The sequence below is a fragment of the Myotis nattereri genome (assembly GCF_964212035.1).
Source record: "Myotis nattereri genome assembly, chromosome: 11".
Taxonomy (NCBI): domain Eukaryota; kingdom Metazoa; phylum Chordata; class Mammalia; order Chiroptera; family Vespertilionidae; genus Myotis; species Myotis nattereri.
The window spans coordinates 28,357,849-28,493,472 of record NC_138086.1 but is presented as its reverse complement, the minus strand read 5'-3'; the positions used below and the strand labels follow the sequence as shown (position 1 = coordinate 28,493,472).

Genomic DNA, 135,624 nt, shown 5'->3' with positions numbered 1-135,624 from the left:
TCCTCTTCTTAAAAGATACCTTTCAGCATTTCATTTAATACTGGTTTGGTGGTGATGAACTCCTTTAGCTTGTTCTTACCTGTGAAGCTCTTTATCTGACCTTCAATTCTGAATGATAGCTTTGCTGGGTAAAGTAATCTTGGTTGTAGGTTCTTGCTGTTCATCACTTTGAATATTTCTTGCCACTCCCTTCTGGCCTGCATAGTTTCTGTTGAGAAATCTGCTGACAGTCGTATGGGTACTCCCTTGTAGGTAACTGACTGTCTTTCTCTTGCTGCTTTTAAGATTCTCTCTTTGTCTTTTGATCTTGGCATTTTAATTATGATGTGTCTTGGTTTGGTCCTCTTTGGATTCCTTTTCTTTGGGGTTCTCTGTGCTTCTGGACTTGTCAGTCTATTTCTTTCACCAGGTAGGGGAAGTTTTCTGTCATTATTTCTTCAAATAGGTTTTCAATATCTTGCTTTCTCTCTTCTGGCACCCCTATAATTTGGATGTTGGTTTGCTTGAAGTTGTCCCAGAGGCTCCTTACACTATCTTCATATTTTTGGATTCTTTTTTCTTTTTGCTTTTCCGGTTGGGTGTTTTTTGCTTCTTCGTATTTCAAATCTTTGACTTGATTCTTGCGATCCTCTAGTCTGCTTTTGGATCTCTGTATAATATTCTTTATTTCAGTCAGTGTATGCTTAATTTCTATTTGATCCTTTTTCATATCCTTGAGGGTCTCACTAGATTTATTGAGAGTCTCACTAAATTTATCGGTGGTTTCTAGAAAATTCTTGAAAAACCTTATAACCGTGGTTTTGAACTCTATATCCAGTAGTTTGCTTTCCTCTATTTCTGTCATTTGTGACCTGTTTCTTTGTCTCCGCATTTTGTCTGCTTCCCTGTGTTGATAGGGTGGCTTTCTGTGCTAGGTGTCCTATAGGGCCCAGTAGCTCAGCCTCCCTAATTACCTGAGGTGGACACTCTTGGTGCACCTCTTTGTGGCCTGTGTGCACAGTCTTGTTGTAGTTAAGCCTTGATTGTAGTTGGTATCACTGGGAGGAATTGACCTCCAGGCCAATTGGCTGTGAGAATCAGCTGTGTCTATGGTGGGAGGACTTCTGTGCTGGAGACACCCTTCTGGGGCCAGACTTGCTTCAGTGGGGCTTTGTTGCTCACTTAGTCTTCCCCCTGAGTGTGTTCCTTATGGATCTGAGGAGTTGTAATCTGGATGGTCCCACTCTGACCCCTGGGTACACTGGCACTTGGATCTCTAAGGAGGTGCTAATTTAGCCTCTGCCTAAGGCTACCCAGCAGGAGCTATGGAGAGATCTGCAGATTCCTCTTCTTTGTTTGGGATTTGGAGGTGCCCAGCTGAGGCCCAGCTGTGAAGTAATGCAAGGTGCTGTGGGGCCTGGGCCTTCTTTTGGATGTTCTGGGTCTCTCTGACCCAGCTGCAGTTTGATAGGACACCTAGCTGCAGTTTGTTACATTGCAAAGGGCCAGGTCATTCATATGCAAAAGCCTCTGCGCACAGCTTGGGTGGGGCGGGGTCTCAGGGAATCAACAGGGCGGAGCAAACAGCTATGGCTGATCCTCAGCCCTGCCCTAAGAGGCCCTGGGTCTCAGTGTCCTGATAATCACTGAAAGCACCTCTGAGAGAAAGCCACCCTTGAGTTCCGCCTGCTACCAGACAGTCCAGTTTCTCCCCGTATGAGTCTGGGTCCCCAGAGACTCGCCCGGAACTGGAGTTCAGAGTGGGAGCATGTGTCTCCCTCCTGATTGAAAAAGACAACTGCATCCTCAGTTGCCAGCCCTTTCCGTGTGCGCCTCCGTACCTCTGCACTTTACTTCTGTACCTCCTCTGAGTCTCAGTGTGCTTTTCTCTTTCCTTCTAGTTGTAGAATTTCCACTCCCAGCCTTCCTGTGGTTCTGGATGATGTCCCTTTTGTCTTTTAGTTGTATTTTTTTTAATATATTTTTTATTGATTAAGATATTACATATGTGTCTTTGTCCCCACGTTACCCTCTACTCTCCCCCCCCCCCCCGCTCATGCCCTCACCCCCCCGTTGTCCGTGTCCATTGGTTAGGCCTATATGCTTGCATATAAGTCCTTTGGTTGATCTTTCCCCCTTACCCCTACCCTCCCCTACCTTCCCTCCAAGGCCCGACAGTCCAATCAATGCCTCTCCGTCTCTGGATCAGTCCTTGTTCATCAGTTTATGTTGTTCATTATATTCCACAAATGAGTGAGATCCTGTGGTATTTATCCGCTCTCCAGTTCCATCCATGCTGTGGCAAATGATAAGAGTTCCTTTTTCTTCTTCCTCTTCTTAAAGAATACCTTTCAGCATTTCATTTAATACTGGTTTGGTGGTGATGAACTCCTTTAGCTTTTTCTTATCCGTGAAGCTCTTTATCTGACCTTCTATTCTGAATGATAGCTTTGCTGGATAAAGTAATCTTGGTTGCAGGTTCTTGCTATTCATCACTTTGAATATTTCTTGCCACTCTCTTCCGGCCTGCATAGTTTCTGTTGAGAAATCAGCTGACAGTCGTATGGGTACTCCCTTGTAGGTAACTGACTGTCTTTCTCTTGCTGCTTTTAAGATTCTCTCTTTATCTTTTGCTCTTGGCATTTTAATTATGATGTGTCTTGGTGTGGTCCTCTTTGGATTCCTTTTGTTTGGGGTTCTCTGCGCTTCCTGGACTTGTAAGTCCATTTCTTTCACCAGGTAGGGAGTTTTCTGTCATTATTTCTTCAAAAAGGTTTTCAATATCTTGCCCTCTCTCTCCTTCTGGTACCCCTATAATTCTGATGTTGGTACGCTTGAAGTTGTCCCAGAGGTTCCTTACACTATCTTCATATTTTTGGAATCTCTTTTCTTTTTTCTCTTTCGGTTGGGTATTTTTTGTTTCTTTGTATTTCAAATCTTTGACTTGATTCTTGGGATCCTCTTGTCTGCTGTTGGATCTCTGTAAATTATTCTTTATTTCAGTCAGTGTATGCTTAATTTCTAGTTGGTCCTTTTTCATGTCCTCCATGGTCTCACTATACTTATTGAGGGATTCATTAAATTTATCAGCGGTTTCCATAAAATTCTTGAAAAACCTTATAAACGTGGCCTTGAACTCTATATCCAGTCGTTTGCTTTCCTCCATTTCTGCCATTTGTGACCTGTTTCTTTGTCTCTGCATTTTGGCTGTTTCCCTGTGTTGATAGAGTGGCCCTGCGCTCCAGGTGTCCTGTAGGGCCCAGTGGCTCAGTCTCCCCAGTTACCTGAGGTGGACACTCTTGGTGCACTCTTGGTGCCTTGGTTGTTGTAGGATCACTGGGAGGAATTGACCTCCAGGCCAATTGACTGTGAGAATCAGCTGTGTGTGAAGTGGGAGAACTTCTGTGCTGAAGACACCCTTCTGGGGCAAGACTTGCTTCAGTGGGGCTTTGGTGCTCACTGAGTCTGCTCCCTGAGTGTGTCCCTTATGGATCTGAGGAGTTGCAATCTGGATGGTCCCCCTCTGACCACTGGGTACAGTGGCTCCTGGATCTAAGGAGGTGCTAATTCAGCCTCTGCCTGAGGCCACACAGCAGGAGCCACGAAGAGGCTCAGCTGTGAAGCAATGCAAGCTGCTGCGAGGCCTTGGGCCTTCTCTTGGAAGTTCCGGGTCTGCCTGGCTCGGCTGCAGTTAGGTACATTCACATGCAAAAGCCTCTGCCGCAGCCTGGGTGAGACGGGGTCTCAGGGAGTCAAAGGGCGGAGAAAGCAGCTATGGCTGATTCTCCTAAGGAGTCGCACGTCTCAGTGACCTGGTAATTGCTGCAAGCACCTCTGAGGGAAAGCCGCACTCAAGTTCGCCTGCTGCCAGACAGTCCAGCCTCTCCCCGCATGAGTCCTGGGTCCCCAGAGACTTCCCGGAACTGGAGTTCAGAGCAGTCAGGAGCTTGTGATTCAAAAAAAAACAGCCGCGTCCTCAGGTGCCACCCCCTTTCCGCGCGCGCGTGCGAGCCGCCATACCTCTGCACTTCACCTCTGCAGCTCCTCTGGCTCTCAGCATGCTTTTCTTTCCTTCTAGTTGTAGAATTTACACTCAGCCAGGCTTCCTGTTGTTCTGGATGATGTTTGCTCTGTCCTTTGCAGTATTTTTCAATTGTTGTGGGAGGCGTCAATTTCTCGGTGTTTATCTATGCCACCATCTTAGTTTCTCCTTTTAGTTGTATTTTTGAAGTGGTTGTGCAAAGCAGCAATTTCAGGTGTTTACCTATGCCGCCATCTTGGTTTCTCCCTAGACTACCTTTTATGTCTTTAGGGTTTTCTATGTACAATATCATGTCATCTGTGAATAATGACAGTTTTACTCTTCTTTTCCAATTTGGATGCCTTTTATTTCTTCTTGCTGATTGCTATGGCTAGCACTTTCAATACTGTGTTGAACAGGAGTGGTGAAAGTGGGCATCCATGTCTTGTTCCTGTTCTTAGGGGAAATGGTTTTAGTTTTCGCCCATTGAGTATGATGTTGGTTGTAGGTTTGTCATATAAGGCTTTTATTATGTTGAGATATGATCCCTCTATTCTGACTTTGCTGGGAGTTTTTAATCAAGAAAAGGTGTTTCATTTTGTCAAATGCTTTTTCTGCATCAATTGATATAATTATGTGATTTTTGTCTCTCAATTTGTTTATGTGATATATCATGTTTATTGATTTTTGGATATTGTACCATCCTTGCATCCCCAGAATAAATCCCACACTTGGTCATGATGTATGATCTTTCTAATGTAATGCTGGATTTGATTTGCTAGACTTTTGTTGAGGTTTTTATTTTTATTTATTTATTTTTTAAAATATATTTTTTATTGATTTCAGAAAGGAATGGAGATAGAGAGATAGAAACATCAATGATGAGAGAGAATCATTGATTGGCTGCCTCCTGCACATTCCCTACTGGGTGGTGGGTGGGGAGGGGATTGAGCCTGCAACCCAGGCATGTGCCCTTGGCTGGAATTGAACCAGGGACCCTTTAGTCTGCAGGCTGATGCTCTATCCACTCAGCCAAACCGGCTAGGGCTTTTGTTGAGGTTTTAGCATCTATGTTCATCAGGGATATTGGCCTGAAGTTCTCTTTCTTTGTAATGTCTTTATCTGGTTTTGGGATTAGCGTAATGCTGGCTTCGTAGAAAGAGCTTGGAAATGTTCCTTCCTCTTGAATTTTTTGGAATAGTCTAAGGAAGATAGGTTTCAGGTTTTTTTGAATGTTTGGTAAAACTCCCCTTTGAAGCTGTCTGGCCCAGGGCTTTTGTTTGCTGGAAGTTTTTTGATTACTGCTTCAATTTCCTCTACAGTTATCAGCCTATTCAGGTTTTTTCATTTTTCCTGATTGAGTTTTGGAAGGTCGTATTTTTCTAGGAACATGTCCATTTCTTCTAGGTTGACCAGTTTGTTAGAATAGAGTTGTTCATAGTATTATTTTTACAATCCTTTGTATTTCTGTGGGGTCTGTTGTTATTTCGCCTCTTTCATTTATGATTTTGTTTATTTGGGGAGCCTAGCTAAGAGCTTCATCAATCTTGTTTATCCTTTTAAAGAACCAGCTCTTGGTTTTATTGATCTTTTGTATTGTTTTCTTTTGGTCTCTATGTCATTTATTTCCGCCCTGATCTTTATTATTTCCTTCCTTCTGCTCACTCTGGGCTTTTCTTGTTGCTCTCGGTGCATGTATTGAACCGTGACCTTCTGGTTCATAAGTCGACTCTAAACCACTGAGCAACACCAGCCATGTTGGATACCAGTTCTTTTTTAAAAAATACATTTTATTGATTTTTTACAGAGAGGAAGGGAGAGAGATAGAGAGTTAGAAACATTGATGAGAGAGAAACATCGATCAGCTGCCTCCTGCACACCCCCTACTGGGGATGTGCCCGCAACCAAGGTGCATGCCCTTGACCGGAATCGAACCTGGGACCCTTAAGTCTGCAGGCCAAAGCTCTATCCACTGAGCCAAACCGGTTAGGGCGGATACCAGTTCCTTACAGTATCTTTCTTGCAGCAAAAGTTTTTAATTTTAATGAAGTCTCACATATCAATTTTTTCTTTCATGGATCTTGCTGTTGGTATTGAATAAAAAAACTCATTGCCAAACCCAAGGTCACCTAGATTTTCTCCTATGTTGTAATCTAGAGGTTTCATAGTTTTGCATTTTATATTTAGGTCTATGATTTGTTTTGAGTTAATTTTTATGACATTTCTAGGGTCTGTGGTAGATTCCTTTTGTAAAATTGATTTTGATAGAGAGAGAAACAGCTATGTGTTGCCCACCGGCAACATGCCCAGACCAGGGATTGAATCCGCAGCTTGGGTATGCGTCCTGATTGGCAATCGAACCTGTGACCTTTTGGTGTACAGGAGGATGCTCTAATCAACTGAGCCCCACTGGCCAGAGCAAGATTCTTCTTTTTTTATTTTTATTTTTCCATGTAGCTGCTCAGCTGTTACAGCATTATTTGTTGAAAAAAGTATTCTTTTTCTATTGAATTGTCGTTGCTACTTTCTCAAAAATTATTTGAATATGTTTGTGCAGGTATATTTCTGGACTCTCTATTCTGCTCCATTGATCTGTTTGTCTAATCTTTTGCCAATACCATACTGTAATCATTATTATAGCTTTACAGTAAGTCCAGTATTATCAGTCTTCTGACTTTATTATTCTATTTTAATATGGTGTTGACTATACTGGTGCTTTTGTCTTTCCATATAAACTTTAGAATCAATGTATGTTATTCACAAAGTAACTTGCTGAGGTTTTGATTGGGATTGTGTTGAATCTATAGATCAAGTTGCAAAGAATTCACATTTTTGAAATATTGAGTTTATATACATGGAATATCTTTCCATTTATTCAGATCTTTTTTTATTTTATTATCAGAGTTTTATAGTTTTCTTGGTCATATTTTGTTATTTATATTCTTGAGTATTTCATATTTTTGCATGCTAATGTTAATGCTCTTGTGTGTTTTTTAAATCAAATTTCAATTGTTCAGCCCTGGCTAGGTTGCTCAGTTGGTTACAACATGTCCAGATATACCAAATTAGTGGGTTCGATCCCCAGTCAGGGCACATACAAAAAGCAACAATTGTCTGAATAAAATAAGTGGAACAACAAAACTGATATTTCACTGTCTCTCTCTCTCTCAAAAATCAATTTAAAAGTTTCAATTGTTCATTGTTGGTGTATAAGAAAGCAGTTGACTACTGTGTACTCACAGCCTATCCTGCAGCCTTAATTGCCATAATTACTTGTTAAGTCCAGACTTTTTTATTTTTTCCGTGTGGGGAGATTTTCTACACAGTGAGTCATGGAATTTGAAAACAAAGAAAGTTTTATTTCTTCCTTCATAATCTGTATCTTTTACTTCCTTTCCTTGTGTTATTGCTTTACCTAGGGCTTTCAGTAAAATGTTGAATCATAGTGGTGAGAGGGAACAGCTTTGCTTGTTCTCACTGATCTAAGCAGGGAAGCATCTAGATTCTCACTATTAAATATTTGTTGGCTGTAGGTTTTTGTAGAAGTTCATTATTATGTTAGGAATTGCCTCTATTTCTAGTTTGCTGGTAGTTTGTTGTTGTTGTTTTGTTTTTTGGGTTTTTTTTTGTTTTTACCATAAAGAGCTGTAGAGTCCCAGACTACTCTCCTCTCTCTTCTACATTCAAGAAAGAATAACGACTATGAAATATAGAGAGACACTTTCTGGTTAAGCAATGGTAATTGAAAGAAATTCCTCAAAGTTAGAAAATTTCTTTGTTATATTAAAGTCAGAGCAGAATGGATGAAAAGAAAGAACGTTAAAGGTAGTACAAGTTTGCTCCCATTTCAAACTAGAATTAAGGGGTAGAACATGTTAAAATAGAAAGAAGAAAAAAAAAACTCTCAAAGGGTGGTAGAGCCACATGTTATAGAACAAAATAGATACTCATGTCTTCAGAATCCAGAACAATAATGTTCAGAGATGAGATGGGTGAGATTGCATGGTTTGATGTAATAAAAGTCAAAGCTTCTGAAAAGGAACCAGAAGTTTTTAAGAATACAAACCCAATTACCTTATCATAAATGGCTTCAACACAGAAGGTAAGGTGGCTCTATTTGGAGAACTCAGTATTTGTTGAAAAGTACTAGATTGAGCTCTTGAATGGACATGTACAAAGGGAAGACAGGAGCGCGTGAGGCATGGAATACACCTTGAGAAGTAATGACAGGGATGCTAAATCCAAAATGTAATGAGGCCTGCCTTTTTTTTTAAAGCCTATGGTGGCTGCCTGATGGGGTGGCTATGTGCAGGAGGATGTCTGTCCCTTTCTGGAGGGTTGGGGAGTGGCTGTGGGGATGAGGACATGGTGGCATAGGTGACAGCTGCAAGTCACAATGTGGCAGGGGTGGGAGGGAGGTGCTTGTGGTTCGGACCCAGGCAGAGGCTTGGTTGAGGATGTGCAGGTCTTAATATAAGACAGACATGGGCAGCAACATGACGCTATGGCAGGGCGGTGCCCAGAGAAGCCATGTGCTACAGGTTTGACAGCTCCACGGGGAAGCTGCTGCAGTGGCTTTGCAAGGGCAACTTTGCCACGTTCACGTGCATTCCCATATTTGAGAGCAACTTCATCCAGATGAGCAAAAGAGAAGTGAGCGATGTGCACAACAGTGTGCAAATGGTCACCGTGGGCATTGCATACCCCAGCCCCGACCTCACGATGCCTGTTGTTACGCTGCTGGCACGACCAGGAACGGGGACTCGAGTCAGAGAAGAGCTGCCTCCTTTGAAATTTGTAAAGCTCGGTCTACAGTCATGAGAAAAAACAGCTCACTTGAAGCTTGCCACTGACTGCTCTTTTTACCTACATTTATGTCCCCTTCAGATGCAAAGGAAGATCTGTTTGCACCCTGGGAAGACCTGAGGCCTCCAGTGGAGGCTTATAGTGGCAACAGCGTGGGACATGCTGGACATGCCGTGTAGGAGGCAGAGGCAGGAAGAGCCCAGCAGTAAGCTTTGGCAGAGACTCTCAAAGGGGAGCCCGAGTGCTTCAGGGGAACAACGAAGGCTCTCGGGCTGCTCTCCTAGGCTGCCTGGGAAACACTGCCCGTGGAAGGGCTCAGGCCGGATGAGCCACTGTGTGGAGGCCTTGCCACACTGGGGAGGCTCTGATCGTGTCTGAATATGCGAGGCCCCTTAGAGGTCTGCTCCCCTGACCCCACACCTCATGTTGTAATGCTGTCAGCAGCATCCTGACTGTCCAGTCGGTTCTGGAACACGTAGGTACTGCTGTGGACTCAGGCAGTCTGATCTGCCACGGGACACTTTTAATTATGAGAAAGCCTTTTATTTGTGCCATGAACTGACTTTTGCATAAATCTGTGGCATTGCAGCACACTTTGCACAGATGCACAATTTGTTAGTAGCTACCAGGATGTAAAATGGGGATAGCTTTTGACCAGCAGTCTCCCATGAGGAATCTGTTTTGCAGACAAGTGTATAAAATAAAAGTGTAAAGATGCTTAAAAAAAAGAAGATTATGGTGGTGTTATCAAAGAATCAAAGGTCTGTTTAGGTGCAGTAAAATAAGAAAGGGGTGTGCTTACACGAGGAACTCATGGGGTAATGTTGACAGTGACTTAATAGGGGGTATGGGTTGAGTTATGTTCCACAAAAGGATACACTGAGGTCCTAAACTCCAGTACTTGAGGGAGGACTAGAAATGGGCATTTCTGTAGCTTCCTCTGCACTAAGCGCTGGTGTGAAGACCAATTAAGAACTGTTACTTTGTTTGCTACTGTCCCATTGAACTTGTGGCTATTAAACTAAGGATGTTATCAAGGGATGTGTCCTCTAGGTGGCAGCCACGGAAGCCACTGAGCCAGCCATGCCTAAGCCACATAAGCTCCTTACATAGAGGCACCGTGACCTGTGATGGAGCAGAGGAAAAGCACGGAGATGATGCCCACTGGCCTCCTCAGTCTCTGGAGAGGATTGTAGTCAGCCCCTAGATATGTGTTTCATTAGAAGCCTGCGACTCAGGATGCAGCTGTGAAGGTAAGTAGTAAGCCTCTTTCACAGAAAGATGGGGTATGTGTTTTAGTCTGTTGTCCGCACTGTGCTGGAGGCAGGAGAGGGGAGTGTGGCTGGTTAGGGACTCTTTCTCCATTTAGTACCATCCTGTGGTACCCACGGACATAAGCCCCATGGGCCACCAGAGCCAGGTGCTCATGAGGTATCTCTGGGTGGCAGCCACAAAAATTTGAGTTAAGTTCACAACCGCCTTTCCGGAAGATACTGGAGTGAAGCAGAGGGAGAGTGTGAAGATAGCACCTGCTGGTGTCTGTCTGTCAGTGAATTTCAGCAGGATCCTAGATGTGTGTTAGTTGCCCGCCTCTCACTTCAAAGCTTTAAGAGAAGCAAACAGACCTATTTCACAGAATGACTGAATTCATTTCATGGACTGCCTCTTCACTGGGCTGGGGCAAAGCCAGATGAGTCCATATGAGTCCTTTAAGAATGGTTTTTTAGTTGAATGTAGCCTTGTGGGTGTTTTGAACACAAGCCCCATTGGCTTTCAAAGCTAGATGTTTTGGGTTTCATTTCTCAGGTTTAGCTCTTAAGAACTGGGGTTCAGGTATGGGATTCAATCCCTTTGTTCCTCAGGAAAAAGCATGATATTATGAGTTCCCTCCTGACTGTGGGTCACTATCCCAGGTATGGTGAGATTGTGTGTCAACCTCTCCTACCCGTTTTGATGTGGATTTTTTGTTGTTCACCCAATGCACAGTGTCACTCAGCTAGTTTATGGGTTTCCTTCAGAAGAGGTTGTTCTGTATGTAGCTGTAGATTTGGTCTGTTGATAGAAGGTCAGTTCAGGGTTCTCCTTTGTTGACATCTTAAGCCAGAACCTCCCCTGCCTGCTCTTCATTTAAAAAAAAATGGCATATGCATGATTTCAAGTCATATTTTCTCATGAAACAAAAAGATATTTGCCTGGCCTGTGTGGCTCAGTGGTTGAAGGTCGACTCATGAACCAAGGTCAACAGTTCCATTCGTGGTCAGGGCACATGCCCGGGTTGTGGGCTCGATCCCCAGTAGGGGGTGTGCAGGAGGCAGCTGATCCCTGTTCTATCCTTCCCCCTTCCTCTCTCTTTAAAAAAATCAATAGAAACACATTTTAAAAATGTTAAAAAGATATTTTTCGGATTTTTTGGGTAATATTCTATTTTTCCATGTGCCAATCTATTTACAAATCTGCTCTAATGTTTTCTAAAACTTTATCATAATGATAGAGACAAATTATATCCAGAATTTAGATATAATTGATAGATTCCCACACCATAAAAACATAATCCACCTTTCAAAATGGCATGACACATATGTCTGCATGCTTTCAATTTGACTATAAATATTCAATAAATATTAACCTATTGAATTTTCCCTTTTTATGTCCTATAATTTATCTGTAAGGATGTGTTAAGTACCTGGTGAATTCCAGACATACTGTATCCACATTTTTCAGGTCTGAAACTCTGAAAGAAAGAAGTAGTCTTGCCACTCACCTTTTTCCTAGGACAGTGATGGCAAACCTATGACACGCGTGTCAGAGGTGACACGCGAACTCATTTTTTTGGTTGATTTTTCTTTGTTAAATGGCATTTAAGTATATAAATAAATATCAAAAATATAAATCTTTGTTTTACTATGGTTGCAAATATCAAAAAATTTCTATATGTGACACAGCACCAGAGTTAAGTTAGGGTTTTTCAAAATGCTGACACGCCGAGCTCAAAAGGTTCGCCATCACTGTCCTAGGAGGAAAAGGCCACCTTCAGTTCAAGTATGAAGATGCGGAACCCAGCGGTGGAAAGTCAGATGCATTCCACTCGGGTTCTTTGTCAGGCTTTCCTGGAGTTGGAGATTAACTTTAACCTCAAAGCCTAGCCAGTGAATATCACAGCAGCCAAGGCAACTGAAGTTGGTGGTAGAAAGATATGATCATCTTGGTTCTCCTCTCTCAACTGGAATCTTTCTTGGGGAGTCAGTCCAATAAACTGAAGAAAGTAGCAAGCTTATCGCCTTTGTTGCTGAAAGGAAAAATCTGCCTAAGCCACTGTGAAAAATAGTAAGCAAAAGCATGCTTAGAGCTGTATCCTGACACCAATATATGACAGAAGCCTCAAAGACTTGGTCTTCCCAAGTGAAATTGTGGGGAAGAGAATATGTGTGACACTGGACAGCAGTCAGTTCACTACTGAATGGTGAGAATTATGTGAAGAGGAGGGCTTGTCTGTTCTTGCCTCCCGGCAGTGACTGTCCATACTGAATTTCCTTGGATTACAGCTACATCTCTCTTATCTCCGCCTCCATCATCACATGGCTTCCTCCTCTCAGGAGCTTTTATGTCTTCATATGGCATTCTCCTCTCTTTTTATGGACACTAATCACAGATCAGGCTTACAAGAAATACTAAAGGGACTTCTTTAAGCTGAAATGGGAGAGAAAAATTAGTAACAGAAAAATCTGAAATATAAACCTCATTGGTAAAGGTAAATATATAGTAAAATTCAGAGTAATCTACTGTTTTATAAACATAGTATGAAGTGTAAAAGTCAAAGTAGTAAGACAAACTATCACCAAAATAATTTGTTAGTGGATACCCTAGGGCTTTAATATCCTACTTCTATCAATGGATAGACCATCCAGACAGAAAACCGATAAGGAAATGCTGACCTTAGACTGCACATTGGATCAGAGAGATTTAACAGACATATACAAAGCATTCCACCCAAAAGCACACATGAAACATTCTCCAGGAGAGACCATATGTTAGACCACACAGTCTTAATATCCTTAAGAAGTTTGAAATCATCATCAAGCATCTTTTATGACCACAATGTTATGAAACTAGAAATTAATTATAAATGGAAAACTGGAAAATTCAGATATATGTGGAGATTAAACAACATGCTACTGAACTAACAGTCAAAGAATAAATCAAAAGAGAAATAAAAAAAAATACCTTGAGTCAAATGAAAATGGAACTAAAACATACCAAAATTTACGGAATGCAGCAAAAGCAGGTATAAAAGGGAAGTTCATGGTGATAAATGCCTACCAACAAACAAAGATTTCTATTAAATAAGCTAACTTTGCACCTTAAGGGAAAGGAAAAACAATAACAAACAAAACCCAAAGTTAGTAGGAAGAAGGAAATAAAAAAGATCAGAACAGAAATAAATAAAATAAAGATTAAAAGACAATAGAAAAAAAATCAAGGAAACTAAGAGCTGGGGTTTTTTTGTTTGTTTGTTTTTGTTTTTAAATAAGCAAAATTGTTAGGCCTCTATCTAGACTCACCAAGAAAGTGAGGGCTAACTAAATAGAATCAGAAATGAAAGCAGAGATGTTACAGCTGATACCACAGAAATACAAAAGATCATAAGAGACTACTGTAAATAATTATATGCCAATAAACTGGACAACCTAGAAGAAATAAATATCTAGAAACACACAACCTACCAAGATTGAATCATGACAAAGAAAATCTGAAAGGACTGATCACTAATGAGGAGATTGAATCAGTAATTAAAAATCTCCTAATAAAAGTCAAGGACTAGATGGCTTCACAGGTGAATTCTACCAAACATTTAAATAAGAATTAGTACCAAATTCTTCTCAAACTCTTCCAAACTACAGGAAAGGAGGGAACTCTTCCAAAATCATTTTATCAGGCCAGCATTACCCTGATACTAAAACCAAACAAGGAAACCACAAGAAAAGAAAATAAGCCCTGGCCAGGTGGCTCAGTTGGTTAGCACATCATCCTGATACATCACAGTTGTGGGGTTTGATGCCCCGTCAGGGCACATAGGACAACCAACCAATGAATGCATAATTATATAAGTGGAACAACAAATTGACCTCTCTCTCTCTCTCTCTCTCTCTCTCTCTCTCTCTCTCTCTCTCTCCAAAAAGAGAGAAAATAAAATAAAAATAAAAGGACAGGCCAATATCCCTTATGTATAGATGCAAAAATCCTCAACAAAATTTTAGCAAACTAAATTCATCAATAGATTAAAAGGCTCATACACCATGATCAAATGGGATTTATTCCAGGGATGCAACATTGGTTCCACATCCACAAATCAATCAGTATGATGCATCACATTAACAAAAGGAAGATAGCAATCATATGCTCATTGTAGATGACTTGAACAAAAATAATTTGACAAAATTAAACATACATTTATAATAAAAACTGTCAGCAAAGTGAGCACAGAGGAAACATACCTCAATATAATAAAGGCCATATATGACAAGCCCATGGCTAACATACTCAGTGAAATGTTGAAAGCTTTTCCTTTAAGATCAGGAATAAGACAAGGATGCCTATTCTCATCACTTCTATTCAACACAGTCTTGAAAGCCCTAGCCAGAGCAAAACGTACATGGAAAAGAAATAAAAGACATCCAGATAAGCAAGGAAGATATAAAACATTTGCTATTTGCAGATGAGGTGATATTATATATAGAAAACCCTAAAAACTCCATGAAAGGCTGTTAGAAATTGTAATGAACTCAGTACAGTTGCAGAATTCAAAATCAATATACAAAAATCTGTTGCTTTTCTATACACTAATAAAATATTTTCAAATAGAGAAATTAAGGTCCTGGCAGGTATGGCTCAGTTGGTTGGATGTCTTCTGGTGCACTGAAAGGTTGCCAGTTTGATTCTAGGTTAGGGCATGTGCCTGGGTTGCAGGCTTGATCCCGGTAGGGGACACGCAGGAGACAACCAATCCATGTTTCCCTCTCACATTGATATTTCTCTTTCTCCCTCTTCCTTTCTCTCTCTAAAAAACTCCCTTTCCAGCTTCTCTAACATCCTTTTGCTAAGTCCCAAAAATTAGAGGGAAAGGGACAAACTCTTAACTCAAGATGTAGAATAGGACATGAGCTAGTGAGATAAGTCTTGTATACAGTGAATGGGAGCAGGACATATGAAACAAAGGAGGTTGAAAAAAACTCACCGTTAGGGTATGTGACATTATTATTAGAGTACAGATAAATTTAATTAAACATTTAGGGTACCAATTATTACAGTATTTATTTTATGAAGGAAAGATTTAGTAGCTTAAATCAACATACATTTATTATCTTTAGTTTTTATAGGTCAGAAATCTGGGTGACTTCGCTGAGTTCTCTGGTTCAGTTTCACTTAGAAGGTTGCAGTGATCTGGGGCTGGTCTGCTCCCATATGCGGTTATTAGTAAGAATCAGGTGCTTCTGGGTTGTTGGACTGAGGGCCTCAGTTCCTTGCTGGCTATTGGCTGGACACCTTCCTTAGTTTCTTGCTATGTAGGCCTCTCTGTGGGGTCACTCACAGCAGGCAGCCTGCTTCCCTCTGAGCAAGCAACGAAGAGAGGAAGACAATAAGCAAGTCAGGAGTGTAACTGCACAGAAACCTTATTTTCTTTAATGTGACCTTTTATTTTGATTTTTTGTTCCCTTTGAGTCAAACTGGCCTCACCTAGTTCCCTGACTCACCAACTCCCTCTCCCTTGCTTAGTCATTAAGCCCTCAGGACAATGAGGTTCTGGTCAGCATACAATAGTTGACCACAGAGAAAGAGATTCAGTCAAATCAGAGATAACACCTAAGCCTCAGTTGTGTTTCAGCTCCAGATTGACCCCACTGACCACATCCTTTTTTAAAAAAATTTATTGTCTAAAGTTTTATATATGTCTCCTTTTTCCCCAATGACCTCCAGCCCCCAGCCATTCCCACCCCGGGCAAGCCCCCAGCGCCCCAGTCCAACCACATCCTTATGAAACCAGATGAAGCAACCTGATGTCAGGACCAGACGCAATGATCAACTACTCCCTACTCTAGTACTGACCAATCAGTGAAGACCACAGTCCTGACCTTGACCCCTAACTCTCTTAGTCACTGGGATTAATAATTTTTCCCCTATGTAACCCATCTTCTTGAGGCCATCCCAGACCCAGGTCTTTGAGGATGAGCTACCTGTGACTCTGGGCATGGTGCCATCTTTTAATAAATCCTTACTTTCTTGATTACAAACTCCTGTTTGTGTCTTATTGGGCTTTGATGTGCCCAGGCAAATGGTTCCCTTTATTCTAGTAACAGGAGCCAGAATTCTTTTGACAACCCATCATTTCTGCCATATTCTGTCTGGTAGAAGGAAGAACCCAGGTCCAGCCCACATTCAAGGTGAGTATTAACAGGGCACAAACACCAGGGGGCAGGATCATTGGTGCCATCTTAGAAGCTGCCTACCACGTGGAGGAGCATAACCAGGGTCCAACTTTCAAAATCAGAAAAGTGTGGCAGATAAATGTTTATATCCAATATTAAGGAGGGTGTACATTTTCTTACCTCACCAGCACATATTTAGTGTTTTTTTTTAATTAAATTTATTGGGGTAACATTGGTCAACATGAACATACAGGTTTCAGGTGTGGGTTTCTTTGTTATAAGATCTGTATATTGCACTGTGTGTCCACCACCCAACGTTTGTATTGTGCTATGCTAGCTACAAAAAGTGGAAAAGGTCTTTAAAAATTGACAGGATGATCTATGAAAAGAATATGATGCAGGAGGGCGAAGATTATAAAATAAAAACCAAGGACAAAGAAGAGGATGAGGAAAATATCATACAAGGAAGGTGAATGACCATAGAGTGGAATTTCCACTTAAGCATTACAATGTTCTCAAAAGACCCAGGAGATAGGACGAGACAAATGAAATAGTTGCCATGATAAATGGCTTATTGAAAACAACAGTTCCAATACATTTGACTGACCCATCTACCAAACAACACTTGCTAAGGGGACAAAGTAGTATCTAATACCTGGGTGTGCCATTGTAAGGAACTTCTAGAGGCAATTGGCCAAAGCTCCTTTATATTTCAAAGGAGCAAACTGTATATTCAAGGACTTTATTTTCTTAAAAGAAGGAGTCTAAATGGGGGAAGAAAAATTAGAACCTTGGGGTAAATACTTTAGAAAAGGCTCTTTCCTAATCTAGGCAGGACTTGTGGTCTGGCTTCAACCTGTCTCTCAGGTCTCCTCTCTCATCACTCACTGCTGGGCACATACCGCTGCAGCCACACTGGCTCCAGGTCAGCAGAACACCAGTTCCTCCCCAAACCTCATTTCATTCAGTCCTCTGTTCCAATGGACTTGACTGCTATCTATCATAGCATAGACCTGCCCCTTCCTCTTACCTTGCTTTTATTTTTCTTCATGGTAGTTACCACTTTCTGAAATTATATTATGCCTTTTCTTTTTCTTTTTTAATCCTCACCTGAGGATATTTTTTCACTTTGATAATTATTTACTTATTTTTAAATATATTTTTACTGACAAGAGAGAATCATTGAGTCCCCTAATGGGGACAGAGCCTGCAACCCAGGCATGTACCCTGACCGGATAGGCAATCAAACCGTGACCTCCTGGTTCACAGGTAGATGCTCAACCATTAGAGAGAGTGGAAGGGAGGGAATAAGAAAGGAAGAGAGAGAGAGAGAGAGAGAGAGAGAGATACATCGAGGTGAGAGAGACCCATTGATTGGTTGCCTCCCACAAAGGCCTGACCAGGGCAGGGGAGGTAAGTGCCCTTGACCAGGAATGGGACCTGCCATGCTCTAACCACTGAGCACTCGGCCAGGCTATTTAAAAAATCTGTTTATTGCCTGATTCCTCCACTGAGACAAAAGCTCTATGAATTAAAGGCCTTTAGCTCACTGCTCTAGGACCTGGAAAAGCAATCCATTGCCTCTGGTCAATAGTATCTTGAGTGAATGAAAGAGAAAATATAGTAAGTGAAGCCCATAAAAACATGTCAGCAGCAATGCATAACAAAAAGGGCGAAATGTGAAGAATAAGCAATGACAATTTGGTAGAATTGTGTTAATACGAATTCATGTGTAAGTGAAGAATTTTTATACTTACGTATAATACGTAATTCATTTTTTAAAAATCCTGAAACACTCAAATGAGCGAATTTACTTGAAAATAGGACAATATACAAATCTTCCCACAGAGCACTCCCTTTTCCTCTAGATGCGGTGTGCTAAATTCTTGGGGAGTATCCACCGGGAGCCTGAGCTCATCCTCCTCCTTTTATAAAAAGGTATTCTTGTCGCTATTCGATTGGCTGGCCCTCCGAGAAGCCCTATTTTCATTGGCCCCAACACCAGGCCATCACCGACTCGAGCACTCCATTGGTTCGCTCCGCAGACAGCTGCTGCCGCCTGCTTTCCGGCGGGCGGGGTTTCCCCGATGACGTCCATGGCACCGCCCGCCCACATTCCGAAGCCGGGGCCTAGACTGTCTGCGGCCCCAGCCTTTGGGGGCGGCGCGGACGGAGAAGAAGACTTCTGATTGGGTAGGGAAGGCGAGATGCGTATCTTATTGGTCACTGCCCTGGACGGAGGTGGAGTCGTGGGTGGGTCCGGGAGTCGGGCTGAGGAGCTCCGGGGAGACTCAAAGTTTGCGTCTGGAGCGGTAGTGGGAAGTGGGCTCACCGAGGAGGGGTTTTTCTCGCGGCGAGAGCCGTTCTCCTACCTTCACTGTGGATGTACACGCAGCTTTAACCCCTGCAGCCTTCGGCCCGATCCCTCGACTGCCTGTCTGCCCCGGGGGTTCTCAGGTCTCCGAGCACCCGGGACGGGAGCCCTGGGCCGATCCCTCCGGCGGGGGAGCGAACGTTTCCTTCCTCAGTGCACAAGCTCCACGCACACGCGCGCACACGCACTCACGCGCGGAGCCGGATCGCCCTTCGCGGCGCCGCAGCTAGCGCCCTCCTGCGCTCAGCATCCCCGGCCCCGCGCGCCTCGGACCACCATGGAGGTGCTGGAAAGCGGGGAGCAGAGCGCCCTGCAGTGGGACCGCAAGCTGAGCGAGCTGTCAGAGCCGGGGGACCCCGAGGCTCTCACGTACCCCACGGTGAGGACGCGGCGGGGCCGGGCGGGAGGCCGAGGAGGGGGAGTGTTGGCATCGGAGGAACAGCTGGGGACAGGGCGCTGGGCTGGACATATTTGGGAAGAGGCTTGCCCAGAACGGAGAGATCTGGGGAGAGGCGTGGTTGTTGTTTTTTATCTGAACAGATAAAGGTGGGCAGCCGGAGCTTTTAAACTTTCAATAGTAGCAATGACCCTGTTGCCTTAGCAATTTGTACCACTCCCGCGGGCCTTTTCGCATCTGCAGGATTATTTCCTATTATCGTCAGTATTGTAAAGCCGGAGAAGGGTAAGGCGTTTTGAGGATAATGTGCCTCTGTTTTAGTTAGATTTTTGTGGGAAGGCTTTTAAAATCTAGACAAAATAAAGTAGTGTTTTCTTTCCTTGAGTGTCGTATTCTCTCTTTTCTTTACTTATTAATATTTCAACAAGTGCACGTGTGTGTGTGTGTGTGTGTGTGTGTGTGTGTGTGTGTGTGTTGGAAAGGCCCCTGGCATTGGAGGAAGATTGCTTTATTTGGCTCCTTTCACGGGACAGCCAAGAACTCTGCTTCCTCCCTCTTCAGAGGAGAGATCGGCGGAGGAGTGTGGAAAGTCTGAGGCAGTGGCATATTTCAGAAAGGCTTTGGAGAAGCTGGGACAGCGCACCAGTTCCTGCCTCAGAGACCCCTTTGGGGAGTACGCTGTCTCAGAACAAAGACATTTCTTTGAAAGTTTTCAATCTCAATTTCTTGGTATTAAATTTGAAAAATGAAATTTTGTTTTTAGCAGCCGACACTGGGACTTTTTGTGAGATCTTTGTTTTTTTATAAACACAGAAGTTTGTAGTAGACGGGGGAGAGGTAAAAGGAGGGAAAGAGAGGGAGGAAGGGAGAGAAAACAACACTAATGAGAAAAGGAGAGGCTTGGTTATTTCCCCTTCGTGATTCTTTTAATGGGGTCAGCGCCAGGATATTTGAAACTTTTGCAAAATGGCCTGCAGGCTCCACCTCTTTGGCCTTTGCCTCTGCCTGACATTATTTTGGGAAAAGGGACGAGGACTCCCTATGATTCCCACCAAAGCATCAGTGGTGGCTGAGGATGACTTGTTTAAAAAATGCAGAGTGCAGGCTGAGAAGGAATGGTCGCTCACAAGCCAGATGTGTGGTGTGGTCTGCCTAGCCTGTCCCTAGGAGACAGCGTGGGTGCATTTGGATTGGGGGCCCAGATGTGCTTCCTGTTATCAGTACAGAACTTCGAGCACGTTAGCCCTCAAAAATCTCCTGATGATTGGATGCTCCAGATGTTTCTCCTGACATGGGCCGCATTTTAACCATTTGCGGAGGGCAGCTCTTCTCTTTTGTTCTTACACTGAAAAATGTCTCATCCAGCAGCTGTAATGTCACAGCTTCGAGATTGCCTCGAGCTGGTGGGATGAATTATGCACGGGCCTCCATATTTCCTTTCTTGGGCCCTGTGGCTTGCAAGTGTGAGATCACAGGCCAGGTTTTGAGATGCTCCCTGTGACTGTAACATTCACTCCTGACAGCTTAGACTGGCGCTAACATCTTCATGCACTATTTCAGGGACAGAGGCCCTTACATTCCTTTTGGTATTAAGGGTTCAGTTTTCCTATTCATTGTTATGAAGCAGTGATGTGTGATTATTTCTCTTCTGATTTTATTTTTTAAATGACTTGATGTTCACCACTTGAGGACACATCTCTCTTCTGGGGAGCTCACTCATATAAAATGCCTCCCATGATTGCCTCAAGTCGTTGGCAACAAACCATGTATATGAATTAGTGTTGAAAGAGGTGTTGGATTTACTAGCACAGAGGACTGATTTATATTCCTTCTAAACTAAGGGGACTTTGGCAGAGATTTGAAAATAGATAACTCCCCATCTGTTTCTTGAACTCTGTTGGGTATCCAGTTGCAGAGCTGGTTATTACGGCCATTTGTCTGTAATGTGGAATGGACTTACCTCCAGGTAGAAAAAGGATGGCCTGATTATGCATTCATTCAAAGGTTTACTTGTGTGTTTTTTTAATGAACAGTTATTGAATGTCTTCTGCATGCCAACACTGTTCTAAACAGTTTTGGATACATCAGTGAATAAAAGGAGGCAAAAATGTCCTGATCTTGAAAAGCTAACATTCCTGTGTGTGTGTGGTGTGGGGTGTGTGTGTGTGTGTGTGTGTGTGTGTGTGTGTGTAGGGGAAGATAAACAAGTGGAGGTCAGTGAAATAGCATATTAGACAATATACATGCTATGGAAAAAGTAGAACAGGGGTGGGAGATGGAGGAAGGGCAAAATATGATATTGAATTGAGCAATCAGAATAAGTTTCAGATACAAGGGGATCTGAACAAAGGCTTGAAGGGGGAGAAAGTTATTTCAGTAGGATGAAAAGCAGAGCAAAGGCCCTACGGTGGGAGTGCATCTGGCATGCGCTTCTGGTAGCATCATTTTCTATTTTAGATTCCCCCCATTTTGGTCAATTATTTTCCCTGTTACGTGCAGGCTACTTATGAGGCACAGTGCCTGTGTTTGGAATGACCCAGTAAACTCTTCAAGTTGAGTGGATTGGGCATTATATAGGGATAGGAGAGCCTGTAGGGAGGGTAAGACACAGATATAAATTAGGGAAGTGGCAAGATATGACAATGGCTACCATCTATTGAGTATTTATTACCTGAAAGGGAGGGCTGGCTTCATGAGCCTTCCGCCTGTGCAGCCCCACAGGCCCCTGCACTTGGTTTATGCTCTGCTGTCACTGTCTTGCAATCCTTAATAGTTTCTGAATAACTTTCCATTTTGCATTGGGTCCTACGGATCATGAAGCTGGTTCTACTGAAAGGCATTGTACGCAATGCTTTTCAACCATTATACCATTGAACCCTCTTCATGACCCAATGAAAGAGTCATTTTTGTTATTTTCATTCTACAATAAAGAAAATTGAGGCTTAGTGAGCTTAAGCGACTTGGTGAAAGGTGCCACAGCTAATTATTGACAGAACCAGAATTTCAATTCAAGTCTGCCTGCCTTCAAAGCCCAAGTTCTTGCTTACCATTTCAGATGAATGAAGGGTGCAGAGTTAAACAGAAAGAACAGAGCCGGAGGCTGGGAGAAGATGCTGAGCCCGAACACTGCTAATATTTAACTGAGGTGATGGTGCCAGTCACCAAGCCTTCCTAGCGTGATCGCTCTATTTGCTCTAAATGGGGATTTAGTTACCACATGCATGATTGCTAATGCCCTGTTGTAGCAAACCCATGACCAATCTGATTTTAAAAACATAGAAGGTTTAAGTTGCCTGAGGCTGGGATTTTAAGGTCTCTCAGGCCTTCTGTGAGCCACCAGAAACAATGCTTTTCTCAATCATTTAGTCATGAAGAAGACTCCTGGTCCAGGAAGAACAAAGGCCCAAAGTCTACAAAATAATGAAGCACGAATAGAGTGAAAATGGGCTTGCTTGTTAGATCCTGAATTACTAGGGATTTGGCCTTCCTCTTGGAGCTTAAAAAATAGTTCCTATACAGATGATGAAATGTAGTACTTTTATGAACGTGACTTGGGGGACCAGAGGTCAAGAGAAGGCGGGAGGGAGAAGGAGTTATTTACACTCTACCCCTTTGTACTGTTCAGATTTTTAACCCCTGAATGTATTTAGAAAATGACAAATGATAATTTAAAGGCACTACATAAAACTGGACTAGAGGTTATTTTAGCCTGAATTTCCTTGAAGGCAGAGGGAGATCTGGTGTGGTATTAACACTCAACACCACTCCAGTTGAGGGAGGCCTTTGGGTGAAGAATAGAGAAGCAGGAGTGCTTTCTGGGCAGGTGGAGGATTAACAGTGGGTTTGTAGGATAAACTTCCTGATCTTGATAACTTTCTTATATCTAAGTTTAATGATCTGGAAACAGGAATTTTTGTCAATTATTTTATTTTTTAAAGTATACAACAGGAACTACCAAGTCTTTCTAAAGATAATGATAAGTTCTGCTTGTTTTAAGTGCAAAATTCCTATAAATCCAGTTCTTTGTAAAGTGATTTAGTTGTTATACTACTTGAATTTTGCATCCAATTGGATCTTAAAGGGAAATGACTGATCCCAGACAGTGCTAGGTGGGGAGCTGAGGGGATGGTCAGCCTCACTGGTGTCCGGATGTGAAGGTCATCTGGTTTCCACATCTGTCACTGATTGCCAGGATGGAGGTGGCTCACCTCACAGGCTGATGGTTTCCTCTTCCTCTCCGCTGGTCCAGAGACGGGTAAGGCTCTAGTCTAGTGGGATACTGAAGCTTGCTGTTTGTTGTTTGTCTCCTGTTTTTGGCCCTTGGCTAGGTTCTGGGGGAAACCTGGGTCCTTGTGGCTTGAGAATATCATCACTTCTGGTCACCTGACCTCCACAAACTGAATAGAGGTAACAGTTTCCAGAAGGAGACAAAACTCTGAAGTATAATTTGTCTTCAAGGCCCTCCTTTCACCTTTTTTCACCTTCATCTCTTTTGTGTTTCCTTTGTTTCTTGGACCCCAAGTGCTTACTGTAATAATGTTCTCTTTCCAACATTTCCTCTTAATTTTGCTCTCAGGAAAGATTTGATAAGCTTACACTATTTAACAATAATTACTTCAAATCGAAAAGTTGAATCTCTAAATGGAGAGTTTAAGGCACTAGTTAGGTAACAGGGGAGAAATATTTGAGGAGTTGGTGATGAACCCTCACTACCCCTCTTCTATTCCATACATGTGGCTGTTATCCATAAAGTAGCCTTGCACATGTGTCGCTTATTTATCGATGTTCTAAAGGATTTTTATTGGCTTGGTGAAAAACCTTTGACCTATTATATTATTGTCTCTGAAATTGTTCTTACGCTGTTAACACGAGTTGGGGAAAGGTGGACTTGGGCATAGTCCTGAAAGATGAGAGTATGGTACTTGCCTTCTTTCTTGAAATATCCTGAGTGATAATATTCTATGCAGCTCTGATATGAAGTTGTTCTTGCAAGAGATAAAAGACATTGCATATTGATTAATGATTGAATTAAATTACAATGCTTGTAGCTGCAAGTAACTGAATACTGATTGAGATTGCTTATATAATAAGTAAATTATTATGTCATATTGCAAGAGGCCTAGAAGTATATCTACTTGTTTGGCCCATTCAGCAACTCCTTAGTGTCATCATGAACCCAGATTCCATCCATCTATATGCGAATGCCATTTGGGGGGCAACCTGAAGGCATCCCATATCCATGTGCGTTACAGGTGTTCAATTCAAAATGACAATATCCAGAGGAAAAGAGGTTGTATCTTCCTTGTGTTCCTTCTTATGATAGAAGAAACATTTTTCAGAAGCCCACCAGCTGATTTCTCTTTGAGCTTTATTGTTAAGGATTGGATCATATGACCATTCCTTCATCAATGACTGGAAAGAGATTTACATGATTGACTTAGTCACATGGGGATGGAGGAGATATTGGAGGCTCAATTACTGTGACCATTTATTATGACTGTTAGTAAAATAAGTCTGAGTTGGCAGTTTTTTTGTTTTTTTTGTTTTTTATTAAACTAAAAGATAGTTTTTGTTTAACCAATGGCTTTTTTATCATAAAGATGGACTAGCAAATAGAAAATATTTTAAAATCCACAGTTAGCCTTAGGAGCAAATACTGTGCCACTACAAAGCTTTAAGAACATTATTTAGCCATACCGGTTTGGCTCAGTGGATAGAGCTTCGGGCTGCGGACTGAAGGGTCCCAGGTTCGATTCTGGTCAAGGGCATGTACCTTGGTTGTGGGCACATCCCCAGTGGGGAGTGTGCAGGAGGCAGCTGATCGATGTTTCTCTCTCATTGATGTTTCTAACTCTCTATCCCTCTCCCTTCCTCTCTGTAAAAAATCAATAAAATATATATATTTTAAAAAAGAACATTATTTAGCTGTACTAATAGTATCCAATGAAGGAAGACTATAGAGATGGCAATAGTCTCTGAAATGTATGCAAAGGTTATCATGGAGGGTGTACTGCTGTGTCCCAATTCACTCACTAGGAAATCTAGAATTAACAATATTATCTGAACTCTCTGCGCCAGAGTTAAGTATCAGGGCTGGAGTTAACTAGCCGAGCCTGGGAACGCGCTCACCAGGCAAGACAAGAGTGACTTGTACTGTTCCAGGTTCACACAAGCTCACATCAGCGGGTGGGAAGCTGAATGTCATTTTTCAAAGAAGCTGTTTTTCCAGTTGCTTATGGCTATTCAAATATTGATAAGGGTGTGCCTATTTGCAGGATGGCTCTGAGCTGTCTGCTGATTGTCTTGGGAAGAAGGCCTGAGGCCTTCCTGGGCAGTTGGTAGGCGAAAGGGTATGTGTGAATGATTTTATAAATGATGGAGTAGTGTCCACATTCCCTACCCCTGTAGAGTTACAGTTGAAATGATGAGACCCACCATGGTTGTGTCAACCTTGAACCTATTGCTCCATCTCCCCGCTCACCACATGCTCACAGGCTCTTTCAAGTGAAATTCCAAGTGACCTCAAGTTTCCCCTCAATGGAATTGTCTAGGTTATCCATGAGGTACGTAGGAGGTGAACCGTTTTATCTATGGAAAATCTGAAGCCCAGAGCAATAAAGAGGTTTGCTCAGCTGAAACACAAGGTCTTCTAGGACAGCAGACATGACCTTTCTTTTCTGTGTTCCCACAATGCTTAACCAAGCACAGGATGCTCAGAGATACATCATAACTGCTCGATGCACTTGAAGTTGAGTGAGGCAGTCTTGGAGAATGGATAAGCTCGGTGGCCTCTGTTATTAATATAGTTTTTAAACTGCATTCTTGTAACTGCTTCTGCAAATCTGAAATTTTAGTGACTTGGGTAATTCCATGTCAGAATATTCCCTTGTTTAGTTGAGAGAACAAGTCCTCTGATGACCTTGGGCATATTGCCTCACCACTGTCTGGCCCATACTAGACACACTTTTCTACCCTCTCCCCGAAGTCAAGTGTCTTCTCTCTGGGACCTCAGGAGTCTGACATCATTCAGAAAGCACAGGGACCTATGATTATTCTCTCTCACATTCTTTATTTCCTCTCCGCCCCATCCTCTACCTTCTGCTATAAACACCGGTCTCTGCCTTGAACACATGTTTACCAGATGCCATTACTCCTTCTTGCTCATTTTTTCCCTCTTGTTTACTGCTAGCTTTCCTCAAACAAGTGGTCAGTAGCTACAGTCTTCATTTCCTTACTTTCTACTTACTCCTGCATCCTGTTTACTGGTTTCTACTGCTGCCAGAGGTGCTCCAACTTCTCCCTAACTGCTACATCCAGTCTTTTCTCTGTCCTTGCCTGCTAGGCCTCATGGAAATATTTGGCAATGTTGACCACCAGGTCACCTTGTAACTCATTCTTTGGCTTCCATGACAATCCGGTGGGTTTAATTTTTCCTCCTTCACTGGCTTCCTTACCACCTGTTAAAATGTGAGCACTTGGTACTTGGCCTTCTGTAATCTCTGTACAGTCCCCTGGGCTCCTCTATCAACTTTAATACAGGTGGATCTCAGATCTTTATATCTATTATTTTCAACTGATGGACAGTGGGAGATCTTTGGATCCAAGATTGTATGACCCAAGATTCTTCTGAGCCCTAATTAGCTGCAGAAAAGCTCTGGTTGGGTAACCCTTGAAACTTCGTGCTGCCTTACTCAGACTAAGAAGGGCTGTGGTACACTTTGATCCTCCTTATCACTGCACCCCGTTTATCTCAGGGAATGTTTAATGACTCAGCTTTCCTGCAGTGTGAACCTGTGAGAAGCTCACGGGTCATTACTGGGACACAGCTGTTCTAGAGGTAGTGTCACCCATCACCTGCAGACGTGTTTTGTCTGGCCTGTGCTTATGCTTTGGCAGGGGAAGCCCATTGTGCTGTGCCCCAGTGGTATGTCTCATTTTTTTCCAGGACTATGAAGGTCAATGCAAAAGTCAGACATAACTTCTTAGATCATGGACCATATATTCCTCCTGCGCATTAACTGCTGGAGAGCTCAGTTACAGTTACCTCACTCTGAACTGCATGCATTTGAATTGCTCTATTCTGGAGTAATGTATTAATCCAAACTTTACTGACATTACTTTCAAACTTTTTTTTTAAGAATTGAGATGGGTTCCTCGGAGCTACCCAAGTTTCTATGCCTGCTTCTTGTTAGTGGCTCTCGGAAGAGAGTTTTTCTTTGGAGAATAAAGCATTTTGATGTGTGGGCTCATTACAGTACAAGTTACTTCATGTCCCTGGCCTCAGTGTCTCCATCTGTAAAATGCAGCATTTGTATTACACAGTCCCAAAGCTTCCTCTCACTCCCAGTTCCTGGCTGAGTTGTCATGCTCCTCTCCTGGAAAGTCTCTCATCTTAAAAAAAAAAAAAAAAAAGAGGGCGATTTCAGACAACAGGATTCTGTTGATTGCCTAGTAACTAGGCCCTAGATCAGCCGTGGGCAAACTACGGCCCGTGGGCCGGATCCAGCCCGTGTGAAATGAATAAAACTAAAAAAAAAAAGGACCGTACCCTTTTATGTAATGATGTTTACTTTGAATTTATATTAGTTCACACAAACACTCCATCCATGCTTTTGTTCCGGCCCTCCGGTCCAGTTTAAGAACCCATTGTGGCCCTCGAGTCAAAAAGTTTGCCCACCCCTGCCCTAGTTCATTGGGCAACTAATTGGCAGCTGTAGTTTTGCATTTTGCAGCTTCTGTTTTCTGACTTAAAACCTTGCCTCAGTAAAACCCAGACAAAATAAAGAATGGAAAAACAGAGAGGCACAGAGGTAGGAAACATATTTTTAACATCAGAAAAAAAATATCCCTCCTCAGACTTCTTGGCAAATAGGAGGAGTCTAGGGGGGAGCGGGGAAGGGAAGTCCACAAACAGTTTCCTAGTTGTCTGAGTGGAAAATCCTGGTTTTGAACATTTCATATCTTGGAAATGTCTGAATAGTTTTTGTTTAAAGGGAAATTCCTTTTGGCTGAGAAAGAGCCTGCAGGATTCAAACTGATAGGGCGATGTTTTTAGAAAGCGTGGAGGAAATAAGGCTTTGTGGTGAAGGCTTCTCCCTGGCCAGTTGTATTAAACAGAAATGTAAGTCCCTGTTTACCAATCACAGTGTTTTAATGGTTCAGCCTTTAACTCCGTCGTTCTCGCTTCCTGTCTGTGCATCCTGGGGAAGCATCTCCCACCGCTGGTCTTTCCTCCAATTTGACAAACTTAATGAACTGCTTTTTCAAGCCTATCCATGGTCAAGGCAGGCAGATATACATTCTTGACCTTGTTGCTCTCCCAGTGGAGTGGGAAGGAAGATATGTAAACAAGCCATTAAATTATAATCATTAAATACCTGGTATACATTTTGCATTAGAGCGGTATTCAGAGTATTTCTGGAGCACAGAGAATGGAATAACAATTCTGAAGGAGATGGAGAATTGGGGAATACTTCACAAAGGAGGTGATATTTGCAGTGGGTCCTGAAGTTTAAATAGGAGTTCTCTAGGAAGTGGGAACAACGGGTATTGAGTAGGAATGTGTAAAACATCTTGGTTGAGTCTGGAAAAATCCAAGGTAGAGAGTAGTGTGCTCTGTGGGGAGTTTTGGGAGATAGGACAAGATCATAAAAAGTTTGCATGCTTTGTTAACCATTTGGACAATCTTTTGTGAGAAGTAGGGTGGAAGGCTTTTAAGGAGAGAGGGCTGGGAGAAGAAATATGTTTTAGAAAGGAAACCCTAGTGGTTATGAAGGATGGATTGGAGGGCAGAATTAATGGCAGCAAGATTATCTGCTGGTTGTTTCATATGTGAAGTAGATACCAAGAAGGCCCGAACAGGGAGGAGCACCGGAGCCTTAGAGACCCCAGGGGATGATCCAGAGATGTGGGAGACTTCCTGTTTTCTGACTTGCTAACTGAGCTGATGGTGCTGCCATAGACCTAGAGGGGGGATATTTAGAGGAGGAATGGGTTTGATGGGGAAGATAATGAGTTCAGTTTTGGACATGGGGATTCTGATGTGCTCATCGAACATTCCGGTACCCAAAAGGCATTTGGAAATTTGGGTCTGGAGTTCTGGAGAAAGATGTGAACTGGAGATGTAGATTTGGGTGTTGCGAAGCTCATGTCTCATACTAGATGCCCAGAGCACAAAATTTGTGCGCGAGGAGGTGGGGGGTCCCCTCAGCCCAGCCTGCACCCTTTCCAATGCAGGACCCCTTGGGGGATGTTCGACTGCCAGGATTGGGCCTAAACCAGCAGTCAGACATCTCTCTCACAATCTGAGACCACTGGCTCTTAACTGCTCGCCTGCCTGCCTGCCTGGTCACCGCTAACTGCCTACCCCGCTGGCCTGGTCACCCCTTACTGCCCCCTTCCCCCCCCCCCCCCCGCCAGCCTGGTCTCCCTTAACAGCCCCCTCCCCCCCACACCAGCCTGGTCATTCCTCACTGCCCCCCTCTGCTGGCCTGGTCGCCACTCACTGCCCCCCCTGCCAGCCTGGTTGCCCCAAACTGCCCCCACTCCCCATGGGCCTGATTGCCCCATGCAGCCTGTTTGGTCGTCCATTCAGTTGCAATGGTCACTTAGGCTTTTATATATATAGATAAGATGGACCTGGGAGCTCAGGCTGAGAGTGAGGAGTGTGACAGAAAGGCTGAGGGTGGAGCCCTGGGGGACACTAGAGGGGTTAGCTGGGGAATTGGAATCTGCAGATGGAACTCAGAAAGAAAAGGCAGGGAAGTGTGGAGAAAGTCCAAGCTAGTCCCATCACAGGCCCCAGAGCAGGAAGAGTTGCTGCAGGCTGGTCAAGATCAGGGCTGAGTGTGCTCTCCAGCTGCCCTCTAAGCACTCCAAGCCCAGTGTGCGAGGTCGCGCAGGCCAGTGCCTGCGTTTTGGCCACAGAGGCCTCCCTGTGCTCTGTACCCATGGGCATGCTGTGTGACATTGTGCCTAGGCAGTGGAGACCTTGCTTCCAGGTGAGATTAGAAGCTGCATAAGGGCAGGGACTGAGGAACATGCCTGGTGAATAAAGTGCAACACTGCCTCTTTCCTTCATTTTTCTCTTGTGCAAGATTAAAAGCAATGCTCCAAATTGCCCTTGGAAGCCGTCACTGGTACCTGTGCAGTTTTATGAGGGTCCTTCCTTCATTCTTCTCTCCAGGCCGAGTCCATCTATCTCTGATGTCCTTGTCATCGGTGAGGAGAACTTTGTGCCTTGTGCATGTCATTTATGGTTCACAGGCTCGGGGGTATGCAAAAGAGTGGTCTCTGGACTCAAACCTGTGAAAGAGTGGTCGGATTTATAAATGACCGTAAGGTTTAAACCTTTTCCTCTATTTCTTCTGATTCTCCCACTGAGATAGCATCAGGTGGATCCACTGGCTGCCAAAGATGAGTTTGATCACAGAGCCATCAGCAATATTCAAATGACAGAAAAACAGGAAAAAACTCATTGGCTCTGTTTTTGTAGGACATACTAATGGGGGCAGGAAAGGACAAATGGTTGTGTAATAAGAATATGAGTCTGAGGACGTTCCAATGGAAGGAGCATTCAAATAAATAGTGCAGCTTCAAAGAAAATGTGTAGCTACCAGCAGGACTTACAAAGGGGCCTCTGGTCAAGCCCCCTGCAGCCCTCCCCATGCCCCCTGCGTGCTGGGGCTGGCTTCTACCTTTGCTCTCTGCTGCCCTGTCTCTGGGATGTTGCTTTTATCTCCAGTTTGCTCTGGCCCTGGGAGGTCAGGGACAGGATTAGGAGGAGGAGCTCTGCAGCCAGGGCTGAAGTGAGGGCCTAGGAAAGGGAGCTGGAGCGGAAGGAGAATGCTGCTTCCCGCCTGCCCAGGGAGGAGGCAGCTTCACCCTGCAGTTCAGCTGTCATGTTGGTTTTGTGATCTCTTGGCTGCCTGGAAATCAGGTTAGTTCTTATTGCATTATCCTATATAATAAAAGCCTAATATGCAAATTGTTCCTTAGGGTGGTTGTTCTACCTGGAGTTCGACAGCTCGCTGTGACGTGCGCTGACCACCAGGGGGTGGCCCAGAACATGGCGGGTGTCGGCGACACACTGTGACTCCCCGGCTACCTGGGGGTGGGGGTGATGGGGATGGAAGTGTGGTGAGAATGCGGGTTGTCTGCCCGAGCTTGCTCTAACCCACCCCCCTCCCCCGGGATGTGAGGGCTCATGTGCTGGGGAAGCCCCTGTGCTCAGGTGCCAGGCATCCACAAGGAGCCCGCCCCGCACCTACGCGGCCTCTTTTGGGTGATCCAGGCTGTAGCCACAGGGACCGCATTGGCCGGTTGGGCTCCCAGTGGGTTTGTGCAGGAGCTGGTCTGCAAGGGCGGCTGGGAGAGAGTGCACTGCCCGCCTGGCTTCCATGTGGTGCCACTGGGCGGCCAGAGACCCATGCTGCACCCCGGCCCGTGGTGTCTGTCCATGCTCACTGCATCTCTGTGTGGGTACTCAGGCGCTGTGACTCACGCGGAGGTGCTGCCCGGGACCCAGAGGTCAGCTGGGACCTGCCCTTCCACACCAGATGTTAGCTCTTCAATTGCTGACCAGGCCTAGGGACTGCACCCATGCACCAAATTTGTGCACTTGGCCTCTAGTTTCAGTAATAAAATGTCTTGGGAGGTTGAAGCACCTATGTTACAAGCTATAAAGAAATAGACTTAATTTTTAGAACAGTGTTAAGTTCACAGCGTTAGGTTAGAGCAGAACGGATAGAAAGTGTTCCTATGCACTCCTTATTCTCTCCCCGCCATGCACAACCTCCTCCACAAGCAAACATGCCACTGTTATAAACTTTTGGGTTGTGGATTCAACAGGGGTTACCTGTGGCAGCTTTTGTTTTAACTGTGTTTTTAAAAATTAGTCACAGACAAACTTCCTTTTGTAGTCCAGGAAGACAAATTGGCCCACAAGAGTCTTAAATGTGTGTGTGTGTGTGTGTGTGTGTGTGTGTGTGTGTAGGATTTTTTTTTTGTCTTGTTTTAATAAAAACTTATTTAAAACAATTTAGGAGCAGACCTATAGATTTCAGTAGAATACCATTAAAATGTTGAGATTTGGTGTAACTACCCCTCTCCCTTACTTTCCATTTACAAATGGCTTAGGCACTGGGCACTGTCCTTGGAAAGGAATGGATCAAGTGAGGGAAACGCTATATTTTTTGTAACCAAAGAGCCCGAAGCCCATCTCTGTAGCTAGGACTTTTAACTTCCTAGCCTGAGCTGGTATTCATTTCTGAGGCACTGCCAGGAGTTGTTTTTCTGGTTCTGCTCTGGATTTGCAAGTTTTCTTTCCAGGGCTCTCCTGCAGCCGTGACCTACATTTGGGAGCAGCTGGAAAGCCTGGAGCTACTTCGGGGCTGAGGGGGTCCCCCTGAGGAAACCACAGCCATACCCAGAGGGAGGCAAACCCACAGGACCTGGGCTCCAGGACATGGTGTCCTAACCTGAGGCCCCCGAGAATCTTCATTTTCATGTGTGATGGGGAAGAGAGGCAGAAAATAAGCAGTAACCATTTGGCCTTTCAGTGTTTGCACAAGAGAAACTTGAGGTGGGTTGAGACCAGTGTTTGCTTTTGATTTAAATACAGACTTATCGGAGGAAACTGAAATTAAGCCAGGCCCAGCCGAGAGGTGGGTTGGTTGAGTGGATTGAGCATGATAAGTGTTTAGCTTTCTGATTCCGAACCTTCCTATTTCTGGTGTGGGAACCTGAATGTCCTGTGGTCTGCTGATGGCTCACTCACTGGGGGAGAGGGCTGGTAGTGAAAAGGGATTTTAGAGACAAAATAGGCAGCTTTAGGGAGTCTTAGAAATAAAGAAGGTCCATGGGAAAGAACAGGTTTTTCCTATTTGGAGGCCCCTTTCCAGGGGTCCTCTTTGGGGACACCCCTGCCCAGATGGAGTTTGTATATGCTTCCCATAAACATCTACATTTTTATTAAATAAATCTGTTAGCCCACAAATTTATTCTTCATCTTCATTGGATAAGGACCCACGAGAAGAGGTCTGCACCCCCAAACCCTACGTTTCAGTAGGAAAGGCAGGCATTTTGGCATCAGCACAAACTTCATAGGCCTTATTACTACTGGCAGATTATTTGTCCAGTGCTTTCCCAGCTCTGTCAGCATGGCAGTCTTAGCAAATAATGGTGTCTGCCTGGTGCATTGAAGTAACGGATGAGGCTGATCACAGTTCAGGGGCCCTGTCAGCTCCAGCTTCCACAGGGAGAACTCCATAGGCACATAGGAAAGCTACCAGAAAAGTGCCACGCACATCATAAGTATCCAATAAAATATTTGATGTATGGCCCAGCCTGTGTGGCTCAGTGGTTGAGCACTTACCTATGAACCAGGAGGTCACAGTTCGATTCCGTGATCAAGGCACATGCCTGGGTTACAGGCTCGATCTCCAATGTGGGGCCTGCAGGATGCAGCTGATCAATGATTCTCATCATTGATATTTCTACCTCTCTCTCCTTCTCCCTTCTCTGAAATCAATAAAAAAATGTATATATATTTTTAAAACTTAATGGATGAATGGACTCTGGGTTTACAATATGGTTCGGGCACTCCCTACTCTGGGTACCTTCCTGAGACTATTTTATAAGGCTGTGATAGAGGACGAGTGACATGATGTAAATAGAGTGTCTCCATGCCTTGTCTATGGTCACTGCCCTTCGTTTTCCGACATCAGTAATTTCAGGGAAGCATATGAAGAAAATCCTTGCTGGATTCTAAACTTCAAGAAAAAAATTAACGTTAGAATGAAACCTCTTCAATGTGGCCTAATTGTTTGTATTTATTTATTTATTTATTTATTTTTTCCTGTTTTATTGAGATATAATTGACATATAACACAAATGGACAACATAATGATTCAATATATATATGTATATTGTAAAATGATCACCACAATAAGTTTAGTTAATATCCACCACCTCACATAGTTCTAATTTTTTCCTTATGATGAGAATTTTTAAGATCTACTGTCTTAGAAGCTTCCAAATATGCAACACAGTGTTGTTAACCATAGTCATCATGTTATACATTTCATCCCCAGGACTGATTTATCTCATCACTGGAAGTTTGTACCTTTTGACCACTCTAATTGTGACCAGACATCTAGGAGGGAAAATACCCCAAAAGTTCCCTTAGTTCCTCCCTGAATCTTTTTAGGTTTAAGGCCTGGTATTGATTTGCATGACCGGATTCACACTTCCATGTTTCAGGCACCTGCTTCTGCAGAATTGACATTCTCTATAGGTTTTGGCAGGGTGGGTGGGTGGCAGGTGTCACCAAGTCACAAGAGGGAAGGCAAAAAGAGGCAGCCCTTACCCTGACCCTGTCATTCCCTGAAATAACCATGCATGACTGAACATGGAGATCATTTACAGTGTTGTTCTAATACAAATAGCGTTTCTGGGGATGACTGTGATAGGACTCCATTAACACAGGGGAGTGGGGAAGGAACTGTAAGTGAGGCCTGGACCAGCCCCAGGGGGGCCCTACACACAGCATCCAGGAGAAGCGTGGAGGGCTCACCCTCATCTGCTGTGACACTCCCATCCCCTGGCCTTCCCAGCAGAGTAGCTTTCAGTGCTTTTGATAGGCTGAAGCAAAAGGCACTTAACCCACAACACCCTCTCCTTCTGACCCATTCCCTGAACTACATTCAACTTTTGACTTTCCAGAGTAGTCAATGTAAGTAGAGTTCAGTGAGACAACTACTGAGTCTGCTTTCTTGGGAGGCAGGGTTCTAAGTTGGTCTTCTCTGCCTTCCTTTTATCTTGGACCAACCAGCATTCTATCTGCGGAAATTCCACGGAGTTCTGGCATGAGAACGGACCCCCTCCCATAATGCCTTCTGATTATTTTGGCAATTTCAGTTGGGGTTTGGGAGGGCACTGTTAGAAACCTGTGCCCAAATCTCCATCCTCTCCGGAAGTTGTGCATTTTGTTTCAAACAACAACAACAACAAATCATTGCTGATAATAGGATTGATTGTGAAGGAGACCTCCTTAGTGATAGAGGCTAACATATTTGAATGTGTTACCTGGTCCCTCTCTATTAGCTACATTACTGCAAAACAGCTGGCACCTCGGGGGACTGGTTAGCCCTTCATTGGTTTTTCATGAAATGCAGACGACTTCCCATGAAGTTTGTTCTATGATATTTGCCAACCAAAATAAAAATATCCTGGTGGGTAGATTTGTTTCCCCCCCCCCCCCAGTGTCCCTTTGAGAAACTGTTACCTGAACCAAATATGCTATTAGAGAAAAAGCAAAAATCAAAACGAAACCAAGAACGAGAGTTTCAAGGTTGAAAGTGTCTATGTCATTTAACTCGAAGTACAGCAATGGAAACTATGGACCTCCCTGTCTTCTGAACCAAGAAGTCCTGAGCTGGGCCTCCCAAGACTGGTGTAGCGGTTGAACAGTGCCAGTGGGGCCCGGGATTGTCCCGCCTTTTCATTCTGCCATCTTTAGCAGTCAGACCTTTGTCCTCATGAGCATTGCCTCATGACTGCAAAATCACTGCTTCCCCTCCAGCATAACATCCAACTCCCCGGGACAAAGAAAGTGGGAGGGCAAAGCAGAGGGAGGTGGTACCTGTATTAGAAAAGCCAAGGCTTGCTCTGAGGTCCCCGGCAGAATTCCCCGTAGGTTTCACTGCTCACTTCTTGCTCTAAGAGAGGCCAGGAAGGCAGGTGTTTTAGCTGGATACTTTGCCACCCTGAACAAGATTGGCATATCTGAGAGTGAGAGGGAGGGCAAGATGCGTATGGAGTGGTCAAGCAGCAGTGTCTGCCGCATGACAGAAACCCAAACAGGGAGAGTCATAGGTCAGGTAGGGACCTCAGAGATGCCAAGCACAACCCATTTATATCACAGATAAGGAAACTATTTATTTCTTTTTACTTCTGCCCAGTGTGCCAAAAATCCAGTTGTACTTTTCAGCACTCGGGGGCTGGGCTGCTCATCCCCTGTGCCTGGAATGTGAGTGGGTTATAAGGAAGTCCCTTTCATTGGAGAGGAGAGTGGCAGGGACACAGGTGCTGTGTGTATGGGAATCAAAAGGTCTGATTATGCTTTCTCAGGAAAAGCAGCTGGCCAACAATAATTACTGGGCCGCCTCTGAGTTCAGAACCTGGAATCCAGCCTCCTGGAATGATCACAAAAGCTCTAGAAGGAAAACAGCTCTGCCCTGGAGGAGCCAAGCCTGGCAGGGCTGCCAGGACGATCGCATGCGCGAGACAAAGCCGAGCCGCACGCAAATGGTAAAGAACGTCCAGGGCAGGCCCAGGAGCCAGGCTTGGAGGAACTGGCTTTGAGCGGGGATTTGCGAAGGTCTGTTATTTGGTGGAGAGCAATGGTGTTTAAAAGTTTGAGAGTAAGCAGCTTTGCCTGGTTGGAGCCATTTAATAATACTGCCCTGAGACCTGGTGTGTTTTCTTTAGAAGAGCAGCCTGGAGCCGACCGTGTTTATGGACTCCTTGCTGGGTGCAGTGGAGGTATTACGTGAGTTGGCGTTACTGGAACGTGCCTGGAAGACCACCAGCTCTGCCCCAGCTTTTCCTTTGACCTTTTGATTTCAATCCTCTTATCCCCTTCCCACATTCTAGGGCTGCCTGGAGTCTCCTCAGTGCTGGACCAGTGTGCCCGATAGCACTCTGGAGGGCATTCTCCATCCTTGCCTCCGGGCCATGTGGTAAAAGAGGCAAAATTAAGGGGACCCTTGTCTCAGAGGCTCTTATACCTCACAGCGGACCAGGTGGAGGTGTTTGATGGGGACAGTATCTAGGTGTTTTAGTTGGCTTGGGCTGCTTTCACAAAATATCATAAATTGGGTGGCCTAACAACAGACTTTTATTCCTCAGAGTCTGGAGACTGGGAAGTCCAAGATCAAAGTGTGGCAAATTCTGTTCCTGGTGAGAGCGCTCTTCCTGGCTTCTTGCTGTGTCCTCACAATGTGGGAAGAGAGAGAATGAGAGCGAGAGAGAACAAGCAAGCTCTGGTCTCTCTTCCTCTTCCATTAAGGGCACTAATCCTATCATGAGGGTCCCACCCTTGTGACCTCATCTAATCCTAATTACCTCCCAAAGGTCCCATCTTTAAATACCATCCCATTGGGGATTAGGGTATTAACATATGAATTTTGGGGTGACACAATTCAGTCCATATCACCCTCTAGAATGGTTGCTCTTAAGCTGGGTCCATGGATTCATGGGGGTCTGGGAACCTCCTGAAATGCTCTCCAGGAGACTGACATGCAGAGCATGTGTGCATTTTCATTACATTTCCAAAAGGGATTCATGGCCTTGAAGTGTCCTGGATGTTGTACTTGTAACATGGAGGCTGAGAGGGATCAGGTCTGTGCACAGCCATGTCCACTGTGCGCATGAACAAGAACCCCCAGAGCATTCCAGAGAAGGCCTGCTCCCTCCTGCCACTCGGCTCTAACTACACTCTGACCACCGACGGGTGAGCTTACCACCTCCAACTACAGGGAGCGCTTCACTGGGATGCTGCACCGTGTGTCACATAAAACTAACCGTTTATGTGTGTGTGTGTGTGTGTGTGTGTGTGTGTGTGTGTGTGTGTGTGTTAAACAAACCGCTATTTTTGGAGAATGTATAAAAAGTGAGTGGCTTACATCATAAGTCAAGAAACCATCTTGCTTATTAAAGACATTTCACAGTATTCTCAAGATTCTTGTTCAAAGTAGGAAAAAGTTAAAGCTGTCTTTTCTTATCATTAATGGAGGGCTTTGGTCCTCATGTTCATTCATAATAACAACCAGGGCTAAAGGGAAGCTCTTGCCCTGATTTTTCTACTACCTGCTCTTCCCACTTCAAGCATTTTGCTCTCCGTCCATTTTGAATTTTATTTGACCTTTAAATCATTTTTGAAACATAGAAAATATAAATTTTAAAAACATTGCCCCTCCTAGAATCTGGTCTTAGCCTAGAGCTAGCCCACTCCTGATCCAGACCCAGTCCCTAAGGGACCCCAGAGCCATTTGCCAGGGTTCCATTCCACTTTCCCACCGGGCCTTCCTTCTTGTCTTTTTCCTTCCCCTCCTTTTCCCTTCTCCTGTCTTTTCACTCTCCATCCTTCTTCTCACCTGGGCCTTTCCCTTCCTCTCTGGCTGTGCTCTGACTCTGCCACTGTTTCTAGAGCTTTGCTTAGCCCTCAGTGTGAAGACCCAAACTCAGGGTTTGGAATCTGTTCTTAGATTCTCCTGCCTCTTTGCAAGGACTTGAGGTCCCCAGCCAATGATGCCATCCTGGAGGATGTCATATTAGTAGTGTGTGTTGCTGAGGGTCTTGGGTTGGGGAGAGGGAGTGTTGGAAACTGCAGAATTTACTTTCCAAATGTAGGGAGTAGCTGGGGACTGAGGAACATTCACATTGGGCCAGCATGAAACACTGAGGACTTCTAGCCTCTTGTTTTACCAGTTTTGGAGTCTACGTGAGCCTGGTCCACTGGTTGGGGAAATCTCGATCTAGGTTTGTATTTACAGGTGTCTGTAATGCTTGGGGTAAGCCCTAGGCTCTAGCAACCCTTCCCACCCCCTTTCTGCAGTCATGTTTCTCCAGGACTAGGGGTGTGGCCCACTAGCCTGAGACCTTAACTGTGCCTCTGGTCACCTTCTTGGCTGACTCCACCCTCGAGTTGCTTTGGGCCAGATGAAACCCCTGGTACTCTGAAGGCACCTCTTGTGACCATCCCCAGTGCCAAGAGCAATGGTTCTTAATCTTGGCTGCACCTTATAATTACCTGGGAGCATAAGAAATATTGCTGCCTGGGTCTTAGCCCAAGAGGTTCTGATCTAATTGGTTCTGGGATGAGGGGTGGGCTGCAGGAATTTTTAAAAGCTCCCCTAGTAACTCTAAAATGAAAACAAGCTTGAAAACTACTGGCTTGGAGCTTTGCTACTCAAAGTGTGGTCCATGGACCAGCAACATCAGCATGCCTGGGAGTTGGTCACCAATGCAGGATCTCAGGCCCTACTCTCTCCAGACTATCTGAATAACAATCTGAAGATTAATAGCTGCCCCGCTGATTCCCGGGCACATTAAAGTTTGAGAAGCACTCCCATGCTCACCATCCTGTTCGACATAGTACTGGAAGTATTAGCCATTGCGATTAGACAAGAAGAAGAAATAAAAGGCATCCAAATTGGAAAAGAAGAAGTAAAACTGTCCTTATTTGCAGATGACATGATATTGTACATAAAAAATCCTAAAGACTCCATCAAAAAATTATTAGACTTATTAAATGAATTCAGCAATGTAGCAGGATACAAAATTAACGCCAAGAAATCTATGGCATTTCTATACACCAATAGTGAACTTATAGAAAGAGAGACTAGAAAAGCAATCCCATTTACCATCACACCAAAAAAATTAAGATACCTAGGAATAAACTTAACTAAAGAGGTAAAAGACCTCTACTCAGAAAACTACAGGATGTTGAAAAAAGAGATAGAGGAAGACATAAACAGATGGAAGAACATACCATGTTCATGGATTGGTAGAACCAAAATCATTAAAATGTCCATACTACCCAAAGCAATCTATAAATTCAATGCACTCCCCATTAAAATACCAATGGCATATTTCACAGACCTAGTACGAACTCTCCAAAAATTCATCTGGAATAAAAAAAGACCCCGAATAGCTGCAGCGATCCTGAGAAAGAAGAACAAAGTAGGTGGGATCTCAATACCAGATATCGAGATGTATTACAAAGCCACTGTTCTCAAAACTGCCTGGTAATGGCACAAGAACAGACATATAGATCAATGGGATAGAATAGAGAACCCAGAAATCAACCAGAATCACTATGCTCAATATTTGACAAAGGAGGCAAGAACATAAAATGGAGTCAAAATAGTCTCTTCAATAAATGGTGTTGGGAAAATTGGACAGATACAATGAAACTAGACCACCAACTTACACCATACACCCAAAGAAACTCAAAATGGGTAAAGGACTTAAAATAAGACGGGAAACCATAAAAATACTAGAGGAATCCAAAGGCAACAAAATCTCAGACATAATGCCGAAGCAATTTCTTCACCGATACAGCTCCTAGGGCATTGGAAACTAAAGAGAAAATAAACAAATGGGACTACATCAAAATAAAAAGCTTCTGCACAGCAAACGAAACCATCAACAAAACAACAAGAAAGCCCACTGCATGGGAGAACATATTTGCCAATGTTATCACTGATAAGGGTTTAATCTCCAACATTTATAGGGAACACATACAACTTAATAAAAGGAAGATAAACAATCCAATCAAAAAATAGGCAATGGACCTAAATAGACACTTTTCAAAAGAGGACATTCAGAAAGCCAAGAGACATATGAAAATATGCTGAAAGTCACTAATCATCCAAGAGATGAAAATCAAAACAACAATGAGGTACCATCTCACACCTGTCAGACTGGCTATCATCAACAAATCAACAAACGACAAGTGCTGGAGAGGATGTGGAGAAAAAGGAACACTTGTGCACTGCTGGTGGGAATGCAGACTGGTGCAGCCACTGTGGAGAACAGTATGGAGTTTCCTCAAAAAACTAAAAATGGAACTCCCATTTGACCCAGTGATCCCACTTCTAGGAATATATCCCAAGAAAACAGAAACACCAATCAGAAAGGATATATGCATCCCTATGTTCACAGCAGCACAATATACCATAGTTTAGATTTGGAAACAGCCTGAGTGCCCATCAACAGATGAATGGATTAGAAAACTGTAGTACATCTACACGATGGAATTCTATGCTGCTGTAAAAAAGAAGGAATTCTTACCATTTGCAACAGCATGGATGGAACTGGAAAGCATTATGCTGAGTGAAATAAGCCAGTCAATGAAAGAAAAATACCGCATGATCTCACTCATTTATGGATAATAAAGACCATTATAAACTGATGAACAAAAATAGATACAGAGGCAGAGCAGCATCGAGCAGACTGTCAAACTACAGCAGAAAGGCCGGAGAGGGTTAGGGAGTGGGGGGGACGGTAAGAGATCAACCAAAGGACTTGTATGCATGCATATAAGCATAACCAATGGACACAAGACACTGGGGGGTAGGGGAGGCTGGGGGAAGATCAAGGGGGAAAATAAAAAGGAGACATATGTACTACTCTTTGTAATATTTTAAGCAATAAAACAAAGTGAAAAAAGAATAAGTAATAAAAAAAAGTTTGAGAAGCACTGGTTGGGTGTCCTAGTGCCCATCCCATGAGGCTGATTGGACCCAATCCTGTCACACCTCACCAAGCACTGATGCCAGGTCAAGCTAGATGGAGCCCAAGAATCTGACTTAGCCCATGAATCCTTCTTGGAGGTCAGTTCTAAATCTGATTAGGCTCCCAGCTCTCTCCCATTTTGAATTAATACCTGTCTACTTGGAAGTCCCATCATGTTTCGATGCCAGGGATGCAAGGATCTGGGCAACCATCCTATTCTGTAAGCAGTGGCACTGGCTACAACTTGTGCTTTGGGATATCTTGGCCTGATGGCCTGACCTTGTAGTGCTTTGCCTAATCTTAACCCTACAGTGTGGAAGTAGGAAAATCAGCTTATATACATCAGTGTCATGAAAGATAATTAATAAAACATGCTAGAGCTGGAATACCTGGACAACAGATGACAGGTGCAGAGCATGGTGGTGTTCCTCCCTGCAGCAGACACCTCGCTTTGAACCCAGCTCTCTCACCTTCTGAGCTCACACTGGACCCTACTTCCTCTCCCAATAGGGCACTCCAGGCAGACATTGCCAATTTGCTCAGCCTTTGTGCTTAAAATACAACTTTTTTGAATTTTCTTTTTTCTAGAGTAGCTTCAGTTACTACTCATATTGTGATTCTAGAGTTTTGTCGCAGAATTTCTGAGCTATCAGATAACCTCTGAGATGCCATCAGTGACATTGACCTCATTTTCCACTCTTGTCTCTTTAGGCCCTCACAGGCAACTGGTGAAATGAGCACACATGTCGCTGAGATTGTTATGCATTCTCCATTCCACAGGGAGTTCTCCAGCAACTTTAGGGGTCACAAACTGAGTGGGTCCAGCCCCCTGCCCCCACTGATTCACCCCAGCTGCCATCACTCAATGGCAATTATACTGGAATAATTCAGCTTCCTGTTCCCCAGTGTCACTGCCTGACCAGTGTCCAACACTCTTTTCCACTCTCCATTATTTGAAAACAATGTGACCTGATTTATTATCTTAATGTAGCATCATGGCTGACCACTACCACCTTCCTAGACCACCTGCCTGCATGGTGACTTGAGCTCAGGAGTCAGGCAGGTAAACCATAGGCAGGAGGAGGGACTGGAGAGACCGGAGAGGTCAGGACCTGATTAGAAGAAGCAGCAGCCACTTGCTCAGCTGCAACAGACTCACCAGACAGGGATCTGACCCAGTGTTGGCAGATGATCTGTCTTTGAAAGAAGCAAGAAATACAGATTTTGGTGTAAATCTCTTGCTTTTAAAAGTTGCCTCTTCATGCCACACCAATAAATTAAAGAATTAAAACATAAAGTTAGGTATCTTTATTTATAGATAAATTGTGCTGCCCCCAAATTCACAGAAATCCAACAAATGCTCCAACCCGCATAAGCTGTGCTGAGATTGTCCAGACTGAGGCATGGCTTTTCCAGGTTATAGTTCATCTGTTTCATAAAAACAGTGCTGCTTCTCCACCCGTCTGAAATGCTTCTGGAATTAGAACCAGAAATGGCACCAGGACATTTTTTTTTTTTTGCTTTGTCCTGACTGCTTTACAAGCTCATCTTTCCCATTGTTTAGTCAGTGTGAAGAGAGATTCTTCTCCCCAGCTTTGATTCCAGCTGTGAGGTGCTGCCCGATTATAAAAATGTGGCCAGAACATAGGTCATTTACATTCTTGGGGTTCCTTGAGCACAATGGTCTCTGATTTAATTTTACATTTAAGCAAATGTACTCTGGCCACATTTACTTCATTTGTAAAGTGGAATGATAATACTCGTTGATTTCGCAGAGTTAGTATGAGGATCAAATGAGGTTATTTATGTGGAATCACTTTAGAGAAAGTCAAGGGTCCTCCCTAATTATGAAGTGTTACCTTCATCAACCAAAGGCCTTGTATGCATGCATATAAGCATAAGCGATGGATGCAGACAGCTGGGTGAGGGTGAGGGCAGGACTGGGGGGATGCGGGGACAATGGGGGGATAAAGACACACTTGGAATACCTTAATCAATAATAAAAAAAAAGGCACTGCTGGCCACTGCTTCTACATTTCTTAAAGAAAACAAAACAAAGTTTATTAGTGTTGTTTCATGTTATCTATCATTTATCTATCATCTATCATCTTCAGCAAGAAATTAACACGCAGGCTTTTCTAATACTGCTCCTAATTATTTGATTAGATGCCCAGTGAGTCATTCCAAGGTTCTTCTTATAGTCACTATTTGCCATTCTTTTCCTGAACTGTAGGTGTTATCTGTCCCCACAAGTTTATCTTGAAATTGTTGTGTTGTTGCATAACCATGTCATGTGTGTGCTCTGGGTCTCTGTGGGAACAGAAATGGCATGCTGCTGCCACTGACACATTCTGCTTCTGGATCTTCTGCCTTGCAAAACCTAGCCCGGATGTTTTGCTAGAGTTTGAGAAGACCTGCAGGGCCATTTCTGTGCAATGTTCCACAGGAGATTGGAGGCAGTGTCATGGGGAGAAGGGAACTGATGAGGATGGAGGGAGGCAGCCAGGCAGGGCGATGGACCAGTATGCAAGCTCAGGGAGTGTCTAGATCTGAATCTCCCCTGCTGCAGCCTCAGTTCTGAAGGAATGAAGATAAATCTTTCCAAGACCCGCCCCTCATCCTTTGCCCTTTGTGTTTGTGGGTGGTTGGTTGTGTGTTGGTATGCCTGCTGCATAGCTGTGGCATTCTTCCGTCTCCACCCTCTGACCTCTCCCACTCCCATTGGTCAGGGCTCTGGGAAGGAGGTGTATTCTCACCTATCCCTTTGCCTACACATTTGAATTACCTGCAGAGGCTTTTTTAAAAGTACTGATGCCTGAGTCCCAGTCAAGACTGATTAAATCAAGATTTCTGGAGGGAGGGCAGAAGAATTTTTAAAATAGTCACCAGATCAGATTTGTACTTATAGACTAGGTCTGGAATTTACTATTGTAACACCTAAAAATTAACACGGAGTAATGGATGGTTCGACAGATGGATGGCTTTGTGACAAGAACAGTAGAATGTTAATGGTAGAATCGAGATGGTTGGCATATAGTATTCATTATACTGTTCACCTTTGCTTTGATTTATATTTTTCAAATTAGAATGTTGGCCAGAAAACCCACCCACACTTCTCCAGATGATTAATTTGGGGCTGACGCCATCTAAGGCTTGATGGTAGAGATGAATGGAGAGAGATGGCATCTGTACGGGAAAAGAGTGTCAGGTCGGCAGGTTTTAGCACATGCCTGGTGGCTGGGTGGCCATTGTATATTTAGGAAAAGGGGCCCCAAGAAGCCCCAGAGAGAATGTGGGTGAGAGCAAACTCCTGGCTGATGACATACCCATGTTGAACCCCAAATGTGATTAATTGGAATTTTGGAGTGCCATTGCTTTACATACTAGCACAGAAAAAAACATGTTTTTGAAAGACTGATCCTTTTAGAGAACCATCTGGTTATTACACACGGGAGCAGAATCTTGGGGCTGGAGAAACCACCGAGGGTCATCTAGGCCAGCCCCCCCTCATTGTCTTTCCCAGGGGCCTGCGCTAGGCTGTGTTTGATTTGTGCAGCTGGACGGAATGAGTCTAAGGTCACTGTTTTGAGGGTGACATCACTTCTCATTCCAGCACATGAAGGGGTTTCCTAAGAGCAAAATAAAAGCTTGTCTGTGCAAGGCTCGATTGCCTTTCTCTTTCCTGCTATTTTAGAACTGGGTGTTGAGGCGATGGGAGATGAGGAGCGAGTGCCTCAAGAAATGTGTTGTGTAGTCCTTATGCTTTCACTTCTCACTGAGCCACGGGTGTTGGTCCTGCCCAAAATGTGCAGAATGAAGTCTCTTTCTAACTTTCCTGCTCCCCAAAGTCTGTCTTGCTTTTAAGGAGTACAGAAGTAAAGAGCCTTCTGTCCTGCTTGCAGCTCTGGGGAACAAGTGACAAAGGCCCTTTAAGGGAGGAAGAAGGGTCAAGAGTCCTGCAGATGTGAGGTTCCAGTGTGTCCGCCAGGCCCCTGGGAGCTGCAGCCAGCTTGTTGCAGAGGCCTCGGCACAGGACTCATTTGTGGGTTTTCAAAAAGAAATACCCTGATTATGAGTAACTCTAAGCCCACTTCCTGGAGCCTCTTGGGCTCACAGAGAACTTAGACAGTCTGTTCTCCTGAGTTTTTGGAGCTTTGATATAGATTACACTTCTGCCCATTCTCTTCTCTTACAACTAATGCCCTTGTTGACCTTGATCTGCAACTTTTCTTTCAGTTTCTACATCTATAAAATGTGGAGAACTATCTCTAAGCCATTTCAGCTCTTATAATAACTGATTTATATAGTACTTTGCAGTTAGCAAATTCCTCTCATATTCATTATCTCCTTTGAGTTATACAATCTGAAAGGGTTTGAGAATCTCAGGGCTGGATGCTGAAATGTCATCTCTTCTCATTCTGTACCCTTTCCTTGGGCAACTTCAATTACCATCTGTCTTATGATAGGCCTATAATTTTTATCTTTAGCCTGCATCCCTCTCAAAAACCTGATTATCCAGTTGCCATCTTGCTATCTCAATGAAATATATCAATGACTGAGCTTGTGATGGTTCTCTCACCCAGGATCCACCCCAAACCTGTTCCCTCTCTCAGCAAATGGTGTAGTCATCCATCTACCTGGGCAGGTCAGGCACCTAGGAGCCATCCTTGACATCATCTTCTCCTTAAACTGTCATGTCTAATAAGTCACTCAGTCTTATGGACCTTTCTGCCTAAATATCTTGATTCTACCTACCTCTTTCCATCTTCTTGGCTGCCTCATTAGGACAAAGCTACCTCCATCTTTTGCCAGGACTGTAGTACCTCCATCTCTTTTGTCCTCTTTCTCCTTACCATCATTCTCAAATTTGGGAGAAATCTTTTCAAAGTGCCAATCTGATTAGGTAACTGTCCTTTAAATATCTCAATGGCTTTATATTGTTGTACGAGAAAAATAGTCTGTGACGAGACCTACAGCTTCCCCTCTAGTTTGACCTCTGTATTTGCTTCATCCATAAGAACTCCTTTCCCCTTTTATAAGGTCTTTAAATATATTCCTTCCTGCCACAGGGCCTTTGCATATGCTATTCCCTCTGTCTGGAACTCATTTCCTCCCCTCTCTCCTTTGTTGCTTACCCTTTAGATTGACTCAAGCCTTAAGGAAACTCTTCTTGCTCTTAGAGATCTGGGTACCTTTATTTCAGAGGGGTTATAACATTTTATATTCTATGTTTATTATTTTGTTTGATGGACATTTTCTTTCTCTGTTAGTGTAAGTTCCAACTGAGCAAGGATCTGTTTGCTTTTTACTACCATTGTACCCCAGTACCCAGCACTCAGAAAAATTTGTTCCATGAATTAACCCAATGGGGTTTGGCAGGACTAGTCTTTTTATTCACATTATTTTTACACAAGGATGTTTTTATTTTATGAAGGCAGATACTTGGCATGATTTATTCATAATTTTGTACTGCATGTATTTCCCCCTTTAATTAGTTCCTTCTTCCACCATTTCTCATTCCCAGTTGATTCCAACTTTGCAGCCAGAGTTAATAGCAGATGTTCTATAGTCAAGAAAGTAGTAGCATAGGCCCATCTGGCATCAGATATGTTACTATGTCCAGAGGCTCAATATGATATACCTGAGACACCAGAATGGACAGGTTATTTTTCCTAATGCCATGCAGACGAAAAGTGAGAATGGCAAGACCCACTTTCATTTTTAATCAATTATTCATACAGAGCTTCCAATTAATGACTCTTCTATCCATATACACAGTTAAACTCTCCAGTAGTTAACTGTGCACGTTTTCACAAGATTTCTAGCAATATAAAAACATTTGATGAGTTGGCATTGTATGTTTGAAGGAGCACATCCAAACCATTGACTGTGCTGTCTAAAACTATTTATACAGGAGATACACACACACACACACACACACACACACACACGCACACACACACGCGCGCGCGCACCAACAGAAAACTGAAGAAACAGGCTAGTATGAAAGACTAAGATGGTTTGAAATCCCTCACCTAGTGAGGGACTTAGTCATAGAGATCCCTATTCTCATTCATTTGTGTGTGTAAGACTTGGGTTTTAAGGGGTGGAGACCCTGCTATTTGAATCCACAAGCCCCCAGTGGGTGTGTGCTCAAAGTTGATAAGCTTTGACTAATCAGTTAGTACTACCGCCAGGGACAGACAACAGTTTCCTAGACAGTGACCCACAGATGCCTGTTCTCTTTTACACAGTGGATCACACAGTGGATATCCACGCGTCCCTTGGCAGCTAGAAGGAAGCACAGCTAGACGAAGTTAGTTGACTGCATTCCCCAGAGCAAGTAAGCAGCCAGAGGTCCTGGAGCCAACCTCTATCCTTGTGTGGGTATTTGGGGTCCTTCCCCAAATCAAACAGGAGGGCTCTGTTGCCAGAGTATCCATATGGGAACCAGGTGGTGTAAAAACACTCCCTGCGTTGGCTGAGCCACAATGTATTTATTGATGAATGTTACGATACCTGGTTTTTAGTTCCCTTATATGACTATGGAATTCAAAACCAGAAATCTGCTCTTATCCCAGATTCATTGTTTGTTTTCTTATTAAGAAAAAGCTGTTTTTCCAGTATTGTTCATTACAAGAAGAATATTACTCTATTGCAGAAACTGGAAAACTCACTATCACTGTTGTTAATTCCTGTTGCATTAGCATACACTTGAACATTTCTTTTATTGACCACAATTCATAGTTTTTATATAACTTTCATGATAGACATTTTTCTTACTTTAATACTTATCTATTACTCTTTAATGCCTATATATTATTCATTTTGTGTATGTTTTATATGTCTTAACTAATATCCAAGTGTTAGAATTTTAGGTTATACTCCTTTTCTTTTTTAAATTGGTTGGCTTAATTTTTAATTAATAATTTTAGAAAGGTAAAAAGAGCCAGAAGATGCATAATAAGCATTCTATGGCTCTTTGTGACTATCCAGAGAAGTCTGGAGCAGAGGAACATATGCTAAGCTGGTCTGCAGTGGGAAGGAAGGAGACCCCAAGCAAGGTATTCTTATCAGAGAGGCAGGACTTGAACATCCACTCGTGACAGCATTGCCACAGAGAGCGAGCTCCACGTGTCCACCGTCCCCTTACGTTCCCTGTAACAACTTACATGTCTCCCTTTAATGTTTTTTATCTGTAAGTCAAATTCTGGGAATAAGTGGGCAACTTTGGGCTGTGTGGACTTGATTATTTCCGTTTAAATTTGTGTGCATCACAGTGTTCCTGTGAATGTAATTCAGGAGCCACGATCATCCTGATATGAGAAGCATGCCATCCACGAGGCTTTTGAAAGAGTATAAAGTAAGGGCAGTATAGGTAAGTGCATAACAGGTCTCCTAGAAGCTGGAGAAAGAGCCGGAGGAGAAATCCGTTCTTAGAACAAGGCACATGCTGCTGCTTCCAGACATTCTTTCTTGCTGGAGGATACAAAAGTGGTGTTTAACGGCCGCTGGCCCCACGCCTGCTCTCCAGCCTGTGGAATGTGCTCTGTCTGGGCCACACTCCCAGTCATCAAGGCCCTTACTGTGGGGAGGGGAGAAGCCAGCCCTCCAGGTCCTTGGCCGGAGCTTTTCCTGCCAGAAGAAGGAGCCTGTTTTGACTTTGGACTTCTTGCCGAGCCCGACCCAGCTCCATGACTGTCCTGCTTACAGAAGGAGGCTCATTTTTCTTTCTTACAGTTGCTGTATCTTCTTTGCAAGTGCTTCAGCCTGAGTGTGAAGTTAAGAAAACAGCGTTTATAAGAAACTTTGTTTGATGGAGGGGCATCACCCTGTTCTCCTGTTAAAGATGTGATGTGTATGGATTGGTTCCAATTTCTGTGGTTTCTGGCACATGCCAGCTGAGGTTGCTTCTCTGTGTTTTACATAAGAAGAAGAGAGAGAAAAAATTTCAGAACAAAATATCTTATACTTTGGGATTCTATTTGGGCAATTTAAGTGGGAATGTGTTATTCTGTCCTCTCTCATATCAATACTAATAATAATCTATACTAATAAAAGAGTAATATGCTAATTAGACCAGGAGACTTTCCGGACAAAGCCATGGTGGCGGGGCCAAGGCAGAGGCAGTTAGGGGGCAATCAGGCCAGGATGGGAGGGCGGTTGGGGGCAAGCAGGTCGGCAGTGGGGGGCAGATGGGGGCGATCAGGCTGTTGGGGGCGAGAAGGCTGGCAGTCAGAGTGGTTAGGGGCAATCAGTCAGGCAGGCAAGTGAGCAGTTAGGAGCCAGCAGTCCCTGCTTGTGAGAGGGATGTCCGACTGCCGGTTTAGGCCTGATCCGACTGCCAGGATTGGGCCTAAACCGGCAGTCGGACATCTCCCAAGGGGTCCCAGGTTGGAGAGGGTGCAGGTTGGGCTGAAGGGAACCCCCCCTCTGTGCACGAATTTTGTGCACCAGGCCACTAGTAATAATAATAATAATAATAATAATAATAATAATAATAAACAACTTGTGAATTGTTCCCCTTAACTCTCTGAGTTAGGTACCGTGCTATCTTTGGCCCATTTTGCAGGTAAGGAAACTGAACTTGAAGGTGTTAAGTAACTTGTTCTGTTCATCAGTGATAGACGGCATCCCAGCGCAGGCAGCCTGAATCCAGAGCTGGATGACAGTGCCACATAACAGTGCCTTCAGGGGCAGGTGGAGGAACGTATTGGGTAAATGGGGCTGTCCAAAGGTTTATGGACATTTTACTTCTTAGGTTGTGGCTAGTTTGTAATTTTCCCCCTTAACCTTTTTCTTTTGAAAAATTTCAGACCCGAAAGAAGTTGTAAAAATAGTATAATGAAGACACATCCTTCATCTAAATTCACCAGTTGTTAGTATTTTACCATTTTAGCTTGTTTCTCTCTTTCTGTGTGTGTTGTTTTGCTGACCCTTTAAAAGTTAGTCGATGTATGACATTTAAATTCTGAATACTTCAGCTGGTACCCGTGAAGAATAAAGACACAATCCTGAACGACCTCAGTAAAAGTTATATTGCTCAAAAATATTTAACATTGAAGCACTGCTATTTTCAAATATGTCCTTGTTCAGATTGCCCCAGTTGTTCCTAAAATGTCCTTTGTAGCCGTATTTTTAAAAACCCAGTGTCCGGTGAAAGAGCAAACATTGTTTTTATGATTTGGGATCATGATATCATGCACATTCTCTCTCAGACTGAAACAGTTTGCTTTGGCTTAACAAGGAAGACCAGGGATCTTGCTGTGGTTCCAGATTTTCCTTTCCCTCCTCACTAAGCAGCCCCACAAATGTCCTTATTTGACACATTGTTTTACCGGGCACCATATATTTTTTCTTCCTTCTCACTCTTCCACTCTACTTTTTTTTTGTTTCTTTTTCTTTCCTCATTCTCTTTTCCCCTTTCTTCTCCTTTCTCCCTACACCCCCCCCCCCCCCCACCCGCCAACCAGCTCCCTGTAATATACACAGGCATGTTCTCACACACTGTAATTATTTTATGCTTTAACTTGGAAACCGATGGTGTGGCAGGTGGGAGCTGCCAGGTTGGATTCATTTATAGGTTGGGACAGAGACCATGTGATGGGGTTGAGGGGGAGGTATGGGGGGAATGACCTAACGTAAACCCTGTTGGAGGAGGCTCAGAGAAACCAGTAAATTTCTGTTGTTTATAAGCTCCTCTATGTTATTTTTTTTATCACTGCCCAAGTGGACTGAGACCATGCTAAAGGTTAAGAATTCCTGCTCTAGGCTAGGAGGCTAGATTCAGTGGCTTGATCTCCCAATTGCCAATTTTGGCATAAATATCAGCACTTTCCAGGAATATGTTTCTGCTGAAAATAGATTGTGATAGCCCTGACCGGTTTGGTTCAGTGGATGGAGCGTCGGCCTGCGGACTCAAGGGTCCCAGGTTCGATTCCGGTCAGGGCATGTGCCTTGGTTGTGGGCACATCCCCAGTCGGGGGTGTGCAGGAGGCAGCTGATCAATGTTTCTCTCTCATCGATGTTTCTAACTCTCTATTTCTTTCCCTTCCTCTCTGTAAAAAATCAATAAAATATATATTTAAAAAAATAGATTGTGATAAATTCTTATTTTGCGCTTCCTCAGATGCAGAATCAGACCATGGTAAGTTGAGTGAGATTTATGGTCAGTGCACTTGACCTTAGAAGAGAGCAGACTTTTGCCCAGGCTTGGCATCTTTCAGATGGGAACCCCCGGCTTCCTCTTCTGCTCTTTGCTCCTGGTATGGGCCGTGCTCCATCTCTGAGACTGTTTCATCTGTGCTTTCTGGGGCCAGGGTCCTTTTTAAGGTGGCCTAAGGAAGTATCCCAGAAGAACCACTAACCTTGGCCTCATGGATGTTTAGTCTCTAACCACCTGTGTGTTTGTTACAGGTACAATGTTCTTGTGCCTGATGCTTCAGAAGAAAGGTCAGTATTCAGTATGTCAGAGTTTGGCACAAGGAAATGTTTATTGATCAAGAAGGTCCTGCTTGAGAAGACAGAACACCAAATCCTCCAATGTATCTTAAGAGAGTCTGAAATTCAGGTGTCTTTTATTGTCAAGGGAAGGGAGAGGGGACAAGGCAAGGCATGGGTGTGAGCCTAAGACAGGTAGATGTTAGAAAGATTCAAGCTGGAATTTCTAAATCCCTTTGTTCTTGGCTGGTCCTTGACCCCTGGTAATCTGAGTTCAGTTCTGGAGACTCCTGTCATTCTTTGAAAAACAGTCATTACTTTGTGCATAATTCCCCACCTCCCTGCTGACAAGGGCTGCTCAAGCTCAAGCAGAATTTCTCTAGTTAATTAGCATATCTATAGCGGGAGCTATCCTTTGCAGGGTATCAGAAAGAGCATTTCTATTACAGGTTCTCTTAATAGTTTAATAATAATATTCTAATAGTTCAGAAGTAGATCCCAAAGCCTCAAAGTTAATTGGCTTTGATCATTGATTTCATTTAATTATTCCAGAGGGGGGAAAAATCAAATACTTAAACTGGCAGAATTTCACATTTTTTTTCTGTCTTTTTTGGCTTTTGTCTCTTGCAATGAGTGTAAGTGGGTTTGTGTGCTTATGTGTGTATGATGCGTGTTTGAGAGAGAGAGAGAGGAGAATGGAATTTCTACTTACAGGAAAACTTAGTTACCTGAAGGAGGGGTGATTACTGCAGTTGGCAACTGTTTGAACTGTTGTGGGTACTGCCCACCACTGTGCCCCTTGACTTAACTGGTTTTGGAGAGCTCTGGATTTCGAGCATCTTTACATTGGCAGTTTCCTCATCTATCTTGTTTCCCCTATTGGACAGTCTCTGTAGTAGACATAGACCTGTAGTGAAACTAAAATCACTAGTGGTTTTGTGATTTTTCTATGATCTGAAGAAAAGGGTAGGATTTGAAGAATTTGGAAGCAGTTTGTCCAGATAATTCAGTCTAGCTACTTTGCATATCACAGCTGTCAACTCCTTCCCTCCCTGCCGGCAGGAAGCTCAGAGAAAACCTTTACCCAGTGATCTGGTTTTTCTTGGTGGCTTAAAATCCTTGTATTCGATGGATCCATAGCCTCACGTGCTTCAGTACCTGTGCTGAGTGTGGGAAAGTAAACATCTGAGGAAAACATTCCCCTGTCAAAATGCACGATTGATTTGTTGTGACAAGTGTTTGGGAAGCCAGGGTATAGATTTGTTGGTAGATTAAGTGAAGGTTGTTTTTGTTTGTTTGTTTGGTTGGTTGGTTTTAACACTGTAATTTTAAAGGGGATAAGGGCAACTATGTAGACTTTCCAGGAATATGTTTCTGCTGAAGATAGATTGTGATCAATTCTTATTTTGGTGTTGTTATCATTTGTCATTTTTCCTTCGTTTTGTTTCTTCAACAGATATGCCAAACACTGAGTAAAATAGGCTTAAAAAATCAAACCAAACAAAATAACCCCAAAACACTAAGCAAGGGTTATAAAAACAAATCAAGTAACACCTAAACATAATTATTCCTGTATTATCAGAAATTTAGGTAGGAGGATTTTAAATGATCCAGGGAAAAGTCTAGGTAAGCTCCATGGTCAAAGACTATAATATAAATATAGGGGTGGGCAAAAGTAGATTTCCAGTTGTAAGTATGTGAAACATTGAATTTATCCTTGTATTATTATTTATTAACTAGAGGCCCAGTGCACAAAAATTTGTGCAATCAGGTGGGGGGGGGGTCCCCTCAGCCCGGCCTGCACCCATTCACAGTACAGGACCCCTTGGGGGATATCCACCTGTCGACTTAGGCCCACTCTCTGGGGGATCAGGCCTAAGCTTGCAGTCAGACATCCTCTGGCAGCCAGGGAGCCCTCTGGGGATGTCTGACTAAAGGCTTAGGCCCTCAAGGGATCAGGTCTAAACCGTTAGTTGGACATTCTTAGTGCTGCCACGGAGGTGGGAGAGGCTCCTGCCACCACCACTGCGCAGGCCAGCCATGAGCCAGCATCTGGCTGAGTGGCACTCCCCATATGGAAGTGCACTGACCACCAGGGGGAAGCTCTTGAATTGAGCACCTGCCCCCTTGTGGCCAGTGCACATCATAGCAACCGGTCATTCTGCCGTTCAGTCAATGTGCATATTAGCCTTTTATTATTATTATATAGGATGTCCCTATTTCCCCCCTTTTGCCCCCTCTACCCAGCCCTTGCCCCCCACTTCTCTCTGGCCATCACCATACTGTTGTCTGTGTCCATGGGTTGTGCATATATTTTCTTTGGCTAATCCCTTCTTTAAATTCACTTCTTTAAATTTGTATTTTCAGATAAGTGCTTATAACTGCACTATTATATATTTTCTATTATATCATTTAGAATTAAGATATTTTTTAATTGAACCCTTGTAAATTTTAGCACAATTTAATAAATTATGCTAGAAGCAATTAGGAGACTTTTCATGTAATGCAAATACATTTCAATTAATATTTTATTTTTAATTTTTTAATATTTTAATTTGAAATAATTTCATACATGTAAAAAAACCTATAAAATACTACAGCACATTATATGTACCCTTCACCCGATTTGTTAGGTGTTAATAATTTAAACATAACCATTATACAACTAACAAAATTTGGAATATATTTTTCTTATAATCTCTTTAATGTTACTTAACCTATTTACTTTGTTTTTATTAATCTTCACTCAAGGATATTTTTCCATTGAATTTTAGAGAGAGTGAAGGGAAAGGGAGAGACACATTGATTGGTTGCCTCTTGCACATGCTTTGATAGGGACTGGGAATCAAGCCAGCAACTGAGGTACATGCCCTTGACAGGAATTGAACCTGGGACCCTTCAGTCCATGGGCTAATGCTCAATCCACTGAGCAAAACAGGCTTCAGCTTAATTCATTTACTTTTAATCTCTATGTGTCTTTATATTTAAAGTGGGTTTTGTTTTTGATTCACCCTCATAATCTGTCTTGGCTTCTGGGGCTTCTGGGTCCGGCCTGCCAGGTCCCATGCGGCAAGGCGGGACCAGCTCCTGGGGCTTCTGGGGTAGGGCTGCCTTGCCGCCCAGGACCCACCGATCCTGCACGCCATCCAGCGCGCCGGGCCTGCCCTGGATGGCGGTGCGCTGGCGGCTCGCACTGTCCCGCTCTGCCTGCAGTATGCAAATTAGCCGCCATCTTTGTTGGCGGTTAATTTGCATATCGCGCTGATTAGCCAATGGGAGGCGTAGCAAAGGTACGGTCAATTACCATGTTTGTCTATTATTAGATAGGATTATTGTATTATTTTCCATATGAACAACTGTAAACTTACTTTCGCCCACCTCTGTGTAGTTCATGAAGCAGGAAGTTAGGAAAAAAGAAATAAATTCAATCTATAAAGAACAGGAAAAATAACACAAAGATAGGGAAAGCGACACCAAAGAGTGACTGGAAAATTCTCTGGTATGCTCAGATTTCAAAAGAATGTATCTGATGATAGAAGGATTGATACTTATTGTAAGACAAGTACGAAAAGTCTCATGAGTTGCTAAAGTATAAGGAATATCAAAGTGAAGTATCGTTACCAGAAAAGCAGAGTGAGGTGATATTTGAAAAGTGAAAGATTTTACGTGAATGCCTGGTAAATGTCTAGAGGTGATTATTAAACACATCCTTTGTGGGGAGGAAGCAAGCAGTGCTGGCTAAGTGGTGGCATGGATTTGCCAAGACGAGACAATGTGAATCTGTCTTAGAGCCAAAGGAGAGGGCAGGCTTTCGGAGGGCTGTATCTGTCACCTTTCTTATCTGCAAATTGGAAGGTGACATGGGCCATGTACTTACCAAGGCTTTTGTTGGGGTAGAAAGTTCTGGATTAAGTAGGAGAGTAAAGAAGGTGGTGGTGTGAAGCGGGCAGGAAGGAAAGAGAAATGGAGGAATTGAAGATTCAAGGCTGAGGGGGGCCATTCATATGTCAAAATTAGTCTTCAAATCCCCTTGCTAGCTAGGAACGTTAGGTGAGAGCATATATGTAATGTATGTGAGTGCTGGTGGATGTTGAGGGCGGAAGTGGGTGAGAATTCACTTATTGAATAGATATTTATGGAGTACCTGCTCTGTATTCTGGGTGCTGGAGCTGACGTGCTGGTGAGGGAGATGGAAAACAAACACACATGGATGAAATTTCTCAGGAGATGACAGTATTATGGAGAGCAGTAAAACCGGTGGATGGCTCAAGGACTTAGATGGTCAGGGAAGTCCTCTGCTGTTGTGGCACTACCTGAAGGCAGTGTAGGTGAAGGAGCACTCACCAAGATGTGCGGGGCGGGGGGAGGGGGGCACAGGTAGGGGAGGGAGTGGCTCCAGAAGGTGTGTGCTGGTGCATGGGGAGCAGTAGGAGGCCAGGTGTGCCTCATGCCTGGAGCAGAGTGAGCGAGGGGAAGAGGGGACACATGAAGGTGGAAGAAGGTGGAGGGTGGAGGGCAGAGCAAGGAGGGTCTGGGAGCCAGCTGCTCACTGGATGAAATTCGGGATTTTAAGCAGAGGAGCAACACAATCTGAGGATACTCGGGGTCCTTCTTTACGGCAGCCTTCAGAGAAGTTCCAGAGGCAGTACTGCAGTCATCCAGCGAAAGTGGTAAGGAGACAGCTTGTAGTTCGCCTTGTGGTGGCTTAACAATTAAAGATGCTCAGTGGTCTAAGCTACTTTGTGAGTCTTCATGCTCAGAAGTGCTATGTATGCGTCGTGTCCCTATGTTGAGCCTGGTTTTGAATTTTAAAACCTCCAAGTTCCCTTTCAATGTGGGCATTCTCTGATTCTTCCCCCTCGGAGGACAAGAGTTTCCCGACTTTGGCCCTGACTCTCGGTGGGATTGCCGATGGGGAAAAAGAGCAGGGTGTGGATGTGAGTGGGGGCAACAGGAAGGACAAATGGAGGGCTGGAGGCAGGTTCACAGGGACACGGGAGCCGTTTGAGTTCCCAGGAAAGGGATTCTGTGGTTCAGAAAAGTTAGGAAGTCAGGCATAGAGGGAGGGCCAGCTGAGCAGTGGGGCCAAGAGGAGGGTAGCATCCTAAGATCAGGTGACATAGTCCTGGACAGTATACTGGGGAAGTGGGAGTTGGGAGGGGGGCCTTTAGCAAAGATTGAGCCTGAGAATTTCCAGGGACAGAGTAGAGACAGTGGTAAAGGTGATCATTGACAGGCCTGTGAAGTGTGCCCCTGGGCAAGATAAGAAAGAACTTCATTTCTCCAGGGACCAGCATACCCAGGGGCCTGGCGCAGTGAGGGGGAAATGCGATGGGACTGGGGAGGGACTTAGGAACACCATAGCAAAAGTGGGAGCCTGCTCCCCAGAAGGGGGTGCCCTGAGTGTCCTCTTAGTATGGAGGAGGAAATAAGGACCTCCCCCAGAGCGGGCAAAGAGGGGAAAGGCTGAGATTCCTCCAGCTTTGGGGCCCGTGGTTGAGGGAATGACAGTTGACTCAACCAGAGAGAATCAGACTCAGCTTTGCTTTGGCTGTAAGGGAGGGTCCCCATGGGGTGCCTCCCCCAGTTGTAATTCACAGAACACGCACTTTCCCCCAGATTCCTGCTTCCTGATACCCTGGCCTGATCTCCGGGACACTGCACTCATTCATTTAAACTGTGAACATTAGAGTCCAAAATTTTAAAAATGTCTTATCTCTCCTCTCCAGTTTGTAAATAATTTAGAGAAAGGAAGTGAATTTAATACAGAACATAAAGATTTAATGTAAAAATTGAAGTTTTTTACTAAAACAGATTTTAAGGCCACATTTTTTTTGAGTAAAAGAAAAAAAATCAAGTTTAGGTTTCAAGTAATTAATAAGATTAAGATTATATTTATTTGTTAATTTGAATAGAACATATTTGACTTTAGTAGAGGTTGTGTTATGGTAAAACTCTTTGCAAGTATACACAATTAGCCTGTGGCACTTTTGTGAATTTCCGATGGTTCCCCTCCTAATGTCTTGAGGTGTGCTTTAGGGTTAGAGATAATTGGTCCAATTATGACTTTTATTGGATAATTCCAGGCTAACGTACCACTAATCCTAACCATCTTATATTTCTATTTCTCTCTTCTTCCTCTACGTCATGGAAAAGCTTTGGCCAAAATCAATAAAATTCTAGTTTTGGGGGGCAGAATTGCAAGTTTGCACAGCTCTCTTTTATTCTTTATCACACACTGCCCCCCATACATATCTATATTTATTTATTTTTGCACTTATTTATAGCCACTGTATTTTAAGCTTGCATTCTCATGAGAAGTCTATGTTATGAGCTCAGCACTTATTATTCTACTCCATAGAGACAGTGCTACGTAATGGAAAATTGATAAACTTACGTGATCACACCGATGGTGGTTTAAATTCTAGCTCCAGCACCTTCAAACCATGTGACCTTGGCAAGTTACTTAACCTCTCTGAGCCTCAGTTTACTGCTGTATAAAATGGGTCTAATCATACTCACTAATGTGGTTGTAAGAATTCACAATACCAGTATAATGTGTATAAAGTACCTGGTAAAGTGACTTTACAAGTGGAGGTTCATCTTCATGTTGTTTTTGTTAGAGAACTACATACAATGGGGATATGAAATAATGGGAATTTTAAAAACTATGGAAGGGGAACATGGAAGAGAAATAAAGAGAAGGGAGTTAAAGTGAAAAAATTATTGAGCTAAGTGAGTATTTTATCATTCAGTTTTCTGTTGTATGATAAAATACTGGCAAGCTCGGTAATAAAAATTTTCTAAATATCATACTCTCTTTCCTCATTGGATGGTAAAGGATGTAATTTACCTAGAATAATTTAAGTTGATCTTTATGACTTTGATTTTCATCATGATTTCATTTACCGTAGTTTGTAGACAATTTGAGAAACCATTGGTCTAATTCCCTGTCTTCAAGGAATTAAATGCCATTCAGACATATGATCACCAAAAAGTTTTTGAAAACGGTGTATGAGTTTTTGCTGCCTGACAAATTAGTGACTTAAATTAAAACATGCAACCATTTACTTATTTATTTAGCCCACAATCCTATGCACCAGCAATGTGAAAGCAGTTCAGATGGATCCTACTTCTCATGGGCTCACTCATGAGTCTGTGGCCAGTTGTTGGTTAGCTAGAAAGCTCTTCTTCTGGAGGATGGCTGGCGATGAGCTGGAGTGAAAGAGGAAGGGAGTGATTGGGGTGCTGGACCTTGGGTCTCTCATCATCCAACAGGCCAGCCCTGGCTTGTTCACAGAGTAAGTAGCTCAAATTTCTCAGAGGAAGATTGGAAGTGCCAGACTCTTGAGTCAAGTCCATTTTCAGAACTTGGACAGTGTCACCTCCACCACATTCTCTTGGCCAAAGCAACTCAAAAGGCCATTCCAGAATCAGAGAGCAGAGAAATGGAGACCATCTCTTCATGGAAGGAGCTGCATAGTACTTAGGACATTTTTTCCAACCCTCCCAGATGAGGACTATACAGTCTTCATTGATAAGTCAATTCTAGTTCCTTGGAGTCTAGTTCCTTTCTCAAGTCTGCCATGGTGTCTTCTGCTTTAATTTTGTCCCCATCACCCACCCATGAATTGCTGTTCTGAAGACTGAAAAGAGGTGCTCAAGTTATTACTTCTATTATATTGCAGCCAGAGCTCAAGTTTGTCAAGTGCAGGCACTAAAAGTTAACCCTGACCTGCTGGACCTTCCGTGGATTTCACCCCTGACCAGATCCACTCACCTGTATCTAAGCAGTGGCCAGGCAGCATGGGGAAGTGTCAGTTGGATGAGCTTGCTGGAGGCTGCTCAGGTGGCCTCGGCTCAAGGGCAGCTTTTTTATTGTTGTCCGACGCAGAAGGCGTGTGGGAAAAAGAGCCCCCCACTAATGAACTGGATCACTTGGAACATTGCATTGTAGCACATGCTAAGCAGAAGAGTTAGTTCCTTAAATGCAATTATTTTGGACTCTTTTTAGTCTATCAGATGGTTTGTTTAAGTAGCTAAGGATTTTTTCCTGATCATTTCAAGGGAGTGGACATTCCAATCATTTTCCCCAGATACCAGATTTGAGATCTCAGTGGTTTGTCTCTAAGTCCCAAACTCAATGGGATCATTTTTTAACCCTTGAGTGCCAGGGGAGCACGATCACGCTCCTCCTGTCTTTCGCCAAAAGTGCCAGGAGCGCTATTAAAACTTCGAAATGGTGTCCTGTTCTAAGTCTGCTTTTATTAGTGATGATGATATTGCTAAATATGTCAATGTAGTAAAGGTTTTCTTAAGTTTTTGAACATGTAACTTCATTTACTTGGGATTCATAATTTTTTTTCCCTAAACTGCTGTAAAATCAGCAAAAATGCCTTGGCAATTTTAGCATAGTTCCTAGGATATTGGTTGGCACTCAAAGGGTTAAAAAAAATGCATGCTCTTCTAACTGTTAGTCTGTTAGCCATACCCTTGGCCTTGTATGCCTGGGGTAACAGGAACTCCCTGAATTGTCTTTTGGCCTATAAATTCTAAACTCAGCTATATTCCCACTAACCCCAGGGAACTGCATGAGCAAGGAAGGAAGAGGAGGGGTCAGGGAGCTGCCTCCTTACCTCAGTGACCATGGAGGGTAGTCACAGTGATGGCCTGGATTTAGGAGAAAACTAGAAAGTGATTGTTCAATTTAACAGACCTCAAAACTTCAGTGAGTCAGGCCTAGTATGCAAGATGCTAGACATGATACCTCCACCTTCGGGGAGGAGATGCTGTACTATGATGATTGTTTTACCCCATGCGACCGCAAAAATCAATACGGGCTTATCTGAAGTATTTTTGCTTATTGATAAATTAATACCTTGGCAGAGTCAAGAGATACAGGCCCCTGCATTTACCACTCTTCTTTTACACCTGATCATCTTTCTACAGGTGCGTTCTTGGAGAGAACTTGAGGAACAGGTAAATTGAATGGAGGGAGTAGAATTATTTGGATTAGCAAAATATTCTTCACTTTATAAAAACGAAGAAAAAATATCCATCTTCTCTTGAGTTTAAGGATTCTTTATTAGTTGGAGGAATGGCTTGGCTGTTTTGGTTGCGGGTGCTATATTTTTTTCTGGTGGGAGGTAGTCAGGGCTGAATTGAGATTTCAGTGTGAAGGGTGACCTGCAGTCCTGTAACTAGGCAGCCCTGTGGATGGACAGGATACTGTGCAGAGGGCAGAGAAAGCGATGAGGCGTGCCTTTCACCTATGTATACAGCATGTATTCGGCTTCTGCAGTGTCTAGGCACTGTGTTAAATCCTGTGTCACATCCCTGAAGAGCAGGAAATAGATAAAAATGCACCAAGTAAGTGATAAAGGCAGTCATAGAAGTAATAATCAGGGGCTCCGGGGGCACTTTGGGTACATAGCGAGCGAGATGACTTACTAGGTGAGTGGGAAAAGGCTCGGTATGAAGTTTTCCAGGTGGAGAAGGTAGAAAAATGGAATTTTGGGCTGCAAGCTTCTTGTATCTAAAGAGAGGGGGGTGTGATGAGCACTGTCTGCTTGGGGAAGTCCACATGGCTATGTCTGGCTAGACAGCAGTTGGAGCTGTGCGAGTGCAGAGGCAGGAAGAAAGGAAGTCAGGACATTTTGAGAATTTTAATGTACATCAGGGGGCACTGGATTAAATTCACCTACTGTGTTTTGGGAACGGCCTCTGTTTTACAAATGAAGCGTTGTTCATAAAACAGCTTTTCACAGCTGGGTTAATTGAAATTTGCCATTTTCCTGCAAACCACAGATTACTTTTCCTAGAAAAAGGTGAACAGATTCACTGAGCCCTGGGGAATGTTGTTCCACCTGTTTGAATGGTCTGGCTTTTCAGGTCAAACACTGTGCTGTGTGTACGGATCATAACATTCAGAATCTGGATTGTGAGATGCTGGTTAAAATAAAATAGCTAGCATGGTTATTTGGGGCTGTCTCAATATGGCATTTCTGGGCTTTGGCTTCTCAAAAAGTATTCAGCCCGACACTCTGATGGATTCTTAGGACCCCAGAGATGGAAAATGTAGAGTGAAATGGCAGTTGGAAAGGGATGAGGTGGGCTTGAGAGAGCTCAGTTTTTATTTGGAGGGAATTTGAAAGATGTTTTATATGAAAAACTAGAGGCCCGATGTATGAAATTCATGCAAGAGTAGGCCTTCCTTCCCCCGGTTGCTGGCACTGGCTTCCCTCCAGCACCCGGGACCCGGGCTTCTGTTATAGCCCCAGCTTCATCGGGAAGGTCGTGCAGAAGGATGTCTGGTCTAATTAGCATATTATGCTTTTATTATTATAGATGTCAATTATATAGAAATTGTACTCTACTAGTTATACATTGTACATTTGACACAATCACTGCCTTTTAATTTCATTCCCACTTACAAGCAGGAAACAACTGCTTATAAAATAATTATAAGGTCTTTTGGGTCTTTTTTGATTTGCAGTTTTACATTCCCAAGGGGAATTGACTATTCGGCCTTTCCACCAAATATATGACATCTGTTAGCATTTGGTGGCAGCAGAATCTGAGTCCTGGAATCATGTGCTTGGTTAGTGATTTAAGTATCAAATGAGGAATGATTTCAAGTGGATTCTAAGGGACCGGTGAAAGAAGAGGAATTTTACTTGCAACAAGGATAACTAAGATTTGAATTCCTAGAGACACTCCCTGTGTGACCTTGGGGATATTATTTAATCTTTCTGAGATTTCAGTTTCTACCTTCCTCTGGTACCTGCCGCTTTGAGTGGGGTTTCAGTTTTATCTGTCACATTTCAGTTCTTTTTTTGAAAATCTGAGGCCAACATAGCAGAGTCTGGGTGGTGGGCTCAGGGCTATCTGTTAAATTATTTTCTGAATTAATCTTTAGTTCAGATTTTTTCCAATTAGAACAACTTTTTCTTTTGTTAATTCTTACCAAGGATATTTTTTCCATTGATATTTAGAGAGAGTGGAAGGGAGGAGGGGAGGGGGAGAGATGTGAGAGACATATGAATTGGTTGCCTTCTGCTCGCACCCCAACCTGGGCCGGGGATTGAACCTGCAACCCAGGTACATGCCCTTAACCAGAAACTGAAGCCTTGACTTGTCGGTGGGTGGGCCAGTGCTATAACCACTGACCAAGACTGGCCAGGGCTAGAACAATATTTTAATCGCAGCTTATAACCAAGGGCCAGGTATCCTTACACAGGTTTCTGGGCTCGGTGAGTATTTTTGAACCTGATGTTTGTGTTGGCTTGAGGGGCTAAATGGGAAATGAGTGAGGTGGCAGTCCTGAGAACGAGTCATAGGCTCACCACTGTCACACTTATCCTGTGGTTCTTAGCAAACGAGGCTTCAACCTGTTTCTATCCGTCAGGCCTCTGCTCTGGCTTCTGAAAGGAAACGTCTGTGAAAGCACGCTTTTTCCATGCCTGTCTGATGGCTTCCTACTCTGGGAAGGTGGAAAATGGGCAAGGACTTCCAACGAGGGGGGGTAGTGTGAGTGCCAGCCTCTTACAGAAGGCTCTCCTGGGACAGTAGAGGTCGGCAAAGTGATTTATTATGGCCATCGATTATGTTCCTCAGTCTAAATGTAGGTGAAAGCGCTGGAGGATTGGTGTCTCGGCCCGTGGCGGTGTCAGAAGAAGGCTGCGTTTAGAGTTCTTTTTATGTTAAACAAGAGCCCAGGTCCATTGGAGAGAGCAGCGCGGGGAGGCTCCACATCACCGTCGCTGGCTCACTGCAGTTTTAGAGCGGGACACCTCGGAGCAGGGTTGCCAAGTCTGAACTCTCCGTGACTAAGTGTTGGCTAAGTACGCCTGTGCTTAGGCAACGTCTGCAATTTTCTTCCTCCTCTTTTGTAGGCTGAACAGTAATCCTGGGCTGCTTAAGACTGAGGAGTTTTTCTAGATGCAGGGCTTTCAGTGCTGAAACATCCGAGGCAAACTGGGGCATTGGTCCCCCTCTTCCAGCCCCGCTGCCTGTCTCTTCTCTCTCTTGCCTCATCCCACTGCCCCACGGCACGGTGCGCATCCCAAACTCCTTTATTCACGGTTCCAGATAAACCCTACTTGGTGGATCTGGGAGCTTGGCAGAACAAAACGATCGGGTTCTAAAGACAGGGGTGCCCCTTAAGTAGCTCAGACCTGAGGTATGACTGTCCTTGTAGAGGGTGACACCACCCTGCAAGGCCCCTGATTATTCCTTTTGCTGAACATATGTGAGACTAGAAAGCGGGGGGCATTGCAGTTAGAACAGGGGGTAAAGAGGCACCTGTGAGATGATGCAGCCACAGCCCCCCCTGGTTCCACTCCCACTTCCCCTGGCTAGCTGGGCCGTTCTACCTGGAGGAGCTGCATCTTGTGAACTGTGGATTATGCTCCTCGATTGATTACTGGACATATGATTATAGTAAAGTGAAATAAACATGAAAATCTTACACTTTCATCCCCAGCGATCCTTAAATGCTATGGGTCATTTCACAATTTTAGTTATCGTGGTCAACATAAGAAACATCCAAAATCTGTAGAGAATTGTTATATATATATATGTTTTATATATATATATATATATATATGTAAATGCAGGATGTTCAGCACTAAAACATCCGAGGCAAACTAAAAGGCTGATATGCTAAGTGTCTGACCAGTCGCTATGATGTGCACTGACCACCAGGGGGCAGACGCTCATTGCAGGAGCTGCCGTGAAGCACACTGGCCATTTACAGAGAAATGCACCGCAGACCTGGCGCCCACAAAGCAATACTTGGCTTCCCCCAAGTGGGACACAGGCCCCACCACCACCCTGCAGCGACACCCCACCAAATCGCAGCTGGTGCTGCTGAGACTCCGTGGCACAAAATACGGCTCACAGCCCAGCCCAGCCTGGAAAACTGGTCACTGTGGGTGCCGGTAATGACGTCACGTAGCAACAAACGGCTTCCTTTCCCTAGTGACTAGCCTCCTTGCAGTTTCTTCAGCCCAGGAACATGACTTGCTTTATAGCCAGGTGCAAACATTTCACACTTTAACCAAATGCCTGTGAAGTGTTTTCCCGTGCCTCATCTCATTTGATGCTCACAGAAGTCCTGGAGTAGGTAGATAGGAGACTCGGTAGATCCTATTTTCTTTTCATTAGCTGGAAAAAGCAGATTTAGGAAGTTTAGAAACTTGACCCGACTGAAAAGAAGTAAGAAATGGTGGACCTTGAAAGTGACTTCAGGTTTTCTCACTGCACAGAATATAGTCAAACACAGCTGCAGTTAAATATTTTACCCTTTGTTCTCCCTGCGTGATCTATAATAAAATGTGCTTTGTGTTGATATTTACTGCTGTGTTGCTGACAATTACCTGAAAGAGAAGTTGAGGTGCTTCACTGGGCTGGAAAAAGTTTAGTGACATCAGAAAGGTTCAATTAAGCAAGTTTATCTATATATATAAAGCTCTCGCTGGCGCCAATCACACGCGTATTTTTCCATCTGTCATCGTCGATCGTGAATTTGGTTGATACTTCTATTATAGAGAAAGGGTGAATAGTGATATTAAAATATTTCTAATTAATTTCCTTTCAATGTGCACGAATTCATGCACCGGGCTTCTAGTAAGATTATAAGAGTTTATTTGAGCCAAACCGGTGAGATTGACAGAATAACAGTTTTGCAGTTACTTTTAAGCATTTGGAATTAAAGACAGAATTATGGAAGATTACATGAAGGTGGGAGAAAGCAAGGCAGGGATTGGATTACAGGAAAGTTAACAAGATTATGGTTTTTTTTGTTTTTTAAAAAATTATCTTTATTCTTTCATGTGCATTTTTGAGGGTGGTTACACCTTTGATGGGTATTACTTCGGGCATTTCCAAGGTATGTCTAAACTAGATGCACAAGAGCAATTGTCGGGGCTGGCTTAAAAACCTTTCACTAACGAAGTTATAAGTCTGGGGCGTGACCACCCACCATGATCTGACCAGGGAGGAATTTAGGATCAGATCATGCTGTGAAGTTACTTTCCCTAGAACTCCCTTCTGTCCACATCGGATAGGTATCCCTCATGCACAGCTAGAACAAATCCAATTTGTATCTCAAGATCAAAGGGCAGAATTCCAGGTATGCCTGTGGAACTTCAGAATCCCAGACCCTGCCTGTGCCAGGGCTGCTCAAGGTTTTGATTTTCTCTCTATTAAGAGTGACTGGATTTTTTTCTCCTTATGATTCATCATAAAAAGTTCCATTTATTCTTCTCTCTTTGCTGCTCACAAGCCCCTGCTCCTTTTTCCTCCTGGCAAAGTTACAAGACTGTGTGATATTGCTGGGCTGTGTGAAAACCCATTATCATATCAACATCAAGGGGTTGCCTGGAAACCATCATGAAAACAGGATTAAGTAAATCGGGGTTTTTTCTCTCTTACAGCTGCTTTCTGATGAAGACGTGATGTTAGAAGTAGCTCAGTGTCCTTCATGGCTTAAAACACACAGGTGAAGAGAGCATTTTACAACAGAGAGAAAATGATTTCTCCATAGTCACTTTTCCAGATGGTCATCACCAACCTAAATGTCTCCTCCTCCACAATCGCACACACCTCTCTTTCAGGAGGGTCATGTGTTGGGGATTGCTGGCCCTTTTTAAAGAACATTAACATAAACCAACAGCAAATCTCAGACGTTATTATTCATCCATCAATCCAGGAGGACTTTAGTCAGACTGGAGTGTGTGTAGAGAAGTTAGGAGACTATCGCAGTAATTTGGTCATGAAGAAGGAATGTGGAGTTGCAGTTAGCTAAGTGATAAGCAGGTTTCCAACAAAACACCACCAGGGCTAGTCTCACTGTAAATCAACTGCAGTGAATTTCAGAAAACTAAATCTCTAATTCTGAACCTTGTTGTCTCCCAGAAATATATCAGGATGGAGTCATCAAGAAGTATAAATTGAGCCCCAGCCAATTTGGCTCAGTGGGTAGAGTGTCAGTCTGTGGACTGAAGGGTCCTGGATTTGATTCTGGTCAAGGGCACATGCCCGGGTTGCCGGCTCAATCCCCAGTAGGAGGCAGCTGATCAATGATTCTCTCTCATGATTGATGTTTCTACCTCTCTCTCCCTCTCCCTTCCTCTCTGAAATCAGTAAAAATATATTTTAAAAAAAGTGCAAATTGAGAGGACATATTCCATGATTGACATATTCCTAAACTCCTCCTAGAAGAAGACAGGTAAATGAATAATTATGGCTGGTTTGGGGGCAAAAGAGAAAAAGGAATCAGGAAAACCTAGGAGTCAATAAGTCAGCAAATACTTACTATTTCAGCCTTCTAGGTGTGGTGGTGGGTGGGGTGGGGTGAGGTGGCTGTGGAACAATGAGCAAGATGACAGTCCCCGTGTAGTCCAGTGAGGGGGCCAGAGGTCAGGCAATTAAAGGTGGAACAGATAAGTAATTTCAGATAATAGTAAATGCCATGAAGGTTATAAAACAGGGCCCATGACTAGAGTTGGAAACATAGGCACTGCCTTTCTGTGGTGACATTTGAGGTGAGGGGCTGAGAATCAGAGGGCCTGGGAGGGACGTCATACCAGTGTGAGGAAGTAGGGGAAGGAGGCTGAGTACATGATAGTGGAAATCAAAACAGGAAAGGACCTTCAGTGTTGGATAATACAGCAGATCCATATTAGGAAGTTCACGTTCAAGTTTCTCAGAAAAGTGAATCAAACCTCATTAGTCCTCCCGATGGTTCTAATTACCTTTGGGCTAGTTGCCAACATAGCTTTAGTCATAAAGTTCACAATAAGGACTTATATATTTTTTTCTCACAGATATTAATGGTAGCAGTTATTTTCCATTTAAAGTTGTGTTTTTAAACCAGGAAAATACATTACCTACGTTGGAGAAATACAAAAACTTCTTCTATATTTTCACTAACCGAGAGACACTATTATCTATTTCGTATATTCCTTCCAACCCTCTTTCATGTATATGGTTTTAGACAGCTAACAGGTAGTCCTTTAAATGCATAACAGGTATTTCCCCACACTTCCTGAAATTTATATTTTGTACTTACAAATTTTAATGACTAAACACAATCAGTTCTCTGTTTGGAGATAGCTATGTCCTATAAAGTTCCGTAAACATTAAATTAGTGAATACTGAATCGTTGCCCCTAGGGGAAGTAGGTTCCTGTGGGCCTCTGGTCACAACATTTGCATCAACCAATCAATACACAACCTTGTTTTATGTGTGTTTCTGTTTAAAGACCTTATTTAACATATTTTGTTGATTCATTGACATTGAACTCATGCCAATATCCCTATAGCTCATGCCTGAACCAAACTTCTCTAACACACAGGTTTTCTCCATGGGGCACAGCAGTTTTCTTGCGCTTAAGAGCAGTGGCCAGTCCTTTAGCACAATGTGTGGGGGTCATTTTAAACACCAAAATCACCAACACCAAGTGCAAAAATGTGAAAAATGCGGCAGTAAATGGACCATGAGAAGGACACTTGTTTGCGGTAGGAGGTCTGGAATAAGAAGGCAGAGGTTTGCCCCGTTCAAGCTCAGCTGAGAGCCTGCACTTCCGGAAACTCAGAGTTTTGTTGCTCTGCGTATTTGTGAGTGACTGAGAAAGCACTGTAAGTATTGACATCTAGGTTACAAACATAACAAGTAGGTGAATACTCCGGTGTCTGTGGAACCTCCACAGTTCATCTTCACTCCCCACCCCAAACAAACAACCCTGAAAAAAGCACAGCCTTTTTGCGGTGACATTTGAGGTGAGGAAATAGCTCAGATGCCGGGGAGGTGAGAAACAGCCCTCTGGGTCTCAGTCATCTCAGTTGGGGATAAGGGTAATGATCCCACCTTAGGTTTATAAGGGCTTTAGTATTTGCAAAGTTCTTTGATATGGTCTATGTCATCTGATCTTTATAATGACCCAGTGAAGGAGATGGGCTTGTTACTTTCATTTTACCAGAAAAAGACACAAATATGAATTGAGGGTAAGCTTACCTGACCATACCTATCTTTCTGAAATGACTGTCAGGTATTTTGTCGCCAGCAGAGGCCCAGAAAGTGAGTCTTGGTTTTCTCTTTGATAAATGAGAACAGAGGTTCATTGGAAAACACAGAACCTCTCATATGCCCACATACATGACAACAGTCACCCACATTTTAACCATGAAGGTTCAAGAGGCCTATGGCTTTCACAGTCAGAGGGACTCATTTTGATTTCTAGCTCTGTCTCTCCCTCAGTGCTGCAACTTTGGCCAAGTTATAGAACTTCTCTGAGCTTGCAATTTTTCATTGGTAAAATGGGGAAAATAATATGACTTAATACATATATTAGTTGTGAAGATTTCATGAAACAATATCCTTAGCCACTTCCCTCATCCTACCTCTGATGATAAGAACTACGTTGGTAAGGAGCTTATCAATAGATTCTTAGAGAAAATCAATAAGTAATCTTGTTAGTGGCCTTTGTTTCCTAGCAACTGTGCCTGGAGATGACATCCCTCCCCCAATTCCATCATTATCGAATAAATGGTGTGCATCGGCCTCTGCATCAGTGAGTGTCTGAGCGAATGTCACGGTTCAGTTTTCCATTAACACATTATTTTCCCCTAGTGCAGTGGTTCTCAACCTTCCTAATGCCGCGACCCTTTAATACAGTTCCTCATGTTGTGGTGACCCTCAATTTCATTGTTACAAATTGAACATAATTAAGCATAGTGATTAATCACAAAACAATATGTAATTATATATGTGTTTTCCAATGGTCTTAGGCAACCCCTAAAGATTGTTCGACCCCCAAAGGGGTCGCTACCCACAGGTTGAGAACCGCTGCCCTAGTGGAAAAAAACATAAATGTTTCAAAATAAACATTTCCCCCCCCTAATCTTGGTTGGGATGTTGACAAACTTTATGTACACACTAGAGGCCAGGTGCATGACATTTGGTGCACTGGAGGGCGGCGGGGGGGGGGGGGGGGGCCTCAGCCCCGGTCTGCACCCTCTCGCAGTCTGGGACCCCTCTGGGTATGTCCGCCTGCTGACTTAGGCCTGCTCCCAGACCTAAGCAGGCAGTTGGACATCCTCTGAGGGGTCCTTAGCGCTGCAGCGGAGGCGAGAGAGGCTCCCGCCACCGCCACTGTGCTTGCCAGCTGTGAGCCCGGCTTCTGGCTGAGCAGCACTCCCCCTGTGGGAGTGCACTGACCACCAGGGGGCAGCTCCTGTATTGAGCGTCTGCCCCCTGGTGGTCAGTGCATGTCAGCAATCAGGCATTCCAACATTTGGTTGATTTGCATATTAGCCTTTTATTATATAGAATTAACTATTGAATAAAGTGATGGAAGAGACTTGCTATAGAGACCCAGGTCAAATAGATGGTGTGGAAGAGGCCAGTATGACACTAGTACCCATTTTACTGATGGGAAAAGTGAAATATAAGGAAATGACTTGTACAATAAGATCCCTAAACTAGATATTGTCTTCCTAAGCAGCCAACCTTTGAATTACTAGGGCTGGAGGAAGTATAAAAAGGTTCCTGTTCTCCTGATAATTTTGCAATTAAATGAGAATATGTGGGTCCTTTATCAAATGATTTGAGATTCAGTTTACACCTACACAATAAAATTTCCAGCATGTTTTTTTTTGGTTTTTTTTTAACATCTGTGTGACATTAGCAGATGAAACACAACTGCTAGAGTGCTCTTAAAGGGTCACTGTAAACCTCACAGTGGCAGGGTTGATGGGGTCAGTAATCTGAATGTTAAACTTCAGGTCCAACTGTTTCTTTCTGAACTTTCTTTCTGACTGTTTCCTTCTGAACTTTGATAGCTGGTATCTGCTTGAGGGAAAACAACATCTGTTTTTGTTGGGTTGGCCTTTGAGATTACTCTGAGACTAGTGACCTCTGGACCCTGATGTGAGTGATAGGTTCAGTTCTCAACTAGAAAAAGGGATGCCTTTATGCATAACTTGCTTGGGACTTTTCCCATTCACATGTGAATGCCCCATTATATTTCTAGTGACTCATACACCACCATCCTTAACAAAACTGACATGGACAATTCCCAGGGATTGTCGATGGCTTTCATTATCATCACTAGAACTCATTTGAGTGGCCACTCACCCATCATATTGTGCAGATCACAGAATAAAGGCAACAACATGCACCTAGAATATCTTCTAGGAGCTTGTGGTTTAAGACAGATGATGGATGGGGATGGTCAACTTATTTTCACCAGGCTATTTTTCAGTAAAACACTAATACTCAGGCTTGTGGATTTGATCGGAAAATTCAAACTGAAGAATTCTTGTGTTGAGCCCAGCACACATTTGAGTAGTCAGGGTTAATATTTACCTCTGCTGATTCATGTTGGCCAAGGCAAATCAATATTTGATTTCCTCCTGTCACTTGCCGTGGGTATCTGATAGTGAGAAGTCAATAGGGAGGTGGCACTTAGACACTGAAATTCTATGACATTTGTTTTCCCCCAGCTTTATAGAGGATACTTATAGGAAATAGAAAAGGTGCAGGTCAGGTTTGGACCCCACCATGGTGCTACTTTGGCTAGTAGCTAGATGAAGCTTAGACACTCGCTGAGAAAAATAGGTTGACCATGAATTGAGTTTTGGAATAATATATCAATGACATATAACAGTAATATTATGTAATATATTATAGTAAACATTATATTTGTATAGTATCCTACCAATATTAGTAAAATAACGTGGTACCGCCTCAATAATGGACTAGTAAGCATGTTTTAGGCAGTCCCAGGAGGCCTTGAGCTTCTTACAGCCTCTCTGTGTCTCTGGAATTCAGCATGGTTTTCGGACACATAGTGAATTCTTAATATCTTACGTGAGTCAAAGCCCAGGAGATGAGAGAACAGGAGTAAGACACAGGAGCACAGGGGCCTAAAGACAGTGAATGAAGCAAAAAGTGTTGTCTTGTAAGGCCCCCGCTATGAGGCCTGGGAGAGGCATTTTTGAGGTTGGATAGGGGAGCACCTTGTTCATCCACGCAGCTAGAAACCAGCGCAGGAGGACCTGGAGGGAGGCTCCAGAGCCAGAAAGGTGCCAGCTCAAATGCACGTGGTGCCAGAGGGAGACTGGCACAGTGTGAGCCTCCTGCAGAGACAGGGCCGGGAAGGAAGCGGGTGTGGAGAGCAGTGTTCCCGGAGCGGCACCAGCCAAGCCAGGCTGTGACTAGCCTTTCGTTAAGTCAGAAATGTGTCCTATGGAAATGCATCGGCCTTCATTCCCAAAAGTGCTCCTCCTTCTTCCCCTAAGTTTTCTTGTAAAAGTTTCTTTAAAAAAAAAAAAAATCAACTTGTTCTTGGCCAGACTATCAGGAAAAAGATTTATGCAAACATGGATCTGTGCTCTGGGAGGCCAGGTATGAAGTACAGCTGCCATCTTAGCTCCACTTCCCAGGAGTGAATAGAAGAAGGTGAGGCCAAGAATCGGGTTTAAGAAACATGTGGAGTGCCTCAGATAAATCGGGGGTGGGGGGGTGGTGGTCAGGGCCGCACTCCCATGTTTGAGACTGATTACAAGGCTCGCAGAGTCTCCAGACCTACATTTATCCTCAGGATTAATTTTTCCTCCACATGAGCATCCTCAGTGTGGACAAGAAGAGTATGGGCAAGAGAATGGACAGATTCATGGCCAGTTCGTGGGTATATTATTTTCCTGTCGCTGCATAAATTACCACAACTGAGTGGCGTCAAACAAGAACCTCTCTGACATCTAGTGGCGTTAGACCCACTCAGGATAATCTCCCTTTTGATGAATTCAGAGTCAGTGGAATTGGGATCTTCAGGCATTACCTCACAGTGTCCCTGGGTCAGGAATCTGGCCACAGCTCACCTGGCTCCTCTGCTCAGGGTCTCCATCACCACCCTGCAGTCAGGTGTCAGCTCCTCCACTGAGCATGGGGTCCTCTTTCAGGCTCACAGAGTTGGCAGAATTCGGTTTCTCTAGAACGCTTGGGGGCCTGCTTCTTCCAGGCAGGGGGAGAAACTCTCTGACGTCCAGGTCTTCTACGAAAGGCCTCACCCGATTAGATCAGACCCAGTCAGGATAAGCTCCCTTTCGATGAACTCAAAGTCAATGGAATTGGGACATTAATTATTTCTGTAAGATTTCCTTCATCGTAACATAACCTGGCACTCATCAGAATGCAGCCATGGTCCTAGGTTGTACGGGTCACACTCAAGGGGATCTTAGGGGATGTCCCCATCCTGCCGACAACCAAAACTGCTACCATATGTTTCTAAAACCAAAAGAAGCTAATTTTCAATACGAAGACTCAGCTGGATCATGAGGAATCTTGATTTCCACCTAGAATCTTGGGGTCATCTTAGACTTCAGTTTACTACAGTGGGTGAGAGAAAGCGAGTGGCCGGTGCTAGTCTATCCTCTACGTTTAACAGACTGTAATTTGGGAAGGGAGCAGGGGAGTTGGAGTGCAGGATCAAAGATACTATTTTACGTATTTGTGGCTGGTGGCCCCAAGTCATGAGAGACCAGCAACCACACCTGAATACAATCTAAGGATAAAAGCATAATTGTAGTGGTCAAGGACAGAAATTCTGATTTATAAAGAAAAAGCGTTATTGATCTTGCAGCTGTTGGAGACCAGTCAGGGCCCACCCTGGTGGGGAGAGGGTGAAGAAAGGGGAGATTGTTTCCAGCATTCTCAGTTCTATTGCGTCCGGAGTTCCTGACTGAAACTGTTTGTGAAGACAAACCCTGCATGTCCACTGACAGTTACCTGGCTTATTGGAGAAAGGCCCCAGGTGACATGGGTCCTAATTGCTGTCAATGTGGAGGACAAATGAGAGAGGTGATTTCTGTCCATTTAATATTGAAAGCTTCAGGGGAAAATGGGGTGTAATTGTCCTGGGAAACCTGTCTTTAAGCCTGCATCTGCCCATGGATTATTATTACGTATCTGTGGGTTGTTGTTTTTTTAAATAATCAGGAGTGAAAAATAGAATATCCATCATCTGGGCAGAAAATGTCTCTATTCAGCAATCCTCACGTTCTTTGTTCTCTGGGGACTATGTAAACCAGATCTCACTTAATTTGATTAAATGGAGTCTGTTTTGTTTTTGTTTTTGTTTTTTAAACAAGTGCTTTCCCCCCCATTATAAACCTGTAGGTTTTTATTGTAGAAAATATTGCTAAGAAGAATAAAAAAACACATCTGTTACACTTTGCAGAAGTACTGTACTATAAACTTCTTTGCCAGATATCCCTCTATAAATTTCTACATAATAGCATTTGTAGACAGTTCTTTACTTAATAATTGAAAATATAGGGAATTCAGTTTTTGTAATATATTTTCACTTTGATATAGATTGTGAAAATTTTATTGTGATGTCTATTGTGAACATTGATTAACAAATAGCTTTCTACAATAACATTTTTTTTAAAATTTTTTATTGATTAAGGTATTACAAATGTGTCTTTATCCCCCCAATGTCCCCTCATACAATAACATTTTAAATAGCTACTTGCTTAGGAATACTGTAATGTATTGAGATTATCTTATATGGGCTATTTTAAGTTTCAGATAGATAAACGACAGCTATCAAGTCAGGGTTATCCACCTTCGATCAGTAAACTTTTCTCAGTGGTCATGATCCTGTTGTTTTCACCCACTGCTCACTTCGTTTGTCTCCATCTGTCCGGTGCTGTAATGTCGTTGGTGCAGTGTTTGCTGCTTGCACAGGCAAAACTTGTGCTTTCTGTTTACTTTTCCCCTGGTCTGTTCCCAAGGCTACGTGTAGAGTTTTTAAATACCACTTTTGTGAGCTAGAAGCCCTAACAAACAAACCACTTTGTTGAGACTGGAGTATTAGCACTGGCACAATTTACTAATTTTACGGCGCGCTACAGACTTCACGAGTCAGCGAGGTGGTCCAGCTGCCCCTTCGTTTTCCACACAGACTCTGTGTACGGCTTTGTGAGTTGCTGTTTTTCTTTCCCTTTCCCTTCTAAATGGGCTGCTGGTGGCAAAAATCTGTTTAAACAAAGGTGAGGAAAGGATCACTTTATTACAAGCCCAGAACGTTAAAAGTTAGTTAGAGGTTTAACCTATTAGAAACCCAAGCTTTGCAAATGTTGAAAGTATTAGGATTAATGGGGAAAGGGGCACCCAGATATTGGTGGATTTGGGGCAGTGGAGGGGATATAATTCAGTGACTCAGGTGGTCACCAAGAGAATTTTTTGACCGTGTGGTATTTCTCATGAATAATGAAAACAGACCCATGGAAAGAACCTGAGTTAACATATAGATTCCTCACGATCCAGCCGAGTCTACATATTGAAAGCTAGCTTCATTTGCTTTTAGAAACATATGGTAGCATTTTTGTTTGTCAGCAGGATGCAGGGGGGGCGGGGGGGTGGGGGGGACTACAAGCATTTAGTGCATAGGACCCTGGAATGGGCAGGACAATCCCAATCAATGAAGAAGCTTTTTGTCTACAATGATAATCTTTTTACCTCAACCAACATGGTCTGCTTGAGACCTTTTAACGGCTTTAGAACTGTTGTTTTCTCCTAAAGAATGAAGCAGAAAGCATGAAACTATGGCCAGAAATTTTTCTGGGCTTTCCTAGAATTGTCTAGTCCCCTCTCTCTCCTCCATTTCTTCTGGAGATTCTATGTAGCTAAGGCTAGAAGGATTTGGGTCCATGTAAGGGGGTGCAGATCATGGGAAAACCCAAAACACTTTTTAAGTCTGATATTTCTCTCCATCTATACTTGGCCTGCAAAATTGAGTCTTCTCCCTCTCCCCATAAAATCCTGTCAGGTTGTTTGTCTCATAGACCAGCTGTTCAAAGGCAGAAACCAGCCAGTACTATCCAGCTGTTAGCTCAGCCATCCTTAGGGGAATTAGTTCTTTGCCAGAAGAGCCTCAGAAAAGGCTAGAGAGGGAGTTTCAGGGAACATTGACTCAGGCTTAAGATTTGTTTTCAGGCTATTTTATTCCCTTAGGCTTCCAACATAATAACTGGTCTCAGATTGTCAGAGCTGTAGTGGCCTTGGGAGGAGACCAACTGGTCCTACTCTTATATTTTATACTAGAGGCCCAATGCACGAAATTCATACAAGGGGCTTGGCCCTCGCAGCCCCAGCTTCATCCAGAAGGTCGTCTGGAAGGTCGTCCAGAAAGACATTTGGAAGGTCGTTCGGCTGTCCAGTCTAATTAACATATTATGCTTTTATTATTATAGATTCTAAGGAGAGAGACTCGGGTTCCATGACTTGCCCAAGGTCACAGAGCCAAGTGTGAAAGAGTTGGGTCCTAACCCAAACCTTTTCATTCCAAATAGAGCATTCTTTCTACTACAATAGCAGCTGCCCTGTTGACCTCTTATGTATTAATGAAGCTTTGCTGACTTCCTTACCAAAACATTCCCCACCCACACCAAGGCATTGCATCATTATCACCTTCAAACCGTATGTCCTTTCTGAGACCATTGGCTTCATGGGTAACTGAAAAGAATCTTTTATGACCAGAAGGCAAATGCTGCATATTTATGATGCAATAAGCAGTTATCCACAATGTCTAATCATGAAAAAAAGTAGAAGCATTGCTCTAAGTTGATTTTTTTGGGGGAAAAATGCTCAATTAAGCTGTTTGGTAACGAGTTTTAACAGGTGGTGTTTACACCTGTTTCTCAGAGGGACTGAAGAATAGTTTCAGTTTGCTTTTTTGTGTGACAGCTCTGAGATCACCAGGTTCTATTTATGGTCTTTTGCAGAAAGAGAAGATTATGGCCTCTTTTTTCACCTTTCTTAGACATTCTCCAACTCTTCCAAGTTCAAATGAAGAGGAAGAGCAGGGATGTAGCTAGATGACAGGGACTCTCTGGTGGCAAAAACACCAAGAGATATACCTTTTGGAGCACCTGGGCTCCACTTCCAGAGCAAGACTTGAGAACCTGAAAATGTTCATCAGTTGGGAAAAATTTGCCCGGCTGCTGCTTAGTCCGGGTCAGGATCCTTGAGCATGTCCAGGACATTCTCTCACAACCAAACTGCTCAATTTTTCTTCCTTTCTGCTGGTGCTGTCATGAACTCTCAATTGCCTGTTGGGTGATGATCTCATTCTTCTCACCTTGGGTTTTCTGGGCTTTTTTTTTTTTTGGTCAAGGGTGCCGCCAAAGTGGAAAATTGGTAATCCAGTTTGGCTGTGACCAGTTATCTTATAAAAGTTTGAGTGAGAGGTTTTCATACAAATTATTATTGCTGGTCAAAACGAAAGGGCACCGAGAAACATATGGATATGATGGTGGTGTTGGTGATCTGTGGAGGACTTGCATGGAATAGGAGAGGTGTCTTGAGACTGGAGATATGGGCCTGGTTTTCAAAAGGGGAAAAGGGAGATTTATCAATTATGAATTGATGAACTGAACATTGAGCCCTTTGGTAAGCAAGTGGGCAAACTAGAATCTAGCTTGAGGTCACTAAGGATAAAAGGTATTTAATGAGCCTCATTTTCCTGTGTAGTGTTAATAGGCTGATGGGTCAGAGAAATGCTGAATAATTTGTCCCAGTTTCAGCTAGGCATGTAGTAATAACAACAGTAAAACAGCTAAGATTTATTCCACTCTTAGCGAAAGGAGTTGTTTTAAGTGAAGAGAGATCATATTCATTTTATCTTTACCACAGTTTTGAAAGGCAGATTGTATTTTCCCTAATTTCAGACGGAGTGGAGAGTGTGAGTGATTTGCCACAGTTACTGCTAACAGTTACAGAGCTGACCCAGAACATAAATCTTCTGACTCATGAATCCAGTGCATAAAACACTCCTTCGGGTGGTTCGGGTCCTCTGGTGTGTTGGAGCAGGCCAGTGTTCCGGAGGGGTGGGGCGTGCCTGTGAGACCTGACAGAGCAAAAGTCTAGGTGGCTGTAAGCCAGAACCTGCGGGGCGTACGGCATCGGGTTTTGCAACCTGTGGGATCCCTGTTGCTCTTATCTAGGGGTGAAAGGGTGCCGCCTGGCAGTGAGTAACTCCCTGTTAATTTAAACAACAAGCAGACAGAGCCTGGCCGGTGTGAAGCACTCTCCCTTTTCCCTGGAAGATGAGGTTATCTCAGTAATAATGATGACACAGCTGGCTCTTAAATAAAGGAAGGGTTTTGAGGGAGTATGCCGTTTTTTTGTTCCTGAAAACTTTATGGCTCCTATAACTTTATTTATTTATTTGTTATACCTGACATCTTGCGCATCGGGCCTTGACTCGGAGATAGGACTGTTGTACATTGCAGAACATACGTCCTATTCAGAGAGTTCCCTGGAGGAAATCCTCCGTGTGGTGACCTTTATGTTTCATCACCATCTTTCTCGTTACAGAATCTGCAGTGTAAAGAGGTTAACCCTCAGCTCTTTGATTTCATGGACTGCCCTGGACGTTGGCTTTCTCAAATTAGAATGACCGGCTAGGCCCAGATGATGGCCGACGTTTCTTCACGTTTCACCAGTCTGTGGTTGGGAGCCTGTTATTGTAATCAGAAGTATAATCAGAAGTTTTTTTTTCAGAATGGCAAAATACCCCGTTTCAGTTATTTTAGGGTACAAAGACGACCTTAGCTCATGCCTTCCTTGAAAGATATGAGGGAATGCCCTCATTGTCTCCTGGGTGCTTCTCCCTTAATCTCATGGCTGATTTGTTTGCATGACACAAAACAAGGAATTTTTTACAATATCAAGTGTTAAGCTAAGAAGAACTGCTATAGACCATTCGGAATTAGATTGCATTTGGAGAAAGTGTATTGTTACCTATTTATGATGAAAAATTATGTAATTTAAAGGGAATTAGTATTGATGCATTTCCTGTGAACAAAATATCCTATGTAAAAATTCCTATTGACGTAAATAAATTAGGGGTGACTCTTTTATGACAAATATACCCTACCATGGATTTATAGTAGGGGTTCCTTTAAATAAGCATCCCCCAATGCCATTATAATTTGATCAGCCTATTTCACATACTTCTTTTACAAAGAAAGGTGCATCTGGATACACCAAAGTATGTATGTTTTGAAATAGGGCTCTTTAAAAAATAATTTCTGCTACTGCTTGTGAAATTTCAGTAAACCAAGTATCACTTAAAAAACAAAACAGAAAACCCTCCAAATCTCTTGTGCAGCAGAGTTCCCAGCTTCTGCCCCAAATGTCTTTATTTAGAGAAATATGTAATGCACCTATGTTTTGGTACTAGAAACAAATTAGGTCTCCTTGAAATTTTACTGTAATTGGGTTTGACTTTGAGCCATTTTTTTTCTTGTGGTTTTGACAAAGCCACCATTTCCCTCCTGGTGGGCATCTGGCCATTTTCTGTGTGTAAGTGTGCAGGGCACATGCACGCAGGGCACATGTAAGGTGGAAGAACCCCTCCAGTCTAAGCTGCCCTCTCCTTGAAGGGAGACCTCATTCCTTTCTCCTCCCTCTTTCCTCCTCTTCCTTCTCCCTCCCTCCTCCCTCCTCCCTCTTTCCTCCTCCCTCCTCCCTCCTCCCTCCTCCCTCCTGCCTAATACAGACAAGCTGTTTTTTGCTGGAGGGAAACCTTGGTTTCTAAAGTGAACTTGAGGCTGCCCTCTGAATTATTTCTCTGCATTTCTTTGTGGCTTTAGGGGTGGCCAGCTTGTCCCCACCACATCCCCTCCCTCCATGACTCCAGTCTCTGGAGTGCTCTGTGCTCTGGGCAAGGCTCCTCGTTGCGATTTTTCACTAAAAACCCTTCTTCCCTTCTGCCTGAGAGCAAAGCATCAGCCAGAGGCCAGCAGCCAAGGCAGCCGTTTCCAGGCAGCGGGCCTAGAGAATGGGGTCTTTGTGGGGCACAGACAGCGGAGCCTGGCGGGCCTAGGGCCCCCACTCTTGCAGGGGGTCCCCTGGCTCTGCTTTCTGAACCCCTCACCTCCTGCCCTCAGCCTGCTTCACTGCTGGGCAGAGTAGCAGGGGACAAAGCTAAAACCCCCAAGAAGCAGCCAGAGGGCGTTCCCCCTGCTTTTCCAAAGTTGGAAAGCTTTCCCATGTTCTATTGCTTGCAACATTTCAGAAAATTATAGGGTGTTGGAGCTGAATGGCTTGTTAGCAGTGACCTATCACTATTTGTGTGTTACTGCTGTTCCCTCTGCAGGGAGTATTTAACCAGGGATCCATGGAATCCTCCTCTGCCGACCATGGGCAGGCTTCAGGGAGTGGGTGAGCCACCTGGAAGCCAGCCCGTGTTTGTGTGTAGTGCCTGTGGGTATATTTTGGGCGGGAACCTTTCTTTAGATATTCAAAAGGGTCCACACATTTAAGAAAAAAGGTGAGAAACTACTGATCAAGTCTAAAGTATACACTATCGAGAGAGAGAGAGAGAGAGAGGGAGAGAGAGAGAGAGAGAGAGAGAGTTTTAGAGACAAGGAAACTGAGTCCAGAAGAGTGGAGTGACAGCCGGTGAAGTGCAGGACCTGGATTCGCTCTCCAGTCCTTGCTCTGGTCCAGCACTCTTCAGTTCGCTCCAGCACAAAAGATGCCTGTGGGCCCGCCCTGGGAGGGCAAAATGGCTTTGAACATGCTCTCTGAGCACGGTGGTCCATAGGGGAACAGGACATCCCTTTCCGGTAACTCATAGAGCACGGTGCCTTGCTCGGAGCAGCTGCTCACTCTATGTGTTGAGTGAGCGGACCTCAGGAGCAGGAGGAGGAAGAGAGCTTAGTAACTTCATGCAACCAGCTGTTCGAGCTCAGGAATTATGAATCCTTCATTTTCCTCCTACTTTATTTCCCTGCCTTACCCCAATGGCCTGTGTTCTTGGGCCAACTGTTTGCAGCAGGCGGCGGCCCAGAACATAAACCACTCTTTCCTTGCAAGCTCCTCTGACAGCTAGTTAATGAGCTTCAAGCACAAGTGTAAATGCTTCAGTCATGGCGGTTTGTTATGAAGGAACTGATGTGAGGTTGCAATGTCTCCTACCCATTTACCTGATTTGTAGATTTGGCTATACACTGTAAACAACCGATAGCACTTATTTATCACTGTTGGGAGGCCGAGGCTCTAATTCGGATTTGTTTTCTGTTTGGCTGGGATGTTGTAGAATGCTAATGGAAACGAGATAGTTAGTTGATGAGCGCACACCATCTATGATCTGTGCCAGGCTCAGATGGGGTGGGGAAAATGTTGACATCTGGGTTATAGTTTATAAGGCCTGACGACAAAAGATTTTAGTTGGCTATGAAAGGAACATCAAGGAAAAATAAAAACATCAAATTAAGTAACTCTTCTTTGAAGGGCTGGAGTGGGTCAGGGAAGTAAAAGATCAATTAAACTGTGTCTGTTTAGGACAGTGGTTCTCAACCTTCCTAAAACCGCGACCCTTTAATACAGTTCCTCATCTTGTGGTGACCCCCAATTTCATTGTTACAAATTGAACATAATTAAAGCATAGTGATTAATCACAAAAACAATATGTAATTATATATGTGTTTTCCGATGGTCTTAGGCGACCCCTGTGAAAGGGTCGTTTGACCCCCAAAGGGGTCGAGACCCACAGGTTGAGAACCACTGGTCTAGGATGACTGAAAAGAAATAGATTTGTTTTGTCTTAGTTTCCTGATGGGTAGAGAGGAAAATGAAAGGATGTTCTAGAAAAACAGTGTGCAGGTAGAAAATGCCAACATTTCATTGCTTTAATTGTGATAGTGTTTTGTGTTTTTAAAGATTTTTTTTAAATGATTGCTGTGTCAGTGAAGTGCTAAATGCATTACATTTTATTTAATTTAATCCTCACAGCAGGAAGCTGGTGCTATTGTTATCCTCACTATACAGGGGGGATTATCTGAGGTTTTGAGAACTGAAGGCGCTTATGCAGGTCTGCACAGGGCTGTCTGGTTCCACAACTGTATTGTTACAATGTCATAAGAAACTCCATTAGGGTTGTAATGACAGTATCATGTATTTATTCTAAGGGAGACAAGACTTTGCAGGATATTTGGGGCCAGGTTGAAGGGTGTTATATGTTGGGTATTTTGTAATTGGGAGACAAGACCTCGACACAGATTCTTTTTTTCTTTACATTTTATTTTTTGTTAATCCTCACCCAAGGATATTTTTCCGTTGATTTATAGAAAGAGTGGAAGGGAGAGGGAAAGAGAGAGAGAAACATTGATGTTAGAGAAACACATCAATTTGTCACCTCCTTCGCGCACCCGACCAGGGTCTGGGCCAGAGAGGAGCCTGCAACCAAGGTTATGTGCCCTTGACCGGAATCGAACCCAGGACCCTTTGGTCTGCAGGCAGATGCTCTATCTACTGAGCAAAACTGGCTAGGGCTCGACATAGCTTCTTAAAGGAAGTTGCCAAACATCTTCCCCGAGGTGGGGGAGGAACATTCATGTCATGAGGCAGGGGTTTAACCCTGTCAGGAGGTTTCTTCCAACCTGGAGATTCTGTACCGTTACTTTGAACCCTTTGGCAGACCCATGCACTAGGGGCAAGGAAATATTTCCATCCTTCTTGCCGATGTTCCATGGAAGTGATACCAGGAGCCTCTCCATCTAACACCCCTCTGGCGTGTTTCTACACTTTGAATGTGGACGACTTTGTGTGGATGAGTGAGTGGATGGGCTGTCAATAAGTCTGGCTTCTTCTTTTCTTTTCTTTTTCTTTTTTTTGTTAATCCTCACCTGAGGATGTTTTTTCCATTGATTTTCAGAGAGAGTGGAAAGGAGGAGGGAGGGAGGGAGAGATAGAGATATCAAAGTGAGAGAGACAGAGACACATCAATTGGTTGCCTCCTGCATGTGCCCCAACTGGGGTTGGGGATCGAACCTGCAATCCAGGTAAGTGCCCTTGACCGGAACTGAACCTGTGACCCTTCAGTGCATGGGCAGATGTTCTAACCACGTAGCAACACTGGCCATGGCTTTTTTTTTTTTTTAACTCTAGTGTCCACTGTGCGTCAGCTTTAGAACTTGTGTTAAATGAAGCAGCATGCTGTGGCAGACAGCGCATGGGCTTTGGCATCGGCTAGACTTGGGGTGGAACCTCAATTCGGCCTTTTACAGCTGTGCAACCCCAACCCCGGGCAATGTGCCTATCTACTCTGAGCCCCAGTTTCCCCATATATAAATGGGACATGTCTGCCTTATAGGAAAGTACCTAGCTCAGTGGTTCTCAACCTTCTGGCCCTTTAAATACAGTTCCTCATGTTGTGACCCAACCATAAAATTATTTTCGTTGCTACTTCATCACTGTAATGTTGCTACTGTTATGAATTGGAATGTAAATATCTGATATGCAAGGTGGTCTTAGGCCACCCCTGTGAAAGGGTCTTCGACCACCAAAGGGGTCGCGACCCACAGGTTGAGAACCGCTGACCTAGCTCATTTTCTGAAAGTCTAACATGTTCAAGCACTTAGTTCATCAGGTGAGTCCAGCACCTGATTCTATCAAAATCATCAAAGACTAGCATCATGGTTTATACTTGTTAGAACATCTCCATGCATTTGGATTGTGAAGCTCAAATACTTCTTTCTTAGAGAAACAATGTGAAAAAGTTCAGTCAATCTGAAATAAGTGGACTGTTGTTCAAGGTCTGTCTTTTAAAAAGATATATATTTTTATTGATTTCAGAAAGGAAGGGAGAGGGAGAGATAGAAATGTCAATGCTGAGAGAGAATCATCGATCAGCCGCCTCCTGCACGCCCCCCACTGGGGATCAAGACTGCAACCCAGGCATGTGCCCTTGACCAGAATGGGACCCATGACCCTTCAGTCCACAGGCCGACACTCTATCCACTGAGCCAAACCAGCTAGGGCCAAGGTCTGTCTCTTAATAGTAGGTGACTGAGATCTTGGACAATGGGATTGTTGTGAGCATTAATGAGTGGGAAAGCTAAGAAATTAAAGTGAGCATTAGATTCACTGGTGGTGGTGCCTTAATATAGATGCCTCTGGCCAACTAAGTCAACCCCTAAAACTTGTAAACCCTTAAAACTTGACTGTTAGGCAGAATGGTGAAATACTATTGTGGCCATGTTCTTGAAAGAGCAACTAAAATTGCTTAGCCCTTGGGTTCACATGAGTAATCCTTTGCTAACATGTGTTCACTTGACTCCTTTCTCTGGTGTTTGGGCTCCAAGACCATCTGCCCCTGTCTCACTGGCTGACATTAAGGATGGGCCAGTTCTGGCCTGCCCTGAACCAGCAGTGGGATGCTGACCTATCTGCTGAGCCCTGGAGCCCGCAGCGGTCAAGGAGACCCAGCTGAGGCTGGTGGCTGGGCCCAGTCACCGCATCTGGCTGGGACAAGTTTGGCATATCTTTCCCAACACCACTGTCTCCCTGGGAACTACTCAGTCCTCACCATTCTGCTAAGTTCCTTGGTGTGCAGGGTGGTTAAGCACAGCTGGTCCCTTCTTCTGAGGAGGTTCTTTAACAGGAGAGCTTATCAGAATGCATTTGATAACAACTCCGAGTTCTTCAGGATTGATCATCATTTAGGGCTAAATTGTTTGGTAAGATGATAATTACTACAAAATCTAAAGTAGGGGATTCAGGGATGGTTGGCAGTTTGGGAAGGTTTATTATTGGTTATCCAGGGATGTTCATGGAAACATTCATTAGTGCTGTGCCAGGGAAAGAAAATAGTGTCAGCAGAGTAGCCCAACCTGGCAACTTCCATGGGAAAGCGCAGCCACCAAAGGGAGCCTTGCCTCAGGACAGAGTGGATTCCAGAGGTGCGGCAGGGCCAGCACATCCGGCCAGAGTCGACCTTGCAACTCAGGGGACAGAACTGTGTGGTTTGGAAATGCCGGGACTGCGAGTCCCACTCTTGCTTTTGCATTTTACATCCTACGATTTATTTCTCTTTCGTTACCTTTACTTTGGTCTTGGAAGGATCTCCATCAGGCATTTGCAGAGTATTTACCATCAGGCCACCCGTAAGTTTGTCTTTGGGGAGCTGTTTAGGGAATCAGAACAGGTTATCCTGGAGTCAAGGAAACCTGGGTTCTGACCTGAGCCTGAAGCTGTTCTGCTCCTCGCTACAGCCTAGCAGCATCCCGGGGGCTTCTTAGAAATGCAGACCCTCAGGCCCACTAGACTTGCGAGTCTGCATCTATGTCTTAAGCTCCCTGGCGATTCATAGCACATAACGTTGGTGGGCTCAGGGAAGGCATGGGCTTTTTCTATCTTCTTATTTGTTGTTTTGTATCCCCAGTGTCTATTTAAAGTCTAGCATGTGTAGCTGCTAAATACATGACTCTTCCTTTGACTTGGGCACATCTGAACTTCTAGGGACTTTGTAAACTTCTAGGGACTTCACTGTAAAGTGGGGTGGGGAGGGGAGTGGGGAGTGGAGGTGGGGCCGACCTTCAGTGGTTCAGAAACTGAAGTGAGCATTAGAATCACTGGTGGTGGTGCCTTTGGCCAACTAAGTCAAAATCTCTGAAGGTGGGTCACAGGATTGGTACTTTTAAAAATTTTCCCTTCGTATTCAAGAATGTTTATTTAGTATCATATAGAATAATAAAATCTTTACATACTCCTCAAGAAGAAATGGGTAGATAGAATGGAATATAATTCAGAGGTTTAAATGAATGAAATAGAACTACATGTATAAACATGAATAAATCTAAAAAAAACTTTTTGGAGAAATAAAGTTGCAGAAAGATGTGTGAAGTACGGTACTACTTCCTAAAGTTTAAAAAGTTCATATATGCACAATGGAAACATACACACAGTAAAAGTGTGGATGGGAATGATAAACACCAAGGTTCGGGTAGTAGTTAACTTTGAGAGGGAAGAAGACGATTGAGTGGGAGTTTTATAGTCCTTCATATTTTATTTCTTTAAAAAAAGAGTGAAGAAAAAAGGTTGCAGCAGCAAACATGAAAAAAATAAGATTTTTTTTTTCCCAAAGGAATGAATAACTGATTATTTGTGGCACTATTCTCTATAATTCTTCCAATGTTTAACATATTTCATTATAAAATGACTAAAAATTGTTCTGGTAATTGTGATGTAAACAGTTGGCATCTGGGAATTCTTCCCTTTGATATTCTGAAAGGTCCTTAGGACGTCAGTTTTAATTTTAAAAATATTTTTATTGAGGTTTTTTTTATTAGAGAAGGGAGAGGGAAAGAGAGAGAGAAATATTGATATGAGAGAGAAACATCAAGAGAGACACATTGATCGGTTGCCTCCCGTACAAACCCGACCAGGGATCGAACCCACAACCTAGGTATGTTCCCTGATGGGGAACTGAACCAGTGACCTTTTGGTGCATGGGACAATGCTCAACCAACTGAGCCACACCAGCCAGAGCAGGACCTTTCAGTTTTAAATGTGTTTGTACGCAGAGAACTCTCTCCCAACCATGCTGTCTTGTTCTCATAGGTGACTGATGCTGATTAGGACGCGCCGGTCTTGCATTCTGTCCTGATGGGATGCAGCCATTTCTCATGTCTGTGGTGTTGGTGAAAGCCACCGATCTACCTCTGCTTTAGGGATCCAGCCTACAAGGGCCTCCTCTGTGTGGTCGTCTTTTCTCCTTTATTACAAGAGAAGTTCTGCCCTAATCTTAGAGCTCTCACCTTAGAGCCACCTCCTGCATCCGTTCCCCAAGTTATATTCCTTTTCAGAACACCTTCACTGACACTCCAGTTCAGTGGTAGGACTTATCCATGTCAATCCTAAGAGATTTCATTGCCCACCCAAATATCACCATTTGCAATCAGTTCTCTTATTGCTGTTTCTGCTTTGGTAACTTCTTTTCTATACCAGAAACGTCCCTAACGTTTAATCAATAAGGATGACATGTTAGTCTGTCCTCTGGATAAGTTAAGAAGGAAGAAATGGCTCCAACAGCTATTGTCAGAATGGACTTTTAAATTGAATTAACTCATCATTATTTTTAATATACTCTGTAGCAGTGGTTCTAAACCAAGAATGACACCCCTCCTGGCTCCGGGACATTTGGCAGTGTCTGGAGACATTTTTCATTTCAAGACTAGGGGGTGCTATTCGCATCAAGTGGCTAGAGGCCAGGGAGGCTGCTAAACCTCCTATAATGCACAGCACAACCCCACTCCCTTAATAAAGAATTATCCAGTCCAAAATGCCAATGGCGCCAAGGTTGTAGGATCCTGCTCTACAAATCCTCCTGCCACGAGCATCCCCTGTCAGTGAGGGAGAGTGGATGGGGCTGCAGCTTCTTCCCGGTGAGACAGTGGAACAAGGGATGTAGATCCCTGTGAATATACGTATGGATTATTCCTCTGTCATCTTCATGATAGGGTGGGGGCTAGGGAGTTGGTGGTGTTGGAAATGGGGGATAAAAAGAGATTAAGGAAAAACTAGAGAGGAACAAAGCCCAGGTGGTGGGGAGAAGGGAGGGGAGCTGCCTTTGATGCCTTTGAACTTGGCACTTTGCTATAAATGACAAGATAGCTATTTTAAAATTTTCCCAATGCAGATGGTGGTAGGGAGTTACAGTGATGGCCCCTGTGAGTCATGCTGACACTCTCTTGCAGTGTGACTTTGCCATTCCTTCATTGAGCGGTGGAATCTATTTTCCTACCCCCTGAATCTGGGCTGGCCGTGTCACTTGCCTTGACCAAAAGAATGTGGAGGGAGGGATGATCTGTGACTTCTGAGGTCATTCAGCTTCGTTTTGCTCCCTCTTGGAACATTTCTACCACCATGTGAGCAATTTCAGCCTGAGGAGGCCTCTTTGAGTAAAAGGCCCAGGCGTCCACTGTCCTGGTCCAGCTCAGCGCCAGCCAACCTTCTAGCTCACTGTGGTTCTATCGCAGAACCAGAAGAAATCAGCTCACCCACCCAGTCGACTCACCAAGTGGTGAGAAATAATAAACTCTGGTATTTTAAGCCCCTGAACTTTGGGGTAGTATGCTGTGCAGCCATTGATAACTGGACATTGTATCTCAGTGATTTCATTTAAAGCTCTGGATGATATATTTGCTTTCAAATTCGTGTGTAAATATCAGATCATGGTACCAAGAAACTGAGTTCTTCCTGCTTTGTTTCTTACAGCACTTCTCAGAACTCCTGGATGAGTTTTCCCAGAACGTCTTGGGTCAGCTGCTGAATGACCCTTTCCTGTCAGAGAAGAGTGTGTCGATGGAGGTGGAGCCATCCCCAACCTCCCCAGCCCCTCTCATCCAGGCCGAGCACAGCTATTCTCTGAGTGAGGAGCCGCGGGCCCAGTCACCGTTCACCCACGTTACCAACAGTGACAGCTTCAATGATGGTAAACTCAGGGCAGGGACCTTGGCACCTTTGACTCGGAGCAACTTGAGGGTGTGGAGTGTGGGCTATAATACTGTCAGCACCCACGGTAGCCACGTCTTACTCTGTGTGCAGCTTTGTGCTTGGGTTGTGGGGAAATGCAGAGAGACACAGGGCACATTTCTGTACCCCAGCCTGTGTACTCTGGGAACGTGCTCAAACTGGATGATAGTAATTGCTTTCTGTGATCCTGTGGATTGGGCAGCAAAGCATCCTTTTACAAACCAGGATGGCCCATCTGGTTGATAATTCCATTGTTTCAAGAGTCCAAGTTCTTTTTTTTTCTTATTGTCTAAAGTTTTACATATGTCTCATTTTCCCCACACTTGACTCCCCGCTCCTCCCCCCAAGCCATTCCCACCCCAGGCAAGCCCCCACCACCCCAGTGTCTGTGTGCATTAGTTTTGCTAATATGCATGCATACAAGTCCTTTGGTTGTTCTCTAACCCGCCCCCTCTCCCCCTTCCCTTGCCATTGTCTCTGGATCTATTCTTGTTCATCAAATTATGTTGATCATTATGTCCCACATATGAGTGAGATCATGTGATATCTTTTTCCGACTGGCTTATTTCACTCAGCATAATGCTCTATGTCATTTTTTTTTATAATAAAAAGTTTTTATGAGTACTCTTCTTCATAGGAGCTTCTTGGGCAAACTGTTTGTCCACTTCCAGCATGTTCTGTTGAGCCTCATGTATATGAGATCTTGGAGATCATTCCTAGACTTTCTTGATGGTGACCCTTTCATGTCCATCATCAATGCCATTGGGATGGTATTTGTTGAAGGTCTAATTTTTCTGGTCTCATAGATAATAAGAAGACCATTACTCTATAGGCCTTTAATTAGTACATGCCTTATCTTCCAGACTCTTTAAGGCAGTGGTTCTCAACCTTCCTAATGCTGCGACCCTTTAATACAGTTCCTCATGTTGTGGTGACCCCCAACCATAAAATTATTTTCGTTGCTACTTCATAACTGTAATTTTGCTACTGTTAGGAATCGTAATGTAAATATCTGATATGCAGGATGTATTTTCATTGTTACAAATTGAACATAATTAAAGCATAGTGATTAATCACAAAACAATATGTAATTATATATGTGTTTTCCGATGGTCTTCAGCGGCCCCTGTGAAAGGGTCGTTCGACCCCCAAAGGGGTCGCGACCCACAGGTTGAGAACCGCTGTTCTAAGGTATATCTATATACCTTTTATAATTAATTTTCTATGTTTTGTTTTCTCAGAAATATAGCCAGCTATTTCAGTACCTTGAGTAAGTTTTAAAAATTGTATTCTCTAATCCTACTTCAGCATATACCCTCTTTTCACGGGAGGATGGTGTGGAGGGGAATGCTTACTAATGCCACCTCCTCTGGCTTGACCTTGACCTGGGGTTCCTCCCCTCCTTATACCACTGAACATATGGCAGAATCTTTGGAAAGTGACTCCCTACAGAACAAGTTCCCCCATGCTTCCCTTTGGTTAAAGGCAAATACCTGTATCTGCTTCTTCAAATAGGGGGTTACCTTTGTGGCGAAATCCTTCCTCCAGCAGGGATTCCGAGATCCACCACTGGCCTCTACAAGAACTGACTTTGGGGCAGTAGAACATGATTTCTTGGGATAGAGAATGCTGTAGGTTTTTTCTTATTCATCTCAGATACGTTCTTCCTTTGACTAGAGGCGTACTGATCAGCAGTCTAGGAAATTTGACTTTATATCCTCAGGGAAGGGAATGCCCCAAATCTGTGAGTAGATTCTTTCTTGGCTGGACCCTGCTGGAACCTTGACTATGTGCTCAGATTTTTCCTGAAAAGAGGTTAGGTGCATGATGACTTAACCCTTCTCTGTAGTTGTCTACTTTCAGGAGAATGGGGTGAGGGGAAGTCTCTTGCGAAGAGGGGGAGGAAGAAATAGAACTAAAATAATTTGAGGATGTGGAGTTGTGGTGAGGGTAAAATGAGCTGATGTATTTAAAGAACTTAGGACAATGCCCACCACATAGCATTTCAATTAATCAATATTTTCCTTCCTTTCTCTCCTCTTTCTTCTTCTGTTGTAGAGTTGCTGTAATTGTTGTTCTTTCTTCTTTTTTCTTCTTTCCCTCCTGCTTCTGCTTCTTTTTCTTCTCCTCTTTTTCCTCCCTTTCTCCTGCTCTCTCTCTTTCTCCTCCCTCAGTTCTTACTAAATCACTTTCAGGAGTGACCTGAATTCAGACTCCGGAATGTGGTCTCTGTTGTGACTGAATACTCCTCATTTGTATCACTACATGGAGGAGAATTATAGGGAGTCAACCTTCTCCTGGGTTTCAGCTTATATAAATTCATGCAATGCTTGCCTTCATTTTAATGTTTTAAGAATGAACTTTAGCATTAGATGAAAGGTACGAATGTCCTTTAGATTTGTTCCCATCCTGAGGTTCTGTGTGGGTGTGGCTTCTGTGTAACATTCGTGCCCGCCGCTGCTCGTGGTTTCTCCCCATACTTGCTTTTCTGCTTTGCCTGTTATTTCTACAATTTTTTTTTGTTACCTCTGTTTCAAGCCCTACTTCCTTTGTGGAAGTCATTTCCATGACCTCTTGTATTAGTTATCTATTGCTGTGTAATAAACCTCCCAAAATTAATGACTGAAACAATAATTTTCATTTATTACCTCTCATGATTTCTGTGGATTTTAGAATTCAGGAGTGGCTCACTTAGGTGGTTCTCATTCAGGATCACCCATGAGTTTGAAACTAGATGTTGGCCAAGGCTACAGCCATCTACAGAGTTCTCCAGGTTGAGAAGGTCTACTTCCAAGGAGGCTCACTCACGTAGCTGGCAGTTTGATGCTGGTGAATTGGGTCTTCTACCTGGGCTCCTTGAGAGTCATCACAGCATGACAGCTGGCTTCCCAAAGAATGAGGGATGCACTGGTAGTATCGTGGGGAGCACAGCTACTTTCCAAAGAGTGAGGAATCCGAGAGACCAAGGCTGGAACTGAGATACGTTTTCTGACCTAGCCCTGGAGTGTTTTATTAATGCTTTATGATTCATTTTTAAATTTCATTCCAAAGTTATTTATTGAGTATCTATCTTGTGCTTAACCTGCCAGGGATTTTTCTAAGCATTACTGAGTAAAGGAGTACATATAATTTACTAATATAAAGATCTATGCTCCATAGAATTTACATTCTATGATGTGAGGTGAGGAATAGAAAATAAGAAAAATTAAAAGTAAAATATACAGTCTATTAGATGATGATCAGTGATATACAGAAAAATAATTTGGGGGTGTGTATGTCTTAGTCCATTCAAGCTGCTGTAACAAAATACCACGGACTGGGTGCCTATAAACAATAGAAATTTATTTCTCACTGTTCTGGAGGCTGGAGGTCTGAGATCAGGGTTTCCGGAGGGTCGGTGAGGGCCCTCTTCTGGTTGCAGACTTCAAATTCTATTCTCTCTCGGCAGAAGGAGCTACAGAGCTCTGTGGGCCTCTTTCTTAAGGCGCTAATCTCATTATGACCCTCACGACCTAAGCAGCTCCCAAAGGCCCCACTTCCTACTACCATCACCTTGGTGGTTATGATTTCAATATATTAATTTTGAGGGATACAAACATTCAAATTATGGCAGGGGTGTGTTGAAATTTTAAATAGGATAATTGGGGAAGGTCTTTCTTTGAAGGTAACATTTGAGCAAAGATCAGCAGGACATACAGGAAAGAACTAAATATATAGCTCAGGGAAAGGCCTCCAGGCAAAGGAAATAGCAAGTACAATACTTACTGTATATTGTATTCATATAATTAACATCTGTGTAATTAGCCATTCTGCAGCCCTTGCCATTCTGGAATATGCAGATTAGAGATGACCTAAACCAGCCGTTCTCAACCTGTGGGTCGCGAGCCCTTTAGGGGTCGAACAACCCTTTCACAGGGGTCGCCTAAGACCATCGGAAAACACATATATAATTACATATTGTTTTTTTGATTAATCACTATGCTTTAATTATGTTCAATTTTTAACAATGAAATTGGGGGTCACCGCAACATGAGGAACTGTATTAAAGGGTCACGGCATTAGGAAGGTTGAGAACCACTGAACGATCTAGCGAACTAACTGTTCCCTTCAAGTCTACATGCTGGTTGAACATCCACTGTGTGTCAGGTACCAACCTAGACTCTTATGGGATGCAATAGTAACATTTAGATCTTCCCTCTGTGTATCTCAGAGCCTCACGGAGATGCCAGGCACCCACATACTTGATCCGACAGTTGTGAATAATGTCCCAGGAGGAAATGAAGCTGTGAAAATTGAGAGGAGAGAGCACATTGAAGGTCACAGGAAAAATTGCCTAAATGAGGCAGAATTTATTTGGGCCTTGAAGTGTTAAGTAGAATTAAAACCCTGGCGATGGTAAAAGATTCCTGGTGAAATGAATGAAAATAAGCAGATTTCCAAAAGTTCAGGGTCCCTTTCTTTTCCGTGATAACACTGTTGTTATTATTATTCTGTGGCTGTATCACAAGCTTTAATGCAGTGAAGGGTTTGGAGAATATAATTTAAATATTTTTTTTTTATTTTTCAGTTACAGTTGATATACAATACTATATGAGTTTCAGGTGGCCTATCTCTTTGTTTTTAAATTCTAATCAATATCAATGCAAGGTAATGGGACTCATGGGTGCCACCTATGCGAACAGCTCAGTGGGAGGAGAAATAATCAGTCCATCTTTTCCAGGAAGCCTATCTAATCATTAGGCCAAAGCACACATCCTGCAGTTCCACCAATTGGCCCCTTGTTCTATTTATAGATCCAGTGTTGCAATAGGTTGTGCTAGTACTTTGCTGAGAACCGGTACAGCATGTCAGATATATTTTGTACAGTTTCTGACCCCCCAGTTCATCTTCATTATTTGCCACTTTCCCTCTGAGTAAAACCTACCTTCCTATGCCAGCAAAAGCACTTTTATTAGTAGGGGATAATGACCATGGGAAGGAACCATTTGGGTGTGTGAGTCAGGCAGTGGGCGTGAATGGATGGGGAACTTGCTCAGGGCAGCTTTGTCTAGGTCTTAGCTTCAGTTGTTTTTCTGAGTTTTGTGGATGGCCAAATTTTTGGGAACCGAATTATTTTATTCATTTGAACCCATTCTACATCCCCCTTAAGGGAGGAGCAGTCCACAACGATCCCTCTTGATCCAAGTGCTCTGTCAGGCAGATCACTTACCTGTTGGAGGAAGAGGATGGATCATTAGGCAACACTTAAAAACTGCTGTTCCCACTAAAGTTCACATTCTTCACCTCTTGCATTGGGAAAACAGCTTAAGCAAAACTAGAAGTTCTTGTTTTTAGTGATGATAGTATGTATTTCATCACAACTGGGAAAGCCTGTGAATCAGATCATCTTGTCCAATTTTATTTAGATGAAACGCAATCTATATATATAAAAGCCTAATTTGCAAAGTGCCCCCTTAGCAGTTCGACCCACCGGGAGTTTGAGCGCTCGCTATGATGTGCGCTGACCACCAGGGGGTGGCGTGGAACAAATGAAGGCCCTGGCCAGTGAAAGGGCGAGGACTACGCCCTCCACCTTGCCCCAGGGTAAGGGCTACGCCCTCCACCTTACCCCAGGGTAAGAGCTACGTCCTCCACCTTGCCCCAGGGTAAGGGCTATGCCCTTCATCTTAACTTGGCCATGTGCTCAGCAAGCTTCTTCCCGGAAGATAGTCAAGGGAAGTGCACGCCATCACTATGACCACATCCTGTGTAATGAGACACCGACTAGTGCCTGGCCAATCGGCAGGGCCCACAGTCCTTTCTCCTCCCCTTACCCCAACCCCCTATAAAACCTCTCTCCGCACAGAGTTCTCTCTCTCGGCCACTGGAGCTTACCGTTGCATCGGTGAGTGTGGCAGGGGAGCCAAACCTAGGTTTGAAATGAATGACTCTTTGCTTTTGCATCGGACTCGCTGGCTCCCTGTGGGTTCTTGGGAATCATGAAATCTGGGCACAACAGCCAGCAGCAGCCAGGGACCCTACTCGTGCATGAATTTCATGCACTGGGCCTCTAGTTCTTTTATAATTGCTTCTAAACCTGAAGCAAAGTGATAAGATAAAGTTTGAGTAGAGACTCCAAGTTGATTAGAATTTTCCTCTTTCTTTTTCTCCTTCTTCTTCCTCTTTCCCCTCTGTCTTTCTCCCACTCTAGCCATTCTTTCTTTCCTTTCTTCCTTCATTGTTCTTTCTCTGCTAACTCTCCCTTCTTCCTCTCCCTCCCTCCTTGAACCCCAAGCCAATTATACAGGGCATTATGTATATGAGATATTCATACCCTACTATCCCATCATGGACACCAGATGGACTGTAGACCCCTAAAATAGTCTACAAAATTTTGGGCTATCAACATGTGTCAGTTTTTCTGTTGAGAACATATTATAACTTTATTTTTAGATCTCAAAAAAGTCTGTGAACAAACAAACAAAAAAAGCTGGGTAACACTGGTCTAAGATTACATAGGAGTCATCTGTCTTCAGCGCTAAATTTGTAGACTTTTCTGAAACACTCGAGCTAAAGAACTTCATGTGGTTCAGCAACCACAGGAGCCAGTCCTAGGAATGTCGGCTCGGCCTTCAAAAGTACCAGAAAGACGCCCTACATCCAGCCCAATCCTTTTTCCCTGTGATTATGGCTGTTAACCAGATGCTAGGCAGGGTTTTCTGTTTGGGGGTAAAAAAGGAAGTTATAAAGAGATAAGCAGAAACATCCAAGTACAATGTAAAATGTCTGTGGCTATGTCTATGCTTTGCTTGAGGAATACAAGCTTATATTCGAATGACCCAGTCTTGCGTCTCACCACGAGTTACTCTATCTTACTCATGTTTCGTTGTAATTAAATCGGGAGGCTAGGTATTCATTTGCTTTGCTCCTTAATTGCAGTCTTCTTTCTAAGGAGAAAAGTTAGTAGTGCTGGACTAAGGCTGTTTGGAGAGAACTAGACATGGTCCCTGTCCTCCCAGATGATACAAGAACAAAGTTAGAAAATATATGAAAAATCAACAGACTCAGCATAACATATACTAATACAGAAGTGGTCCAGTACAGTATCTGTACCATGCACACGTCAAGGTAACTTTATTTGGGGTGGGATAAGGGACTGTAACTGTGGCTATTTCAGGTCTAGAGAGGTGGGATCAGGGACATAAATAATAACCATCTTCCTTCTGATCGAGCTAGTCAGGTTTCTAGCAGGGGCTATGGGTGGTGGGGTAGGCTGGTGTAGTATAGATAAACTAAACTTATGGAGCTGTTTTCACATGTGGGAATGCAAACAGACTACTGTGCGCTTCAGATGAGCAATGCTGCTGGTATGAGGTAGCCTGGGGGAAACGGGACCGCCTGCTGGAGGCAGTGGTGACTCAGTGTTGGTTGGGCAACAAGGCCTTAGGAAAGTGGGATGGAGGTTTTGGGAGACTAGAAAAGAATGTCTCTTAGCTGGTGAAGGCAGAGCAAGGGAAGCGTACATGGCTGTAGTAATGCCAGGGAAAATGGGAAGGTGCATAGTATGCGTGACAAAGAAAACAGTGGGTTTTGAAATGTTTAAATGAAACCCAGGGCAGAATGTGCACACGATAGAGTCTGCTGAGGACGGGGTAGAGGTGAGTCATAATGACGTAGGTTTCCAGTCTGCAGCGTTGGAGATGCTTGATGTTGAAATGTCCCAAGGAAGTGGGACCCGAGGGACAGTTACAGAGGAGTGATGAAGAGCTGTGTCTTCATCGTGTTTAGTTTGGGCCACTGACAAGAGCATTAGTCTGAGCCATCTTAATTAGAGGGGGTAGATTCGCGCGCGGGGGGTTGGGGGTGGGTGGGGGAGATGTGCAGGTCCTTTGCTTAGAGAGTACTGGGTCCTCTGACATGGATGGGCTGAAGAAAGAACCTGTTGGGTTGAATAGCCCAGGCTTGTGATATATGCTCTTTGGTTATCCATCACCATTTGGCATTGCCTTTTATTTCCTTTTTCCAACAGGTAAAAGGATAATAATGCTTTTCCTTTAAAAACAAAAAAAAGCGAAATGACTTCTTTGTCTGCCTAGTCATTGCAATGCTAGACTAGTATAAGAAAGCAATGTTTTCATCTATCTAGCAATTAAAATTATGAGTGAGAATCATAACTTCAGAAAGAAAAAAAAGTTTATTGCTAAATAAATCTTTGAAGTCAATCCTCTGCCCCACAGATATTTAATTCATACTCTAACCACTGTATCCTGCAGAAGGACCTGAGGTGCTAAAAGCAGAGCATTGTCAGAATATAGCGGTTCATCTCCAGAGTTAAATTGCCTGGATTTGAATCTGGGCTCTGCCTCTTACGAATGGTGGGATCTTGGGCAAGTTGCTTAACTCTTGTGCCTCGCTTTTCTAATCTTTAAAATGGGAATAATAACTTACCTCATACTGTTGTTGTAGAGATTAATAATTAATAGTTAATAACATGTATTAAGTAAGCATTTAGAAGAGTGACTGGCAATTAGTAAGCATTAAATAAATGTTAGATATCATTATTATTATTTATGTAAATTGCTGCATAATTAAAAACATAATTTACCAACTGGCCATGATATGAATGACTGGAGTAAGGCAAGGAGGCACTGTATACCCAAGCAAGAAAGAACAGTGAGGGAGGTATCTGAGAGAAATTACTAGTATACTGGATAGTTATCTAATATAGCGATTTCCAACCGGTCTGCCACGAGACTTTTTAAAACATGCAGTACTCGACTATTTAGTCAGGGGCACTGACCTCTTTTCCCTTAGATTGTCAAATCAAAAATGACAGCAGCCAACACAATAGCTGTCCGGTGTGAATAACTAAAAATTATACCTATATTTTTTGTCAGATCAGCAAAAAAATATGTTTTGTTATGCTGCAGAATTTTAGTAATTTGTTTATGTGTGCCATGAGAGGGAAAAGGTTGACAATCGTTGGTCTAATACATGGAAACATTTAGAATGGGGCCGGGCATAGCGAGCACTCAGAATGTTTTAGCTATTAATGGGTTATCTTAACCTGGAGTTTTTCACCTTGTGGAGATTAGATTAGAAATCTACATAAACTAAGGTAAGCAGCATCAAAAGAACCAATATTTCACCTTTTGTAATGGCTAATGATGGGCTCAAGATCACATTAGTGGAAGAATAATCACTCTTGGTTACAGCTGTATTTAACCATTGACATCTTCCTGAAAAGCAGTATACTAGAGTGGCCAGAGCACAGGCTGTGCATGTGGTTTGCCTTAGTGTGAATCCAGGTCTGCCATGTACCCGCTGCATAACTTTGGGTGAGTTATTTAATCTCTTCGTTGTCTGTAAAGTGGGGGTAGCAGTAGCACCTGCTTTACACCGCTACTCTTAGGATCGAATGAATTAAAATATGTAAAGCACTTAGGACAATATTTAGCACCTAGTCAATACTCACAGTGAAGTGTTTACTATTTTTACCCTGTCCTGCCACTCATGGCTGAAGGTTATTTCAGTGTTAAGTCACCCAGGGAGGGCGCTACGGGCAGACAGGCCTCTAACTTCCATTTGAACGTGTAGTTGGCTGTAGTTTCGTATGATTCCGACATATCCCACTGAAGTCTTGCCCTGTTCCAGCCTCTAGAACCCAGCCTTACCATTTTTCCTTGAAGAGATTTTTACGTCAAAAACTGATCAAGATTTGCTAACTCCTTTGAAAAATTTCAAAGAGCAAACAGTTATCAAATGCTGAGGCTTATTTGTTTAATTTATAAAAAGTTTCTTTTCACTTTAGATATGTTATGTAATTAGCAAATGGATATATCTTATAAGTGGTACTTGCCACATGTGATTTCTCTTTTTTAGAACACACACACACACACACACACACACACTGTACGTATACACATATGTATATGCACGCACATGTATATACACGTATATACACATAATAACATACATATATAGTATAACATTTATACATATACGATGTGCTCCTAATTTAGAGTTGCATCTTTTCTTTCCCTCTTCCCAGGAATCAGTATCTATCCAATGCAATTATTTATGCAGAACACATGGAAATGATTGAGGACCTGCATTTTGGTGTTGCCTCCACATTGGCTTAGATTTCACGTCTTCTTCGGCTCCTTTACTCACCTTGCTGTGTGAATGCCCCTGGCGTCCACCCCCATGGCTCACGCTGCTCCATTTTGTCCTTGGTTGTGGAGGACTTGCTCATCATCATGTGACAGTGGCTTGTTTTTATTCTCTTGCTGATAGCTGAGTGGTGATACTGAGGAAATGTGCCAGTGAGTCCGACCTCTGACAGGAAGCTGTTTAAATGAAATCAGAGGATAGGCAGGGGTTCTTCTTACTCCCCACTGTGTGCACTACTGACCTTATTGGGTGATATTCTCCTTCTGCAATGAAACTTAAAAGGCGTGTAAACACAGTTTAGAGGAAACATTTTTAACTCAATATCTGAGCTTCAAGCTTTAGAAATTAGAGGGTGTAGCATATGTGTTGACACTTGCTTTTGTAGTTTAGCCAATCACCCAAACGTCTAAGGATAATTTCAGTTCTAAGCCATGGTGGTCTTGCCGATCTTTTTTGCCAATAAAATAAAAATACGAAAATAAGGGCGGGTGGAAAATTATAATACATGTTCTACTCATTCCCTTTTACTCTATCCTTTGTTAACCTCATACCTCATGGGTTACATTTGTCATGTTGTTTTCTATGATTTGATATTTATTTCCACTGAGGGACAGAGTACAAGCCAACACCCAGTAGTTCAGAATGAAAGCCCTTTTCTCCAATTCCAACTGCCACTGGAATGCTGAGGGATTTAGATGAGGCATACTTATTTAATTTACAATAAGTTTGTTTTCACCAGGTTTTTTACTGGCTGATTTTCTTCTCATTTATTCTGTGACATAACTGGTAGGCCTAATGAGTCCGTCGAAAAATATGAGTTGATATGGTTCACAATTGATGGTTTAGAGGAATGATTATGGAAATGAGGTATAGTTATTTGGTTGCAATAGGTTCAGATGAAATGATTTAATTTCTTGAATATATATTCAATTATATTCTATCAGCCAGCTATGTTACTTCATAATAAAATATGCAAAACTTATTAGCTTTAACGGCAATCATTTATTATTACAGCTCACATGTCTGAGCCTTGGCTGGAGGCTGGCTGATTTGGTCGGGGCTAAAGGGGAGGGGCAGCTGAGTGATTTTGCTGGATGCACTCACATGTCTAACGCCAGCTGAGAGTTGGCTAATTTTAGCCAGGCTTATTTGGGGGTAACTCTCTTTTGTGTGTCTGTCATCCTCCTGGGATCAATAGATTGTTCTGACACATCCTTCTCATATGATGACAAAAGTATAAGTGTGTAACTCCAGCTGTGCAAATGCATTTGTTGTTATTTTGTTGTTGTTGTTAATCCTTATCTGAGGATATTTTTTCCATTGATTTTTGGAGAGCGTGGGAGAAAGGGAGGGAAGGGGAGCGACAGAGAGAGAGAGGGAAACCATCAATGTGAGAGAAACACATCAATTGGTTGTCTTCTGCACATGCCCCAATGGGGCCGGGGATCAAACTTGCAACCCAGGTATAGCCTGTTGACCAGGAATGACCCTTTGGCGGGTGGGCTGATACTCTATCCACTGAGACACACTGGCGAGGGTTGTAAATGCATTTTAAGACTCCACTTGTGTTAGGAAGCTAACATCCTATTGGCCAAATCAAATTGCATGGCCAGTCCCAAGATGGGTACTAGTCCACAGTAGGAGGGTACTACAAAATACATGACAAAGGACACGAATAGCTGGAGGATTGAAGAACTGGAGCCAGTATTGCAATTTATTCCATATATATTAAGGTACTCATTGACTCTTGTTAATTCAAAGGATGCTGAATGGACCTTGAGCCACTGGAGCCTCTATCTAATAATTACCATCCTAAGGCATAAAGTAGTACAGGAAGAAGCAGGCCATCCCCATGTGTGAGCATCCACATACAATGTATACTCAGTACAGGCAATTTAGAAATAGCATAAAATTTAAAGACAAAAATGTCACATGTGTTCTGAATTATTCTCCAGAGATATGCTTTCGGCATATTTCCTTTAGTCTTTTTTTTTCTATTACTTTCTTCATTAATAGTATACAAATTAATATCCAGGTTTGTTTCTTAATATTTTATCATAAATCTTTGCCATGTTATTAAAAAGGTTTGATATATGTAATGTTATTGGATATATAAATATTCTATGGTATGGGTACGCCATAATATGTTAACCTTGCCCTTGCTCTTCAATGTTTTGGTTATTTTCAGTGATTTGTGATTAAAAATAATGCTGTCATGAGCCAGTTTGTGCACAGATATTTGTCTGCATGTTTAGCTGTTTCCTTAATGGCAAGAATATTGGTTGGGTGTGCAGAGATCTGGGTCCCGCATAATTTGCACTGTGCTTGCATGGCAGTTTCCTCACCTGGAAAATGATATATTTGCACTTGATGGTCATAAACTTCTACCTCGAAAAGTATCGTTCAAGTAGAGGCCTAAATTACTCTATCGGAGTGGAGGCATGAAGGCAATGCCAGCTGTTAGTCCTCTAAAAAGCTCAGGGGAGGAGAGGCAGCTTCCCTGGCTTCTCCCTGGAGAGAGCGTTCAGTTGTGTTTGAGGAAGTTTTGTTTTATAATTCAAGTATCATGATTTGTCCTTCAGTCCCGTCTCTGATAGAGCAATGACTTTATGTGGATACATTTCTTTTAAAACAGGGGAACAGGACACTGCACATTGAGAATGTAAACTATCTTGACCTATTTTATAAATGTGTGCCCTTTGAGAATGGCTTCGTGAGATTGGAGGAACCAATTTCCTTACCTGTCTTCCTTTTGTCATAACCTTGTATTTGCTTTTTGTGTTTATTTTTTGCCTTTTCTTTTGTTTGACTTGTGACTTAAGTTTTATCACCGTCATCATAACTTCATGGCCAGGGGATCTGGCCTTGCCATACAATTTCCTGGTAATGGCATGAGGCCTTTTTCTCAGGGATGTCACCTGACCGTTAATTTTAATAAACACTGAGGCTACATATTTCATCATCCTGTCTCTTTCAGCTAAATATTGCTCAGTGTGGGCAGAGGAGACATCCACATGCCGTTGCTGAATGGAGAAAGTGTGCTCTCTGCTCTCTCTCCGCCTCTCCCACCCGCCCCCACATCTGTCTTCACTGTCTCTTTCTTGCAGGGGACAGTCTTCTCCTTCCTAAGCTCCTTTTGGGGGAGGCATTGGAGTCTTCTCTTGGCTCCTCGTGCAGCTGCTTCTCTGAGCTGAGCTGGGCGCCCATCTGGCCAGCAGAAATCTGTGTCAAGTACAGTGTGGTCTCCCTCCTCAGGCTGCCATCAAAGGCCCTTTGTTCCCTCCCCTCCCCTCCTCTCCCCCTCTGCCAGGATGTGGCGCTCACCCCAGAAAGATGGAAACTCTCCATCACTCCACCACACTCAGCAGCATTCTAGAACTAGCCCTGAAAGCAAAACATCTTCTTGCCCGTCTTCATTTTACTTCAGGAACCAAACTGGGGCTGGGATAATTAAGTCAATTATAATTTGGCTTTAGGGGGCAGATCATTTTCCTTTGTGAATGGGACTCTCACTCTTTCCTGTGTTGGAAGGAAGTTGCTTATGAAATACCATTTATTATTTGTAAACCTTAGTTTTTAGCTTCGGTGCCCGCGCTTCCCACCCCTGGCAGTAGTGGGTGATTTCCTTGTGCTTTTTCATGAGAACACTTAAGTCCAGTTCTTGAGTGTAAAATCATTTCATAATGCGAATAACTGCTTCCCTGAACAGTCGTGACTCACCAAGCATGTTGTGTGAGTGTTTAAATATCTTCATGAAGCCTGGGAGCATATCTCTGTTTATTTTCTCCTCATTTTAGTAAAACTGGGATTAGGTAAGGAATGCTGATTCTGGAGAATCCCTCACTTGTTTTTTCTTGTTCTGCGCCTGTTTGCAATCTCTTCGTCTTTCCCTTCCTGCGCTCCTTCCTTCTCTTCCAGGGCTGTGCTGAGGCGGTATGTCTGAAACACGGTGCTGTGTGGGGTCCCTGGAAAGTGTGGGTTAAGTGGTAGAGGAGCTTCTGTCTGCTCTGTTGTGTTGCTTTGTTGCTACCTCCAGGCCTTGTCATGATTATGAAAGCCAGTAGCCAACCAAGACTCAAGACGCGCCAAGACCCAACCCTTTTGTCTGGATGCGTATGTAATCCGTTCCGGCAAGGGCTAGGCAGTGGTGACTAACTCTGGTTTCCCAGAGGGCTAGTAAAGTTCTGGACGTCTAAGTCTGGTTTAAAGCGTAAGTGGGGTTGTGGGAAAACATAAGACTGAGAGTGAGAAGAAGAAAAAAGAAAAAAGAAGAAAACAAGTAACTGTCCACTGGGAGAAGGCTGGAGACACCTCCGAACCATTGTCTGCAGTCCGCTCTCCTGAGACCCTGGTGGCCAACCACTTGTCTCTTTTTATTATTATTTTGAAATGTGCTTATTTATTTATTTATTTTTAAATAGATAACACATTAACTTGGTTTGAAAACCAAAAAGTATAAAACATGGCGCATTGCAATTCTCCCTCCTATTCTCTTTCCCACCCTCCCAGCTTCCTTCCTGCCTATACAGGAAGCCAAGGTTCTTTCCTTTTCATCGGCCCTCCCAGAGTTTCCTTAGCGAATGACGCTCACATGAATGCAAATATGGTTTCTTACTTTGCCATTGGTTCTTCTATCCATGTCTCACACCCTCATTGTGTTTCCTTTTATTCTACTCTCAATCATTCTTTGTTGGAGCCTTTTTTTTGAGGAGAAAGATGAGTGGTCCTTTGTTTTACTTATGCCTGATGCCCGGAGCCAGTTCACAGGTGTGCTTGTCTTTTCCCACAGATGAAGTGGAGAATGAGAAATGGTACCTGTCTACCGAATTTCCTTCAACCACCATCAAGACCGAGCCGATTACGGAGGAGTCACCCCCAGGACTTGTTCCCTCTGTCACTCTGACCATCACAGCCATCTCCACCCCGTTTGAAAAGGAGGAACCTCCTCTGGAAATGAATACTGGGGTACACTCAATTGTCTTCCATATAAACAAATGAGATCAAAAGACCTAGCTTCTCATTCTCTTAATAAGGCATTTCATCTGTTTGGAGCTAGTGGCTGTATATGCCTAAGGATGGCTAACTATGTGTGTATGTATGTATGTATGTATGCATGCATCAAGGATATGTTGATTTGGTGTCAGCATTGATTATATAATTTCCTTTAAAGGCATTCTCCAGAAAAATTGGTAGCAAGTATGATTTATTTTTTCTGTGATTGCTATTACAAAATAAACCAACAACTGGATATCCATGGTAAATAAAGGAAATCCTCCATGTATTGATTTTTAAGGTAGTGGAAAGGTCCTGGTTAAGATGATGGGGCGAGTCATGGCATTCAGAGCCACGGCAATCAGGAACGCTAGTGCCTGTGCTGTATTTTACTTTCCTACTGCAATGCTGAGTTGTAATGGCTCAATTCTTGGATCACACACCTACCAATTCTTATTGTGTTGCCCATGGAAAACGTAAGAAATTGGGAATTTCTTCCTTGCTCAATTCCATGCCGGCAGCAGGTAGAATTTCACCTTCTCTCTGGGTATTTCCAGTGTCTGCCAATAGACCAGAATCATAACTTGCTCAGTAGCTACCTGAGTCTCTTCACTGGATGGGGCCCCTGGCTATAGACTTCGGTTCAGTTGGTTTTAAGTAGCTAGAAAGGTCAGGGTCATGGCCTGTGCATGAACCAGATACCTTTTCTCTTTTTCCTACCGAATAGTTCATGGGTAGATATCGCCAGTCATCAGGCAGCCTGGAGAGGATGAATGAGGGTGGTTCACCAGTGCTTACTCTGCACGAACTGGTGCAGGCCTGTGGCTCATTAAAAATTTCTGACTATTTTGTGATAAGATGCATTTCTATTCCCATAAAAACAGTAGAAAAAGGACTAGTAAGTGAGCCCTGGGCTTTTAATTTGAAGATTCTGCGGGTTCCATCTGCTGGAATGCCAGGTTTGGCAGTGAGAGGGGGGTTAAGGCTAACCCAGCTCCCTGGCAAAGTCGCCTGTGTTCAGCCAGGCCTCAGCCGGCTCCGGCGATGCGGGGCTGCCCCTCAGAGAAAGACGCAGATGACAAATAGCTCCCTTGGGTGTTTTGTCGAGGTTGCTACTGGTTTTTAAAAACTGTGTTTGAAATTCTTCCTTTAGGTTGATTCCTCGTGCCAGACAGTCATCCCTAAGATTAAGCTGGAGCCTCACGAAGTGGATCAGTTCCTAAACTTCTCTCCCAAAGAAGGTCTGTCTCCTCTCCCGGGCCCCTTCTGTTTGGTGCAGGTCGGAAGAGAAAGGCAATGTGGGGGAAGTGCTGGGGTCAGTCGGTCCCAAAGCCATAGCTTGCTTCATGAACTAGCTCTGTTCTTAAAAACCTTGATTCTAAATACACATTTTGAAAGCGGCATTTTATTTTTTCATGTATGTACAGGCTTCATTTCCCCCAAAATCTTTTACGGTACTTGGACTCCTAGCCAGGGTGACTTTTCAAAACCTCTCTAGCCTGCCGTGACTCAGATGGAGAGGAACAAGAGCACGGGGCCCTCCTGTCGTCCCGGTGGGACCCTGTGCACACAGCCTGCTCCCGTGGGGAGTGGTGACCCTGAGACCAAGAAGCAGAGCAGTTCTCATGGACACACAGTCCTCCCTCATGCCACTAGAAAGTCAGTTAGGATTTGATTGCGACCATTTAATCAGGGTAATAATGTGTTTGCCTTTATTATCCATTTAAAAAAAGATTAGATTTTAAAGCCTAATGATGTTGACTAGCGTCCATATTGAGACAGTATTTCTTCGCACCGGGTGATATACATTTGTGCCTTTCAGCTTTAGATACGGCTGTAGTTTTCTTCATTTTTATGATTCCGGCTGTTATTATCAGATACATGTTGCTGTTTTCATTTCTGTTGCAGTTTGCTTCAGAAAGTGTGGTAACTACTAGCGCGTCCCAGGGTGGCCTCGGAATCCGGGTCACCAGAGGAGAGGTGTCTTGAGAGTAAATAGCAGCCCTTCCTCGCTAGCCTGACAAACAGATCAGGAAATCCAATATCCTTGAAGGCCTCTGAGCTTCTAGGCAGAGCCGCTGATGCCCAGCCCCTTTATAACCTAGGAGCTGCATTTCAAATGGTATCTAGAAATCGGATACTAAGGCACCTGTGGCCAAGTCTACGAGTAACTCTGCATGGGTAGGAAAGAGGGAATTCAAATTTGCTTCACTTTTCCTGTCTTGTTTTGTTTGTGGGGCACTCTCTGTTTAGAAAGGAGAAAAGTATTAGAATAATTTGGGCTGTGCCAAGTAACAGGGACAGTTAGCACTAGGAACTCCTGGCTAGTCCCCCAGAATGTCATACACAGCCCCAAGTCTGCTCTGGTTTTTGTTGTTGTTTGTTTGTTTACAAGCACTTTACAGTGCTTTTTTAGAAGCATTATTGAAAAGTAAACTGAGGGATATTATACATTTTGAGTTTATTTTGAGTAAAGTTGATCAGAACCGGCAGCACCAACCTGGAAGCGGTTAGAAGTGCTCCACCAATGAGGTGGGGAGAGACGCACAAGGAAGGGGCAGAGCGAAGGGAGCAAGTTCCTGCTGGCTGGAGCGCAAAGCCTCGTTGGCTGTTTGTGGTGGGTGTCCTTAGGCTTCAGTTTGGTAACCTTGAAGCATTTGAAGGCTTGGCTCTGGGTTGCTTACGTAGGCCAGGCCGTAGGCCACCACAGCACTGGAGGCCCCTCGGAATAATGGCCTCCTTGTTGAGTTCATTTAACACCATCGAGTGCCATAGGTATTCAAGGCGTTGGGGAAACCCTGGCAACTCAACTCAGGACTCGTTCCTAGGTGAGCCCATAGTTAAGGTGCATATCTACCCTCCTTAGCTGCCTGGAACTGTTGGCAGGGGAGTTGGCAACAGAGGTATATAGGCTTGTTCTAGAACAGTGATGGCGAACCTTTTGAGCTCGGCGTGTCAGCATTTTGAAAAACCCTAACTTAATTCTGGTGCCGTGTCACATATAGAAATTTTTTGATATTTGCAACCATAGTAAAACAAAGACTTATATTTTTGATATTTATTTTATATATTTAAATGCCATTTAACAAAGAAAAATCAACCAAAAAAATGAGTTCGCGTGTCAACTCTGACATACGTGTCATAGGTTCGCCATCACTGTTCTAGAATATTCTTTAGCTCTAAGCCTATAGACACTAAAAAGCCCAGGGAGCTCTTTGGCAGAGAAAAGGGGAAGCATCTAGCAAAAAGTAGCGTGTTAGAAAAAGAGAAAAGAAGGGTTAGAATGAGAGAATGAGAGAGAAAAAAATGTGGGCTGTGAATGGAGATGGGACCCCATGGCCAAAAGGGGTGGCTGAGTGGGCCCTGGCTTATCGCCTCTCCCTCAGACATTCAGGCATTTCAGTGGGAGAGTGAGCCGCCTGGCTGCTGCTTGCCACCCCAAAGGCTGGGGCCGTTTTCTTAGGCCCTTTCCATCGCATCAGGCCTTCTCTGTCTGAAGAGGAGAAGGCTCAGGCCTTCCTGTGGCCCTGTTGATGTAAGAAACGTCCAAACTGTAAAGAATTTTTGTAAGTTTTTTTTTTTTGAGCCAAATTGACAACAATTGCCAGGAAGGAAATCTCAACAGATTGAGAAAATGCTCCAGAGAACTGCACCTTATTTTATACATTAGAATCAAAGGAGGAGACGGAAGGAGGGTTACATGAAATCCACTGCTGGTAGAATAAGGCAGTGGGAAAAAGCAAAGTGGGGGAATCGCTGGGATTTGATCAAAGGCAAAGCGGAGGAACTCACATTGGTGGGTACAGGATGGTTAATAATTAACGTATGTGGGGAACAGGATAGCCCTGAGGGTTCTGTGGTCTTGGCTCCGGTGTGGTGGGTTGTGCCTCAAGGCGTAAGCAAAGGAGATTACGCTGACATTTCAAAGATATGTTATCCAAGCTGCATAAGAACAGTCCGCAGAGCTCCCTTAAGATAAAGATTGACCTTTGCTAAGGAAGCTGGAGGCCTGGGAGGTGAAGACGTACCAGGCCCGCCCAGGCAGGAATTTACCATCAGACCATCCTGTGCGGTTACTTTTGGCCACTGGGCTGGGCAGGCCTGCCATGTGGTCCCCGAGCTGCCAGGTTTATTGCACGTCCCCTTGTTGTTTACAACCCCTGGCAGTCCTCTGGCCAAGCCAGCCTCAGTGTGTGTGAGGCACCGTGCGGGGTTCAGAGCCCCTGTGCTAGGGACTGTGGTGGCCCCAGGAGGGGTGTGAGGTGACCAAAGTGCGTCCCTTGGCTCCATAACCGCGGCTGGCTCTCAAGGTATTTCAGCACAGCTGGAAGGTCCACCGTTCAGACAAAGGAGGGAGACCCCCGAGCTCGCCTGTCAGGTTGAACTGAGAGTGGATTCTCTCTTCCCGAGCCCATCCATCCGCTGCGCAAGTGATACTGACCCAGGCCCCCGGGCCCCAGGAGGGTGCATGTGCCTCCTTGAAGACAGGCAAAGGATGGACTTAAAGACGGGGGCTTTGCAGGAGAAAGCCCCCCACCCCCATTTATTTTCCAGTGCCTACCTATCTGTACACAGATGGATTTAGTACTTTCCAATGAAGAGTGCCTGGCATCTCACCTGCGGGCCTACTATGCACATTCCTCCAGAGACAAATGAGCTTTCCTCAAACCCTCATGGGCTCCCAGGTTTTTTTGTTTTTATTTTTTGTGTTTTTTTTTAAAGATTATAATACATTTATAAAGTTTACAAATCCAACTATAGAAATGATACAAAATTAATACAGTGAAAAATTATGCCAGCACTTTCCCCATCCCTGCCATGAGGTCATCATTCGATTAGTTTCTTCTCTATTTCCCAGCGTTACTTTATGCAGATACAGCAAATATAACTCTGTATTCTCTTTTCTCCCTTTTCATATGAAAGGAGGGCTGCTTTATATACTCTCTGCACCTTGGTCCCCCCCACTCCCCCGCCAGTCCCCTTTAACAATCCATCTTGGAGATCTTTCTGCATCAACTCGTGCAGATCCTCATTGCTTTGTTAGGTCGCCCCACGTCACGCTGTGTGGATGTGCAGGTTGTTTAGCTGCCGAAAATCCTGCTTGGCTGCTGTCTGATGTGTGGAACCCGTTTCCTGTTCCTCAGCCTCCGTGGACCACCTGCACCTGCCGCCCACCCCTCCCAGCAGCCACAGCAGTGACTCAGAGGGCAGCCTGAGCCCCAACCCGCGCCTGCACCCCTTCGGCCTGCCTCAGACCCACAGCCCAGCCAGAGCGGTGCCGCGGGCCCCCTCGGCCCTCTCCAGTTCCCCGCTTCTCACGGCGCCTCATGTAAGTCTTCGCCCGTCTTGGGACACGAGCTCTTTGCGTTCTGTCACCTGGCCCTTCACCCAGAGCGGCTGCCATTCGAGGCCACGTGATTATTACTCTGGTGAGGAAGCTTTAGGTCTAAAGCACGGTGATAATCTTACAGAACGCTTTTAGGAATGGCTCGTCACCTCACCTGGTGACACAGCTCTCTTCCTGTGCACGCCTCCCATTTTGTTCCTACGTTTATTTTACATGGCTATGGCATGAGGAATACAAATGCGTTGTTTTTCTCCTCTGAATCATCTCACACAAGTTTACATCCATGTAGGTGATCCTTACAACCTGCAATAGGAAATGCCCTTGTTTTTTAAATAAGCAATCTTTGGTGAACTTAAACATCTCCCAGGGATTAAATGCTTTGGTGTCTAAAGCTTAAAAACGTAGTTTAACCTTTTTTCCCCTCTGGTACGCCTTTTAACCCAGAAACAAGTTAGAAGTCATGGCACCATTCATCCTTAATAGATACAAGGGCACCGTTTTCCAAGTTAAAAATAGGGGTAGATAGATCATTAACTTCTTATTGTACTGTGGAATTAATTGGTTTCCATTAATACTTAAACATTATCATCAGTTTATTGAATTTATAATATCAAATAAAGAAATTTGAATGGAATCGGATAATTAAAAATTCTGTAAGAATTGCCTATCAACATAATTTTGAAAATTTGCATTTAGTCCCAGTAAGTTCTCTGGCCGGGAATTGAACCATGACCTCCTGGTTCATAGGCCGATGCTCAACCCCTGAGCCACGCCAGCCTGGCTTTCTCCATTTCTGCTACGACTTCAAAGTACCTGTTCCTCACCAAGAGCAGATGGGGCAGCCTCTTCTCTCGGCTGTGTGAGCGGATGGTATACCAGCCTTCTCACCCCTCTGGAGGGCTGGCCTCAGCACACCCTTTCTGACCCCCTTCTGCTCCTGGGTTCGCACAGAAACTGCAGGGCTCAGGCCCACTGGTCCTGACAGAGGAGGAGAAGAGGACACTGGTCGCCGAGGGCTATCCCATCCCCACCAAGCTGCCCCTGACAAAATCAGAGGAGAAGGCCCTGAAGAAAATCCGGAGGAAAATCAAGAACAAGGTGAGCCCTTCAGATGTAGGTCCTTCCGTGAGCAAAGACCAGGAGCAGAATCGAGCCCACGTGCCTTCCCTCCCTCCCATCGCCAGCCCTCCCATCGTGGGGCCAAGGCTCACCCTTCCCTTCCCTGGGCCAGGAGCAGCGGGAGCGTGGTCACCTCCTGCCCTCTCTTCCTCCAGCCCTGCCCTCCATCCTCTGGGTCAGTGGACTCTCCATTTGGGCATGCACGTGCTTGGTGCCCAAGATGATTCATTCAGGGGTCGGAGGAAATCCTTAGAACATTAATGTAAATCATTAAAAAAAGATCAGCCTTTGAAATGTCTGTTTTATGATGTACACAATATTTCCCTCTAGTGGGCCTGTCTGTAATTTATTTATTTATAATAAAAATTTTATTTTTCAATTACAGTTTATATGCCATAGTATTTTGTATTTCAGGTGTACAGCATAGTGGTTAGACAATCATACACTTTACAAAGTGTTTCCCCCAGTATTTCCAGTACCCACCTGGCACCATACGTAGCTGTTACACTGTTACTGATTCTATTTCCTGGGCTGTACTTTACTAGTATATCCCCACGACTGTCTGTAACTACCCATCTGTACTGGTCAATTAGTTCACCTATTTCACCCAGTCTGTCTATAATTTATAAATAAATGTAAATACTTATGGGTGCTTACTTAATCTTTTTTTTTTAAAGATTGTGGGGTTTTCTTTATTAAAAAAATTCTGCAGACCATTGTTCTGTGTTAGAGGAATGAGGAGTGGCCACAAAAGTGAGCAGGGCTTTCGTGGTTTCTGTGCTAACAGCCTCCTCTCTTTCTTTCTTTCTTTTTTTTTTTTTTAATTTATTGCTGAAAGTATTACAAAGGGTATTACATATGTGTCCATTTTATCCCCCCGCCCTAGACAGTCCCCTAGCTTCCCCTGTCCCCCAGTGTCTTATGTCCATTGGTTATGCTTATATGCATGCATACAAGTCCTTTAGTTGATCTCTTACCCCCCTACCTCCTGCCCCCAACCCTCCCTGGCCTTCCCACTGCAGTTTGACAATCTGTTTGAGGCAGCTCTGCCTCTGTATCTATTATTGTTCAAAAGTTTATAATGGTCTCTATTATCCATGAATCCTCCTCTCTTTCTTTGACACAACTGGCTTTTCGATATAACTGGAGCTTAATCCTTTCCCCCTTATACCTCAGATTTCTGCGCAGGAGAGTAGGAGAAAGAAGAAGGAGTACATGGACAGCCTGGAGAAAAAGTAGGTCCCTGCCAGACCGTTGCGTCTGTTGGGCAGTATGCACAGAGGCGTGTGTGTGTGTGTGTGTGTGTGTGTGTGTGTGTGTGTGTCTGTCTGTGTGCATGCAGAGCTGAAGTCCCGCCCAGCTGCCAGTGTGAACTCCTTGCCTCATCAGCTGGGTTTCGCCTGACACCTAGTGGTTTTCAAAGGCAAAGCTTATATAATGGCAAGAAGCAAAAGTACACTCAATCTTTTTAAAAAATTAAATTTATTGGGGTGACATTGGTTAATAAGATTATGTTTCAAGTATACAATTCAACAATACATATCTGTATATTGCATTGTGTGCCCACCATCCAAAGTCCAATCTTCTTCCATCACTATTTGTTTAAAGCTCTCTCCCCTTTACGAACCCCCACTCCCTTCCCTCTGGGAACCACCATCCTGTTGGCTGTGTCTATGGGCTTTTGTTTGTTTGTTTGTTTTTCTTGTGCTCATTTGTTGCTTTCAGTTTTATATCCCACATAGGAGTGAAGTCAGATGGTTCTTTAATTTTCTGTCGGACTTATTTCACTTAGCATGATATTCTCAAGGTTCGTACAGGCACAGGATCTTAGGGGCATTTGGACCACATTCGTTTCCAACCAAAGATCTTCAAGTCCCTGAAGGCTTCCTTTTAAACGTGTACAGATATTCACAGTCACGCCCCCTGCAACAGCCAAAGGGAGCGGAGTTGATTCATCAGAGCCACACCTCAGGGAAAGCAGGAGATGGAATGTCAGGTTGGCCTTCTTATTTCCTGCCCACTGCAAGTCAGGTGACAGGCAAGAGGATTTTCACAACAACACTCGAAGGCAGCCTTTGCTCTTCTGAAAAGCCTGGGATTTCAGAAGGGCTGTTAGAAAATATGATTAAGTACAATTCTGCACTGGCCCTAGAAAATAGTTAACTTCAAGCTAACGTCACTTTTAGATGGGAATGAGGCCCCGGACACAGAAATGAATCTTCTTGTGTACCTGGGGGAAGGAGTGGCCAGTGAATCCTGGCTGGTTCTTGAAGTTTCTACTGAAAGTTAGTTTTCCTTAAGTAGTCCCATTCTGTCCCCTCATTTCTGTAGGCATCCAGAGGCAAGAAGTTTCTATGAAAATCTCTTTTTTGTCTCTGTGGGGCACGCATGCTCCAGCACCCGGATTCCTTCTCTTGAGGTCCTGGGCTCCTCTCCTCCCCTTTGGCCCTGCCCTAAGCCTCTTGGCTTCCGATGAGTCCTTCTGGCCAGGAGTACAGCTGGCAGCACCCAGACCCCGTAGTCCAGAGAGAGACGTGTGATGGGCACTGAGAGCATTAGGGGAGACGTGAGAGAAAACAAGGTTGGAATACCCGAAGAGAAGTTCACGTTTTGTACCATCCAGTTCATTTTTTATTATTGAGGCACTTGCTACTAAACTCTTTCTATTTTTTTCTTCTGTCTTCTCACCCTTCTTCCCAGTTCAGGTTATCCAGGCTCTTCCCCTCACCCTCCTGATGCTCTGTCTTCTTTCTCTGCTCCCCAGTTACCTCCACCTGAGCTCCTGGCTCAGCATTGCTCTACTGATCAAATGAATTTGCTTCTTTCTGCTCCCTGTTCAGGGTGGAGTCTTGTTCAACGGAGAATTTGGAGCTTCGGAAGAAGGTCGAGGTCCTGGAAAACACTAACAGGTAAGTGTTGCTGGAGTGAGGAGCTGGTTGAGCTGCCTAATGGAAAGTGGGAAGAAGGGGGCAGATCCAGGACCGGGGCTGGAAGATAGTGGAGGAGATCACATTGAAAGTAGAGTTGTATCAGGATGCTCAGGACGGGTGTACTCTACCACACATAGAGTCAGATGTATACATGAAATGCACATGTGTACACGTATATGCAATCACACACAGAGAGACACACATGTGCGTGCCCAAGTAACACATGCACCACATACATTAACACAGATATGTGTGCACATACATGCGATCATATCAAACACACATGCACACATGTGCACACACTCATGCACATGTTCTTTCCCTTTTCTAAAACACGTGGGACTGATGAAGACACTGATTCTGACAAGGGCTATGATTAAGGGGTTAAGGAGAGGCTTGGAGGAGACTAGTAATAAGCTTGATTCTTCTGAAAAGGTCATCAAACTTTAGAGGTGGACAAGGAGGCACTGGCCATTTCATTGTCACCCAAATTTAGTAATAAATGATCTTTATTAGTGGGGGGAGGGAGAAAATCAAATTTGTTTTTTAACTACTGTTTTAAAAATTAATTACCGAATTAATTAATTTCAAGCCCATTTTGAAATATGACTAAAGGACAGAATGGGTTTAATTACATTTCAAGCCCATTTTGAAATATAACTAAAGGACAGAATGAGTTAATGAGTTTCTCCAGGACTCCCTGTGCCAGGAACTACTTTCAGCACTTTATAGATATTAACTCATCTAACCTTCCAACAGCCCCATAGGTGGTCCTATTACTATCATGATACAGAAGAGGTAACTCAGAAAGGCTAGGTCAGTGATAGGCAAACTGCGGCTCGGCAAACTGCGGCTCGTGAGCCACATGCGGCTCTTTGGCCCCTTCAGTGTGGCTCTTCCACAAAATACCGACTTCTGTGCATGGGCCACGAAGTTTCAGTTGCACTGTATGTGCACGCCCGCACGTGGTATTTTGTGGAAGAGCCACACTGAAGGGGCCAAAGAGCCGCATGTGGCTCGTGAGCTGCGGTTTGCCAACCACGGGGCTAGGTGATTTGCCCATGGTCACCCAGTAAATGCTAGAGCTGCATTTGAATGCAGACAATCTGACACTGACTTTGGAGGACCACACTGAGCTTTAGCCCTGGGTCATATGCATGAAAAGGGGCTGAAATCTAGGTTTAAGAAATGGGCAGTTAGGGTGTTTGTGTGTGTACATTGTGTATACCTATGCTTTGAGAGTAAGGGGATTCGTTAGGAAATCCTATTGATCTTTGTTGTTATAGATCTGACAATTCAAGCAGAGAAAAATTGACTTTTAGGTAAGCAAAATGTTAATCATTTTAAGGCTTAGCATTAATGCCTTCTAACAATTTTGCAAATGCTAAAGGATCAGGTTAAATCTATGTGCCTGCCATTTGATAATAGCATCAAATCATGGTTTGTTGTTCAAACAGCAGGCTGATTAATCATAAGTTAATTACCAGGAGGGGGAATAATGGACATTGTGAACCCACTGAACTTCCCTCTGTATTTCTGGGAATGCACACTCATATGGCAGGGCAGGGCAGTGGCCTCAAGTGCTCTGTAGACAGACAGCACAAGTAACTAACCATCACTGGCTCCGTGTGGCTCACCTTGACCCCCTGAGGCAAAGGAGATGCTCCAATACCACTTTCGTTTCACGGTCACCATTGGCCATTAGTCTCCTGAGGTTTCATCCTTTCTTATCTCCACCCTCACTCCTGCTGGAGTGGTTCTCTGGATCCTGATCCCCCTACCAGGGTCTGTATCCAGTTCTTTAGCATCAGGAGCAGGTAGGAATTCACACACCCGTCCTGTCCTAGCACTTCCTGTCATGGAAGCCTGGTATTCCTGAGGGGGACAAGTCCAGGCCATGAACCTGTGAAAGAGGATGAGGAATCTATATAAGATAACCTTGGCTTTTGTCTGGGGGCTTCGCATGTTATATCTTCTAACAGCCACACAGGGGCAGCAGAGTCACAGCACGAGCTGTGCTGCGAGCAGAGCAGTCGGTTTTTGTGATAAAGAGTCATCTCTCCTTCCCTCTCCAGGCTGACCGTAACACAACAAAACCACATGTGGCCATGGTAGAAAAAATAAGAAAATGTAGTCAATTGTTTTATTGCAGCCTTTTTACCCAAACACATATTTACGTTTTGGAATATTTTATGCATTTTATAAATTTGGAATATTTTATACATGGATGCATTTCTATTGTACGTACTCTTTTGTTAAGAAAATTTTCCATTTAACAAAATATAATGGCCATATTTTTAAATCAATGAACATATTTCTACAGAATCCTTATTCCTATCAGGTTTGGTAAAGAGCTACCATCTGAGGAACATTGTCACATCTGAGTCCATGGCACAGCAACCTGAGTTTTGCCAATTGTTCTTATCTTTTTAAATAATGGCTGTAGCTATGTTTATATGATATTAAATATTATATAACATGAGGTATGGGAACTTACAGCGTATTTGAGCATGGGGTCTGCATGTCTCACGTTATTTATTCTCTGTGAGTCAGCGATGGGTTTCCTACTGTCTTCCTTACTGTGTGGAGCCTTTCCCCAGCCATTCAGCCTGTGGGGACCTCCCCTGGGAAAACCAGCCTCATGTCCATGGTCTCTGCTCTGACGAGGAACCCTCAGGAGCCTTCACTGTGACTTCCCCCACCCAGGCCCTGTGTGCTCTCCTGGCATTTCTTCTCCCCCAAGACTTACCCTTCCTGATAGACAAACCTTTCACGGTGATAACGGCTGACAACTGATTGGTCTGCCATCTTCCCACAGATGATCTTGCCAGGGAGCTCCTAGGGTTGTCGTTTCTAAGTCCAGAAGCTTTCGATGTGTTTGGACTCAAGAGGCCAGGAAATTAAAGCAGAGCTGCTCTTGATGCCGCAGGGATGTGGGCCTGCGCTCCCTGCCAAGGCCGCCCTTGCTCTAAGGACCCCGCACAGTCTCCTGCCCTAACCAGGCCTGAGGAGCTGGTGTTCTGGGTGTGTGGTAAGGGGAGACTTTGGACCCTTTCCTCACATCACATCGTGTAGGTGACCCTGTGTTTGGAATAAGCACAGGGCTGGGCCTCATGAACACACACCTGTGTTTGTGTTCTGTTTATGCTTCTTGTATCGTTGTCCTTTGGAGGTAGCTGGACAGAAGTGGAGGTGACTGCTGAGTGACTAGGAACCTGGGTCACCAGAAGTGGGATGGGACACCCTGGGTGCCACTGTTTCCTATGACAGGACATGGTGGGAAAGGGGAATAAGAATTTCATCACTGACCAAATTAAAGAAAAAATTACACCTCTTTCATGATACTGGAACCAGACAACCAATGGGTCTGGGCTTCCTGTCACTCTTTGAGCCAATCAGCAGAGACAAGGTTGAATCATATATGAGCGTTTATTCCAATAATGCTGGCAGGATAGGAGAGCAGCAGGTCATCCACAAAAATCTGCTCTCTACCCCCCTCCTCTGCCCCCCCCCCCCCATAAGTCAGCTGCTTATATTGGGTAGAAGGACAAAGATTACATGGGGAAGTGGGCAAAAAGAATAGGAATGGGTATGCAAAATGGGTGTGATGGTTACAGTTTACAGGCAGTGTGGGCTGGGGGTTTGCAAAGGGCTGGCACCTCTGGTTTCTGCAACAAGGTTGTTAACCTTTCCATGATAATAGGCAGCTCCCTGGTGCGGGGAGGGGGGAGGGCTGAATTTCCAGGTGAGCCCCCAGGTCCTGCATGCAACTCCCAGCCTGATGACATCCTGCTTTCTTAAATCAGAACAGAACACTCAGGCTTAACAGGGCATGGTTAATATTTCTTATTTTATTTCTTATAACTGATAGCTAGTCCCCAATATTCTATTTCTGCCTCTAACATTACTATTTCTGTGCTGCACCCCACAAGGGACTTTTCCATCCAGATGAAAATGAGTGCTCAGATTAGTCAGTTCTGAATCTTTCGGTTTATACTGCCCTCAGCAGCAGCCACCTGACATAGTATAGGTTTCTAGGTGGAAAGGCCCTGTTAGCTGAGCTCAGAACTGGAAGAGGATGGGGACAGAGAGAAGATGAGGTCCTCTCAACCCTTCTGCAGCCTTCCCCAGGGGCCTCTGGAGCTGAGCTGAGACGGTGTGAAAGCACCTTCCCACTTCTGCTGAGGCGATCCACTAATTGCGTGCCCTCAGGAAATGTGTGAGATGAGAGAGAATTTCCCAGAGGGCCTCCTTCCCATGCTCAATCAGGAAATGCATTTTCACTTATAAAGTCTAGGCGAGACCCGTGTGTGCCACTCCCCAGCTCCACGCTGCAGGCTCTCTGGCCCTGCCCTGGTCTTGTTCCTGAGAAATCCTGTGTTTCCCCCTTTATATTCTTCTGCACAAGTGATACACACACACACACACACACACACACACACACACACACACACCGCCTAGCCCAGTAGTTTTCAGGATTTGTGACTCAGGTTGTTCTATTCATTTTTTTATTTTGCTGGGAGTCCCCCTCCTGGAACCCTGATTTGTAGAATCACAGGAGCTTAGATTTCAGTTGTAGTTTAGAGATCATCTTATTTAACTTCTAGTCACTTCATTTCTCAGCAGGGGAAACTGAGGCACAGTGAGGTTCAGGCCATCCAGACATTTAGAGGTAGAATGGGGTTCACTCAGCTTCTTACCTTGGTTTCTGGTCTGCTGTGCCCCTTCCTCCTTTGAGGACACTGCCCTTCCGAAGCACAGGGCCAAGGTTAGACCTGAACAAGAGGGCCTTGCTTCCGAGGACCCTGGCTCTCCTCTAGCCACACCCCTCTGCACGGGATGAGTGGTCAGCAGGACCAACGGGATGTGTCTATCCAGAGCTCTCGCTGTACCCCTTCAGACCATACCCTGGTACCTGGGACCCTGGAATTCTCTGCTCCAAGGGTCTTAGTCCATTTCCAGGGCCTGTGTGGATCTCTACACAAACAAAATCTGTTCTATAAAGGACATCAGAGGGCCATCTGCATTAAGCCAGTGGTTGACTAAAGGCCACTCGTTGTGAGCACTGAGTATGGAGTTTGAACCTTGGCAGTGTGTGCCTGGAATCCTGCACTGTGTATCAGATCTGGGGTTGCATTTGGTCTGATTTACAGAAGTCATGAGATTCCTGGGTCAGAGACTCCCAGCACAGCAAGCAGCATGAGCATCGATTCTCCTGGCCCCCACGTTCCCTGATGAATCTGGGTAGATGCAGTGTTCCCAGCGGCTTTCCTTTCACAGCTAAGGAACCCTGAGCTTGGGGAATCCACTGCTTTTATAGCAGGCAGTAAATAAGCCCGCTTTTCTGCTCAGGGGGAGGCATTTCCTCATCTCTCAAGGTTACCAGCTTCATAAATAACCCATGTTGTGTCCCATGGAAAAGAGGGGTCAGGGCCTTGCAATCATGGCATAGTCAGTACAACATGTAGGAGCGTGAGAGACCCAAGGAAGACTATGTCTGCTGGCTGTTGTGGGCACCGCCAGAGATGAGAAGTGGAGGGGAGCAGGCTGCAGCCAGGAGTCTTCTTCCCTTACCACTGCTTTTTGGCAAGGAACCCTGGGCGCCCGAGAATTCTAAACCTGGCCTTGGAGGAAGGTGGAAGAAGCAGGTGCTGGGGGCACCTGAAGGCAGAGTTTGCCTGGCTTGGGGTCGGTTGGATGAGAAGATGGGTGGTGTGTGGGTCTCATTTCTACCCTTTCCCCAGACCTCATGGGAACCCTGCTTGTCCTGATATATATCTCTGTTGTTGTCAGAAATAAGAATTCCTCAATTTTTCTCTCTGACCTTCATACTATATAGTCCTCTCTGTCCAACGCTATTTTTCTTGTTCTTTAAAAGTATGTCTATGAAGAGGGCCTGGTCTGAAGCTCTCAGCACAGCAAGTAATTGGGAACCACCAGTTCATTCTTCTTCCCCTGTCTTGGTTTCTGACTCCAGTGGAAAATTAGGTACTTGAATGTTCAAAGTATAATGTGCAATAACGTTATGACTATTCTCTCTCTATAAATTAAGGAAGCAGAAGAAAACAAAATTAAACCAAATACAAAGAAAACACATGAGTCTGTTGATACATTTCCCACTTATTATAAGATTGTGTCTCACACTGTCCCTACTTTTGAAGGTTTTCCCCAGTTTCCTTTGATACACCCCCCAAGATACAGGGTGATGCTTTATTTTGGGCAAGACTGGCAGCTTCTCTCAACTGCTCTTTTGCAAGGAACTGTATGAGGACAGCCTCTAGGCTTATTTTTACACCTCATCACAGGACAAAAATCCAAATTTTCAGTTTGCGTGTGGGACACTCCGATTTAACAAGTCGTGTGAAATCTCTTGGCCCAGATAAACGTTTGCTAAGAGTACTCCTTTCTCTAAATTAAGACCTTACTCCCAGAAGCCCACGAATTCATTAAGCCATAATTAGCCATGATCACTGATGATGTAGAATATAGTGATCCGGGAGAAGTTATATTGAGCTTTGGACGCACTTTTGGGTCTGCCCTCTGGTTCGTTTTATAGCTTTTTGTTTTAAAATAGTCCTTTCATTCATCTGGTGGTGCCGTTTCTCTACCCAGCCCTTCCTGCAAGCAGGGTCACAGTCTTACCTGTGCTGGTTGTGGCCCTGTCCCGGGGACTTCTGGGAGAGTACCACCCATCCCAGAGCACGCCAGTTCGGAGTGCCCAGGCATTTCCGTAAAGAAGCCTGGCTTCGTCTGTCACCATGGAGAGACACTGAAGCACTCTTCAAAGGGGTGCTGCTTCAGCACACCCAGGCTCCCCCAGAAGGGGTTCTCTCGCCACTCTGTCAGCTGATGAAGTCAAGGGAATTAACTTCGACCAGCGGCCTAAACTTGGGACTTACGTAGTTACCAGATGAAAGGCGCAGAGCAGTGGCACTGAGATCTAAGCTCAGGTTCCTTTGCTGTGGGAGCCTATCCCTCCCCCCCTCCCCGCCCCCATAGTGACTGTACCAGCTTAGCCATCCTCAAGCCATCACATCAGCTCTTTGGGGGGCCACAGAGAGATGGTTGTCTAGTTTCTGTTTCTGTAAACGAAGCCCAGGTTTGAGTTCCAGACGCCTGAGGCAGGGCGTGGAGCACCCGGGAGTCTTACCTGCCTCTTGCATCTTATCTTGGTCTCTCCAGAGAAGTGCCTTGAAGTGTGTCGTGGGCCCTTATTGTTTATATTTGTGTCATGGCCACTGGAACTTGGTTAGCACATGTCTCCTTGCCACGGGCTGGGCTTTACTGTGGCTCTTCCAAGTGCGGCTTGGTCCGTGTTGATAGTAACCTCCTGTTCTCTATTGGTGGGCTTATCTCTTGGTTGGGCTCTTGTTGCTATGATATTAATATCACCCGATTTAAGAAAATCTATTTAGCTAGTAAGTATTTGGGAGGCTAATTGTATGAGGTTCTAGATTGGGGTACCAAGCTGTTGGAAGCACACAGCGTGTGGAGTCAGGTTTTGGTTTCCGTCTTAGGTCTTCCATTTACTAGTTCTGTGTCTTTGAGACAATTACTTGGTATCTCAGTCTGTGAAGTTTCCAGAACTCTGTCGCTGTTGATTTTCTCTCCTTATGACAAAAATGAGTGTTACATGAATGGATATGAATTTCCTCGACTTTATCAGACCACACAAGTCTATCTAGATTTTCCGGGTGGGGGAGCTAACCCACTTTCCTTGCGGGGGGAGGGGGGGAGACCACTCCCAGCTGCTGATGGGTGTGGCCTTCGCAGCCCATCACTTCCACAATTCATCCAGTTCACCTTCGCCAGTCCCAGTGAGAAGCAGCAGCAAACAGCCCTTATAAATCACTGTTGCTCTCCAACAAAATTTCAAACTAAAATATCTCTTTTAAACCACGTGTTTGCTCATCTTAAAGAATTGGATTATAAACTGCCAGAAGCCAGGGACCACTAACCACCCATTCTCGCTGGCCGTGGATTCAGAGTGTAATTATCTTTGAGTCTGGAGAGGATGTGCTGATGGGTGCCAAGAAGGGGCAACCCAATCCGTGGGCAGGTGCCTTCTCTGCTTGCCCAGCCATCCTGAGACGGTCCTTCTCCTGAATCTGCAGCATGTGGCCCAGGCATTGTGCCACTAGGGTTCAGGCATATCTGGCCTGCGGGCAGTCTGTTTGTAGGAGGGACGGTGGAGCCTCCTGGGAGAATCTTCCTTCTAGGGAAGGGAGTACCAGGCCTCACGATCTCAGCCAGAAATGGAAAGGGAAGAGTGATTTCAAGGATTGGATAGACTTGGTTTCCTTGGTGGTTCACATTCTAAAGGCAGGAGCAGGAGATGGGCAGGGAGGAGGGTGGGAAGGTTGCAGGTGAATAGGGCCAATTGGTAAAAACAGAAATGGTGGTCTCACTTTAAAAACACCTTAAGACTTCAGAGCGAAGTAAATGGCTTTGGCACCACTGGGAAAGCTGCTGTCTTACAGAGGCCTGGATGGAGAAACGTCCCCACTGTGCGCAGAGCACAGCTGAATTTGGACGCCTTGGCTGCCAGCAGGAGTGCCCGTGGGGCGGAGGTGCCCAGCAAACGTGGCAGCCATCACTCACAGATGTGGCTCTTCAGCAGGCAGCCCAGGAAACAGGGAGGCCCCTTGCCATAGTTTAGCTGGCAACAACCACCTTATTACCTGGTGCTGAGGGAGGTGCTGGAATACAAAAAAAAGGGGGGGGGAGAGGTTTGTGCACGTGGCCCACCCAGGTCTTTCCTGTGTGCTCACCTGTCTGTGTGCCCCAGGACTTCCACAGAACCCAGCGGGGCTTTGGGGGTGGTACAGATGGTGGTTACCAGCATGCGTGCTCCTGCTGGCCCCAGCTCAGCTCTGCAAACCCGAGCTCGCCAGGAAGTGGGTGTGCAGTCGGTCACTCAGCTCTCAATTCAGAAAAGGCAACCGCGCGGGGAGAGAGTGGAGAGCTCTGGGGAGGTGCCGGGAGAAGAGAGAAAAAGTGCGACGAGGAAAAACACTTGCTGCGTCATGTGATCGTTTGGTTGCAAATGTTTTCTTTTTTCCAGCCTTATCGAGGTATAGTTAACACATAAAATTGTAAGATATTTAAAGAGCACAATGTGATGATTTGATAAGCATATACATTGTGAAAGGAATTCCCACACTGTGTTAATACATCTAATATCTCACATATTTACCTTTTTATTTTTAACTAGAGGCCCAGTGCACGAAATTCATGCACAGGTAGGGTCCCTAGGCCTGGCTGGCAATCAGGGCTGATCAGTGGGGTAATGCGGGGGTGGCCCTGCTGGCACCTGCGTTGGCTGGCCTAGGGCCTGTGGGCTGGGGGCAGCTCCTGCATTGAGCATCTGCTCCCTGATGGTCAGTGCTCACCGGTCAGCAACCGGTCCACCAGTCGTTCCACCGTTTGGTTGATTTGCATATTAGGCTTTTATTATATAGGATATTTTGGTGAGAACATTTAAGTTTTACTCTCGTAGCAAATTTCAATTATACCATACAGTGTTATCACTATAGTCACCATGCTAGACATTAGATCTTAACACCTTATTAATCTTACAGCTGGTAATTTGTACCCTTTTACCAACCTGTTCTCTCCACCTCCTAGCCCCAGACAACCACTTTTCACTTTTCTACTCTGTTTTTCTGACTTTGACTTTTTTGGGGGGGGACGGGAGGGATTTCACATATACCTGGTATTTGTCTTTCTCTGCCTAGCTTATTTCACTTAGCACAGTGCCCTCCAAGGTCATTTATGTTGTCACAAACGACAAGATTTCTTTAAGTAGAATTTAAGGCAATCATGCTATCAGTATTTCTCAGCTGTGAGTAACGTACAGAACACTCTCAACGACTGAATCAGGTCTCGACTATATGTGATTATATTTCTAGATAACCACAAAGCAACAAATTTACAACTAAGACCTTAAAAATCTCCATATAAAAGAATTTCAATTAATGATATTAGTTAATGGGATGAAAGACTTTGTTTTGCTTGAGTTAAAATCATGGCACAGGGTGAAAATACAGTGTCGTTCGGACCACACACAGATATGTGGGTTCAGCAAGCCTCCCCTGCATGTGCTCAGGGTGGCTCCCATCTGCCCCCACTCTTAGCCATCTAACTGCTGAAAGCAGCATCGTCCTATAGCCAGCCCATCCTTAACTGGTGTACACCCAGGAGACACCTTTCATTGGCACCTGCCGGGGAGAAGCTGCAGCCCTGGGTCCACCTGCCTGCCCTTCAGGCCCCTGGAAGTTATTCAGGAGATAGACGGCACCGAGAGGCACTTACCCGCGAAAGCCCGGCCCCTGCAAACGAGTGGTGGGTTAGTGTTTCCCAGTGAACTCGTCTGGCGTTCTAAAGTCACATCCCAGGGGCTTTGAGACTCAAGGAAAAGCATCTGCTTGTAAAATCTTCCCACTTTGCCTTGCGCATGGGGCTTGGGAAGAGGGGAAGAGCTCGTGCAAAATTCAGCTCTGAGACTCTGATTCAGGAGAGTGTGCCGTAAACTCCTCGCCTGCGGTGTGCCCTGTGCTGGGTTTGCCAGGAATTTCCCCACCTGCTCTCTCTCTGATCTGAAGGTACTCAGAGCAGAACAGGCCATTCTCATCCAAGCCCTCCCCTTTTAAGGCGATGCACAGTCCAGTTTCAGGGCAGGGCGACTCCTTTTGCTCCGGCTCTCCGTCTCTTCCAAGAGAAAGATCAGAGCCGGTGTCCGTCTGGTTCCGAGTGCCTGGCTGTGAGCCGTGTGCCCGGAGCAGGCTGCCTGGCTCTTTCATGTTCTGGCTTCACCTTTGGCTGTGGCGGTGCCCTGAGCCTCCGGAGACCTTGGGCTGCAGGGGCCCGGCTGTGTGCCTCCCGGCCATCCTTGTTTGCCCTCGTTCTCTCTTTCTTCAAGTCTCCACCGAGCGCGGCTCTGTGAGAGTGGTGTCATCTCCAATCACGGCCGCCACCTCTGCTCCCTCCTCCCAGGTTCTCTGCTGGGCATTTTCCCCCGCTCTTGGCTTTTCTCCTTCCTCACGCCTCTTCAGTGTTTCTCTTCTTTGGGCAAATGAGTTCCCTGTGTCACCAGCACCAGCCGGTCAGAACTTTCTTCCCGTTTTTCCCCCCAGTGGCTGACCACGAGTCCTGACACGTCAGGGATGCTTTGGGGTGTTCACCTCTTAGAACAGCACCAGAACCGGGCAGCGGTGGAAGTGACTGATTTTGAGCCCCAGGAGGCTCTGTAGCGCCGGCCCTGGTAGGCACTGGTGTCCCCTGTTCTTCCATGGGCGACTGTCCTGCTCTCTCCTCAAATTCAGACACGAAGTCACGGCACCTGCCCTGGAGCTGGGGGCCGACCCGCCACAGCCTGTGTCATCTCTGAGACCCCTCATGGTTCTGTTCCTTTACACGCAGGGCTCTCCTCCAGCAGCTGCAGAAGCTGCAGACTCTGGTGATGGGCAAGGTTTCTCGCACCTGCAAGTTGGCGGGCACGCAGACTGGCACCTGCCTCATGGTGAGTTTCCCGAAGGGACGCGCCCTAACCGCCCCGCCCTCTCCCCAGTCTCCATCGCTGCCCAGCCTGCCACGTCCAGGGGCCGTGGGGTCGGAGGAACCGCGCAGCTCGCTCCCGGTCCGTCTGCTGGCCGGTGCGGGGAGCCTCCCGGGGCTGCGGGTGGACAGGTGTGCTCGGTGGACCTTGGAGTCGACAGCTCCGTGTTGTCCCTCGCCTGCAGGTGGTCGTGCTGTGCTTTGCCGTGGCGTTCGGCAGCTTCTTCCAGGGCTATGGGCCCTATCCTTCCGCCACCAAGATGGCCCTGCCCAGCCAGCATTCCATGCCGGAGCCGTACACAGCCTCCGTGGGTAAGGCCACACTCAGCACGCGGGGAGGGTCTCTGTTTCATTCCTCTGGAGCTTTCTGGAAGCTCACCTTTCTGAAGGGAGTCTTACGTGAACGTTTGATTTTAAAAACGTGATGAAAGTGTAGCTTCTCCATTGAGGGGAGGGAAGGGGCAGGGGAGGGGGTCATGCCCACTTGCTGGGTTCCCCCTTGTGCCCCTCCCCCCGGGGCTGAGGCACCGCTGGGAATTCTGTAGAACTCAGCGGAGCACACTTTACAAAATACCGCTCACGACTATGTTCCCTGGCAAATTGTCAGCGGCCCCAGCCTTGGAGGATGTGCTGTGCCTTCGTGGTGTCTCCCTAACACCCAGTACTTTGCTTTGTCCTCAGTGAGATCCAGGAACCTGCTCATCTACGAGGAGCATTCTCCCCTGGAGGAGCCGTCCAGCCCCGCCTCGGCCGGGGAGCTTGGCCGCTGGGACAGAGGCTCCTCCCTGCTCAGGGCGTCGGGGCTGGAGTCCAGGCCGGACGTGGATCTTCCCCATTTCATTATCTCGAATGAGAGCAGCCTGGAGAAGTCAGTGCTGTGGGAGCTCCAGCAGCACCTGTGAGTCCGCGGACACAGACCCCTCTCCTCCACTGCACCGGTCAGGGTCAGGGGTCAGCAGCCTGCAGGGCGGGTGGAGACTCTCACAGGCCTCGTCAGTCCTTCTGCTCCTTCAGGACCGATTTCCAGGCCCGGGGACTGGGGAGGGTGTACTGTTTGCCAGTAGCTGCCCCTAGTAGAGATGGGAAAAGACCCCCTGTCTACTATGTCATTGGGGAGCTGGCAGCAGTGGCTTCAGGACGTGGGGAAAGGGCTTGCCCCCACCCCCCCCCCCCTTCCTCACTCTCTCATCATCCCTCAAAGCCGCATGAGTAAACACACAGTCAGTCCCAGGAGGATGCTTGCCATGCAAATGCAGCCTAAGACACCTTCTCTAGCTTCCAGCTAACATGTATGTTATGCTATATGTCAATATGTAGTTTTATCATTTACATGTAAGTAAACATGCACGAGTTGTAATTGCATATTTCTATTGAGGGCACCGTTGAAGAGGCACCGTGCCTGTTCGTGCTTCCGTATTGAAGGTAGCACACTTGGCTCCACTTCTCCATGAGTTGTTGCCCTTAGTCATGGAGAAACATCCCTTTGTAAACATAAAGGCTTACATGGGTGCCAGGTGTTGTTGTGTGAGGGGAGGTGCCTGGGATGGCAGACGGCACAGGAGGGGGCCGGTCGTGTGGTGTGGTTGGGGATGGAGCTGAATGGCCTTTCCCCTGGGCCTCCCAGAAATGCCGCTATTCCAATGCAAGCGGGAGAGATTCCGTTTCTAATTCTTCAGCTCTCCCCTGCTAACGCTGTGGGAAGGTTCCTGATGACATATACCTTCACAGGTTTACATCACACCTGCATATTGAACGTGTCCTGGCACTTAACCATTTTAAGTACTAAGCAAATATGATACATTAATCTCATTAATTACTTTAAGAGGTTATTATTATTCCATTATAGAGAAATTGTAAGGCTATGGAGACTCAACTACTTGAGTATTTGGTTCATGACACAAGTCGCCTCCCCTCTCAGCTCAGCTATCCAGGCCCCATTGAAATGTGCTTGTTTGGGATGTCTGCTGGGCACTGGACCTGCCTGTTCCTTCTCCATGTGCCTAGGACTCTCGGGGCTCTTACACAATCCTATATAATAAAGAGCTAATATGCTAATTAGACCAGATGGCAGAACAACCTTCCGGAATGACCAGTGGACGGCGGGGGGGTGGGGTGGGGGGGCGGGGCAGGGCTGAGAGGCAGCCGAGGCTGCCAGGGCCAAGCCCCCTTGCAAGAATTTCGTACATCGGGCCTCTAGTTTAATAATAATGTAGTTATTTTCTGTTGTATATTTATTGTTATTTCCAGTTACTTATTTGGGGGCTCTAGGGGGTCTTTATTGGGATTATTTGCTATGCTAGAACAGGGATCAGCTTTATCCTTCTGTTTTGTCCTTCCCAGGGTCTAGCCATCCTCAGTCAATACAGTACTTTAAAGGGCCGTCAATAAATGCAGCTCTTTAAAGCAGAGGTCCTCAAACTTTTTAAACAGGGGGCCAGTTCACTGTCCCTCAGACATTCCACACATGCGCACTGCGGGCCGGGGCCAGTCGGCTGCTAAGCAGGACAGTCAGCGGCGGCAAAAACACCCGGCCGGCTGGATAAATGTTTTCGGCGGGCCGCATGTGGCCCGCGGGCCGTAGTTTGAGGACGCCTGCTTTAAAGCAGTGTACAACAGATCAGTCTGAAACTGCCATCTCTAGTCTCTGGGCTGGGGTATCTCCCTTGGGTGGGGATGGGGGAAGGTGGTGGAGAGGACAGTGGCCAGGCTGGTAATGGGAGGCGTTGGGAACAGAGAGTTGCTGCTGGGTGGGAAGGAACAAGGGCACCCTTGGGCCAGCCCGCAGTGCTGCAGTCAGGGAACGATCGTGTCTCCAACCCAGCATGGCTGAGACTGCTTTTCCCTCTCGATGCCTTCACAGGGTCGGCGCCAAACTGGAGGGGAATGAAACTCTCAAAGTTGTCGAACTCGACAGGAGAATGAACGCCACCTTCTGAGAGGCGGTCTCCACCGCCCTCTCTCTCTTGGCTCTGCTTTTACTTCCCCAAACCACCTTTGTTATAAGCTTTTCCTTTTTCCCACCCAACACGGATGAAGACATGGACGAGCAGTGGAGCAGTCGAGGCTTTGGCTGGGAGGACAGCCTGCGATTCCCACCTGCGGTGAGAGCCCTCCCCCTGCAGCCCCGAGGCCCTCCCTGCAAAGGGAGCCGGATCCCTCCCTCCCTTTTGCTTCCTGCCTTAGGGAATTACGTTAGGGTCAGGCGCGGGACAAGTGGGCTTGTTTCTACCAATGATCGTGCTGCAGATCTACAGCCTGGCTCTCACCAGGGGTGTGACCACCTCTTTGAAGATGATGACTCTTATTCGTTGGAGACCCCACACGCTGGCCATAACGAGCCTAGGATGCCTGTTGGAATCTGGTGAAGCAGTGACTGATGTCCCGCCTCCCTCAGCCTGGTCTCCGGTGTGTCCGCCCCGTCAGCCCCGGAAGTGCCAGTGTGTCCAGTGAGCGCCCCGCCACTCTGCTCTGTCCAAGCCCTCCAGCCCTTGCCTGTGGTCCTGGCTCTGGGCCAGGGCCCCTCACATTCTCAGGCCGCAAGTGCAATGCCTGAAGGAATCAGGCTTCTCTACTCCAGGCGAACCTGCCCGTCTTGTTGCTTGTAGGACTTCTCCATAACCTGTGTTCCCTCACCCATAGATCCGCCTCCTGGCTTCTCCTCCCCATTTGTAAATAGTATTTATTAGCTTGCGAGGCTTCCCGCTAGCAACCGCTGAAGAGATCCTCCCGCCAAGCCTGCCAAGTCTTGGGTTGGACTTGGGCGCTAGGAGGGCAGCCTAGGCTCTGGGATTCCCAGTCCTCCAGGCCCTGATTCATTTCCTTTTCTTCTCTTTGTTTCTGGAGGCCTATCACTGTAGGTGGGAAATCCCTGTAAGCATGTTCTCCTTAAGAATGAACTCGAGGAAAGATGGCTTAAGCTTGTGATCTGTGGCCGGACGCTTTGTTGTCCTGTGCCCAGAACAGCGCGGGGAAGGCCTGTCCTGACAACAGGCGTGTTGGACAACCTTGCTAGCATGTCTCTCCACACCTGCTCCTGGCCCTCCTCCGCACCTTCCCCCACCCCCACTTTTACCCCCCTCTTCTGCCTCAACACAGGGGTTGGGCCTGAGGTCTGCTCCAGGGGTTGGAGCAGGTGACATTGTTATCTACAGTCTTACCTTTTATAGTCAGGTTTGGCTACTTTGCAGCTCACCCAAAGAGACTTAACCCCCACAACCTACTTTATTATTATTTTTTTAATGATTAAAGTAACTTTTGTAGTTTTAAAAAAATCTCTCCTCTTTCATACAGATAAGACATGAAGTTGCCTTTTTATTGTATAATGTAGAAAGTTTGCCTTAAGTGTTTTCCCCTAGCTTGTAAAAGAATTAGCTTACATTTTATATTTTTGTTTTTAGTAGAAGCTGAAGGGCCTTTAGCTTTAACTCCCCTCTCTCTCTCTCTCTCTCTCTCTCTCTCTCTCTCTCTCTCTCTCTCCCACACTGTCATTAGAACCTGTACTTAAGAGGATCAAGCCCACAGCTGGGCCTTTTCCCCATCCCGTACAGGATTTGGTGTCATTAACATTGGCCATCATATCTCGTAAGCAGATCTGTTTGTCTGTCCAGGTACCTCTGGGGCTCACTGTCAGGGACTCCTGTGTGTCCCTACTATGATGGAGAGTATTCCAGACCGGGGGATGGCCAAGTTCATCTTCTCCGCGGTGTGTGAACACGGGGTCAGGACTGCAGTGGTGCTGGTGGCCCTGCCAGCCCTTTGCACAGTTCTCGCTGCCCTTTACACTGGCCAGGGAGGGCTGGGACCCTCTGGGCTGTGCCTCCGCTCCAGCTTCTCTCTACTCCCTTCTCTCCTTTCCTTCTGCTCTGGATTCTCTGGGCTTGACTGGTGTCTGATAACCGTGGCTCACCACCTACCCATCCCTTTCTGTAAAATGTTGTGTAATGATCAGGCATAGGCAGCCTGGGGGGGCCCAAGAAGGGAAAAAGGATTAACTCAAATAGTATTTGGATGATGCGAAAGGAAAGGTTCAGAGTTAAGGGCAGAAGTGTGAGAATGGCTCAGCCTACCCACCTGTTGCACCAGCACCAAATGGGGTTTTTAAGGCTCCTAAACCAGCCAGCATGGGGCATCTGCTTGTGTGAGTGAGGAGGGCGAGGGGAAGGGGCAGAACACTGGGAGCCTGTCCTTAGAGCCTTGAGGATTTCATTCTCTCCCTTTCCCACTCCCCCTTGACATCACTCTCTCCAGTGCATAGGTTATGTGTCATAGAGATGTAACTTGAAACCTATGTGATCAGATTAACCAATGTCACCCCAATAAATTTAATAAAAATAAATGCAAACAAATGGCTACACACTCTGCCCAAACCTCTGTCCAGCAGGGCACTCTCTCTGAGAAACCGTTCTTCCGATGAGAATCTGTCACTAGAGACAGGGGACATCAGCTGAGGGATCAAATGGCCACTTTAAGGGGTTCCCAGAACTAATATTGCTGTTGTGTTGAAAAACCTCTGCCCTCCACTCCCTGCTTTGGGGAATAAAGGAGATGAACCACGCTTTTAGGAGGATGTAAGGGGGTCAGGAGACAAGAGGAGTTGGATAGTAGAAGATGGGTCCCACATAATTCATGGATGTGTGCACGTTTCTGTGCCGGGGTAAGCCCTGTTGTTTCCCCCACGGAGTGGTCTGCAGACCGGTCAGCCCTGGTGAGCCCTGGTGATTTCAAATAGTGGCAAGTGCTGGCTTCTGAATTTCAGTTTTGGAAAACATGACACTGTTAGTGCAACCATAAAGCACAGAGAGTAAAGACCTCGCTTGTACAGATGTTAATTCTGTTTCTCATCATGCAAACAGCTATTCCGCTCCCCTTTCTTTGATTCCCCCATTGGAGGAGATTGTTCCAAATGATCAGAGAACAAGTCCCTGTTTCCTGGATGAGACCCCAGTGACCCACACTCCCCAGCGTGGTTCTCGACTTTGCCCTCAGAAACGGATACCGACAGTGAAAGGTGCGCTTTTGGGAAGGAGTCCCCGTGAAGTGCTGGGACCCGGGGCCTCACGCGCATGCAGTGCACGTCTCACAGCTGAGCTGCGTTGCTCCTTCAGGGTATCAGGTGAAGTGAGGTTCGACCCCGGTGCAGGCACAATGAGATGACCCGTTGGTTTATACCAATGGCTTTGATTTGGAGACTTGATTTGTGGATTGTAAAAGCAGCTTTTACATCAAGTTATTTACCAGCCAAGTATAAATACCACATTTTTTAATTCCTAAATCTCTCAGTGTAGCCTGGATGCCAAAAGAAGGCTGTTACTCTCATGTGCCCGTGGAATAGGAGTATTGATTGGTTCGTCTCTACTGAGGCAGTGAGTCGGAATCCAGAATTTTTTTCCCCAAGTGTTTTATGATGAACTGTCAGCACTTCATGGCTCCTTCCTCCCATGTTCTCAGACCGAGCAAAACCACAAAGACCGGACCCGCCTCTCAGGGCCCGCTCCTCTGAACACACCTGTCCCGTGAGTGTGCATTTGAGCACGCTGCACAAAGAGACATCCTGAGAGGAGATGGACCGTCCACGCTGGCCTTGCCGACATGGGGAGGCTGGAGATGGGGAGGAGGCTTGCAGCCTCTTCTGTCTGCCAGAAGGCATTCCATTGGTTCTGTTGAGCCCAGTCTTTGAGAACCTCTATTAGACACCAGCATGGCTGCTTGCAGGGCCTGCAGACAGTGTGACCGTTAGCAGGTGGTGCCCCAGTGACAGACATTTTATTTGAATGCTTTTCAGTGGAGACAATTAGGAAACATATGATAGGGTCCCCCCCCCCCCGGCCCCCGTTCCCCCCTCCTCCTACCGCTGCTCACGAGGGCAGTATAGGAGAGAGCAGGGGGCTGTGAAATCGGGGCAGTGAAGGAGCCAGAGACAGATTTTAGATTCTTTCTTTCTTTCTTTTCTTTCTTTCCTTTCATCATTCCTTCCCTCCTGAGGAACAGAGCTGCACGAGGCCCTGGGGAGTGAGGGAGGCTAGGAAAGATCATTAATCAGTAGCTATTCAAACACACAAGTGCTAGGATTCTTATTCTCTCTCTCTCTCTCCTCCCTCTCTCTCCCCCCCCCCCCTCTCTCTCTCTCTCATTCCTTCCTTGTCTTAAGACACTCATTTGTGCCTTAAATGTGCCTTAGAGATGAGCCCAGGATTACTGAGGGCTCTCATCCTTGGGAGACTTTATTTATAGCCTTGTATATTAGGTTGACGTGTGTGGGAGAGAAATAACTTTTTCTAAAGGCTCAAAAATGGTTTCCTAAAAGTGAGCAATAATAAGATTTGTACATCAGGAGAAAAGAGGCAGAGTTATGTCCATTAGAAAATCCCATTTTGTAGAGGTGCAATTATATCTAAAAATGGCCAACTGGGATTAAAGGTATTATAAATCCACAGAGCAGGACATTTTCTCGATGCGAAGGAACCTGGCCCATTTGGGGATTAATGCGTGATGCCTTCACGGCCAGAGGGTCAGCAATGACCGCAGGCGAAGTCCACCTGTTGGCTCCTTTGGTCATTTTGGGCGGCCTAGACTTCAGGAATGCTTTCTTTTCTCTTGGATTCGAGAAGGAAGGGAAAAAATATTTCTTGAGCACTTATTAAGTGCTGGGTGCTGTGCTAAATAAGCTTCAAGTCTTTTCATTTTATAGACAGAGTAAACAAGGGCAGCTGGTTACTCTGAGCTGGATAAACAGCCGAGGGGTATTGGAAGTGCAACAGTGTGAGCAGATTCTGTGATGTGAACACACTGTAAACGTGTAAGTTCTCTGGGCGGGACGCACAGCGCTGCTCGCTGCCCGGGCCCCGCTGAGCAAGTCCAGTTCCTTGCCTCATGCTGGCGCTGTCCTCCAGGTGGTCCTCGCCTGTCCTTTTCATCCAATCTTCTGCGAGTTCCAGCGCACGAGCTTGACATCCTAAAAACAAATAAAACGGGTTTCTCTGCTCCTGTCCTTTGTTCATCAGCTGGGAGAGAACATGAACTTTGAGCACCATGGACCTACAGTGCTTAGAAAATCTCTCTTTCAGGTAAAACGCTTTATGAGTCTGTGGAAGACACCAGCATTCTGACAAATTGTGAGCGACCCTTTTTAAACAACACTGAGCAGACCCTGAACTGTATAGCTTTCATGTCTGTACTGACAGCTGGGCTTGCCTCTCGTTTGTAGCAGGTTGTGTAGACCAGCGGTGTTTAAGTCTAAAGACATTGCAAGTCTATTATCTGTTGTATCGTGCTGTTCTTTTCAGTGACTTTTTATTCTTTATCATAGCTAAGCAAATACCAAAAATATAAATGCTTTGTAACTTGTACTTAGTTTGGGGGGGAAAAACACGAAATTGTTATGCTTTTGTATTTCCATTTCTTGCAAATAAAAATATTTTTTTTTCTTAAATAGTAAATTGTTGTCCAGTCTCTAAAACCCTGGTGATCTGGTTTTAAGAGCAATTATTTGGATGAGCGTGGATTTGCATATGTGTGCCTACCCACACTTTTCTGCTGATCTAGTTGAGCTGAAAGAAGCCTCGAACTAGCCTTTTGAATGGGGTCTAGTGCTGAATCTAAGTCTCGGTTGGAGGCATATGGAGAAACGCAGTTGTTTGCTCAGCCAGCCACAGGAAGAAAAACAGGATTCTCTAGAGATGTCTAGCCTGAGTGCTGTTTCCGTTGTCTCCTCTTAGCTCGTCCCTCACCAGGTTTCAGAACTCTGTGCATCAGAATATGCTTTCCCGGTTCAGATACTTGAGAACGAGGGCGTGGACTGGAGCCAGAAGAGAAGGGCCCTTCATCACAGGAACTTGAAGAGGATGCCTGCCACAGATTCATGCTCCAGGAATTCTGATGAGATGGTTGGTAAAGGTCAGAGTACTCAAGCAAAATCATCTTCTCCCACTGCAATCTGTGCATTCAGGTTTAATCTCCACTCGGAGGGAGTGGGGCTTCATCTAGCCTCAGGAAGAGCACCCAGAATGTTAGAGACCAAAGCCATGGGCCGCGTTTACCTGGAAACAACAGAAAAACCAACAACATTTTTTTGTTTCTTAGCAGCATGCCTAAGCCTGCTTTGGGCTCCGGGTGCATTAGTTTCCCCGCTGCCTTTCCCCTCTGAGCACTTTGACCTTCTCTTCTGTTCCTACACAGGGGCCTTTTCCTGCGGAGGCGTTGGTAAGATGTCCATCTCATTCTTCCCTACATTGGGAGCCCATTATGGAAGCCTCCCCCTTGTGCTGATATCTATCCAGTGATGTGTGGAGGGGGCAAATACTGCCAAGTACTCCTTCTGTATTAGTCTTGCCTTTACATTTTCTGTATTTCTGTTGCTTTGGCATCTGGGGCCTTGCTGATCCAAGAAGGACTGCCCTCTAGCCAGTTCCTAGAGAGAGTAAAGGACTTGCCTAGAAGCACACCTTTCCTATGCAAACCAACCAACCCAGGGCCCCTACCCAGCCTCCTTCTCTAAGCTCTAAGCTACTATCCCTCTGTCTTAATCACCCAGGGTCGGGTACCAGACAACCAGAGGCAGTCCCTATGCCCCAGAGCCCACTGCAGTTTTCCCAAGCAGCCCATCCTAAACCTGCTTACCTCACCTCCCGTTCCTACCTCTGGGAACCACAATAAAGGCTCTTGCCTACTTTTTCCTCTCCTCACTCTGCCTGCTGACAGACCTTGGTGCTTTCCTGGGCGCCCCTATGTGGTGTAGCCTGCTCCCTCCTCTTGAAAACTGTAAGTAACAAACTATTTTTTTCAAAGGCAATTGGCTCTTGATCTGTTGGCCTCACCATATCTGAATAATAATAAAACCTACACTTTAAAACACATTCCTTAGGCATTGAATGCCAAATCAGAGGCTGATTCCCAGACTCCTGGGTATTCGGGGTTTCAGGGAGGGGCCCACTAGGATTTAGGGGAACATGATGCAGATGTATTGTCTCCTTACACACTGGCTGCCACTTCTGTTCCAGAGAAGAAATTGAGAACTATAGAGGGCAAGGGGGCTTGTTCATGGGGAAAAGGTGAATTTGAAGGGAAGTGTCTTAAGTTCTAGTCCTGTGCTCAGGTTCCAGGGTACATCAGACCATGCGCCTCTGAAAATAAGAGCGATGGCAAGGAAACACTGGGATACAGCAAGGACGAGAACCCAGCCAGAGCCAGGCTTATGGGTTCTTGAGTTATACCATGAACATGCTAGCTTTGAGAGAAAGGAGACACTTATTGCCTATTACGTACCATGTGATTTTCATGTATGATCTTGTTTATTTCCTTCAAGATCTTTATGGAGGGTATATAGTTACCCCCTTTCACAGTTGAGGAAACTGGAGTTCAGACAGAGCAAGAAACTTACTTAAGGTCACAACCAGCAAATGACAGATGAGAGAGTTGGACCCTGGTCCTCACTCCAGGCCTATGGTCTTTGAACTACACTATGCCGTTTTTAGGGCGTGAGGATCTTTACTTGTAAAAATACAGAGTTAGTCCAGATCAGTTTCCAAACCCTTAGCTCAGGCACAAGTGTTTCTGATTTGGTCCCACGGTCTTTCAAACAGTTAAAAATAATTGGTTAACCTTCCAACATTTCAAAGATTTCTCATAAAACTCCAGATTTCCATCTCCTCTTGAAAGACTGGAAGACCCAGCAAGTTCAGGAGCTGAGTAATGGTAGCCCCTCAGAGGGTGCAGGTCATCTGTGGGTGGCCATGTTTTCCCATTTATGTCACTTACCTGGTCTTTCTGTCATCTGAATTGGTGGCCTCAAGGTTAGATGGTGGCTGACTTTCTGAGATTCATAAGAAATGGAATAAGTGAAAAAGACTGTATTAGTTATGGGACTAGGATGTGGGGAGGGTGGTTAGTTTCATGCCCAGGGACAGGAAATGAGAGGCCTGAGTAGGGAGGGCTGGGCTGTGATCAGTGGAGGAGTCTGCACACTCCCTTCTTTGTAACACACACACACACACACACACACACACACACACACACACACAGACACACACACAGACACACACACACACACACTGCAATCTTGGTTCTGCTCTTCTTAGTTCCAGAGATAAATCTTCAGTAATCTCAAAAATTATGTTAAAAATCTTCCTAATGATCCCATTTGTATAAGACCTTGTACTTTACATAAAGCGCTTTCACATGTCACACAACGCACTTGCTGATTATTCATGCGGAAGGTGTGGCAACTGTTACTGTCCCTGTTGCTCTGCTGTGGGGATGGGGGCAGTAGAGGCATGAGCAGCTCTGCACTAGCTACACGGTGAGTGAGTGCGGAGTAGAAACTTGAACCAGCTGACCTGATTTCCTTCCTAGTACCGTTTCCATGAGCTGTGCCTCCTCTGGGTAGGCGACAGCCATGACCCCTCCAATGGAATTGCTTTGCAAGATGCCACTGCCATACTCTTTCTCCTAGAAGGAT

General features: G+C 44.7%; 1 protein-coding gene across 1 annotated transcript; it reads left to right on the top strand.

The window, feature by feature from the left end:
• Positions 1 to 18,878: 18,878 nt before the first annotated feature.
• On the top strand, positions 18,879 to 127,108 carry CREB3L2 (cAMP responsive element binding protein 3 like 2; the record flags this gene model as incomplete). The annotated part of the gene is made up of 12 exons (XM_081102301.1): positions 18,879 to 18,980; positions 87,819 to 88,035; positions 103,018 to 103,193; positions 104,374 to 104,461; positions 108,365 to 108,549; positions 109,519 to 109,665; positions 110,863 to 110,921; positions 112,527 to 112,595; positions 124,038 to 124,137; positions 124,358 to 124,484; positions 124,854 to 125,070; positions 127,033 to 127,108. 12 exons carry the CDS (start codon positions 18,879 to 18,881, stop codon positions 127,106 to 127,108), a joined length of 1,563 nt encoding a protein of 520 aa, XP_080958427.1.
• Between the last annotated feature and the right edge of the window lie 8,516 nt (positions 127,109 to 135,624).